Consider the following 133,000-nt stretch of genomic DNA (forward strand, 5'->3'; position numbering starts at 1 on the left):
CCGAGCTGCTCACGCTGAATTAAAGGGCCAGTACACCACTGAAACATTTAAATGAAGATGAGTTGAGAAAAAAGTCTATATTGCACAGAAAAACAGATTTGTAAAATAGTATATTTCATATCCAGTAAACGTTAATATATAAGAAAGTTGATATTATATATTACCAGTTTGATGTTCAATGATGAAGTAGAAATGCTTTTGTTTGTGGTGAGTGAATGTGAGACTAACAGGAGGTTTTTAGAGTTCAGTCAATGTTAATTTGAATCAATAACATTCAATAAGTTAAGAAATCTTACTTTAATCTTCAGAATTGAGTTAAAGTGTTCATGTTAATTAGAGTAATGTGTTCTCTGTTTATGAGACCAGTTACTATGAAACAACTTGTTGAAATGGAGAGAATAAAGTTTTTATTTGCATTTCCTTCAGAATTGTGGAATTAATTACTATTCATTTAAAAGAAGGCTCTATATCACTCTGAATAATCGGTTATCAGTATCGGCTGAGAAATTTCGTATCGGTGTATATCTACTGATAATATAAAATTGTTATCATGATATTCGAGTACTGATATGCCAGATACCTACGTTATGTAAATTAGAACTCTAAACAACAACAGTTTTTTTCTGGTTTACGAGAAATATGAGCAGCCTAAGTGATAACTCAATCAGAGCGGGTCAGTGTTTAACTCTGATGTGTCAATTCGCCTATTTGTCTCAATAAACTGCAAGGTAGATTATTTGTAATATGTTATACGTTATCTTTCTCCACATTGTACGAGCCTACCATATCTCGTCACGCCTCCACCGGCTCATTTGTGTGAGCTCCAGCACTGATGTCCACTCCGATGTCTACACTCTGGACTAAGTGCACTGTCTGATGTGTGGCGACAGCCTGTCAAAAGAAATTTGTTCCAACAACTCCTTCCCTTGTATACCACAGACAGCAGAATGCCATTGGGAATACTGGGACTTTGTGCTGTTGAACATTTATTGCTAAGCATTCACCGGGGACCTGGTACATGTGTCAAAAAAGCTCTGCTTGGTTGAACAGGAGACAACAGAAGACACAGCCTCAAATACTGACGAAGCCGCATGGAGGAAACACACATCTGCTTTTCAAAACAAGTGCTCGGCTATTCCGGAGTAATTTAAATAAAAAATAAACAAAAAGAAAAAAACACAAGCTAAAGGAAAGAATGAAAGAAACACAGGCTAAAGGTTTCTTTAAACAACAATTTTATCATCTACTGTTAAGGGTTTTTTTTTTATACACCAAGGCTTCCTTTAGTGCGGCTTGTTGCAGACAATCACATGCCAGTCACAATTCACAATCACAATTCATGTCAGTTATTTACAGTGCCCTCCACTAATATTGGCACCCTTGGTAAATATGAGCAAAGAAGGCTGTGAAAAATTCTCTTTATTGTTTAACCTTTTGATCTTTTTCGTAAAAAAATTCACAGAAATACTCTGCTCTCATTGACATCAAACAACTGCAAACACAACACATGTTTATCGAAGAAAAATAACATTTTGTTAAATATAGGTGTGCAACAATTATTGGCACCCTTTTAGTCAATACTTTGTGCTACCTCGCTTTACCAAGGTCCATGCTGGTGAACTCTCCTTCAGTTCACCCCACAGGTTTTTTTTTTTATGGGTTTCATGTCAGGACTGAGATGGTCATGGCAGGACCTTGTGGTCAGTAAATGATTTGTCTGTTTATTTTGATGTATGTTTTGGATCATTGCCCCGCTGGAAGATCCAACCATGGCCCATTTTAAGTTTTTTGGCAGAGGCAGTCAGGTTTTATTTAATACCTGTCCAATGATGCCACGTATCCTAACAAAATATCTAGATCCTCTGGCAGTAAAAAATTAAAGAGCCACCATCATATTTAACCGCGGGCATGAGGTACTTTTCCATATGGCTACCTCTCTGTGTGCGCCAAAACCACCTCTGGTGTTTATTGCCAAAAAGCTCTATTTTGGTTTAATCTGACCATAGAACCCGATCCCATTTGAAGTTCCAGTAGTGTCTGGCAAACTGAAGACGCTTGAGTTTGTTTTTGGATGAGAGTAGAGGCTTTTTTCTTAAAACTCTTCCAAACAACTTGTGGTGATGTAGGTGACTTCGGATTGTAGTTTTGGAGACTTTCTGATCCCAAGACACAACTAACTTCTTCAATTCTCCATCTGTGATTCCTGGAGATTTTTTGGCCACTTGAACCATCCTCTTCACAGTGCGTTGAGACAATATAGACACATGTCCAATTCCAGGTTGATTCATAACATTTCCAGTTGACTTGAACTTTTTAATTATTGCCCTGATGGTGGAAATGGGCATTTTCAATGCTTGTGCTATTTCCTTATAGCCACTTCCTATTTTGTGAAGCTCAACAACCTTTTGCCGACATCACAGCTATATTCTTTGGTCTTACCCATTGTTATGAATGACTAAGGGAATTTGCCCTATGTGTTACCTCATATTTATACCCTTGTGAAACAAGAAGTCATGGATGAATAATTTCCTGTTCCTAGTCACCCAGGTATACTAAAAATGTAAAATATCAATGGGAATATACTCCAAATATATTTCTCATATGAATTCATAGGGGTGCCAATAATTGTGACACACATATTTAACAAAGATTTTTTATATATATAAACCTGTATTGTGTTTGCAATTGTTTGATATCCTTGAGAGCAGAGTACATTTGTAAATTTTTTGAACAAAAGATCAAAAGGGTAAACAATAAAGACAATTTTTCACAGCCTCCTTTGCTCATATTTACCAAAGGTGCCAATATTATTGGAGGGCACTGTACCTGAAGGCAGTTCAACGAGAAGAGTTTTCCCTGAATTTCATCAGCTTTTTATTTCATTTATCCACTCTCTGATTCAGTAAAGACATATGTGTATTCTCTGCATACTTTGAAACAAATCTGTCTCATCTGCTCAGAGTCCATGGTGCTCGTTAAAAATTTATTTTTTTAAACCAAGTGATGAAGCGCCACTACCACACATAACAGAACAACTTCAAATGTTCGAATGTCTTATTTATGGCCATGACCTAATCACTCATGTCCGTCCATCCATCCATTTTTTGTACCATGGGGACCCTGGAGCTTATCCCAGGGGGACTCAAGGCACAAGGTGGTGGACATCCTGGATGGGGTGCTAACCTATCACAGGGCACACTTGCGCACACAAACACCCATTCACACACTACAGACACTTCAGAGATGCCTATAGGGCATGTCTTTGGATCCAGGGAGGTAAATAGAGTACCCAGAGGAAACCCCCGAACAGGGTGAAGATGCAAACTCTGTGCACACGGGGCAGAGGCGGGATTCGAACCCTCAACCCTAGAGGTGCGAGGTAAACGTGCTAACCATAAGGTCCTGACCATAAATCAACACAATTGCTCGTTTTGATCTATTTTTTTTTATACTTGGGTACTGACAAAAAAATAAGTAAATCTAATTACTGCTGTTACTCTTCATAGTACTATTGCTGTGTGTGTGTGGGGGGGGGGGGGGGGGGACTTTAGTTCTGGCTGCCAGCTTTTAGAAAGTACTAGAATAACCATTATATCTTTTTCAGGTTGCTCAAATAGGCAGCAGTCCTAGCCATTTTACAAAACCTGTCTGTCATCATAACAGCAGCAGAGAACAGCTGACGAAGAGCCAGGTGGGGAAGCAGGATGCCCCAGTAGCCGAGTCGAACGGATCTACTCCACGGATCAATACCTAGCCGTCTGTTCACCTCTGCTGGTTAAGGGTTGCCCTCAAAATGGATTGGCTCTACTTAACCACAAAAAAATGAGCACTGTAAGAGATGCCCAAGTCTGACGTCACATTTATCTTCTGATGCACCTTTCACCCATCATCATCACTACTGTCCTCTTTATGCAGTGCCATTTAAATGCAGCATATATTGATTCATTAGCAACTCCTTCACTTAAAACATCATCATAAAAACATCATTAAGAGCTCATCCGATCTTTGAGGTGAAGAGAAAAATTCTTCTGAGTAAGATTACAACTCTTAAAACTCTGGGTATTTAAGGAGTAAGGCATTCTTGCAACTACAAAGCATGCAATTTATTGCAAAAGGACACAGAAAAGCTTTAAAGCACAATTTAAAATGCTTTCCGTACTGGCTTCTCCCACCCCCGGAGATCGCTACTTTCTGCTTGAAATGCTTTTACCAACATAAATATTCATTAGAAGTGACAGAAACTGCCGAGTCCAAGGAAAACTCCCAAAAAAAACAACAACATAAAAAAGCAGCACATTTACATTTGATAAAATCCTCAAGTACACTCATATCTCTAATTAAAGGACTGAGCTCCTTTAGCTAGTCACACTCTGCAATTTGCCTCTCGACTTAAGTCGCTTCCTAGGTTTCAGCACACGCTGCTTCAGTGAACGTGCAAATATAGATCTCGTATAAAAACCAGATCAACACAAGGCTTGTGAGATTGTGTCTGATATTTGATCATCCCATCGTACCCCCTAACTATCGCAGATTGTTTGCCGTGTCATTTCAACCCCCGTTCATGTCGTGCAAGCAAAGATATTCGTGGCTTTATCTTTATCTGGTTTTGTTGCTCTGCTCCAAAGTCAGACAACGTAGCTTATTAACGTTCTCAGAGGATACAAAACAGGCGAAAAGGAAACACGTATTAGGAGATACAATACGGTTTCGTTTTGTCAATCTTAAAACTGCTGACATTTTCAAAATCGTCCCAACTTGATAGTCGTCGTGACAGACAGAATCTTTCAGCAGTTCCCAATACTGTCAATCGTGCTGAGCCTAATTAATACAGAATAAAATTTGACAAATAGATTAAGTACAACGAAACACTGGAAGAGCGGCATACTGCTGCTACAGGTGATAAGTAAGCCTTCAAAGCCTATTAAGAAAAATCCATTAAAAAGCAAAAATTCACTAACACTCGAGTTTGTACATGACAAAATGGAAGGCGAAGAGACAAAGCCAAAGCCAAAAGCACACAGCATGTTCGGACTGGTAAAAGGCTAGCTGTGATGGACAAAAAGGCAAAAGCATTTCCTCCGGGTTTTAAAACACAGCAAAGTATGCAAGCAACTATGTATGTGTGTGTGGGAGCTTGATGACCCCTTTTATCCACACTGAAAAGGCTTTTAAATAAAAGAGTACTGAAATACAGCCAGAGGCGTACTAAGCCTTCATTGGAACCACACAAGTCAACAGCTGACCTAACAATACTGAAATGTGGTTCAGGATATTACAGCACTTATGTACAAGATTGTGGTAACAACATTCTCACAAACAAGGCAGTTCGGAAAAGTTGTTTTTCGCACAGAAACCTGCCACACCTGCACGGTAGTAGCGACGTATGGAGACGCGGTGATTTGCAGACAGGAAGTCCGAGATGCAATGCTGGGCAGATGCACAGTTACAAACTGTGAAGCTGTTAGATTAGCTACGTTTCTCTGTACAGCCATGGATTTCATATCAAGTAGCTTGTCAATTGAAACTATTTTATAGTGATAACTCCAGGGCTGAAACACAGGAAAAGAGCCCTATCAGCGAGGAGGTGCCTATCTGCCAAACTGGTTATGAGGCTCTTCGCTCACCATGCTGCTACTGTGCTGCGTCAGCAAAACACACTCCCTGTGGATTAGCTGCGGGTCTAAAGGCCTCAGCGTACTTAATGCAGAAACGACTTCACAAGCTCACAAATGTGCATACTCTCTGCAGTTTCGTATTGGCAGTCACATACAAGTGCTTCAGTATCGTTAAGCACAATGTAGCAGCTTACAAAGATTTTTAATATGGTTGAGCTACATTTCTGTCGAGTAACTACACTGCTAAAGCATCCCTATCACTGCAGACTGGGCTCTGGATGTTGCCTTCCTCGGACGAGTTAACACCTCATCTCTGTCAAAGCATGCTTATAACCTTAGGCCCTGTTTACACTATGCGTTTTAAAACGCATAACATAACGCATAATATACCAGCTTACCTACGGTTACGCCGCTGTTGTCTACACTACTCCAGCATTTTAACCCCTTCGAAAACAGAGACTTTTGGAAATGCCGAAGACCACCCCCTGATTTGAGCCTTCTGGATCATTGGGTATCCTTCCCTGATTCGTCAAGCCCTTACCGTATGAACATTACGCCACCTTGATCGTATACACAACACCACCATATACATCAACCAACCACTTCACATCATGCATCGATAACAGAAATAATCCTATTAGTTCCTACACGAATGGTGAATTACAAAGTGTAACCTTCAGCAGTAAATTGGATCGACTAATGAACTGCATGACAAACCCTAAAGCCGTCCCCCCTCCCCACCCAATTCCCGGAGGAATATTAACCAAACCCGTAAGACTGACCTGTACGTTCAATGTAGTCCACACACTTCTCAATAAACAGAGGAATAGGCCTGTCTGGGGTGACCAAGTTCTGCAGAGGAACACCAAAATAGTTGCTTTCCCAATTTCTTCGAGTTGGCGGATACAATGGCTTTGGAACTTTTGCTTTGACCTATAAAAATAAATAAAATAGTAGACTTAACATGGCATAAACAAAACACATACAAGAAAACACAATCTATCCTCATTCTTCTAGTGTTCTACCACCAAAACATTCATAACTTCTGAATCGCTCATGGACATATTTTCCGGTGAATGGTTTTCAAGCATAAACTGATATTCATCTTCAGTAAAAGCTTCATCCAGGTCAAGGTTGGGGTGAATTTCCATGCCTATCCCTGGAACACTGGGCGCAAGGCGGGAGAATACACTCCGGTTGGGACGCCATTCCATTGCACCATGCGCACACATTCGCACACGGGGGCAAGTTAGCGCAGCCAATCCTCCTACCTGCCTGTTTTTTAGACAGCAGGAAGATACTGGAGAACCCAGAGTAAATCCATGTTAAACCACACATGTAAAACTGCACACTATCGGTAACCTGAGCTCAAACTGTGGATGCAGTGAGGTAGCAACGATTCCTGCTGTGTCACTGTGCAAATCATAAGCTGAAATACAAAAATTAATATACCAGCTTACCTTTTTCGGTTCCTTGTTTTTTGTCGTTTTCTTTTTCTTCAACTTCTTGTCATCCTGCTCTGGGTCCGAAGTGATGGCTGGATTGTCTATCCCTCCTTTCCATGGATCCACAGGTGAAAGTAAAGGGTCCTCTTCACTTCCACGGTTACCCCTGCCTTTTTTCTTCTTCTGCACTGCCGGCCCTGATTCGTCGTCGCTGACGTCAGAGTGCACTCGTCTATGGTATGCTTTTGTCTTGCTGAAAAGGATCTTTGACCGGTGTTTGTATTTGGACGGTCGCCTGCTGCCCTGTGACTTCAACGTACGATCGAACCCGTTCTCCTCATCACCGTAATAACCGTGATGGCCAAATGAGTTGCGCATCTTGACCATCCTGCTATGGGCATCCTCTGGAACAGCATAAATGTCATCGTTGAAACCTTTCGATTTGGCGAGGGTGTCTGCTGGATCTGCGTAATTGTCAGCTACCTCAAGGTCGTCATGGACCATAAGTGGGCCTCGTGTTCTCCTGCTGGCCCTCATTCCAGCCTCAATGGTCTTCAAAAGGTTGGGATCCAGCTTCTTAACATTAGGTTTGTTTAGCACAGGCTTAGGTCTCACTGGGGGAGGCACTTTGTGGTTGCGTTCATGATCACCTACAGGTGTACTATGGACAGGATACTCGTTCCCTTCCAAGTCTATTTTATACTTTCTTTCACTAGGGGTGGGCAGCAGCTGTACATCATCCCCTATAGGGCTATAAGGTGGTGGTCCCTCAGCATCATCTTCAGAGTCAGGGTAATAAGAGTAGGCTGGGGAATGGTTATGTGGTGACTGAGGGAAGACGTCTTCAGAGGTGCCATGGTCCCGTGTACTATCAAACATAAAGGAGCTCTCTATACTGTTCTTCTTCTCAAGTACCTCGTTGAAAAACGGTGTGAAGACTTCCGTTTGCCTGTGGTACTGAGACAATGAGTAGAGTGCTGTAAATTTGGCTGTGATTTCTGTAGCAATGTGTTCCCCCTCGGTCATCAGCTCCTTGATTGCCTCGTTCTCAAAGAAATCGGCCTGGCTGTCCGTGATAGCCACCATTTGGACCGGAATGACATCTTGGACCTCTGCCAAGAATGCCCGCAACATAGCCATGGAAGCCTTTCGTTTCGCCGAGTACACAAGTATGTATCCGTGCACCAACTCGTCCTTTCTGATTCCAATCGAGGAGTGGTATGAGAGGACAGTGACTTGTATGCGCCTGCGACTGTCACCAATGATTTTATCAAGGTACAGGGTGTTGCTCTGACCAGGCTGACCAGCACTACAAGAATGTGAATCGAGAAAAGGTGAGAGAATAAGATCCACGCTGAATGGATCTCCGCACATGGCACACATAACTATTCGCAAATCTGTTTCTGACAAATCTTTGATGGAGGGCATGGGATGCATCAAGTCGAAATTGTGCTTTAGGCCTTCTAGGACTGCTCGGAGCGCTTGTTTTATTTGAGACTCGTTAAACTTTCGGGGAAAGGTCCCAGAGGGCATGTCGATGAATGTGCACTGTAGCTTATTAGCAAGCTGTTGGCCCTGATGCCTTAAAATAGGCATGTTTTTGCAAATGCTGTCTCGCTGACTTGCTAAGATTAGAACAAATGGCGATGGCTGGGCAAATCTGTCCCTTCTGCCCTGAGAAACCTCAGCTCGGATTCGGCTTATGCGATCACCGATGTAATTAAGTGTCTCTATCGAACTGAAGACACAGAAGAACCCATGAGGTTTGAAATTTGATATCCAGGAATGGTTCAAAAGCATGGGGGAACTTACATCAACAGGTAAAAGGTCCAATTCATAGATCTTACCATCAAGGGTATATTCATCATCTGTAGACTGAGCTTTTATTTCATTAGCAAGTTCTTGAGCTAGTCCTTCACGGCCAAGAAGACACAAGTTCACTTTATCGAGATTGGAGCTGTTGTAGTACAGATTTGTGCGACCGTGGTCCAACTGAACCAGCCTATTTGCAAGAACCTGCTCAACTTTCAGATCCACACAGCTCACACCACTCAGACACGTCTCTTTGGTGGGATGATAAACAAATCCGATGTGTTTCAGTAAAAGGGACTCCCTATCTGGGGCAAGTTTCTGTAGAGCTCTGTATCTGGGTTCCTCGTTGAGTACCGTGTGGATTTCGCTCATTTTATCACAACTTGGGGTGGCATTCAAATCCAAGTCGTAAAACAGCTCGGCGTGCTCAAAAAGCATTTCCTGAAACTCCTCTTTGGCCCCTTCTACAATTTCCTGCTGATGTAGCGCATATACGTCTCTGCGATCAGCTTCTGTGATATACTTGTAGGCCTCGTCCTCCATGACAAAACACATAATCTCCTCCCACGGTTGGCCAGGACTTATGAAGTGCACTCGCTCCAGTGTCTTCTTGAATTTTTCCTTCATTTCCAATCGCCTCTTTTCAGATATCAAATGCTGGACGTGGTTTTGGTAAATCCTCTCGCCTTCTGTAGTTTTAAGGATGTCAAAGGGGACTCTTCGGTCATCGGTTTTGTTAACATGGTCCGTCTCATCCCATGGGGTTTGCTCCAACACAACAAAGTAGTACTGAAACTCATTCTTGCTTTTTAACAGATTCTGAGCATCTGTCCAGCTCAGGCTCTCAATCTCTTCCAAGTTGTTCAGCATCTTGTTAAGAACTTTTGGCAAACTCGAGAGATAATCATCTCTTCTCTTCTTGATATGCTCTTGTCTCAGCTGTTCGATATGCTTCGAAAAGGTGTTTCTAGCCTTCCGGGTACCTTCTAAATTAATGTATTCCTCGTAGTCTGGATGGTTCTTCAATGAATTGCTCACAACTTTCCAGCTTGTGTGATAATCTCTGACGGACTGCACGATAAGCTTCTCAAACTTGACCGTGATTGTGGCTACTAATTGTCTCTGAGCTTTGTAAGCCTCCAAGTAAGGGATAATTTTGGGCTTACCTCGTGTTTTGTCCATTTGCTGGATTAGCGCATTAAAACAGAGGTCCACATTGGCAGACGACAGACCCGATGTCTCAACCACCAGAAGATTCTTTTTGCTTGCAGCAAAAGCCTGGACATCCCGTAAGTATTGCTCTACACACGAATCGCATTTCGTCGCGGCGATTATAATGGGTTTTTTTGACTTAGCTATTTGTGAGTAAAGGCTATTAACAAATTTCATCTGGTCATCAAATTTTCTGTTGCATCCCTTGCTTACATCGATGCACAGAACAAAACCGTCGATATTTAGCTTTCCATCAGGCATCTGCTTCTGATCAAAATCCTGCTCCAAGCCAAGCTGATCTGTGCAAATATACATCAGTTTCTCAGCCGACTGTAGCTTTGTAGTCGCAGCCCGCTTAGAGTAGGGTTGCAAATTTGTGCTCCGATGAGGCAAAAAGGTCTGGTCGTCAATAAATTCAGTCTGTTCAATGACTTGAATTCGACAATCGAGGCCATCGTCTCCTCTGTGTAACACTTCCCCCCAGTACAGGAAGTGATCATTGTTCACCACACGACCTCCAAAGTCAATTGTGCTCAACACAGAAGTGTGCTCCGAGTAGTAGCTGTCTGCGCTGGGACGCACGTATCTGTTGCATAGGCAGGACTTGCCCACACCACAGTTGCCCTTTTCTTTCTCAGTGCCTGAGAGCCCAACTACACTGATAGTGTATGTCGGTGGGCGGGGCTCTTTGTTCTTGGCCATTATATAGCCCCACTCATTGCCTTGTTACTCTCAGCAAAGTCTGCCAGCAAGGCAAAGATAAAGTTCCATTGGCTACTAGTGATGCATTTCCATTTCTCGTCCTGAACAGCTATTCCTTTCCTCTGGATCGTCGGCTATGGAGCAGCTGCGCTTCTCCTCGGGCATCACCTACCTGCAATACATAAAAGAACATCGCATCAGTATACACGTATTACCAAAATAAAATGACAATCGGGTTATTGTCGATGACGTTACTAATTCAAATGCAAATCAAACGCTATTCTATATAATATAAGCAACAGACCATGTTTACATACAGTAAAATTCAAAGAGAGAGATAGGAACAAAGAGTGAATAAGACATTTATTATCAAATCAATATCATAGCAACATATCCTCATACACTCAGCAGCATTAGATACACTACCTAATAATTCCCCGTACCTTATACAGTCAGTAGTGAATGCTGTTTTTATAAAAAGCACCACTGTTGTACTCTGAAGTCAAGCGATTGAATGTGCTGGAGTTGTGTAACGTGCATCGGTCTTTCTTGGCCTCTTTCATCACTGACCTGGTTTTACACAAAAGGACAGGTGGTAGCTAGATGTTTTTCATACACATTTATGAATGCATCTGTAAATACAACTTTTATTGGGTTGAGCGTACAAGCAGGGTTGTGATTAAAGGTTGGGAGTATGAGCAACTCATTTCATTTCATGTTTCTGCTTTCATTACTTATGACACAGACCAAATGTGTCCAAAAACAGTCCGTACAGGATTTCAAGGACTTTTTTGGGATTGTTGCAAACAAAAATGCTTGATTTTGCTGCGGCTTTTTTAAAAAATTTGTGAACTACTTGAATTGGCGAAACTGCAATTGCACAAAATTGTTGCGCAGGTCTTTCGCGGTGACGCTTGCTGGTAAATGAGACCTTTTAGCTGTACTGTTGTTCGACGCACATGAATCGAAGGTGGCTTTGGCTGAATATGCGTTGTGATGAGGTCACATGACACGTCTTGGCCCAAACCTGTGGGAAATCAGAGGTCATTTTGAAAAATTGCAAGCTCCTGCGAATACTGCGGCGTTTCCTTGATTTTGCGCTCATTTCCGAGATCGCAGAATCACTAAATCCTGGTGGGACTGCATAATATGCATATATTATACAAAATAACCAGACAACACATGCACTCATTCATGGAAAGAGGCCCCTGGAAACACGATCCAACTGTGTTCAGTACGATGCAATTTACCATCAACCCACTGATTCTCGGTACAACGGTGGGGCCACGATAATAACGTGCTGAATTAAGATAAAGCAGTGTGTTAGGGAGTACTGATTACTAATAAAGTACCTACATATATATATATACACACAAATATATATGTCTTTCAAGGTTTGCCTAAGCAAAGATTTTGCTAGAACCAAAGGATTCCCCGTAATAAAAACCATGTCATGAATAAAATCCTTTCTAAAATGAACATAACACTGCCTTCGCACGTTGATCCATGTCATGGATGATTAATAGCACTCTTTCACCAAACAGTGAGATACGGTCCAGAGTGGTTACTAATCCATATTTTACGTACCCTGGTTGAGCACCCGTGTCCACTGCACCGTCAAACAAAAGCAAAAGTAGGAAATATTCTCTGGAGGTTGGGGGATGATTGACTTGTAATGGGCACAATTAGTATAGTAGAACAATGTGAATTTTCATGCAACATGAAAAAACATGAATACAAGCAGTTACACATTTCCTATGGCTGAATCTCATATGGTGTTTTGGCATTCACCAAGGGTACTACATATGTTCTAGTATCTTTACGCCCTATGTAGTGAGCAAAGTGTGAATAAGAAGCCATTGTTGATTCAGTTTAATTTGAAGATGTTAAATTTGGTGGGAAAGTGATACGTTTTATTTGCTCTATTGAGGCTAATTCCATTGTTGAACGGCTTTATAATGAACCAACAAAAAAAACTGGAGGCATTAAACAAAAATATCCACCTTGGAGGACAAATATATTCATCTTTATAGGTGACGTGATCTTCAGGTTCGTCCTAGGATTTATTTTGTAAAGAAATTGTATGTTGACTTTTTTTTTTTTGGTTAAACGTCTTTCATCTACACAGTTTGTCCGTTTCCATTTCGATTCAGTGTTTCCTAAATTACCCACAGTGCCAGTGGGAATTAGCCTGTGCATCATCTCCACCTAAGGAGACAGATGCAGCAGCACTTTAGTCCTCGATCTTGTCCAGCTCGCTCACCTCCTCACCTGTACACTCTGCTGAAACTGATAAGGATCCGAAGCGTCAACATTCTGCTTTTAGCCGTGCCACTGATTACCATCGCTAATTAGCTGTGTCGAGTACCCCCCCCATAACTCGGCGCAATCGCTTTATATATCCTTCCGAGTCCAACGTTTGCTGTCTCTGCTACTTCTGAACTGGATTTCTTATCAACGGGACATTGAAGGTTGCTGGAAATGGTGAGAGAGTTAAGAAGCTCTTGCAGAAAGTAGCGAAATTAGACTGTTATCTGGAATTGTTGACATTGTTTTCCCGCTGTGACGTCACACAATCTCTAGACATGCTTCTCTCTCCCTGAAATAACCGACAAATCAGCACCAGAAATCACGAAGCACATCACAGCGAATTCAATATACATTTCAAGATCTTTAACAGTTCAGGCTGGAGTGTTCCTTTAAAGAGTGTGACCTCCAGTAAAGAACATGGTTTGATGAGAGAGCAATATCGCAGGGATTAGTCACACACCATCTATCAGATAAGTCACTAAGCAAATCAAAGAATTTGTTCCAGTGACTTGAGTAATGTGGGTTACCAAGCAGGAAAACTAGTCAGTGAATAATGAAGACGTTTGCTATGACTTTTGTTTAGGTTTGAAACTTAAAGAGTAATTAAATGCCTGTGTACAATGGGTCAGTGTGAGAGTCGCAGTGTTTTGACACGGTGTTTAGTTCAGCTCTCTCTCCCCTGCGTTCATACACAGATATGAGGCGTTAAATCGCTGCTATTTGAGGTCTGCCGCTAATCTAGCACTTTATACACCTTAGTTGCTAGCTGGGTTGGAGTCTCAGGGGGGATAATTAGAGACTGTAAACACCAAGTGAACGGCATTGAGAAAAGTAACTAGAGCGCGTATGTCTATAGGAGGTAAACCGAGTGTATTGTTAGAGCTCAACGCCTGCTAACTTCCAGCGCGAGGACTTTTATTCAGCGACATTGATATTCGTTAAACTGAACAACTCGTAATATTTTCCCAGCAACACACACTGGGATAAATTCCCCGCTCGAAACACTTTATTTACCTCGGTCTAACTACTTGGAGAAATACCACCCTTTTGACCAAAATAGGTAGTAGGACTGAGTCGTAGCATTCATTAGCTAGCATAGCCGCCAGGAATACAGGTTCAGGGGAGGTTATTATGAATACAGAGACGCTGAGAAGGCGGACACTCGCCGTACCAAGAAGCGAACTGTCTATACAAACACGTTTCGTGGCGTTTCTTTAACCTTGGTCAGGGTAATAAGGTTTATCATGGACCCAGGCCTTGCCCGAACAACGCTTCCTGAGAGAGAGAGAGAGAGAGAGAGAGAGAGAGAGAGAGCACTCCTGCTAGCTCGCTCTGGCTAAGTGTTGGTGTTACACTGCGCTGTTTTAAACCATGTAGCGCACACCATCTGTACAAATCCCAAGTGCTCAGCGCTCATATGCACCACCATCAGCTTCTTTCTCTACTGAAACACAACACTACACGGACAGAGACACTCTTCTTCCAAAAGCTTTCTCCTACCTAACATGGTCGCTCCCATCTCCCGACACCGCGGAGAGGAAGGAGGTGGCATTCCCGAAGATTTCCCTTTATTCCCAATAATATTCCCTCTTCGAGTGAGATTGAGGATAGTCCCGAGGTTAAAGTGCAGGATTAATCCGCGCTCGGTTACATACACGATAGGTTTTACATGTATTAATACAGAATTTATGGTATGCGAGTAATCCGAGACTGACTCCCTCCCCTCTCATTCCAGTCGGTAATGGCGACCGATGGATCTCTCTCTCTCTCTCTCTCTCTCACTCTCTCACACACACACACACACACACACTCTAACTTTTCCATTTTGCTCTAGGTGGGAGCGGCGCATGTTCACAGTTACCCTGAACAACAATTAAATATTAACAGACAAATAACAACAATAATATATACATTTATAATGTAACGAATAATCAATTATTGTAAATATATTATTATTATTATTATTATTATTATTATTCATAATAAAAAGTCATAAAATTCTCAAAAACACAAAAAACTGACAATGTAACGAATAATAACTTATTGTAAACTATTGTAAACTATTATTATTATTATTATTATTATTATTATTATTATTATTATTATCCATCCATTTTCCATACCATAATTTTTTAAAATAATAATTACAAGAATTACTTTACAAACAACAATCATATAATAATAATAATTATTATTATTATAAAATATTTCATAAATATTAATTTACAATCTGATTATATAATAATACTAATAATAGTATTAATAATAATAATAAACGATTATTATTATTATTATTATTATTATTATTATTATTAATATTATTATTCTTTATTATGATTTTTTTCAAGTCTATAATTCAAACCAAAAATAACTATACCATGTTTAGGAGTGTTTTATATCACACATGGTCAATTATTTTTGTGTTGTTCTTTATTTTGTTATGAATTTGTAATCATACACATTTATTTAATTCTTGTTTATAATGTAATTTTTATTACATTTATAATTATGTAATTGAAGTTTTTGGGGGCTTTTTTACATTTTATTTATAAAATAGATTTGTTCTTATCAATTTGTAATCGCATTATATTTGATGTTATTTAAAGGCAACCAATAGCCTGCAGGTGTTATTGAGCCTAATCAGTCAAAAAGGAAAATGTGTCTCCTCCAATACAAAGTTAAAGCACATATTAGTGTAGATAACATATTATTACATACAAATAAGTACCAGCAAACTTCATGCTTAAATATTGTACTTGCCTAGTTTTTCAACCAGGTGACTAACCACAGGAAATAGCTGTAACTCTTGAACACATGAACAGTGCATATATTCACATTATCAACTGTTCCCCGATCCTCTTACAAGTAGTTTCACATCCAGAAATGATGTTCATTTTGTGAGACATTACCTGTTTGTGTAATCAGTTTGCAGGATGCACTGAAGTCATTGCTCCATGCTTTTGTAAAAGCATGTGTTACTAAATTTATCGGTGGAAGCCACAGTCCCATTGTCCCTTAAGCTTATTTGGGTGTGGGCTCAGCTGTCTCTCTGCCATTCAAATGCAGTACAAAACAGCCTGAGCAGAACATGACACCCTGTCCTGTTTACACCATCCAGTTCTGTCCGCAAGTTTCAATTGGGCCATTTCCCTTTTTATTGTTAGACTAAGTCATAAGTCACTATCATAATATATATGTATGTATGTATAAACATTAGATATCAGTTTTCTGGGAATGAGATGTGACCATTCTTATATAACATTTTAGGTAATGATCAAGTGGATGTCATGGTTATTGTGGTGTTGCTTGGCATTTTGCCTTCAGTCAATACGAACAGGTACAGGCAGTTGGAATTTGAGCTCAGTTTTTAATATACTGAGGTGTTTCCAGCTCATTGTACTACAGGTGACCTCCAGGTTATCTTTAATGTAATTCAATGATTTATGGGTTTAGTTGTAGTACATGAACTCATTAACTGGCTAACGTGAGTAAAAAGTATTTCAGTGTTAAGCTAATTTCAGTGTCACGTTAGTTATGTGGAATCAGTCCTTAGTAAATTACTGACACATTTGAGCGACATGACACACGACATTTCCACCAGTTTAGTCTCATTTCCAGTGTCATTCTGCCTTTACATTGTATATAAGAAATGCTAGTGAACTCAGTATATTAACCATATTACACTTGAACAGTGAATATATGGTGCGTTTGCTTTGCATTGCAAGAAACACAATTCACAATATCATATTCACAGCCAGGGGACTTGCACTATATCATGGCTATTACTGACGTCATGACGTGATGCTCAGTAATGTTTATTTAAAAGCGTTTGAGGATGAAGACAGATTTTTCCACTATAATATTTCACTTTACAACTATACAACCTATTGATCTGGTGGTTATAACTACATTATGGTAGTATTTTCTCTTGTTCTGTGCAACTTACAGAACATTTTAACACCAATCTCCAGCTTCACTTTCTTCTTTATTGTGCTGCTTATTGAGTTACACTGAACTATACATATAATATATGTCTGTAAAAGTGAGGATTTTATAGTGGACTGGTGTAACGTGAACATCACAACAAACAAAGAATATAAATAGACTCTAGTGTGTAAAATTCGGTGATGTATAATGTGTAGGTTATCAAACAGGTACACGCCTCATTCAACCCCTTATCATTGACCTTAGAGCAATACGTAACATCTGGAGTTTCCCTTTGCCATTAAACAGCACCGCAAGCGCTTTGATGTCAGCAAAAAAACATGTTTATTGTATGCACTGTACAACAGTACAGTCATTAAAAGAATGCTATGTTTAGTTTTTTTTTTGTCATTGAGAAAAATATTATGTAGCTTGTTCAATAGGGACTACTTTTGCGACACGCTCACTTTACAGCAAACACAAAACCAGTCTATTCTAAATAATAGTGCTGCACAGATTGGAATTTGAATAGAAGTCCATGTAATTTAAATGTACACTATATGGCCAAAGGTTTGTGGACACCTGACTATCACACTCATGTGGGACTTCCCCAAAGTGATGCCACATAGTTGGAATGTCTTTGTATGCTGTATCATTACAATTTCCCTTCACTGAAACTAAGAGGCCAAAACTTGTTCTAGCATGACAATGCCCCAGTGCACAAAGCGAGGTCCATGAAGACATGGTTTGCCAAGGTTGGACTGGAAGAACTCAAGTGGTCTACACAAAGGCCCAATAAACACCTTTGGGATGAATTGGAACGCTGACTGCACCCCAGGCCTCCGCATCCAACAGCTGTGCCTGACCTCACTAATGCTCCTGTGGCTGAATGAGCACAAATCCCCACAGCCATGCTCCAAAATCTAGTGGAAAGCCTTCCCAGAAGCGTGGCGGATATTATTTATAACAGCAAATGGGGACTAAATCCAGAATGGGATGTTCAACAAGCGCATATGGAAGTGGTGGTCAGGTATCCACAAACTATTTGTCATGCAGTGTACAATTTGACTCGTGAAATAATGAGTACTGATGTGACAGATAAGAGCATTTGAAAAATACCATGATCACAGTTCTCATACACTGTGAATATTTTGTAACTTCACAGTTCTTACATTTTTTAATACAATTTTCTGAGCTGAGTCACACGTGTTACTTCAGAGAAATTCCCAGGGCATGAAGTTGATGAGACTATGATTTGGTCATGACATGACAAAACCTGCATTGTCTCATTCTAACTCACTTCAATAAACCGATCTTGACTCATCTTGATAACTGAAGCATGCAACATTAATTAACAGATTCAGTGTCAATTATGTGGTGTTGGACCCATCTCTAACAAACCTGTACTTGTTTGTGCTTTAATTTAAAAGCTGGCAGGCTTTATATCAGCCTGTGCACCTTTGAAATCTCCCGTCACCCTCCATTCTCCTTCACCATGACTTATTTATCTCCCCCCGACAGCCATACATCCTGGACTAACGTTTTTCCGATGCTGATTCATGGTCAGCTATACTGGAATGTCATATCAAGCAACCCCCGGTGTATAGACACTTTCTGTAAGACCAGTGAAATTATCCCCAACAGCACATACCTGAGCAATTGTCTGACCTTTAAAATGGTATAATTGAGGTCATCTTTCTGGACATAAGGCCAATTGTTTGTCAGGGAGATATCGGCTGTGGATGAAGTTCCCCTAAACTCTTTAGGCTGCCTGTTCATTAGCAATCAAGTGTTGGTGACTGCTTTCACTGACCTAATGGAAAGCCATAATCAGAGTTCAGTGTATGTTATGGTTAGAAAAGAAAGGTGGGGGGGGGGGGGGGGGGGCAGGGTGTAGACTGGACTTATAGCCCACCTACCCCCATGCATGCTTCCATGTCTCCTTCCAGTCCTGATCATGCAGGGCAATTGGAACCAGCTGTTGCTATTTATCCTAGGCAGCACCACAGCTGCACTGCCATGGGGCCAGGGATGGGGAGCCGACAGCTACGTCCCGAACCACACACTGCTATAGCTAATAATATATAAAACGTAAACTACTATTAGCATACTAGCACTACAATGCAGTTTCAGACATACCCTGTGACATCACTCATCCCGTCTGACACATATTCGGCTGAATCAAATTGGCTTTTTGGCTCTTGGGTGATGTGCATGAAGATGTACTTTGGGTTCAAGAGCCCAAAGTTCTGCTAAACCATTTCCCTTTTTTTCTTTTTTTTTTCTTTTTTTTTTTTTTGCAAGAGGGTGTGGATCTCCAGCTGTTTCGAAAGAAGAAAGTCATGTTAAAATTTACAGCTCCTTACAATTCTCCTGATAGATCCATTTTGCCTTTTGGAATGCAGGAAGTGGCTTTCAAAACAATGGCGAGTTTTTTTTGTTTTTTTTTTGTCTGCAGTTCATCTGAGCAGAGAGCAAACAAAACAATGCCTAATTCAAGTTGAAATGAATTCAGAAAGACAAATATTAACTGGCTGGCCTAGTGCTTTAGAAATCTGCTATCAAACTCTCATAATAATTCATTTTAAGCATGCTATTAGCATATCTCAAACACCATGGCTCCAGCAGTCACACTTCAACCAAGCCCAATCAATAATACATGCTTATCTGTTACATAATACATGTGGAAACCATTTTAGTTTCGTTTTGAGAAACTGGAGAGGTCCAGCAGTTCAAATTTGATTCCAACATAAACAAGTTAAAGCACCAGTTTATGAAAAATACAAAGAGTACCATGAAAAGAAGTACCATGAAAGTACCATGAAGTACCATGAAAATGTAGTTTTATAATTACTTCCTTAATGACCTAAGAGCAAGTTGTGTGTAGAGCTTAGATAGTTAGTATCACACACGGATTGCGCCACTGACTGTGCGGCCATAAATAAAATGACTCATTTGTGGCTCATGTATCTGTCCTGACCTACAGTGTGTGTTCCTTTTTTTCTGTATTGAGAAACAGAAAATGTGCTATAGCTCTTTATCACTACTTTGCTTCAAATTCATTTAACATAATCACCCTATGGTCTGTCTTGTGCAACCTAACCCCCTGATGTAATTATTGATTTTCTCCTCACAGACTCAGGAAGCAGGAACTCTCTATCTATTATATGCTTTACTTACTTTGCTGGGCAAAAGTTTTACTCCTCAGCCGAGTCACGTCACGTTTCAAACCCCTCAACCATGAAGGAATACAATTACTTGGAAATTATCATTTTAAATAGGAACTATAACCTACTAGGTAAACACACCATGTCTTTATGGCAGGCTCGACCTAAAATACTTATTGGAATAAAGTTGGTGTGACGATGGACGTTCGATATTCGGGGATATGCGGAAATTAAGGGACCGTCTCTAAAGTTACATACGACATTGCTATACACGTTTCTAATTTCAATAGTATTTGAAGGGAATGACTTACAGTCACACAACCAACTGGAAAGTGTTCGTCTAGGTGTCAGGTATGACGCACACCTTTTAGATTTTTGATATTTATTAAAATAAACTATTAAATGACATGTAAATTAGATATGAATTTCACTACCGAATGGGCCCATACACAAAATATACCGCAATTGAAAGCTCAATAGCAGTTGAAGGGAATGATGTACAGTCAGACAACCAACTGTAAAGTGTCCATATAGGTGTCAGGTATGACACACACCCTTTAGATTTTTGATATTTAACCCTACAATGCATGAAACAAAAAACCTTCACGAATGCATAAAGGGGGTCAAAATGACCCGTACTGGATTTATACACATTTTTGTAAATATTTGATTATATCTTTTAATGTGACAACACTGAAGAAATGACACTTTGCTACAATGTAAAGTAGTGAGTGTACAGCTTGTATAACTGTAAATTTGCTGTCCCCTCAAAATAACTCAACACACAGCCATTAATGTGTAAACCACTGGCAACAAATGTGAGAACACCCCTAAGTGAAAATGTCCAAATTGGGACCACAGTGTCAATATTTTGTGTGGCCACCATTATTTTCTAGCACTGCCTTAACCCTCTTGGGCATGGAGTTCACCAGAGCTTCACAGGTTGCCATTGGAGTCCTCTTCCATTCCTCCATGACGACATCACGGAGGTGGTGGATGTTAGGGACCTTCTGCTCCTCCACCTTTTGTTTGAGGATGCTCCACAGGTACTCAATAGGGTTTAGGTCTGGAGACATGAAAAATCTAAAAGGTGTGCATCATACCTGACACATAGTCGAACACTATACAGTTGGTTTTGTGACTGTACATCATTTCCTTCAAATGCTATTGAGCTTTAAATTATGGTATATTTTATGTATGGGCCTATTCTGTAGTGAAATACATGGCAAAATTTACATATGATTTAATAGCTTATTTCAATAAATATAAAAAAAACCTAAAAGGTGTGCGTCATACCTGACACCTAGATGAACACTTTCCAGTTGGTTGTGTGACTGTAAGTCATTTCTTTCAAATGCTATTGAAGTTATAAACGTGTTTAACAATGTCGTACGTAACTTTAGAGACGGTCCCTTATTTTCCGCAAATCCCCTAATATTAAACGTTCAACGTCACACCAACTTTATTCCAGTAGATACTTTCCGTTTAGTAGCTTATAGGTCTGCCAGATACATTGCATAAACTTAGCTAAACAAATCATATTATATACACTTACACCTACACCACTAACCTTCACCAAACATTTCCTGACTTACAAGTCATTCATGCCTCGACATGTCCAGACAAGAGAGGCTTGACAGTATAGCACACAAACAAAATGAAATCTATTCCTATAGTGACAGTGGGCATGAATGGGGATAGAGCTTCTTACTCCATGGGTAAAGCCACAGCAGTAACTGTAATGTTACTGTTTTTGTTTGTTTGTTTGTTTGTTTTTTAAACAGTATGCTATGTGAATTAAGAATCCGGTTTGTAAGGCATATCACCACCCAATGGTTTGGTAATATATGTGTGGTAATGTATGCAGCAGCATCCTGAGAATGATCAGTCAATCCAACAGGATAGATATACTATAGCTCACCACCTACATTAAATGTCATATTATACTACAATGTAACACTAAATAAAATAAATAAATAAATAAATAAATAATAACAGGATTCCGTCTAGAGTTTTGTGCGGTTGATGTTTCTCGCCTTTGAAAGAAGTTCTGCTTCGAACCTTTTCCGAATAAAAAAAAGGGATCGTATGAAGAACAGTGACACAGGAAATGAGTCATTTATTAGCTTTAAACTGCCAGAAAAGAAACCAAGTTTGAGTGGCAATACAAAGAGCCACTTTAAACAAAGTTGGCTGTCCCATTATGAGTAGTCCTTCTGTATGTAAACTGAAAGTGAACAATTATTAATATGTTTAAGGACAAACAGTCATTTATATATCATATTAGTGAACTTGTATGGATGTTTTTTTAATAGGAGAGAGGAAATAGCTTCTAAAGATATAGGCTTGAATTTCCTTCCCAGTGCAGTTCCATAATCTGGACCAAGGTGTGAAATTCAGGTCCGCACTACATGGCATAACATAATATTTAATGCACTAAAAACAACACTTAAAGGTCTTTGTAGCTGAGGAGTTTACTCAAGTATGTTAATTTAACCCTTTCTAGCAGTACACTGGTGTTCCTTTCCACTGGTGTAAAGGATTTTGACTTATTGGACATTTTCAATCAGTATAAACAAATGAATTATTTTATCGCTGCAAGTCTGTTATAAGATTAGTCAAGACACCATTGGGTTTCTGTGTATAGAGTATTGTGACTCTGTGTTTAGTTGCTGGTGAGCATGGTGATGGGAAAAGGGAGGGGTGTGAGCCCCCTGCTGGACAAACAATTCACACCACTACATAACATTGGTACAGAGATAAAATAAGTTTTTTAAATTTATTATTATTATTATTATTATTATTATTATTAATAATAATAATAATAATATAAAACACCATTTACTGCCACAATAAAATTATAAGTAAACCTAGTAAGCTAGGTTTACATTTTTTTTTTTTTTTTAGAAATACTTATGAAACTCGGGGCACATGGTGGCTTAGTGGTTAGCACACCTTTTAGATTTTTGATATGTTCACCACACATCTCCAGGGTCGGGGGTTCGATTTCCACCGTGGCCCTGTATGTGTGGAGTTTGCATTTTCTCCCGGTGCTGCGGGGGTTTCCTCCAGGTACTCCGGCTTCCTCCCCCAGTCCAAAGACATGCATGGTAAGCTGATTAGCATGTCCAAAGTGTCCATAGTGTAAGAATGGGTGTGAGTGTGCCCTGAGATGGACTGGCACCCTGCCCGCCTTGTGCCCGATGCTCCCTCGGATACGCTCCAGGTTCCCCGTGACCCTGAAAAGGATAAAGCAGTATAGAGGATGGATGGATGAACTTATGAAAATCTGCAAATTCTTAAAGCCCTGAGTGTCTATTTTCATGCTATTAAGCACTACTGCAGACTGTGGCATCACAAATAAATTCATCATTGAACATGGGCACCCCTAATTCAATTTTTTTTGGCTTCTGGTAAAAACAGTTAAATAAAACAAAAGCATGCCCAACACTGCACCTGTTTTTTTTATTGAAATGATGTAGCACAGAGTTGGACATATCTCCACAATGCTCTGTGTCATTAGAAGACACATACTGAATGTGACCTGTATAATTTGGTTACAGACCCATGCACACAGCCCTGGCTGTAAGATATTTGTAATAATATATATGCAAAGGAACGTGAACCACAGAAGATGAGCAAACCTCATGCTTTACAGGCATGGTTCTCAAAAAAGCACGGTCCATAAGGCAAAGCCAAGGGGTCTGTGACTTCAAGTTTAGTTAGTGATGGAAATCACAGCCCCACTATTTTCAGAGCTATTGTATTTATTATTACAACTTATAGTTATTAGCCTGTTTGACTGGTTACTTCAGGTGAATAGGTTTAATCCAAACCTCAATAACTCAACAACAAATAGGCCTATTACTAATATCAACTTGGACCTAATGACAAATTTAATAAAAATATGTTCTGAGTGAAAAGTCAAGGAATAAAAACCTTGAATAGCCAACACTGAATTTTACACATATACATCATGAATCTATTATGTGTATAGTGGAATGAAGGGCTGTTTGTAGAATTTTTTAAACAGGTAAAGGAGTACCTAACGGCAAGCATTTTCAGAAGCCCTGGTTAAGAGAAATTTTCATTTGAATTACAAATTACATTGCCTAAATTAGTATGCTTTGTAGTGCTTGATTTTCCAAAGAAGAGAATAGTGAGAAGTGGGTGCTGTTTTTAACACATTGCTAGACTAAACACAAAAGTTTTTCCCTTTAGAAAAACGCTGAAATATTAGTATTATATGATGGTGAATTCTGCCCTCCTCTGCCCTGTGTGTGTGTGGAGTTTTCATGTTCTTCCCGTGCTTCAGGGGTTTCCTCCGGGTACTCCGGTTTCCTCCCCCAGTCCAAAGACATGCGTTGTAGGCTGATTGGCATGTCCAAATCCGTAATGCGCGAGTGTGTATGCAAGTGTGCCCTGCTATGGACTGGCAACCTGTCCAGGGTGTCCCTTGCCTTGTGCCCCAAGTTCCCTGGGATAGGCTCCAGGCTCCCTGCAACCCTGTGTAGGATAAGCAGTACACAAAATGGATGGCTGATGGTGAGTCCAATGAAAACTTAGCATAATCTTCATTTTCAGCAGTTACAGGTGTCCAAATTCCAAATGTTGCACTTTTGCTGTTTTCATTTTATTCACCTTCATATTATAAATCGCACATCAGTCTAAAAATAAATGTAATTCTTCCAATATGTAATAACCAGCATCATCATTATTATTATGATTATTAGTCTACTGAAATCTACTCTGACTGGGCTGAATCCATCGGCCACATCTCTTCCTCTCAGACAGATGCCGTAGTACCCCCGGGAAAATAAACAACATGAATATCTTAGCATAACCTTAACATCATCCAATCCCATATTTTCATTAGGCTTACAAAGGTCACGACATTCACAGAAAGGCAAACTCCACCAAACTGATATCAGTACTACATAATATCATTCTAAAGCCTAGATAAAAGTCATTATGCAGTTGTAACCTCAAGGCTGTTCTAACAGGAACAATGATGTACAAGAAATAAGAAAGCAAACTTGTTTGACCTGATGAATCACAGACTGCATTGCTGGCAATTAGAGGGAGTGCACAAGCTGAGTCACAGCAGGCAGAAAACTCTTCAGGAAGTCACCATGGTTTTCTATTCTCCTAGAAGGCTTTATCATGTGACTTTACTTCCAGTCAAATGCTATCCTTAGTCAATATCGGAGCAATATGAGTAATGTAAATGGAGCACTCTGACTTTACTCACTCAGTGAGTAAAAAAGCTTTATTTTAGTGGAAGCACTGATTTGGGTTTAACAGGAACACTCCCTTGATTTTCAGTTAGGAATTAAGAACATGTAAAGAATCAACTGGACTGCACAAAGTGTTAAATTTGTTTCTGTCAAAGGCACAGCAGTTGATTTTTTAAAAATTTCTTACTAGTACAAATAACCTGGAAGATCGGTAGAACATTGGGGGCACGTTTGACTTGCAACTCCAGAGTTGGAGGTTCAAATCCTGCCTGTACCCTCTGTGTGCACGGAATTTACGTGTTCTCCCTGTGCTTCGGGGGTTTCCTCCCCGAGTCCAAAAACATGCACTGTATGGGTGTACGATCGTGCCCTGTGATGGGTTCGCACCCCATCTAGGGTGTCCCTCGCCTTGTGCCCCGAATTCCTTGGGATAGCAAGTGCTATCACTAATGCTCCTGTGGCTGAATGAACCAACACCGATAGTGATGGCTGGAGATATAGATATATCTCCAGCCATCAGTATCAGTGTTGGTTACACTGCATGGCCAAAAGTATGTGGACACCTGACCATCTTACCCATATGTGTGGGGCCTTCTCCAAACTGTTGCCACAAAGTTGGAAGCACACAACTGTCCAGGATGTCTTTGTATGCTGTAGCATTATGATTTCCCTTCATTAGAACTAAGAGGCCCAGACATGTTCCAATATGACAATAACCATGTGCACCTGCATGGTCCATAAAAACATGTTTTTCTAAGGCTGGCATGGAAGAACTCGCTGGCCTGCACATATCCCTGACTTCAACCACAATTAACACCTTTGGGATGAATTGGAACGCTGACTGCATCCCAGGCCTCCTCATCCGACATCAGTGCTGGACCTCACTAATGCTCCTGTGGCTGAATGAACACAAACCCCCACAGAGATGCTCCAAAATGTAGTGAAAAGCCTTCCCAGAAGAGTGGAGGTTATTATAACAGCATAAGAGGACTACATGGAATGGGATGCTCAAAAAGCCCATTTGGATGTGCTTGGTAAGCTGTCCACAAACTTATGGCCATATAGTGTAGTTAGCATTATGAAGCTGCATGGGAGTCAGCTAATGAGTGTGCAAAACACATCATTTTTAGCTCCTTAAATAATTAATAATGTATTCGGGAAATTCCGAAGTGCACTTCCCCATGTGAACCTTACCAAATGGAATCCTAATTTTTCATATATACTCAAAACACTGAAGTACAATTAACTATAAAAATATGTGTTGAAATAAAATAAAACAACCTAAACAAGCTGACAGAAAAAAATGGCAAAAAAAAAACAACTAAGGCTCTTAAAATGTAATAAATTCTTACTTACTGGTAAGCACGGTAAACAACATGAACTATGGGACATGAGTAAAACATTTATTGAAGTTTCTCAACACTAGTGACTAATAAATAAATAGTTTAGCAGTGTTGAAGTCATTCAGATGTTCTCCTCTCTGAGGCGACGCACCACTGCTAAGGCGACTCTTCTGTAGGCTTCAGCCTGCACATAATCGAGCAGAAACAGAAATGTGATCATAAATGAAAGTCTCATCAACCAATGAACCGACATAAAGTTATTACATTTACATAGAGATATGACTCGTGTTCTTGTTGTTAATAAATGTTCAGTTAAAAAGGTCTATTAGATTTAGAACAAGACATAACAGATGGCTTGGCCCTGCTACTGTTTCATGGCTCGCATATCATTCTGCCAACAGCTATCGTTAGCATATTAATATCAACATTGTCTCGTCTTGCTATATCATACTGCTCAGTATGATAAATGGCAGTAGGTACGGATAACATTTTTTTGGTCAAAGGTTTGACACGTGACTCTGAAACATTTGGGCCACTAGCAAAGAACCTATCATATGCCTATTTCAAGAAGTAGTGACAGGCTATAATTAACAAATCGCATTATCACCTTGATTGTAATTATAAAATTTACAAAAAAAACCCACAATACCAAAAAAATTAAAATGTGTAAATACTATTTTTTTTAAAAGCATTTTATCCTAACTTTACCAGACTAGGAATTGAAATACCAGAAATGATCTAACTCAAATTCCATAATTTTACTAAATAGTGCATAAATACATACAGTTTTTTTGGAGAACAGTTTCAAATGCACAATGCAATTCATGTCAGCATTATTGTATATACACACACACTATATTGTCAAAAGTTTGTGGACACCTGACCAGCATACCAACATGTGCCTTTTGAACATCCCATTCCAGATTTAGTATCCTCTTTTTCTCTTGTAATAACCTCCACTCTTCTGCGAAGGCTTTTCACTAGATTTTGGAGCATCTCTGTGGGGGTTTGTGTTCATTCAGCCACAAGAGCATTAGTGAGGTCAGGCACTGATGTTGGGTGAGGAGGTCTGGGGTGTCATCCACATCCCAATTCATCCATCCCAAAAGTGTACAGTGGGGTTGAGGTTAGGGCTCTGTCCGGACTACTCGAGTTCTCCTACTTCTCAAGCTTGGCAAACTATGTTTTTATGGAGCTCGGCTTTGTGAACAGGGGAATAGTCCTGCTGGAACATGGGCCTCCATGTTCCAGTGAAGGGAAACTGTAATGCTACAGCATACAAAGATATCCTAGAAAATTGTATGCTTCCAACTTTGTGGCAACAGTTTGGGGAAGAACCACATATGGGTGTGATAGTCAGATGTCCACATACTTTTGGCCATATAGTGCACCATGTTACACAGATTCTTACGTGATGTACATTACACATTTCAAACTGTTCTCCAAAAACATAACCTCTATTTAAGTAGAGATATTATTTATGAAGAACGGCTTCAACATGTATAATTTAATCATGACGCAATCACCTCAGGACTGTCAGGAGACGACACAACCACGGGCTGACCCTTGTCCGATGTCTCTCTGATGTTCAGATGAAGTGGAATGTCACCTGTAGTGGACGCAGACCAAACATATGACCTAAGATCACATATGCAGCGTCAAGCATATATTCTACTTTACTTCTTTCTCTACAACTTGTATTACAAATCATATACTGTGCAAATTTCCACATTCACTCCACATGTACTAATAAATTTAGGGGTGTTTTCACAATTTATTCATGGTTTTTTTTCTCCCCCCCAGTGCCATGGTTTTCTGCATTTTGAGTACATTTGATGTATTGTAAAAGCTCTTTCCGAACCTGGAACAGATCTCTGTTCAGCCATGTGTAAGCGATCTACTCTTCACGGCCAGGCATTAAATCAACTGAACTGACTACGTCACAGTTTATTTTCAATTTCACAATGGCAGGAATTGTCATTCTTCTATAAATTCAGAGTGACAGTTATTATTATCATGAAAAAGTGCACCGCTTCAGGTGAAAGGCCATACCATAATGGTTGATCAGTGACAAGCAAAATTAATTGAATACTGATTGAATAACATTAATATATTAAAATAAACCTCAATACAATAAAGGTACAAAGGATGTACGACATGTATGCACGGCAAGGTTTCAGAAGGTATTACGCTATATGAAGTCGAAAGTGTGGTGATGACATCCTCCCACAAACAAACCTGGGTAAGGATTCGAGCCAAGTGTGAAAACACCCTTACAATTATGTACTACAATGTAATGCTGACAGTAATTCAAGCTCTTTAAAAATAATAATAATAATAAATAAAAATGTGGTGTTTTTTGGTGGTTTCACTTCATTTATAGGTTTTATTTGGTAAACAAATCTTACCAAGAACCTCTACTCCAAGGGCACTTGCCAATTCTCTCGCCCCATCTGAACCAAAGATGTGTGTCTGATGGTTGCACTGAGGACACTGGAAAACACTCATGTTTTGAACCAAACCCAGCACCTACAAAAAACAACAAAAAATAAACAAAGAGAGACATCTTTTTTCAAATGTTAAACTATAATGACTATAACGAGTATAAACGTTCAATCCTAGCAACATAGCTTCACTCTTGTGTAAGAATTTCCAAAATGTTCATTTCTGTTAGACGTTCCATCGGTCAGTAATGTCGCATTAATTCAGGCACTTCATGAAAATGAACATACAGAACACTAGTTATGATTGGAACCTTGGTTCTATGAACCCTGTATAATCACCTAAATGCCTTCTTGTGCTCAGGCACGTGCATGGCGAGACCTTTCGACAAAGTCGTTAGGTAACCGCATGACGCAGTATTTGCGATAAATAACAGTCATACAGAGATCTTTCGATGAATCCTGCCAGATGTGGGAAGAATCACCGGTGGAGGATTAAACAACCCTTTAGACAGCACTTAATTTGTGCCGGATCATGCGGGAACAGGATCCGGCACCTCGCATTTGAACATATTTAGATGGAACAGGCACCTCGGCACATTTATTCTTTAAATAAAAATAAAATTAACTAATGTAATAATAATAATAATAATAATAATAATAATAATAATAATAAAATCAATTTTCCTAAGTGATTGATTTTTTTAAACATCACCACCCTCCCATGATAACACATGAGGATACTCGTGTTATCACTAGTGCTCATGCATGAAAATAGGCTGATTTTGTTGTCATTTCCAAATTCTTTAATGCCACCCTGTGCCATATGTAAATTTTGCTTTATTTCTAAAAGACACCAAACTGCCACAGACAAGCAGAGCAAATCGGGACACTGGCAAGACACTGCTCTTCTTGTTATAATTCTTATTATATTGTTTAACGTGCATAATGTACTTAAGACCTGGTGTTTTGAGCAAATTGTTTGTTGTGAGGATAAGCCCATATTTTGAAGATTAACACATAAGAAACGAGACGTTGGCCCCTCCGGTCCTCACACAGCATCACTGAAACCTTATGTCTACAATACCTCGTTGTGCCACGGTAATCGTTCCTACTATATTAACCCTGTATGACAACATTCATCAATACTGTATTACTGAATGTGGAGCGCTGTTGTATCTATACTTTCCAGGACCTCTTCCCTTCCTGATCATTTGCTCCTTCAGGTCCTTGGTGTTCTGGTGCCTCACGTTTTACGAATTAAGCACTGCTTTTTGCTAGAAAATTTAAATAAATAAATAAAATGCCCTCCAAAGCTCCTCTCGTCATCTCTTCTGCCTCGGTGAGTTTTTTTTTTCTCTCCACTGAATGCTGTGGAACTTTGTGGCGCCATTACCATCGAGCACTGCTAGTTTTCTTTATTCAGTTTGTTAAGCTTAGTCATTAGGATTCAACCACACTTCATTTCTTTTGATAACATGCTGATTGAGATTTCCCCTGTACTGTACAGCCAGAAACATCTGGAATTCATGACCACCTGCCAGGGATGTTTTCTGGTTACTACACGTGCTTAACAGATGCTTTTAGAGTCTCACCGGCACGTTAACCTTACGGAACATCTCCGCACCTCTGCGTGCATCTAACAAAGCGATGTCCTGTGGAGTGGACACGATCACAGCACCTGTAATATGAAGCATACATACAATAAAAATTCCTAGAGTCTTCGGCGGCAAAGAACTTTCAGCAGTTATAAAATAAAGTGCCGGCTAAAAGAATAGAGACTTTGGACTTTTACTGCATCCCGGGTCTTACTGCGCACCCGGATCCTGTGTCGGTTTTTAACTCGGACAGAAATAATAGGAATGTCACGTCCTTCTGCTGATCATAAATTTTTTAAACACTTGAAACTACACACAGCTTTTTTTTTAGTGTAGATTATTTGTGGTGTTTTTGAAATTTACTTAGTTGTGGCACCTTTCCTTGTCTTATATGGTAGGTGAATAAAGATGTAAAAGATCTGGAAGAAGTGCCATCATGCACATGTGTAAAGTGATGTGCCTTTATTCCACAGTTATTACAATGAACTTTTCCATATTTTATCAGTATTGGCTTATTTTATATCTTTAAATAACCTGAGTGTCTCATGAGAGAACACCACTGTTGCCACTATATATCAAATCTAGTATACTTAGTAGTCATTGATTTATGCTGCTTATAAAATTACAAAGTTTTAACATTGTAAAGTGGCTCTACATTACAATACGCAGTGCAGACTGTACAATTTGTGACCGGCCAAAGATTGAATCGTTTCATTAGCCGTTATCTATCAAAGGTGCCTACCGTGATATACGTTTCTCCCTGATTTCAGCCTTCATTTAATAAATAAACAAAAAAAACTAGTACAGTCCTATAATTATGTATACAACACATTAATTTCAGTAGAAAACAGACAAACCTCTTGAGTCAGTCTTTCCTTCACTAAAAACTCTTAAAAGTTTTCATTATGTGCACAGATTTCATACCTAAAGGAGAATTTTTATTTTCCACAGCCTCCGACACACATACCCCTCAGTTTCACTGAAAAGTGCCCCCTCCCTATTCTATTACATAGATTCTAGACAACTGTAGCCTGCTGAATGCTATACTTTTATTAGCACACTTACTGCAACACCTGCAAAAATTAGGGAATGTTTCATGTAAATGAGATGTATATGAGGTGAGGGTAAACTGTGGTATGTTCTATGCATATAATATATTAATCAGGGATTAGTGGGTGGGAACGGGAGCTTGTGTGGCATAAAAATCACAGATCGGTTTTATGTAGTACGACACTTTCTTGAATCAGATGTAGATTTGTTCATTCCAGGAGTGCAAGTCGATACTCGTTTCTGTGCAACATTACTGAAATTGTGCTAATGTTATAATGCATGTATCACCTGTGAATAAACGTATAACCCTTTAACTGCAGTCACTGAATATAACATTATACAAAGCATGTCCAGTACACTGTAGAAGGACGTTGTTCGCAAAGTATGTTGTCTGTAAGTAATCAGACAGTTCTTGATGTTCACTTGATTTAAAATAAAGGTGCAGTGCCAACTTTAACACTTTAGCCTCATACTCAGAGCTTCATTATAAACTGAAAGTTCTGAAGTACAGAGTCAATATACAGTGGAGCCGAAAGGTCTGAGACCACTAGAGAAAATGCTTCTGTTTTGTATTAAAGATGCACCGATGTATTGGCCGATAAAGGCTATTTTTCACGTTTAAATCCGATGATCAGGGCCGATTATATCCTGTCAGTCAAAAGGGGGTGGGAAAACACTTTGATTTCGTGCTGTGTGTAAAGATGTTTCTTGTGTGGAATGATGACAAAACTGCAGTTTCTATGCTTTGTAAGCTCTGCACTGTTAAAATTTTACACCGGAAGTGCTCGCGCTGCATTAAAGAAGAGGAGTTGACAAAAAAGTAGTACATATATTGCACAGAAAAATATATTTGTAGAGTAGTACATTTCATATTCAGTTAATGTTAATATGTATATAAAAAAAAGTTTATGCTATGTATTACCAGTTGGATGTCAGTGATGAAGTAGAAATGCTTTTGTTAGTGGTGAGTGAATGTGAGATTAACAGGACGTTTTTAGAATTCAGTCAATGTTAATATGAATTAATAACATTCAGTAAGTTAAGAAATCTTACTCTAATCTTCAGAATTTAGTTAGTGTGCTAATGTTAATTTGAGTAATGTGTTTTCTGTTTATGAGACCAGTTACTGTGAAACAACTTGTTGAAATGGAGAGAATAAAGTTTTTATTTGCATTTTTTTCAGAATTGTGGAATTAATTATTATTCAATTTATAAGAAGGCATAAAAGACAGAACTATAGATAGATATCACTGAATAATAGGTTATCGGTATCGGCTGAGAAATTTAATATCAGTGCACCTCTAAGATATATATATATATATATATATATATATATATATATATCTTTTTAGAAAATTTAATAATCTGATCATTTTATTTTATTATCAGCAGTAATATTTATATGAATTTCAGAATTTCTTAGTATTTGGTATTACCTCCTTTTTGCTATAATGACAGCGCATTTGAGCTGGCCTGGACTCCACTAGTTTGTAAGACCTGATGATTCGTGTTATATCAAATCCACTGGAGTGTCATCTGAACGCATGCTTTACTAGAACGGATAAGATTCAAGGAAAACTTGGCCTTTGGTGCAAAGGAGCTAACATGGTCAACATCACAAAGTTGCTTATGTTTAAAATACGGAAATAGAAATAGTGCAGAGTCTTGAATATTTAATGTCCAAGATATTGAACATTTACTTCCTTTGTTTTAAAATATTTTTTCAATTTTGTTTATTGCCAATTTCAAATGAAAATATAAATCCCATATGTGGTCCCAATGTGTTCTCAAACTTTTTGAACCTCACAATATTTGTGTGGTCACACAGGAAAACCCTTCGACATTCGACATTTTCTACAGACATTCCTGAAGTGAAAGATCATAGATAGCACTTTAAATGCTCGTCCTCCACCACCCCCTGAGAATCGCACTGAAAGATTATATGCTGATTATGGAGCGGGAGCATCACAGACATTCTGACAACCGGTTTCTGAGTTCAGAATTCAGCCACAGCAACTTCCGATAGGTTTTTCCAGACTGACACACGCAATTAACAGGTATAAAATACTAAATCTAATATGCAAACAACCGGACACACTTATTTTATTTACCTGCTATCGGGATGTTCTGTGTGATGGAAAGTTGTACATCCCCTGTTCCAGGTGGCATGTCAATCACTAAGTAATCCAAAGAGCCCCAGTCTACCTAAAGACATATTAAATCAAAACAGAACAAAGAGGTCTGAAGAAGCAGAATATTCAAAAAGTATTATACATTTAGAAGAAAATGATGTGCTCTCAACATTTTCAGAGGTGACAACATTGCTAACAAAAACAACCTAGCAGGTGGAGAGAAGAAATTGAATATTACCACAAAATTCCCAGGGCATGTTAGCAAACAAGGCGGCTGTTTTGTTTTTTCCTTTTTCATATATGCACCACGTAACAGTAAAAAAATTAATAAAAATAAAATAAATAAATAAAAAACACCAAAAAAAAAAACAACAGTTCGACAAAAGTGTGGTGTGAGTGCCATTGTTTTTACCGATCGAAAAGACCACAGTCCCATTACAGACGATTTCTATTGGCTCGCAAATTCATGGGTCAAATTTCACCTACATGTGAAAAGGAAAGTAACCGATAAATTGTCTTTTCCGCTGAGTGGATTTTATTCGAGTTTGTTCCACCTGCTGCTTTATCTGAAAAAGCAGGAAAATTGCAGCTTTCAGATTTCGCCTGTTTCACCATAACAAGGATTAAGAAATCATTTAGCTGCTCCTTAGGCTACAAGGTAAGATAGACCTCTGCATTTGGCTAATATAACTGTCCGCCGAACATCGTAGCCTAGTTTGGAGGAATAAACATGAAATTCAAGTTGAAAAATGACAAGTTTTGACCACACCTGCCTAAGGAGCTTCTCAATGGCTGACATGACCATCAGACCCCTCCACACAATGGGTGCTGTATCTTCAACCAGAAAGCCCATAGACATACTGAAGAAGGTAGAGGAGACAGGCGGTGAGACCGGCTCATGTTCGACAGTAATTTATTCAATATATTTACACACTTACCAAGGGATCCCAAAGTTCATAAGGGGTCTCATTAAGTTGTCTGAAAATTTAATGAAAAGACAGATTATATGTAAATATATACAAACACCTGCTTAACACAGTTCTGTGACTCACAAACAAATATGCCCCTGTGGTATTATTCTCTTTCAGCATCTCTATAGTCTTTATGGCTTCATATATACTCGCTGACCCTCTTCATTTAAACACCCGTGCACCGCCCAGTCATGTAATCATCCAATCAGCCATCAAATGACAGGAGCATGAGACATGATACAGTTCAAGAGCTTCACTTACTGATAACATCAAAAATCAGAATGCGGATAAAATGTGATCTCTGTGACTTTGACTGCGGCATGGTTGTTGGTGCCAGGTGAGCTGGTTTGAGTATTTCAGAAAAGGTGCACAAATTTTTATTTATTTTTTTTTAAATGCACTGCACAGCAATTTGTTGGGTGGAAATGCCTTGTTGATGAGAGAGATCAGAGGAGAATGGCCAGCCTTGTTTGAGCTAATAGGAAGGCTATGGTGACTCTTTACAACTGTGGTGAGCACCTCAAAACGCACACACGTAGGATCATGAGGTGCATGATCTACAAACGCAGAAGACCACATCGAGTTCTACTCTTGAAAACCAAGAACAGGAGTCTGAGCCTACTGGACAACTGAAGACTGGAAAAAATGAGACCTGGTCTTTTTCCTGATCTTCGACTGTGTATATTTTATAGGGCACGTGTTACCACCTACTGTCTGTTAATTCTGGGTTTCCTCTGAGGTTCATCAGCTTTGGGACCGAGGGGCCATAGACATCAGCATCTAAAAGGCCCACCGTTTTACTCTAAAGAACAAAAATATAGAGGTAAAAGACAAAGAACAAAGTCTAGCCAAGTCCTTAAACTGTCACTGAATATTTTGTTATAATTTTTTTTTTTAGAGATCATGCTGGGAGTTATACAGTACCCGATCGTTAGCCATAAGTCCAAGAGCAAGATTTACTGTAAAGAAAAGAGTAAAGATGATCAAAACAAAACAAGTAATTCCACATCAATCTGGCTGACAAAAGTGTGCCTTGACATTATCATAACAAGTTATGGAGCCATTTGAACAGATTGGGTACTTAAATTCTGGCCCTCGTGTTTTCTGCAATAATATCTAACAGGTTGATATAATGCATCATGGGACCGTGCAATTCACATTGTGGGAATAAGCACTCTATTTTATGCAACTGCACTGTTTGAACACCAGAAGTCCGAAATTGCTCAACTGAGAGTTAAAATATACAGAGACCACGCTGGGCCTGATAGCTCTGTATCACAATGACCAACAGGCATTATTCGTTAAATGGTTACACAAGCATGTTATAACCCTTAAAAAACTTTTAAACGATACCAGCCCTGTGCTACTGTGATTTACAGTGCCCAAGAAAGAGGCCGTGGCAGTCGGCATTTTAGCCGAATTTGGAGTGCTAGTTCTGTTCTATTTCCCCAGGTCAGAGAATGTTCATTCAATCAAATTTTTGGGAGAATTTATCTATTTATTTATTTATTATTCATAAGACTTTGTGAACCTGTAGTACATTCTGTTTACAATACTAAACAAAATTTGTTTGTAGATTTTTTTTTACATTTAGTTTTATACAGACAAAAATGCACATGGTTTTGCATTGTTTATGATTCAGAAATTTAAAAAAAAAAAAAAAAAAAAAAAGAAGAAGCAGTATTTATAGTCATCATTTTGTTCAAAATGTTCTGAGGATCGAATAAAATCGAATCGTGAAGCCAGTATTATGAATCTAAGCAAATTGTGACCGGAGTGTATCGTTACACCTCTAATATCTAGATCTGACTTTGTGACCATGTGATTTGTATCAAGAATGAATATATATATATATATATATATATATATATATATATATATATATATGCGCGCATGTATACATACATACACACACACATACACACACACATATACATATATATATATATATATATATATATATATATATATATATATATACACACATATATGAAACAATTGGTAAGTCTTCATGTCTTTGTGTACACCTTGATGTAATATCATGCCAAATTATTCCAAAGGTAAAAACATTTCCAGTCTCAACAATTTATCAAGAATCGTATGATACTCTATATTATATTATAATACAATACAAGACTTGCAAAAGATAGCCAGATCTCCATTGATATCGGGCCAGTCTATTTTCCACAACTCGATGGTAGATATTTTCACGGTGGATTTGGATTTCTCCAGTTTTATTTTTTCACATGACTGTATGTGCAGAGATTTCAGAAATATCACGAGAATTAACCTAGATTGGTCTTTATATTTAATATACGGTGCTGTGAAAAAGTATTTCTTTTTTATTTCTTCTGTTTTTGTGTATCTCTCATACCAAGTAGTTTTAAATCTTCAAACAAAATATAACATAAAACTAAGGCAACTTGAGTGAACACACAATACAGTTTTTATTATTTATTTATTTTGTTAAGGGGGGGACTAATTGCACCCTTAAACTTAAAATCTTTGTGCCACCTTTAGCAGCAATATCTGCAACCAAATGCTTCCTATAACTGGAGATCAGTCTTTCACTTACTTCTAGGACTAGGATTTACTTCTATGCTTCAGATCATTGTCCTGCTCCATAATCCAGTTGTGGACATTCTCCTTTAGGATTTTCTGGTAGAGAGCAGAATTCATGTCTCCCTCAATTACTGCAAGTTGCCCAGGCCCTGAAGCAGAAAAGCATCCCCACACCATCAAACTTCCACCACCATGCTTGACCATAGGTATGATGTTCTTTTTGTGGAATTCTGTGTTTGGTTTATGCCAGATGTAACGGGACCACTGTCTTCCAACCAGCTCTACTTTCGACTCATCAGTCCACAGAACATTCTCCCAAAAGTTCTGAAAATCATCAAGGTGTGTTTTGGCAAAATTCAGATGAGCTTTAATGTTCTTCTGGGTTATCAGTGTTTTTCACCTCACCACTCTTCCATGGATGCCTATATCTTTCTGATAGTGGAGTCATAAACAGTGACCTTTATTGATGCAAGAGAGGCCTGTAGGTCCTTTGTTGTTGTCCTTGATGATTCATTGGAGTGCTTTTGGAGGAGTTTTGGAAGGTTCTTCTTCTGGGAAAGTTCACTACTGTGCCAAGTCCCAGAGCCTTTGAAATAGCTTTGTAACCCTTCCAGACTGAGGTATTTTAATCACCTTCTTCCTCATCATTTCTGGACTTTCTTTCAACTTTCTAGTCCAGCTGAACCCCATTATGAATGCAGTTTAATAGATTTGGGGAATTAGTAACTACGGGGGCAAATACATTTTCACACAGGATCAGTTGGTATTGGATAACTCTTTTGCTTTAATAAATAACATTATCATTTAAAAACTGTATTTTGTGTTTACTCAGGTTATCTTTGTTTGATCCTAGATTTTGTTTTCATTTCTGAAACAATTTAGTATGAGATATATACAAAACCAGAAGAAATCAGGATGGGGCAAATACTTTTTTTAACAACACTGTATATAGTATACCAAATGATCCTAATAAAAAACAGGAATTAACTATGGGGGCTTTTTCCTCTTGCATTTTAAATATCTGGGGCGTTTTTGTCATTTTCGGTGGCTCTGTGTTCATTCAGAAATCAATAAAACTCCTCTGTGTACAGTGTACAGTGTTTGTTAAGTGTCCTATTTGTCTCTTGTGCGGTCATACTGATTTTCAGATCTCCTATTATGCAGCACACTTGTTTTTTTCCTACCACATCAAAGTTTTAACATTTCACAGGACTACATCTTCTCAGCTAAACATTCACAGCCACATGAAAATGCTTAAGACAAAAACAGTCAAAATGATAGTAATCTTTGTAGGTTTTTATGCAGGCACTCCTAGTGACTTTCAGTGACTCAACAAACAGTGAAAAAACTGAAGTGAAGAAAGAAAGAAAGAAAGAAAAAGAATGAACGAAAAATGTTGGACTGGATCCTGGCAGAAAAGATGCTGCAGTCTTGTGAACTGTTTACTTTAACTGAGGATAATAAGTGATGTCAACTGGTGCAGAAACAATGCTACATTTACTTTGACATTTTGTATTTGACTGGGGAAATGCCAAGTCAGTAACAAACAACAACAACAAAAAAGGGCATAACCTTCAAAAATAAATGTACAAAAACACTGTTCATAGAACAAAATCACAAGTGGATTGAAAGTTTTAAGGAACAAGTGAAAGCCAAGCTCATGTGTACCTGCTGTGGTAGATTTGCCAACGCCTCCTTTTCCTGATGCAACAACGATGACCTCTTTAACACCTGCTATGGGCTTTTGCTTCGGAAGGCCACGTGCCATGTGAGCCCTCTGCCTCTCCTGCTGTCTCTCACCAGAAGCTGAACTCTAATAAGTGAAGAGACACCAGTCAGAATACGTCTAGTAGGAGGAATGGTAAGTCGATGTACAGTAACTAGACTTGACAATGTTCCAACATGCACCTAAGATTGATCTCTGTAAAATACATGCAAACTAGAAAGCTCATGAGTAAATGAGGTCAGTACTTTAACTGATGAGTAGACCTCTAGACTTGACAATAATCCTATAATTTCTAAGATACTGAAGGACAACATCGAAATTCAATAGAAGTGGATCATTTCTTTCTTTTCTTTTTTTTTTAAGCTTGTGTTGACATTTTTTTCCAGCCAGGAACTTATCACCTCCACCAGCTGGAACACAGCTGTTCTTCTCTGCCCGTTTTCCCTAGAAGATAACTCACAAGGCGTACAATTTTTTAATCGAAAAATAAATAAATAAATAACTGTTGTCAACTAGATACATTGTTACATTTAGGTTGGCATCTTGAATTTGACTGGAGACGTGTCACATCCATAAAAACTACTAACAGATCAAATTACCTGATGTGGTAGATTTGCCAACACCTACGCACTTGTCTGAGATTGAAAAAAAAAACAGGATAGATGTCTGATAAAACATCCTCACGATTAACACGCCGGGTTTCGAGCATAAAAATGACCCGAATGACCAAAAACTTTCAAAATAAATTAAAATTCACACTAAAATGAATAGAGAATGCATTTCTACATATTTGCTCCTTCGTAAGTAGAACTTGGGAGCACATGTGCAAAACCATTTTTAAGTACTTAATTTATTGGGATAAAAGTATATTTATTAATAAGCTTTTCACACAGGAGACCTCTCTCTCTCTCTCTCTGATTCATAGATGAAAGGTCAGAATTCGTGTTCAGCACAGCTTTTCATACAGCAGTTGATTACATTATGTTACATTCTTAATAATGGTTTAATAACTATATGAGAAAGGTTACAAATCCTAGTATGCATTTATTTTTGCTTCTGTAGCAACCACGTTGGTGAGCCAAAGGCTTAAAAACCATGGTGAAAGCCGACACACCTTCAAAAATGTAAACATTTTCAACTCAGATTAGTTGTAAGCTTATCTGTATACTCGTCTCGGGTATGCTTTCAGTGGTTTTATCTCTACTAATGATATTTAAGGACAATGTCAAGCAAAAACAAAGATGCCGGCCAGACAAAACAGTTAACAAACAAAGATATACTGGCTTCAAGTTGTTTTCGCTGATGCAAACAGGGTTTTATAACAGAAGTTCCCAATCCCCCCCCCAAACATCTCCCAGTAACATTTTGAAACAGTAGCACACAAAACCTTCTTCGTAGTTGTAAAGTAAGCAAAGTAAATAAATAAAACAAAAAAGGAGATTGTGAGTTTCTCTTGCAACCCCATTTGTAAAATCAGCCCCTAGTTTGGGAACTCCTGGTAACTGCCCAAAGGAATTAAAAAATGTTTCTGCCTGTAGATTGTTGTGTGTTTCTGTTTTTCTTAAGTGAGGCACAACAATGGTCCTTGTAAAAACAACAACAACAACAACAACAACAACATCATCATACAACCAAACAAAAACCTTTACTGTAGGAGGGCACGGTGACTTAGTAGTTACTAGGGCTGGGTATTGTGACCAATTTGGCAATTTGATTAAATTTTTATTCATATGGTTTCAAATCGATTTAATATGAATTAATTATCAATATTTCATTTAAAATGTTAGTTTTGTAGACATGGAATCCATGTTTTAATATAAACACTGGTAAATGAAACCCTCCTACTTATCTATATTACTGAAATACACATTTACACTAACAATAGGGCCTGCACAATTATGTCTAATTACTTTTAATTGATTTTGAGTAACAATCATTGTAACAAGACATCATAAATATGTGTATATAATACACACAAGGTAAGCACAAACTGCACATTACTGTTAAAAAAAAAAAAACAATGTAAAATGTGCAACAGTGAAATTCATTAACAGCTTGACACATGAAATAAACCCGTTTTCAAAATTCAAAATATGAAAAATGGAGACATCTTCAGGACGAGAGGCGAACTACAGATAATATTCAAACCGCTCAAGTAAAAGCACGCGCATTAAGAATCGATTCGGGGATTTCCCTAATCTATATTGTTTCGTTAAATTGAAGATCGATTAAAATCAGAGAATCGATATTTTTTACCCAGCCCTAGTGGTTAGCACAACCCCTCTGGGTTGGGGGTTTGATTCCTGCCTCCGCCATGTAAGCATGGAGTCTGCATGTTCTCCCTGTGCTTTGGGGGTTTCCTCCAGGTACTCCAGTATCCTCCCCAATACAAAGACATGCACTGTAGGCTGAGTGACATTTCCAAATTGTCCGTAGTGTGTGAATGGGTGTGTGTGTGTGCGCGATTGTGCCCAGAAATGAGTTGACACCTCAAGGTGTCCCCCACTTTATGTCCCGAGTCCCCTGGGATAAGCTCAGGTGATCCTGTGTAGGATAAGGGGTACAGAAAATAGACGGATTGAACTTGACTTTAGAACCCTGCAACCACAGCACCTGTATTTATATTCTGGGTGTTTTTGACTTCTTTAATTGTGCTTTCATGTGCTTCCCAGCTTCACCTCTTAGCTCCTCCATCTGAAGACACAAGGAAGGGATTCGAGCAAAAAAAATAAAAATTGTGTCGGGGAGGGCAGACAAATCAGCACCAAGTGAGACATACTTGTTCAATGAAGCATAATTTTTAAATGATGCTCAAATACATGTATTGTTCTATGCATAATGTTTGGTGTATTTTTTGTCTGGCACTCGTCTCACACTGTTGTATGTGCAAGTTATGTACGGTTGTGTTCTGTGGTGCACCATGGTTCTGCAGAAAAGGCATTTCGTTCCAATGTATACAAGCTATATAGAGGAATGACAATAAAATTACATAAAAAACACTTGACTTATTTTTATGTTTTGTTTAGACCTGGTGTGTGGACATGGCGAATTTATGTTGTAGGCGTACATCAGGTGCTACAATAAAACATCATAATAGAATGCTGTGTATCATTGCTGTGAAGAGGTCAACCAATCCCCCCCAACCTATAACTAAGTTGTGCAGTACCTGCCGACAAGCGATTAATCAACCGATAGTTTTTAAAACTGATACTGAATGAAAACATAACACTGAAATATATTAAAATATTGCTGAACTTTAATACAAAAACAAACAGTACTTACTGCACCATGAAAATGTACTGTAGGCCTACTTTTTTTAATGAATGAAATATAAATATTTAATATACGTTAACTTTGAATAAATATTAAAAGAAAATAAAAAAAAGTAACACTCCAAATACCAAATAAAAATAGACATCCAAAATGACTCAAACAACATGTTCAAATAACAACATTTGTCACTCAGTACATTTACATGGACCACAATAATCCGATATTAACCCGATTAAGACGATACTCTGATTAAGAAACTAGCATGCAAACAGCGATTACTGATGACTTTAATCCAACTAAAGTCATACGCGAAGTAAACACAAATCGAATTAAGACGTGTGGAGTGTTCCTATTTTAGTCACATTATCAAAGTGCATTATAGACATGTACACACCTTAATCACACTGTTAACCTCGTGTGGGAGTTATCGCCGCATTTTGTGACAGGACACGATCACACACGGCAGTGCTCAACCATTTGACGGCAAACAAGAGAGCACGGCTGCGTCCAAAACCATGCACTTACCTACTGTATAGTAGGTGAGATACATGTATTTCAGCTACTATATAGTAGGTAAGTATGCGGTTTCGGACGCGGCCCATAGCTTCAAGCAGTCGTCTATTTGCACTTATAGCATGACAAATAATTAACTGCACTTGAAGCTTTCATAAAATTAGAAATATGTATGTTGATACGTGAAATTCTGGAGGGAACGTTGGACGGTGTGTGGTCGTAATGACGTGTGTCATTAATCTAACTATGTTGTATAACATGGGAAACAGCAACATGAAAGGAGTATTCTAAAAGCAACTCATGTAAACACCTTATTCAGAGTATTGTCTTACTCAGAATAAGGTCAATAATTAGATTATGGCTGTCCGTGTAAACGAAGTGAGTGATTATTTCGCCTCTAGAGGCCGCTCTCGTACTGTATAATGACAGCGGACGCAACCGGGGGAAAAACTATCGGTGTGCAACCGGTTATCTGTGCCGAATAATCGGCAAAACCGATCAATCGGTCGACCTCTAGTTGTGAAAGCCTTGAAAGAATATATACAGCCGTACAGATTGCAGACTTTGATTTGCAGTTCGCAGGCTGTAGGATGAAGGATTTACTTATGTATGCATTATGAGGTGTCTTTCAGGGGAAACGGGTCAGAGCTGGGTGCTGTGATCAATTCCTGGCTGGAAAAATGTGAATACATGCTTCAAATGAAGAAATCAGTCAGACCCATGCATGTCACTATTTGCCCCCCCCCCCCCCCCCCCCAAAGTGTCTTTGTAAATTCTAGTATAGGAATGTAAACACTACAAGCTGCACCAGTTAAACTGATCAACTCATTTACACGCGAGTCTTCTAGGTGCATTACTGCGATGCATGACTTTTAACATGTACAGACTGTTAACTTGCATATAGTGATCACAGCTGACACAGGATGCCTTCAGCATTTATGTACTTCACTTACCTTCAAACGGACATCATGTTTACAGCCTGCTGAGAGCGGCTGAGGATGTCTAACATTACTACACGACCATAACACAATGGAAGCCGAATTCCACTTCCACACCTCTGAAAGCTTTCTGCAGCTTTGATTAAATAACATTTTACATTTACAAAATATTCGCTCAGTAGCTAAATGAAGGGCGGATACGTCATTTTCACATGCTAGTATTGCCTAGCTTAACCACACTATCAAGAACACGAGTTTCGTATAAAAATTACAAGAAGACGCGAAGGCGCATTTTGATGACGTAATGCGGAAGCGATTCATACCGTGGTAGGTATTAGGGTATTAAAGATCATTTGTCCTGTGACTCTTTTTTTTTTTTTTTTTTTTTTTTTTGCATTTGTGGACATCTGTGAATCGTTTATAGGTAAACATTGTCTTTCTTCTAAATAAAAAAAACAAACAAACAAGAAAATAAGAGATTTGTTTCGGAAAGAACTTTTGCCGGGAAGAAGGTATGGTCCTTACTGCACAAATTTCTTATAACTAATAATGTAACATTTCAGCTAATTCATAGATTTTACCCTAATAAGTGCTCTCTTAAAATACTTTAAAGTAGATATCAACATTGCTTGGATAAACCAGAAGCTTCCATACAGTTGTTGTGGTACACACACTGTTAAATTCTGGTCTGACACTCTTGAATTCATTCAATGTTATGTGAGAGTCATGTGTTTTGTTTTTACTTATAAAAATGTTTTTGGTTTTTTTTCCAGAATATGAACAAGGAGAATTTTCTTTTTTTATTTATAAATGTTCATATTTTTATTATCAAAGTACCATATTCATAAATGTAAATTCTCCAAGCGCAAACTGTTTTTGGTCTTCAAATATAAGAGCTTTTACTGTGTACAAAGACTTGGGGATCACTTGCGAAGATGCCAGGACAAGATAAAGAACAGACATAACTTGAGTATTACATTTAAAAAACAGAGACACGTATGCATTTACCAATGTACATTTTGTGGCTACAGGTCAAAGGTATACAGTTTATGATCATTGTAAAAGAACAGAAATAACGTGAGGTGGATCCACTATGATGAACTTCATGTGTTCACATAATCGTGGAATATAAGAGAAAACCAAGAAAAATATTTCACAGGATAAATATTAGTGTCTGTGAAAGACTTTATATACTTGACGTACTTTTTTCACTTTGGATTTATTCAATTTATTCATTTACTCTATTCTCCTGGCTTGTTGATTATTGTGTTATTATGTTCTTACAGGCACTAAACATTTTTAAAAAAGAAAAGGATATTAGAGATAAGTGTTCTCATTTGTCTATATTTAGTATTTTCTTTTCATGGCAATTTTTTGATGCTGTTTTTATGTCAGGACAATGGCGAACGGACCTTCGGTAAAAGCCAGAGTGCTTCTTCAGCAGTGTCTACATGCAAAACTTCAAGTGAAACCTGCAGACGCTGACTCTGAGGCAGAATGGGTTGAGGTGATCTGTCCATCTTTACATTTCATTTATCTGTCTCTTTTTCTCTCTCTCTGAAAATTTAAGGCATAACACTACAGCTGAATGGAGTAAAATAATAATAATAATAATAATAATAATAATAATAATAAATAGTACAGTAGGTAGATATCACAATAAATCTTCACTAGTCGATTGCTGATATAAGTATTTTTTAAGTATTTTTTTGTATTGGAACTTTTGTCTCATTAAATATGCGTACATTTGCAAACAAACAAACAACAAAACCTTTCCTTGGTGATGATGCTAGAAGCTCTCAAGTGAAAGACTTGACAGAAAAGTTTGTTTCAAAGCCATTGCACGAACTGAACATGTAAAAAAAAAAATAATAATAATAATTTATTTTTTTTTAACCTAAGTATAAAATCTAACAAATACAACTGTTATTATTAACATTTTGGGAAATTACTCTGTAATGTCTTTCTAAATGGGATGGGAATAAAGATGAACATTAAAATTATCAAAATTTCCTGAATACAGGTAAACTGATATTTTTTTGCGGGGAATCTGAATATTTTAAATAAAAAAAAAACTGATTTAGAAAATATAACATGGTTTAGCATTACTTCCACTTCAGTTAGTGTGGTTTATAAGGCTTATCAAAGAAATTGACATATTTTGTACACTATGTTTCCAAAGGTTGTGTACACCTGACCATCACACCTATACATGATACTTCCCCAAACTGTTGCCACACAATTGTATAGGATGTCTTTGTATGCTGTAGCATTACAGTAGTCTCAACCCACCACTGAACACTTTTGGGATGAACTGGAACACAGACTGCGTCCCAGGCCTCCTCGCCCAGCACCAGTGCCTGACCTCACTAATACTTTTGTGGCTGAATTATTACAAATCCCTAGTAGAAAACCTTCCCAGAAGAGTGGAGGTTATTACAACCGCAAACAGGGATTAAATCTGGAATGGGATGTTCAGAAAGAACATATATACGTGATGGTCAGGTGTGCACTATAGTGGATATCAGGAAATAAGCTCAAGTATATATGACATGATTATGCCAAGTGGTTGGACCTTAAACCTTCTTCAAAATTGCTAAGTTTCAGATAATATAGTGGATGTGTGTGGACGAAAACAATTAAGTTAACACTTTTCTGATTAGTTTGGACTTTTTTTTTTTTTTTTTTTTTTACTACAGTTTAAAGGAAGATGTGTTATAAATTCAATTTATCCAAAAATCTGATAAATTATTTAAATGTCCAAAATTGTAGTTACTGATTTTGCATATTTGCACAGATTAATCGTGGAATGGTCATCTACATTTGCTTCTTCAAAGGTGCAACTGAAGATATGATCCCCAAAATGGGTATTGTGCTATTTTATACAGTAGTTGAATGATTACATTTAAATTTACAATTTATGATGTAAAACAAATACATTGTCAACAAGAAAAAGTCTTAATTTAATCTAGCCTACATTTCCTGCTCTTCTCAGTGAACACCCTCCTAAATGTAAAGCTGTCCGAGACTGAACCTGGGAAATACACCTCAGTTGTTGATCTGCCTGGCAATGTCCTCATTGTACCTCAAGCAACACTGGGAGGGAAAGCGAAGGGGAAGTGCATGCAGTACCACAACAACATTGGTAAAGAGGATGGCCAGAAGCTGTATGCCAGTTTTGTCAGTCACTGTGAAAAGGAGCTGAGTTCGGCCCCCAAGTGTACCGAGGCTGGCACAGAAGTCAAACACGGGACCTACGGCAACAGACAAGTCCTAAAACTGGATACAAATGGACCGTATACTCATTTAATGGAGTTTTGAGTACTGTAGTCGAATTTATTAACTGCCCCGGGAAAGTGCAAAAATGAAGGAGGGGAAAATTGTTTGTCAGAGTTTTGTCATTAATAAATCTAAAAATCATTTTTCTTTGCTATAGTTGGTGATCCATGCATTGTTTTTTTGTGCCTTGTTACCCCTTTCGACAAGGCACACAGGAGCCTTTATTATCAAGTGGATCTGGTTTATTGTTGAATCAGGAGGTTTGATATACAGTTCTGTGAAAAAGTATTTGATTTCTTCTGTTTTTTGTGTATATCTCATACTAAACAGTTTTAGATCCTCAAATGAAGTACAACATAAAACAAAGGCAACATGAGTAAACACAGAATACAGATTTTTTTTTTGTTGTTTTTATTGAAGCAAAAAAAAATAATTATCCAACACCTATCACTTGTGTGAAAAACTATTTGTCCCCTTAAACTTAAAATCTGGTGGTGCCACCTTTAGCCGCAATAACTGCAACCAAACGCCTTCAATAACTGGAGATCAGTCTTTCACTTACTTCTAGGACTAGGATTTACTCCTATGCTTTGGATCATTGTCTTGCTCCATAATCCAGTTGCACTTGAGTTTCAGTTTATGGATATTCTCCTTTAGGATTTTTCCCTCAATTACTGCAAGTTGCCCAGGCCCTGAAGCAGCAAAGCATCCCCACACCATCACACTTCCACCACTATGCTTGACCATAGGTATGATGTTCTTTTTGTGGAATTTGGTGTTTGGTTTACACCAGATGTAACAGGACCCCTGTCTTCCAAACAGTTCCACTTTCGACTCATCAGTCCACAGAACATTCACCCAAATGGTTATAGGATGTTCAAGGTCTGTTTTGGCAAAATTCAGATGAAAGTCTTTAAATTTTGACAATAAACCTGACTTGCAATGGGGGTTGAATAATTTTGATTGCAACTGTATAAGCAGCCTCCAGAAAAGGCCTAGTCCTTCCAAGAGCAAGGATGGGTCGTGGCTCGCTAATCTGCCATAACATTAAAACCATTGACGGATGTAGTGAATAACATTGATTAACTCGTTACATTGGCACCTTTTAAGGGGTGGGATATATTAGGCAGCAAGTGAACAGTCAGTTCTCAAAGTTGATGTGTTGGAAGACACTTTGACAAGGTTAATGCTGGCTATGATAGAAAGGTTTCAGAACATACAGTGGTCAGAGTGTCCATATTGACCCCTGTCCACCACTGAAAGTGCCTACAATGGGCACGTGCTTGCTTGGGGAAGAGATGGCACCAGGATGCACTATGGTAAGAAGACAAATTGGCAGAGGCAGTGTGATGCTCTGGGCAATGCTCTGCCGGGAGACCTTGGGTCCTGGCATTCATGTGGATGTTATTTTGACACGTACCACCTACCTAAACATTGTTGCAGGTCAAGTACACCCTGGCAACATGGCAACGGTATTCCCTAATGGTAGTGGTCTCTTTCAGTAGGATAATACAACCTGCTATACTGCAAAAATTGTTCAGGAATGGTTTGAGGAACATGACAAAGAGTGCAAGGTGTTGTTTCGGCCTCCAAATTCCCCCGATCTCAATTTGATCATGCATCTGTGGGATGTGCTGGACAAACAATCCATGGAGGCCCCACCTCGCAACTTACAGGACTTAAAGGATCTGCTGCTAACATCTTGGTGCCAGAAACCCCAGCACACCTTCAGAGGTCTTGTGGAGTCCATGCCTCAATGGGTCAGAGCTGCTTTGGCAGCACAAGGGGAACCTAATGTTATGGCTGATCGGTGTACACGGGTGCATCTAAAAAAAAAATTGCATATTGTGGAAAAGTTGCGTTTTTTTCCGAAATTTAATTTAAAAAGGGGAACTTTCATAGATTCTACCTGATGTTTATAGCGGTCGCAGGATAATTTATTAATTTTATTAGTCAGGGAAAAACGTTAATGATGTTAATAGTAAAATAAATCCATTTGGAAACAACTGTAACCTAATGTTATACATAGGAAGGTCTTATGTTGACGTACAGGAACAGGAAGTGACGCGTGAGGCCTGATGCTCCGGAAAATCCCGCCGTCGATTTTTATTGATGCACACTTTAGGACACTGCAGAGCTACTTTTCTGTTTTGCAATCAATTCAAATGCGATAAACTTAATCTATAATAATTGAATAATTGTAATAGATCTGAAATATTTTTGAAAGTATGATAAATGTTTAAATACGAGGAATTTGTGACGCTTTTTCCGGCCAAGCAGATGTACTGTAAAATTGCGTTCCCTTCAGAAGTGGCTCCTGTCGGTGTGTTTACTCTCCCAATTGTAAATAATAAACAGGACTCGGAGCCGCTACTGCTGGTGGAAAAGGTATGTGTGCTGAAGTTAATGATGCGAATCCTTACAGTATTAACTTAAAGTGAGAGTGAGCTTGCTGCAGAGGGAAAGAAAAACACCTCAATCCCTACTTGATTAAACATTCTTATTCTCAAGATTTTTTTTATTGTTTTTTTTATTTTATTTTATTTTTTTTACTTCAGTGAGTTCATGAACATCACATGTAATAATTGTACACTGCAGTGGCAGCTTTAATTCACTAATAACTTCTAAATAACAATTTTGTACAGCTCAATAATTTTAATAACAAAACCTTCATATTCTGCATGTACACAGATTACTCTCTCTCTCACTATCTATTGCTCTCTCTCTCTCTCTCTCTCTCTCTCTCTCTATATATATATATATATATATATATATATATATATATATAGAGAGAGAGAGAGAGAGAGAGAGAGATATTATATAAACACAGTATCTCACAAAAGTGAGTACACCCCTCACATTTTTGTAAATATTTGATTATATCTTTTCATGTGACAACACTGAAGAAATGACACTTCGCTACAATGTAAAGTAGTGAGTGTACAGCTTCTATAACAGTGTAAATTTGCTGTCCCCTCAAAATAACTCAACACACAGCCATTAAACGGCAGTCTAAACTATTGGCAACAAAAGTGAGTACACCCCTCAGTGAAAATGTCCAAAATCTTTTTCCTGTCTGAAGGATGAGCTTCCAGAGGTTTGATGAAGTGGAGAAGTATCTTCGGTTTGGGACGTATGGCAAACATGATAAAGCTTCAAAAGGTGTGATAAGGAGATGTAGTAAGAAGTTTCATTGGGGAGGTGAGTCATCGTTTTACAGAATATATAATCATAACACATCTGTCTGTCTTTTCCACGACGCCATTTTAGTGCCACGTAAAAAAATAATAATAATTTTACAGGAATGAAGTCGTAATATTTTGAGAATAAAGTCAAAGTTACGAGAATAAACTCGTAGTAATACTGGAATAAAGTCAGAATATTTTGAGAATAAAGTCATCGTTTTGACGTGAATGTGTTTGAAGTGATGTAGTGTACAAGCAGGTCTGCGTCACTGGACTTAGATCAGTTTAACGGTGGCCCACCGTGGTAAAGTTGGATTGGACATTCGGTGAACTTTCAAGATTCGCTCTTCTATTTCTCAAGAAATAAACACACAGAAATGACAAAATGTGTATTTTCTTGCTCTGGAGTGGACAACTGAAGTAGAACCGAATATATATTTTTACTACACAATTCGTCCTTTTTGTGTGTTTTATTTATTGAGAAATATAAGAGCGAATCTCAAATATGCGAATGTCCAATACAAAACCGACTTTACCGCGGTGTCATTTTGACTTTATTCTCAAAATATTCTGAGTATAATCGTGTGTTGCTACGTTTTTATTCTCGCATTGCTACGACTTTTATTCTCAAAATATTACGACGTTAATCTCACAATCCTACGACTTTATTCTCGTAATTTTTACTTTATTCTCAAATTATTCCGAGTTTAATCTTGTATTGCTATGACTTTATTCTCAAAATATTACAACGTTATACTACGACTTTATGCTCGTAATTTTGACTTTATTCTCAAATTATGAAGTTAAAGCAAATATTACTAGAATGGAGGAAGGATGCTCCATGAGAAGTCTTTATTTATTTATTTATTCATTCATTCATTTATTTATTTATTTAGACGGTGCACTTTGGTACATAGATGGCAAGCGTCGGCGTAAGGTGCTGCGCAGCGAAGAGGAAGTGAGAGCAGTGCTGATGGAACATCACAACAACAGCAAGCATGCAGGCCGCTCTCGGTGCCTGAAAGCCGTGTCAGATCTGTATTACTGGCGGTCGATAACCAAAGACATCGGTGACTGGATAGACAACTGTAAAGATTGCTCGCATCCGTCCAACCCAGTCGCGTGCTCGCAGTGCATCGTCCTGGGGTGCGAGAGCCCTGGACTGGCCGATAATGAAGAAGGCATCACGTTTCACCGGTATGAGTTGCACAGATCAGATTTATAAGGATATGGGTTTTGTTTTTAAGCACTTGTAAATGTCAGTGACTTTTTTTTAAAAAACGTTCTGATTTGTCGACAGGTTCCCTTTCAGTGATGCGGACAGGCTCAGCCGTTGGATTAAGTTCTGTCAGAGGGACCGCTGGTCTCTCCACAGCAGGTCGGCTATCTGCTCCAGACACTTCACAGAGGACTGTTTCGATCGAAGCAGAGATGTCGTCTGCCTTAAACCTGATGCCGTGCCCACGATCGAAGTCTGTGCAGTTCCGCAGGAGGTAAATGACACTTCACATTTTCTTCTGTACAGGAGTATTTTATATTATGTTTGTAAAATTAATCTGTCCCCAGGCTGCAAAAAGATTGAGAGCTTCTCATATACATTAATGGGTGATCACCCAATATCACCCAATCATTTTACTTAAATGGAAGGTGATTATTGGGGACTCAGTGGCTCCAGGGTTAAGGGTTCAATTCCCATCTCCGCCTTGTGTGCGTGGAGTTCTCCCTGTGCTTCAGGGCGGGTTTCCTCCCCAAGTCCAAAGACTGATTGGTATCTCTAAATTGTCTGTAGTGTGTGAATGTGTGTGTGATCGTGCCCTGTGATAGGTTAGCAGCCCAACCAGGGTGTCCCCCGCTTCGTGCCCCGAGTTCTCTGGGATAGGCTCCAGGCTCCCTGCGACCCTGTGTAGGATAAGCAGTAGAGAAGATGGATGGATTGATGGAGAGATGAATATTCACCTGCAGTGTTTAGTGACATGGTTTGTTCTTGTTTTATTATTGAAGCAGGTCAACAATGAATACTTGGATTCCTTCTGCATGGAATCCAGGGATGATGAGAATCCCTCTGCAGATGACGATGTGGTCCATGTGGAGCATCCTTACTCCAAAGATTCCTCCATGCAGACCAGCACAAAGGGAAGTAAAGTGAAGAGTGAAGTGAGCCTCCTGAGCTCCAAGTCCGAGCCTTATTTCAGAAGATATGATGCATTGGAGAAGTTCCTGCGTACGGGAGTGTACAGCAGTACGCCCTACTGCACTAGGTACATGGTCAGGAGATGTGCCAAACACTTTTGTCTTCAAGGTAAGCGCTCTCGTTTAGACCGCTTCATTTGAAGCAACGTAACTACGTAATCAGAGGAAAACATGAAAAATACTTCCACGTATCCTGCATAGCATGCATAGCACTGTAATAAAAGGGGGAAGTGTTGTGGTAGCTAACGTGCTGCAGTGGCTGAGCCGCATTCAGGGACGATTTAGTGCACGTCGTGTTTTTTGAATTTGGTGGGCGTAACTCAATCAGTTGTGCTGTAAAAGTACTAACAGGCGTACTAACTAGCATTTATTACCATGCGTAGGTGAACTCGAAGAAGATCAGTTACTGTTATTAAAACGTTTGTCAATCTGGCAGGAAGATTTATTCAAATATTGTTAGTAAGGCCCATTTTAAGCGGTCGGTTTCCTACATAGCTACTCAAAATAACTGATTCTTCTTTACTGTTCTTTATTTGAAGACGAACTCCTTTTCTATCGCCATGGTACCAAGCGCAGAAAAGTTCTCCGAAACAGAGAGGAGGTCGTCGAGGTGTTAAAGGAGCACCATGACAATCGAGGACACTTTGGTATGAGCAGATGTTTGAGCTCCATATCTGAGCTTTATTACTGGGGCACTATGACCAGGGACATAGAGGAGTGGATTGGAAACTGCCAGTTTTGCATGAAGATGGACGAATCGACGCAAAAGTATCGGTGTTCCGTTTACAGCTGCAATAACTACAACGGGCCTCTGGAGAGGACACTGGGTCTGACGTTTCACCGGTGAGCAACAGTTGTGGTTTCACAGATAATATTATGTTTCAGCTTTGGAGATCCCATGCCCTTGGATATGCGTATCACTTTTGACACACAAACTTTCCTTAACATTGATTTTTTGATTATGTATTAACCCTTACGGCGCCAGAAGTCAACGGTGGGTCCAGACTCACATTCCTCACTCTCATTTCCTGTTCGTTTCAGTGGGGCACAGTGGCTTAGTGGTTAACGTGTTTGCCTCACACCTTCAGGATTGGGGGTTCAAATCCTGCTTCTGCCCTGTGTGTGTGGAGTTTGCTTCGGGGGGTTTCCTCCAAAGACATGCTTTGTAGGATGATTATTTCCAAATTGTCTGTAGTGTGTGAATTGGCGTGTTAATATGTGCGCGATTGTGCCCTGCGAAGGGTTGGCACCCCGTCCAAGATGTCCCCCGCCTTGTGTCCCAAATTCCCTGGGATAGGCTCGACCCTGTGTAGGAAAAGCAACATGGGGGGTAAGGGATAAGCAATATGGAAAAAAAAATCTACTACTGGCTGCTAATTAGTTCAGTTGCCATTAGAATTTACCTAATTAGCTGAATGGCATTTAATGGAGACCTGTGCAATTAAAGTGTCATGTAATTTCAATATAAATACATTTGTTCCTGATACACCCCAGAATTTGTTAGAGAATGTACTTAAACAAAGAACATCACAAAGACCTCAAGTTACCAAAACAATTACAGGACAAAGTTCTGGAATGTATTTAAAAAAAAAAAAAAATATATATATATATATATATATATATATATATATATATATATATATATATATATATATATATATATATATATATATATACCAAACTTTCAGCATCACATGGAGTGCCATTAAATCCATTATTTAAAAAATGTAAATAATATGGCACAACAGTGACTAGTGCCTAGAGGAGGAAGTCCAACAAAAGCTAGTTACTGGGTAAAGAGGCTATTAATCAGAGAAGCAAGCAAACACAGAGACCCACACTCAATCTACCACTATAATTAAAACCTCTACTAAAAAAAAGGAACATGTACAACATCTAAAAGTTTTATGAAACTGGGCCAGAGGACTGTGCAGGCTGGTGGAGGCTGTTTGTATTTGCCTAAAATACTTTCTCCTTATCACACTCTTACATCATGTTTATGATGCAAGTAACGACAGTTAAACCTGTGCTGTATTTCTACAGATTTCCGTTTGATGATCCTGAGCGTCTTAACCAGTGGATCAGAAGCCTGCGCAGGATGAACTGGCGTCCCCGGCCCAGGTCTGTCGTGTGTTCCACTCACTTCACTGAGGACTGCTTCGAGCACACAGAAGGCTCTGTTTGTCTCAAACCCAACGCAGTCCCCACCCTGCTCCTCTGTACCTCACAGGTAGTTTACACTACTCTGTCTGTTTCATGTGTTTTACCTCCTATCCCTCTTAAGTCAGGCTTAAATGATGAGAGAAATCTTGTCGTCTTCTGATGACTGTTCAAACTGTGCAACACTTCAGAAGAAAAGGTCACAGAGTATAGACACACATGTCAATGTTATACATAACTAGACAAAGTATTTTTAAATACAGTTAAGTGCATTTTTTTACTTGGGCTTGATATATAGGTGCATCTAAAAAAAAATTTAATATCATGGAAAAGTTTATTTTTTTCCCCCATAATTTAATTCAAAAAGTGGAACTTTTCATGTATTATAGATTCATTACACATGAAGTGAAATATTTCAATCCTTTTTTGTTTTAATCTCGATGATTACGGCTTACAGCTCATGGAAATCAAAATTCTGGTATCTCAGAATATTAGAATAAAGAATTTATAATACAGAAACGTCAACCTGAGAAGAGCTCTATTCAACTAATTAACTCAAAACACCTGCAAATGTTTCCTGAGCCTTTAATCTCTCAGTCTGGTTCAGTACACACAACCACAATAATGGGGAAGGTGAAAGTTAATTTTGCATTTCATTTAGAAATCAAGGTCCCAGAGTCTGGAGGAAGAGTGGAGAGGCACAGAATCCAAGTTGCTTGAAGTCCAGTGTGAAGTTTCCACAGTCAGTGATGATTTCGGTGCCATGTCATCTGCTGGTGTTGGTCCACTGTGTTTTCTCAAATCGAGAGTCAATGCAGCGTCTACCAGGAGATTTTAGAGCACTTCATGCTTCCATCTGCTGACAAGCTTTATGGAGATGCTGATTTCCTTTTCCAGCAGGACTCTGCACCTGCCCACAGTGCCGAAACTACTAGTAACTGGTTTACTGACCATGGTATTACTGTGCTTGTTTGGCCAGCCAACTCGCCTGACCTGAACCCTATAGAGAATCTATGAGAGACAGCAGACCCAAGAACACAGACGAACTGAAGGCCGCTATCAAAGCAACCTGGGCTTCCAGAACACCTCAGCAGTGCCACAGGCTGATTGCCTCCATGCCACGCTGCATTGATGCAGTAATTCGTGCAAGGAATTCGTGCAAGGAGCCCTGACCAAGTATTGAGTGCATAAATTAACATACTTTTTAGAAGGTCGACATTTCTGTATTATAAATTCTTTATTCTAATATTGTGAGATACTGTTTTGATTTCCATGAGCTGTAAGTCGTAATCATCGAGATTAAAACAAGCAAAGGCTTGAAATATTTCACTTTATGTGTAATTAATTTAGAATATACGAAAGTTCCACTTCTTGATTGAAATTATGGGAAAAAACAAACTTTTCCACGATATTCATTTTGTTTTTAGATGCATCTGTATATTGGGTTGGAGACACTGCTCATACTATATAATGTCCGAACTTCATCATGAACTCCAGCAGCTCAGTGAAATGCACTTTAGACATGATTCCAAAAATTGTCAGCGACACCAAAATCATGTCAAAATCATGTTATGTCCAGCTGTGGTCAAATCGTGTTACTCTCCATCATTGACTGAGTAGAAATTTTTTCCTCACAGGATAAGGAAGATGCTTCACAAGGTATGGCTGAAAGGAGCGGTTCTTCAGAGGCAACGGACGGCTTAAGTACCCAGCATGCTTTTTTCTCTAAATATGATGCAGTTGAGAAATATTTGAAAGGGAAAGGCTATCCACCTGGACTCAGCTCTGTGGAGAAAAATACCTTCAGGAGACTCTGCTCAAGGTTTGCTATCCACGGTGAGGACTCAATAGTTGACAAATTTCTGATCAAAAAAGATGTTTACTTGATGTTTAAGCAGCTAACTGACATTTGGACGGAAAGAAAAGTGATATTTCTTTCTAGGTATTTCCAAAAATGTAATGCTTATAAAACTAAAACCTAACCCTAGATAAGATAATTAGACAACAGAGACAAGTTTAAAGATTATTAAATTATTAGATGAAAGGTTATTAGAGGGATAAGATTATTAGACAAGATAAGAGATTATTCATATGCTGTATGTTCTAAAAATAAAACGTTCAATTAAGGGCTACAAAGAAGACCATTATGTTAATCTGCCATTACCAAAACATGATTGATCATTATTACCTCTATTAAGATTATTTGCTAGAATTGGATTACTACATGTTTTATACTGTAGATAAACAAAAAGTAGTTTTGATTTTAAATGAATGAACCTCAGTTTCTAATACAAATTACTGGACACTAATATTCTATTGCACTGCCGTTCCTGTTCTGCACATTTACTGCAATCCTAATAGATCAGTCCCATCCATTTCAGACGGCTTCCTGTTCTACTTGTCGGGCCGAGGCACGCAGAAGCACGGGAGGCGCAGGGTGGTCAGGAGCAGAGAGGAGGTGCAGTCAACCCTCGCCATCTACCACAACGACATGAACCACCTGGGGCTGGAAAAGTGCTTGAAGCTCATCTCTCAACACTTCTTCTGGGGTTCGATGAGGGCAGATGTGGCTCTGTGGATTCAGCGCTGCTCCAAGTGTTCCAGCTCTGACGATGCCCGTGGCGTGGAGTCCTGTGCCAGTCCCGAGCTCCCTGAGCCTTTAGAGAACATGCTGGATCAAGACAGGTATCCTTTGTCGTGTCTTTACTATCAATCTAAATCCGACTTCAGAAACAGCAAATTTGTGTCTGAAGGTTTGCAACTTTGAAGCGAGTTACTGTAAATCTATCAAGCGAAAACGTGTATCGTCGTGTCTGTGTATTACTCCTAATTATGTGAATATTCTGAAGACGTTCAATAGAAAGAACAGAACATGTGATGTCTGCATTAACAATGTATACTCGTCATGTTGGTGACTATAAGCTTCGAAGTGTTCACGTCTTCATTCTGTTTGTATTTGGCACTTGGAAATGTTGGGAAAGCTCTGATTTGACAGTGTGTGTGTCCTCACATCATAAACTCACACCACCTAAAAAATGACAGTTAAATTAGTTAAAGGTATGTGTCTGTGTCTACCCAACATTCCCCATCATTTTCTTGTATTGGCCACACAATATACATTATAGCTCTAAGTATGTTGTAGCTTTATAGATGTTTGCATTTCAAAAGAAATTACATCTCTTTCTTGATTTAAGCCACGTTTATATAAATTTTTATTACATAAATTGTTTTTGGGTTTTTTTGTGTGGAGGGGGGTTGTATTTATATTCTGGTTTCCCTATACACAAAAGCTTGAATTAAAAACGTAACTAAATATAGGTTGATGAAAACATTAATATTATTATTATTATTATTATTATTGCTGTTGGTGTTATTGTACTGGCAGTATATTTGTACTATACTACTATATTAGTTGTTGTTGTTATAATAGTAGTAGTAGTAGTAATGTTACTTTTATGGATTTTTATTGGGACATGGGAAATTTCTGTCTGACATTTTTACATTCTTGGGCAAAAAAAAAAGGGCCAAATGCAGACTGGCAAAATATTAAGCTTTCAGTGGTCTTAACAACAAATCATTGGTCAGAAAATCAACAAGAATGAACATTACTTTATCCATGTGTTTAATTCATGCTAATTTCCTGACCAATAATTTGTTAAGACCATTAAAAACTTTGTTACAGTTACATTTATATAGCACTTTTGTATACACTCAAAGCCCTTCACATAGTGGGGGGGGGGGGGGGGGGGGGGGGTTCTCTTCAACCATCACTAGTGTGTAGAGATGATGCGATGAACACCCACCACGCACCAGCCATTAGTGGAGAGGAGAGAGTGATGTAGCCAGTTCAGAGATGGAGATTATTAGGGGGCCATGATAGAGAAGGGCCAATGGGGGAATTTCACCAAGACACCGGGGTTATACCCCAACTCTTTTACGAGAAGTGTCCCGGGATTTTTAATGAGTCAACCTCGGTTTAACGTCTCATCCGAAGGTCAGTGCTGTTTTTAGTGTCCCCGTCACTATACTGGGGGACCCACACAGACCGCAGGGTGCGCGCCCCCTGCTGGCCTCACTAATACGACTTCCAGCAGGAACGATAGTTTTCCCCCAGGAGGTCTCCCATCCAGGTACTGGCCAGTCTCAACCATTTATCCATTTATCATTTTGGGCTTGGCCCATTTTTTTTTTTTTTTGCCCAGGAGTGTACATGTTGTATTTCTTAACAGCTATGCTTTATTATTTCCGGTCCTATCCATAATATTTTCTCTTTGATGTAGTCCAGTACAGATAAATGGGGTTCTGACAACTGAAAATGACCTACACCTGTCAGTCACGGAGTTGGCTATTCCGCAGTGTCTGATCATCACTACGCCTGAGATCCTCGCTCCAACTCAACCTCGCAGCACTGCTGCCTGTGAAGGAACTGTTCTCGGACTAACTGACTCGGTAGCAAGGTACACAGCTGTATTAACTATATTAATAACCAGGAAGAACAAATACCTCACATTTACCTCTGACACGCTTTCTCATCAGCATAGAAAAACAGAAATCATTCGATACATCACATTGCATAACTGTTATTATTTGTAAGCACTATTGCTGTTCACTATGCCACAGTGCAGTTGAACTCTTGACAAGTGTGGATGAACTTTTTCTAACTTGGACAGCAGTTATGGCTGTCCATATTAATGCATTTATTCTAATAAAAATATTTTTTAAAGTGAGTAATCGTGGATATGGTGAGGTTTTCTGTGAGGAGACGTTTATTTAGCATTTTTGGACCGAGTCTCCAGTGTCAGCACTTTATAACAGTCAGAGGTATAACCGTTTACTGACACAAAAAAGTCTTCAGGACTGAGGTGTTTGTGCTTCATGGTGTAACGTGACACGTTGCATTTTAGTTCTTAATTAAAAGCGAGAAAATAAAATAGAGGCTCGTGAAGGAAGAACTGTTTATAGCTGCTATAATGTAAGTTGCTGTGGTACAAGAAGAATAAAACACAATAGGGCATACTGTTTTAGGAAAATAATGTGTTAGTACCCCAAAGTTCCTTTAACAGCATGTCCTGAATGTGTTTTATTCCTTACTTAAACCAAGTTGTTGTTGTGGTTTTTTTAAGAATGTATGGTATACAGTTGACATCTAAACTCGTCTATCCTACTGATAGGAGTATGAAATCTACGTTTTTGGAGTTTTTGGAGTACAAGAGAGATGCAGTTATAGTTATAAAGTTATAAAGATTTGTTGTAGCAGTAAATAGGGAATTAAATATTAATGGCCGTGGTTTTGGAATGGGATGTTCAGCAAGCACATGTGAGTGTGATTGTAAGGCGTCCACATACTTTTGGCCATATGGTGTGTTTAGTTAAGTAGCAAACCAGTTTTTCACCCATATTTTTAAGTGATATGTAACGTGATTTGGACATGTTGTAATCTGTTGGTTGGTTAGTTGCACGACAATTAATCTGAAATGTATTCAGAAGCGTAACGATGTTAAAAAAAAGTTTCATCGGCTCTGGTAGCACAGAACCTCAGTTTGTCTTCTGAATGCCTGTGTTTCAGTTTTACAGTCCGTACAGGATTTCACAGGGTTTTTTTTATTATTATCGTGGCCGAAAACACTTCATTTTGCTGCAGCTTTTTTCAAGATTGGCGCTGTAACTTGCTGGGGTTTTTTGTGCTTTTTTATTTGCGGAAAAACCACTTGAATCGGCGGAATTGCAATTCCGTGAAATTGTTTCTTTCACAGTGATGTTTGTTGGTAAGTGAGACCTTTTTAGCTGTACTCATGCTCGACGCATGTGAATCGAAAAGGGCTTTGGCTGAATGCGCTTTGTGATGTCACGTGACATGTCTTGGCCCAAGACAGAAAATCTGCTGTAATTTAGAAAAATTGCAAGCTCCTTTGAATATTGTAGAGTTTGCTTGATTTGGTGTTAATTTCTGTAATCGCGAAATCCTGGAGTCAAATACTTAATTCAAGGCTAAAAGAGCCTAAGGCTGATCTGCTTTGCTTGTACTGTTTTCAGTGGATTTCTCGGCAGTGCCATTGGTTCTTATCAGCTGCTTGGGGATTCGGCACAGGAGCAGAGAAACAGCAGATTGAGTGCCAGGACTGTAGTTCAGCAATGCACACATGCCTTACTGCAGGTCAAGCCTCAGACAGCAGATGCAGACTCTGAATGGGTCGAGGTATTTTTTATTTATTTGCTTTGTCAACTTTTCATATTAAACACGTCTACATATTAAGGCGGTTGATGTGATGTGGCTGATCTCCTCTTTACAGATTCGTGACGGAATCGTGATCTATGTGTGCTTTTATAAAGGTGCTACTGAGAAAACCATTCCCAAAATGGGTAAGTAAGTATAGTAAAATTAAGGACGGTATTACTTCATAATATACTTCTTTAAATATGTACATCTCAATATATTTATATGATTTTTCTCAATATCATTGGGCATCATTTATCAATCTTTTAGTGAAGTTGTGTGTACAGTGGGGGAAATAAGTATTGAACACATATCAAACATGGTATGTAATATGACAACCAAAAAGTTCAAGTTTGCTCTCGTCTGACCAGACTACACTCTCCCTGTATTTCATAGGCTTGTCCAAATGAGTTGTAGCAAACTTTAAATGAGCTTCGACATGCCTTCTCTTTAGTAATGGAGTCTTGCGGGGTGGGCGTGAGCAGTGGAGTACATTGTCTATTGTATTCTCTGTGACGATGGCACCTGCTGCCTCCAAGTGTTTCTGGAGCTCTTTCCGAGTGGTCCTTGGCTCTTGGGTACTCTTCTGACTATTCTTCTGACTCCCTGGTCAGAAATCTTGCTTGGCGCTCCTGTGCGTGGCCAGTTGATGACGAAGTGATGTTGCTTCCACTTGCAGATAATGGCCCCAATGGTGTTTTCTGGAAGATTCAGAAGTTTTGAAATATGTCTAGATCTGATTCCATCAAAATGTTTTGCAACAATAAGGTTGTGAAGGTTTTGGGAGAATTCTTAGCTTTTACCCATCATGAGATGTGTCTTGTGTGACACCTTGGTAACGAAAAGCCTTTTTATAGACCATCAATGTACTAACCCAGCTGATATTAATGTGCACAGATAGGGAGTATAATTACTTACAGATTTCAGCTTGCCTTGGAGAACTGCTTTTTCTTAGCATGTTCAATACTTTTTTCCTGTGTCCTTCCACTTTATTACACACACATTTATTTGCGGACTTGGGAATTTCCAGATTTCTTGAGTTAATACTGTTGTCTGGTGAAAATTTCATGTGAGTAACCTCATTGGAAATATATTTACTGAAAAAAATGTTGACTCGTTCAATACTTATTTCCCCCACTGTAAATGTTTGCGTAAGCCAGATTTACAAACATTTCAGAAAGACTGATTTTCTTCCTGTAAGCGTGTGTCTGTTGCTCACCTGTAAAGTGCAAAGCTTATTCCTCATACCGCTCATTTGCATGTCGTGACACCCACAAAACTCCATTAAAAGTCAAGTGCACAGAGGACTCACTCCTATGCCAATGAAAACTATTTAGCAGTGTAACAGCACCTGAAAGGTCAAAATCTAGAGACAAATGAGAGAAAAGGTTCATTCGATGTGAATTAAGTGAGGTGACAGAAATGGCATGACAGGAAAATGTGACCGATCTACACTGTACCCAGGTAATCATGCACACCAAGCACGTCGCACAGAATTGTTTGAAGTGTCTCAGGTGAAGTGCTCATGTTGCGTAGCATTAAAAGAAGATTCCATGGCAAACAGAACCGCCAGCTTTCATCCTCTGAAATAAGTGATAAAGGTCTTTCCTGCATAAGCGTGACCTTAATCTTCTGGCAGTTGTTTACAGTTATGCGCAGGCAGACCGGCCTGCCCTCCGTTTATACTGCAACATTTCTTTTGTTATAGCTGAATGACTAGTGTTATTTGTTTATTAATTTATGGGTTTGAGTATGGATTTCGCTTTCTCGAATTTTCATACGCTTTAATTAATGCCAATAAGATAAACGACTGGGTTTCAGAAAATGTTCTCAATGCTGCTCTTAGTCCCCGCAAATGATACAATTTGAAGTCTATCAAGTCGAGGTTTACATTAGTTGGTCTTCTTTTGTGTAAATTTATATTCACTCAGGTACATGAGTAGGATATGAACATTTTTTTTCCCCTTTTGAAATTACAGGATTTTTATGAATACCAGATTTTTTGTATAAATGCACCTACGAATGATTTATGAATAAATCCATTCATATCCAGCTTGATAAATGAAGCCTATTGTCTTTAAAATGGCATTCTGTTACTTTTAGGATCATTTTCAAATAACTTCTACTTATCAACATTCTAGAAAGTATCACTAATAATTTATTTAATACAATTCAACAAGTAATTGATCCTTTTTTGTTTCTTTCTTTAATATGAATGAATATTCAGGTATTAAAAACATAATATTCTAGGAAATATTACTGTGTAAATGCTTTTAGAGTTTAGAAAATATTTGTTTTGAAGGTACACACTGGCTTTTAGAGCAAAGTGTTATAATGTATCATCTTACTACCTTTATTTTACTTTATAACAGTGTTTTAACATCAGAGCATATTTTTAAAGGTTACTGTATGTCAGCATTTTAGACCATGGCCTTGATGGTTCATATTACAGTCCCTCTAGGATTTTGCGATCGCAGAAATGAACTCAAAATCAAGCAAACTCCGCAATATTCGGAGGAGCTTGCAGTTTTTCAAAATTAGCACAGATTTTCTGCAGATTTGGGCCAAGACACGTCATGTGACATCAACACAACACGCATTCAATCAAAGCCATCTTCGATTCACATGAGTCGACCATGAGTACAGCTAAAAGTTCTCATTTAAATCACCATCATTACTGGTTCCCCCCAAGGCTGTGTCCGTTCTCCTCTACACTTCTCGTTCTACACCAGCAACTGCACCTCCACTCACCAGTCCGTCAAACTACTGAAGTTTGTGGACGACACTGGGCTCATCTCTGAGGGGGATGAGTTTGCCTACAGGTGGAAGATGTGAAAAACTGGTGTGAAAACAGTGGAGATTGTGGTAGACTTCAGGAGGAACCCCTCCCCACGTGCCCCTATCATCCTGTGTGACTCCCCAGTTGATACTGTGCACACTCCTTCCACCATCATCACCCAGGACCTCAAGTGGGAGCTGAACATCAGCTCTCTGATTAAAAAAACACATCAGAGGGTGTACTTCCTGTGGCAGCTGAAGAAGTTCAACCTACCAAAGACAATTATGGTGCACTTCTACACCTCCATCATGAGTATGGTGAGTACTCACCTCCTCCACATACTCACCTCCACCATCACCATCTGGTACGCTGCTTCCACTGCCAAGGACAAGGACAGACTGAAGCATGTCATTCTCTCTCCTGAGAAGGTGATTGGCTGCAATCTGCCACCCCTTCATGACTTATACACTTCTAGGACCCTAAAGCGGGTAGTTACGATTATGGCTGACCCCTCTCATGCTGGACACAAACTTTTCGAGGCACTCCACTCCGGCAGGAGGCTACGGTCCATCAAGACCGAAAACCTCACACCACAAAAACTGTTTCTTCCCATCAGCAACTGGCCTCATTAATAATACTCAGGACCCACCATGGTCTCTTATCTGCCTCCATGGACATTTACACATCACATTAACGAACAACCCCACAGTGTTGTTTCATATGCGTTACATTAACACACACACAACTCAGACTTCTATACCGCACCTACAAATGTGAGCAATTGCACTGGCCAACTTTTGCACATCCTGCATTAATGTGCAGTTAATGACTTTATTTTTGTTTTCCTAAACCTTCAAAAACATAGCTTTATAGTTTTTTTTATGCTTCTCATTTTCCTAACTTTCCCTCTTGTTTCTTATTAATATTATTTTATTTCTTGTATGTACTGTTATTGTTAAGCACCAGAACACCAAGACAAATTCCTTGTACATGTAAACCCACCGTACTCAACAATAAAGATGATTCTGATTACTAACAAACATCACTGCGAAAGAACGTGCGAAACTATTTCATGTAATTATAAATTTCACCAATTCAAGTAGTTTTCCACAAAAAAAGCACAAACTCTGCGAGTTGCATCGCAAATTATGAAAAAAAGCCACAGAAAATCAAGCATTTTTTGGCTCTAACAATCACAAAAAATAAACTCGAAATCCTGTATGGACTGATATTGAATCTTGCTACTTTGAATTTGGTGGAATCTCATGGTAATGAGGTCTAAAGCTGACATCCAAAATGTGTTTTGAAACATGTTGTGTAATATGTTCTCCACAGTAAACACCTTGCTCAACGCAACATTCTTTCCCACGAGTACGGGCAGCCACGTATCCATCATGGAGCTTCCGGGAAGTGTGATGATCATTCCTCAGGATACCATGACTGGTGTAGTTAAAGGCAGCAGAGTGCAGCACAACGATGCCATTGAAAGCTGGAAAGGCCTTTATATCTACCAACAGTTCGTCACTCAGTGTGAGAAAGAGGTAGCTGCATCAACAAAGTGCACCGAGGCTGGGGTGGTGGTCAGGCACGGAGTTTATGGAAACATGCAAACTTTATACCTTAACAGCAATGCACCCCTCACTCACGTACTCGAGTTTTAATCGAAGGTTCACATTTCAAATTCCTGTTGGAATCTTTCTTACCATGTGCATGTACAGTTTGTACAAGATTTATTCCTACTGATTATTTGGAAATGTTTAACAAAGGTACAGTATATTTTGAGATGTTTACATAACCTTTGAAAATAAATTTCTGGTTTTAACTTTGCTTTCTGTTTCTGTTGTAGATTTTTAGCTTATTTTATTAAATGATCTGGCAGACAGAAAATGGGAGTGAGAAACATTTGGTAGGTTTAGTATTGAGCCATAAGTTAAAAAATAAATTAATTGGGCAGTGGCACGAAGCTCAGCGGAATTTTCTGGCATAAGTTTAATTTCCCCAAAGTTCTACCATTTTGCTGTAGCAGTGACATTGATTTGGGACATCCAGCCATCCAGCCTTCCATTTTCTGTACTGCGTATCCTACACAGGGTTGTAGGGGAGCCTGGAGCCTATCCCAGGGGACTTGGGGCACAAGGCAGGGGACACCCCTGGACAGGGTGCCAACCTGTTGCAGGGCACAATTGCACACACACTCACACCCATTCATATACTACGGATAATTTGGAAATGCCAATCAGCCTACAGCACATTTCTGTGAACTGGGGGATGAAACCAAATTACCCGAAGGAAACCCCTGAAGCACGGGGAGAGCATGCAAACTCCAGGCACAAATCGAAGAAATCGAACTTGATCCCCCAATCCTGGAGGTGTGAGGCAAACGTGCTATGATTGTTGTTGTTGCTATTATTATTATTATTATTATTATTATTATTATTATTATTATTATGAGGATCCCGTTGTGTGCTGGAGAGGCTTTTCCAGCCAGTCTCTCTACCACACCTTAAAGCATCTTATCATCACAGGACAACCAATGAAAAGAGCTATCAGGAGCACCACAGAGGCTGCTGAGAGATCTTCGAGATGGCTCTGGAGAGTGATCAGCAATTTGGACACAGGCCAGGTCAAGGTAGACTGAGTATTAAAGACCCGAAACACCCAATGTCTCCAGGTTCCATCACTAATGTGTCCAAGAGCACCTTGCAAGATGTACGAAAAAAAAAACATGATAATCGTAATAATAAAATTAATTAATTCCATAAAAATTAGAAAAGTTGGCTGGACTAGAAAAACATGCACAATGACCATACAAGCTGTTTTTTAATTTTTCTTTTTATTAATTACATTATTTTTGCAGATAGTCAGATCCATAAATATTTGGACATTGGCAAAGTTTTTAAAAATATATATTTTTACCACCGTATATTGGAGTTGAAATAAAATAATTTTCATGTTCATTCTTACATTTCAACTCCAATATACTGTGGTAGACATCTAAAATAATAACTTTGTCAACTAACAAAGAGGAAACATTAGCACTGTCTGTACACCAAAATATAAACAGAACAGCTGTGTTATGTTAGTATTAGGGTACTGGTATTGCACTTCCCCATAGTCCACCTCCTCTGTATTAAAGCTCATTTTAGTTAGCAACTATAGAAAATATAAATGTTTTTTTTTTTTAAAAAAAAAAAAAAAAAAAAAAAAAAACATAACACCCTACTACTTACTCGTCTCTTCATGCTGCATGTGCACACTGGTTTTAATAATAAAGTTTATTTTATAAAGCGCCTTTAAAAGCAGCTTCTCAAAGCACTGTACACAAAATAAGCAGTAAACAGAAAAAATAAAACATATAAAAGTTTTAAAAAGTGTGTCAAGTTGAGCTTTAAAGATGCCAAATGTCTGAGCTTCCCTGAGTTCAGGAGGAAGAGAGTTCCAAAGTGAAGGAGCATAGACAGAAAAAGCCCTGTCACCCATAGATTTTAGGCGGGTTTGTGGAACAGTTAACAGATTACACTGTGAGGAGTGTAGTCTGCGATTTGGGGTGTTCGAGATTAATAAAGAAGATAAGCAATGAGGAGCCAAGCCATGTAATGCCTTGTATGTCAACATCATGATCTTAAAATCGACACAGAACCTGTCCAGGAGCCAGTGCAAGGACTCCAATACAGGAGTAATATGTTCACATTTCCTGGTCCCAGTCATTATCACTTTCACACACACTCCCACTTTCTCACAGACACAAACATACTCCCACTGGAGTTTGTCCGTCGATTTCGACAAAGTTTCCATTTCTGCCTCCATTATGGAGAACACAAACTGGGACTCGACTTGCGAGTGAATTGGATTAAATTCACTCACTTCCCGGTGACCACCATGATCCATTGGCAAGACTGAGTCAAGACGACTGAAGATGATACAGACATACACTACAGACATTTTGGAAACAACAATCCACCTACCATGCACATGCTCCTCCCCCGCCTACTTTGGATTGGGGAGGAAACCCCCGCAGCACAGGGAGAACATGCAAACTCCGCACACACAGGGCCACGGTGGGAATCGAACCTCAACCCTGGAGGTGTGAGGCAAACGTGCTAACCACTGTGCGCCCACACACACATTCCCACACACTTTCACACACTCACACACATACATTCCCACACACTTTCACACATGCTAATAAATTTCTGACTATTCCACTATAGGCCGCCAGGTGGCGATGTGCACGTTCAGGTTTCACAGCTGTATCACTCACAGAAGAAGAACTAGTAGTAGAAGTTAAATGCGAATCAGCTGGAGAATAAACATAGCCGGACAAGCAATATTCTACAGATTCGGGCTGTGCACACGCATTTCCGCCATGTTTAATTCGAGAGTTTAACCGAGATGTAATGAGAGTGAATATTTGTTTCTCGCGCTTCCAGCCGATGGCAGCTCCAGCAGTGCACGGCTGACTGGGCGAACCCATATTTGATTTATCATTAATACCACCTTACCTCATTCCTACCTATCCATCTCATGGAAGAAAGTGAAGATCATGGCGTCCGAAGACAAAGTTCAGGCGTTTTTCGGAATCGCAGATCGTGCACGCGCACGGAGAAGGAGCGCGCACGCGGCACACCTGTGATACCCGAACCTCCATACGTGCACCCTTCAGACTCCCACAGTCAGTCTTGTTTAAACGGATCAGGTCTAGATCCCTCCAAACGCCGGTATAGTCGAGGTAATGCCGGGTCAGTGTATCCTCTCCTCACTGTGCTGCTTTTATCCATGTGCACGCGCTTCTACAAGCTCCCCGAGCCGCCGCACGTGTGGTGAGGATGTCTTTAAAAGCAAATAATGTCTATAACTATTATAATACATGCACACACACAAAATCAATGGTGAGAGCAGAAATAATTTGTGTCTCATTTACAGCTGGGATGAGACCCACTTTGGGAAGATGGGCAGTTATTATATTAACCGCACGTTTTTCTTCGACGTTCATCCACCCCTTGGCAAGGTGAGGCGCTCATCTGTACTGAGGTACCACCATGTAAAGCTCACCTGCCTTCATCTACACTCACTGGCCATTTCATCAGGCACATCAACTTTATAATATAAAGTATAAAATCACCGGCTGCACCCGGGGGGTGGGATGGGAACAAAAATCATCCCAGGAATTTATTTTCAAGTGTGCTGTGTGACCAAAATAAGAGAACCCTTTATTTGTCTCATATACATCACACTACAGTGAAATTCTTTTCTTTGCATATCCCAGATCGTTAGGAAGTTGGGGTCAGAGTGCAGGGTCAGCCGTGATACAGTGCCCCTGGAGCAGAGAGGGTTAAGGGCCTTGCTCAAGGGCTCAACAGTGGCAGCTTGACGGTGCTTGGGCTTGAACCCCCAACCTTCTGATTAGTAACCCAGAGCCACAATGCATCAGACTCTCAGAAATAAAAATACCAAACTGTAACTTCCCTTGTCTCTTGGGGTGACACCTTTAGTACATCCAGCAATCCATTTTCCATACCGCTTAGCTGACATAGGGTTGCAGGGAGCCTGGAGTCTATCCCAGGGAACTTGGTGCACAAAGTGGGGGACACCCTGGACATTCACACACCACAGACATTGGAAATGCTAATCAGCCCACAGCACCTGTCTTTGGACTAGGGGAGGAAACTGGAGTAGACCCCCAAAGCACATGGAGAGCATGCATGCTCTGGTTAGAGGTGGGATTTGAACCACCAACCCTGGATGTGCAAGGCAAATGTGCCAACCTCTAAGCCAATGAGTCCCCTACCTGCTATTACCACTAATGTACCTTTTTTAAAGCTTTACACTTTAGTGTGTACAAAAAGATATATGCTAAACGTGCCTAAGATGTACCCTTGATGGTACCACCAACAGCGACAAGGAAAAGTATCTTTCAGTGATGGTTTGTTCATAGGGATAGGTGTGGCAACATTTAAAAAAAAATAAAATTAAATTGCTATTTAACATGTATGCTGATGTTCATGCACTCGCAGGGGAGAGTGCTCACAGCCCACCTAAGCTCCACTGTGTTATTATTTCACCTATTGGTCAAAATGGGAACTTCAACATGTCCAGATGGGGGCACACAATAGAATCCTGTTGGGGCAGGAATCACGATGCCCCATGCTCAGGAGAGGAGCAGCAGACAGGACAGTCAATGACATTGTCGCTAGATTATAAACAATTCTCAGTGGCCTCCATGATCTTGTTTTATAGCAAACAATCAGAATGAAATCTAATACATTTCTGCAAACCAGTGCAATTGCAGATGGTGTGCGTATGATGTACAGAACCCATTTCTGTTGTAAGATATGTTACAAAGATTGGGAGAAGGAAAGTGGGATCATGGAGTGGATATTCTCCATATGTCACAAATGTGTGTGCAGCACTGTGGCTAGTATTAATCCTGAGGGAAATTGCAGCATTACAGAAGTGGTAAAAAGACATTTACACATAACCATAAATATGGTAAGACAGTGCAAAGTGGAGATAAAAAAAACCCCAAATTTAATGGAAGTCGATTGGGGGTGTGCTTGGGGGCTTGTCTCTATCCAAAAAATGTGTAGAGATGTAATTGGGCTGGAAATTCTGCTGAAACCTGGCAACCCTAGCTTAATGATATTACTAATGAGATTAACTAGGAACAAAAATTAGAAATTCATAAGCACCCACCAAAGTGTTTGAGGCGCTAATATACCAATATAATGCACATTCCACCGAGTAAAACCATAGAGGTGAAATTTTACAAATGTAAGCCTGCTAGCTGATCTTGATGAGTTCTTAACATGTTGGGAACAGTCCATGAATTTAAAAAAAACCTCCAACCATTATTCCTGTATGTTCCTGTGGTTAGAAATGGACACTGATGACAGACTAGAGGATGAGTAACAAAAAAGCAAAGTAGGTGTGTCTAATATAGGATTCAGTACCTGGTGCTTAAAAACCCCAACAGCACTGCTGTAGTATTATTACCACCAAACACACACTATCACACTAACATTTCTACTGTGAATGAACTCGCCTGCCTTCACTATTCAGCTGTTTAACAATCCTATGAATTTAGGACCAGGATAGTTCTGGTTAATATTGTCTGACTAACACTCTTTGTTTTATGAGCTCAGATGCTGATTGGCCTAGCAGGATACCTGACAGGCTACGATGGCACCTTTCCTTTCATCAAACCAGGGGACAAATATGAGCATCACAACTACTGGGGGATGAGAGGGGTAAATATTCTCTTGTCTGATGGTTTACTGTTATTTACCTGAGGTAAGTTGCTTTTGATTTAGTTTGGAATAACGAGTGAGTACACGTGAAGACAGAGTCTGCTTGAAAATTGTGGGGTTTTTTTAATGCTATAGCTAGGCCTGTCACAATAACTACTTTTGTTGGACGACATATTGTCCCAGAAATAATTGCGATTAAATTGTCATTTTAAGGCCATTTTATGCCACTAATATAATGCTAATACAATAACATAATAATGCAAGTACACCCTTTCAAAGGGCAATGAACTTTTTAATTATTAAGAATATTCAGCTACTGGAATTGGAACATCAAAAACAAATAATCTTTCTCGCGAAAATATCCATTAAATTGAGTCAATAATTTAATGTCATATTTATTCACGGTAGTCAATTTTACTCTGACTCAAATGGCATCGAATATTAGTCAGCGGTCTTTTAGTTGCGAAAATGCAAAAATTTAACCAAATATTCACACGTTTTATATATTAACTTAAAAATGTATCAACAAAAACATGTGAAGGCTGCCCTTGTGGTGAAAACCTGATCTCTTGAAATAATATTATTTCTATGAGACAGTACTGTAACACACTATTGCGAGTTCTGTATGCTTTAGTTCTCATCATCCGTGTTTTAGTGCGGCGTAACGGAAGGAGCGTATTCACAACGTGACTTACCCATTCTACTTAGCGCCTCACTTAAGTTCGAGTTCACTCGTGCGTTCGCATCATTTTGTGTGTAATATTACGTTTATGTTGTGTATATGTCTGATTAATCTCATATGTGTGTGTGTATAGGACGCGTTCGAGTGAGTTAATTAACTAGAACTATTCTTTCTAGATTTTTCTTCTTCAAAAAACATTGTTAGGGCATTAATATCTTGCGTGTCTTTTTTTCAACTACACATCTTAAACAGTTTTTGCATTCGAAAGTGCATTTTTATCTTAAATTCCACGAATGTTCAAAGTTGGAATTTTAAGAGCAGACGAGAAGACCGAAGCAGCGCGAATTGCTAAAAGGTTGGTGACATTCGTTCTTATGCAAACACAATGGCCGACATCGAGGTCAGCTAAAGTGATGGAGGTCATGTCCATATAACGTACGATAAGCTGATAATGTAAGTATCGTGACAGGCCTAGCTATAGCTCAGCTGATGTGATCATTTGTGGTGTTAAAACACTGCTTGACTCACTTGTCCGCTCAGTTCTGCGCAGCACTCGGCTCCTGTCTGCCTCCCTTTGCTTTCTTGGTGGTCTGGGAGCTGTCTCATTCTACTGCAGCTGCTCTCATTGCCGCATCCCTACTCGTTTTCGGTACGCGTGATGAAGTGATGGATCATTTTTGTCTTTGCAAATACCTGGAAACAAGCACATACTGAACAATTTGCCACGTGACATTTAAACATTAACTCGTTGTGGCTGCTTCCCTTTAGACACTGGGTACATCACCCTCTCGCAGTACATCCTGCTCGATCCCATCCTCATGTTTTTTATAATGGGAGCTGTTCTAAGCATGGTCAAATTCAAGCAGCAAAGACTCAGGTAGGCCAACACGCACTAATCTGTGGCTTAACTGTGCACACTGTATTCATTGTCCGATTTATTGGTTAGAATGTAAACTATCCTACTGATTTGTGTTAGTCCTACGTTCTGTCAGACTTTATTTAAAGCTACAGTACGTAAGATTGTCTTGTTAAAAATGGAAGAACACCACGATTATTAAATAAGGGGTGAACAATATGCTAGAATACAGTGTTCTTCAGCTGATGTGAGTCAGGGCATGCACATCAGAATTTGATTGAGTTGAGGATTTAGTGATTTTTGCGATCGCAGAATTAACGCAAAATCAAGCAAACTCCACAATATTTGGAGGAGCTTGCAATTTTTTTTTTAATTTACTGCATATTTTGGCGCATCATGTGATGTCATTACAACACGCATTCAGCCAAAGCCCTCTTCGATTCATGTGCATCGAGGATGAGTGCAGCTGAAAGGTCTCATTTACCAACCAACAGCACTGCGAAAGACCGCGCAAAACAATTTTGTGCACTTGCTATTGTGCTGATTCAAGTTACCGCATATTTATACACCTGTGAAACAGGAAGTCATGGTTGAACAATTTCCTGTGCCTAGTCACCCAGGTGTACTAAAAGTATAAAATATCAATGGGAATATTCTTCAAATATAATTTTCTCATATGAATTAATAGGGATGCCAATAATTGTTGCACACCTGTATTTAACAAAGAGTATTTTTGTGATTTTTTTTTTATCAAAAGGTTAAATAATAGACAATTTTTCACAACCTTCTTAGCTCATATTTTGCCAATATTAGTGGCAGGCACTGTGTTTTACACATTCTACCAAAAATATCTGGTCAAACATCACATCTGATACAAGTAGGATTATATTTAAACATCGATTTAGTACTTTAGGTGTTTTTCAGACTATTTTTGGGTAGATTTTGTGTTATTTTTGGATTTTGTTGTTGCAGGATATACCCACGTTTCATTTTTAACTTAACAGTTTTTAATAAGATAACTTACAAAACAGAAGTTATAGGTTCCTTTTTTCCCCATTCAAAATTTTGGGGGGTTCAAACCTTTTGCTCTTGAATGTGTACTATGAAGATTTATTGTAACTTTTATTCAAAATGTTTGGTTTTTTTTTGTTTGTTTGTTTGTTTGTTTGTTTGTTTGTTTGTTTTTTAAACTACTAATGTTATAACTATAATGTGGACCATGAATGAATAACAGTTTTATACAAATTGTGAGACAACAGAGAAGAAATATAGTTATGCGCATCAATAATTTTCTGTAAAATTGGCAGTGTTTGGAGACTAAAAAATTATGCTTCATCGTTGGCCTGTATGCAGTCCATTTATGCCTCCCTTTAATCATAATTTAATATTGTCATTCTGAAATTTTGCCATATTATGATCATACTCTAGACCCTTCAGCTGTTCCTGGTGGCTGTGGCTGATTCTGACAGGAGTGAACCTCGCTGGCTCATTAGGGGTGAAGTTTGTAGGGCTGTTTATCATCTTATTAGTGGGCATCAATACTGCATGGGACCTCTGGAAACTACTAGGGGATGTTCGTCTCTCTCTGGTACGAACAAGGACAGTGTAGATAAATGATAAGACGTGTATGGGTCAGCTCTGCCTGGGGTTTATATACAGTTTTCATTTCTCATCAGGTGGATTTTGCCAAGCACTTGACTGCCAGAGTGTTTGGGTTGATAATGATCCCCTTGTTCCTGTACACTACAGTATTTGCTGTTCATTTTGTTATCTTAAACAGAAGGTATGCAAAAGTCTCTGTCTTTTACTGTTATCGTAAATCTTAATATCACTTGCAGAGAATTTAGAATGTAAAAACTTCAAACAGCCCATGTTTCTTCCCTCTTACGCAGTGGTCCAGGAGACGGTTTCTTCAGCTCGGCTTTTCAGTCTCGGCTGATCGGAAACAACCTGCACAATGCCACCATGCCAGAATGTGAGCGTATTTGTCAACCTTTTTGTCCAGGAGCTTCAAACAGTCATGTGTCACACACTGATTCTCATCTCTTAAGCTGAAGCCAAGGTGCCAAACACCGTTTCTACAGATCACCATTTCAGATGTCGGGTTCAAATTAATTTACTCGTCTGCAAAAAAAGTAATAAGTAACGTGTAGGGCCAACTTCAATCCTTCTCAAAAACGCTGTTATATAAGGACTGAAGTATATGTAGTGGAAAATTGGACCATTCAAGAGCAACTTCCCATTATGGGTTGGCAATGTGGCAATAATATCATATCATATACCATCATACCCCAAAAAATATCATATCTCTCTGCCTTATATAATGTATATCATTTTTATTTATTTATATATATATATATATATATATATATATATATATATATATATATATATATATACATACATACATACATACATACATACATATATACACATATATACATACATATAAATTATATGTATATGTGTGTGTGTATATATATCTCACACACACAGTTGTGCCCAAAAGTTCGCATACCCCTTGCTGAATCTGCTCAATCCTAATACTGTAAACTGTAACTAGGGCTGCAACTAACGATTATTTTCATAATCGATTAGTTGGCCAATAATGTTTGTTTATTTATTTCCCCCTCGAATAATCGGATGGGGTTGATGATATTTTTTAAATAAAATCCACTAACTGAGTGTTCAGACTAAAACTTTACACAACTGTTTGTCCAAAACAGAAAAGAACCCAATGCACACCAGAATATATATTATTAATTTAGGACTGTAGTTTAATTCTGTGCTTTTTGTGCGTCCATAAAAAATAATGCATAAATACTTATATACAATATAAACTAAATTAAATGAATAAAATAAATGTGTGTGTGTGTGTATGTATATATATATATATATATATATATATATATATATATATATATATATATATATATATATATATATATATATATATATATATATATATATATAATTTATTCTATAGTATTTATGTATGCACAAAAAGCACAGAATTAAACTACAGTCCTAAATTAATAATAAAATCTCACTTTCACTGCACCTTGTGGTTTCTGTTATTCGCTGCCTTTAGACATATTATTTTACTTGTGATCATAATATTTTAATTAGACATTACAGATCTTACTTGCGCTCCTATTGTGTTTCAGCGCTGATAATAGATCACTTCCGTTATAATAAACGACAGAAGTTACACTGCAAGCGTGCAAATACAGCATATAATGCCTATAAACTTAAACTAAACTAAACCTTTTAAGCAGCTTGCACCAGTTTCCCCTGCCCCTTACACACAGTGGAGCATTTTGGATATAAGCATAAGTTTGTGGGCGTGCAGCACTGTTTGATCTCCACGGTGTTTAATATAAAATTCCCCCCTGCCTTAGAGGACTTTCTTCCTCAGTCACATGACGATTTCAACTACATCTGATGGTGACTGAGGTCATGTTGGGAATAAAAGATAACACTGACAGAAAGTAAACTGAAGAAAGTCATTGTCGGTGACGCTGGGTGTCTGATAAGGCTAGCATGTGTATGACATCATGCGCTGTCAACTAGGAAGCGGCTTATACTTTCGGTTAGTAAAAAAACCCGCTAGTATTAGTGTTCTAAAATCCACACACTAGACGGTGCATAGTGTAAGTGTATAGTACTTCATGTGGGACACAACTTTAGTATTTTACTCTCCAAAATGTGTTTTCAGAGCAGAAGTAACGTAATGAGTAAACATGCCCCGTGCTGCGCGCAGACCAACTAATTGATAATGAGCTTCGTTGACAACAATTTTCCTAATCAATTATTATATATTTTATCGATTAGTTGCTGCTGCTCTACTGTTAACAAATAAGAGGGATCATAAAAATCCCCTTTTATTATTATTTTTTAAATTTATTTAGTTCTGTCCTGAATAAGCTATTTCACATACCATGTATGCTTACATATAGTCCACAGGACAAGATAATGGCTGAATTTTTATAAAATTACCTTGTTCAAAAGTTAACATACACTCAATTCTTAATACCATGTGGTGTTCCCTGGATGATCAGCGACTGTTTTTATGTTTTGTGATGGTTGTTCACGAGTCCCTTGTTTGTCCCGAGCAGTTAAACTGCCCACTGTTCAGAAAAATCCTCCAGGTCCTGCACATTCCTTGTTTCTCCAGCATCTTCTACATATTTGACCCCTTTCCAACAGTGGCTATATGATGTAGAGATCCATCTTTTCACACTGAGGACAACTGAGGGACTCGTACACAACTATTACAAAAGGTGAAAACATTCACTGATGCTCAAGAAGGAAACACGATACATTAAGAGCGGTAAAAAAAGTTAGTGGCTTGGCGGTTAAGGCTTACTGATCGGAAGGTCAGGGGTTCAAGCCCCAACACTGCCAAGCTGCCACTGTTGAGCCCTTGAGCAAGGCCCTTCACCCTCTCTGCTCCAGGGACGCTGTATCATGGCTGACCCTGCGCTCTGACCCCAACCTCCTAACAAGTTGGGGTATGCGAAGAAAAGAATTTCTCTGTGTTCTAATGTATATGTGACTAATAAAGACTCATTATTATTTAGTTTCTGAAGGGCAGTACTAAACAAAATAATAATTGACACTGATCATACTGTTCTAAAGTTTACACCCCCGTAGCTCTTAATATATCATAGGTTTTTCTAACAAAGGAGTTTGAGTTCAGTTTCAAAGAATTTTGTCCAGCATTTATACTAACTGAGAAGGAAGTAACATTCCAACGATGCCACCCGTGCCAGGGAGACGAGTGGGCAAAATTGGCCTAGCACTCTGAATGTCATATCATAGAGGAGAGCTGGCTGGTGGGTGGGAATTGACAGGTGACCAAAAAAAGGGAAGAAAATTAAGCAAATGATTTAAAAAGAAAATGGTTTGTATATCTAGTCAGTTACCTTTTAAAGTAACAAAGGAGTTAAAAAAGCACTTATACCAAACCATTACATATAATATCATGATGCACTTATTTATCATTATATTAATTTCATAACTCCATATTGCCCAGTTCTCCTTCCTTAATTCAAGCTGTTGTTTTGAACACCACCTCTATGATCAGATACTCTTTTTGACACGGATCTATCAGACGTGCTAGTGCTCGGGTCGAGCTGTAAGAGATTTGTAAGATCAGATCCAATGAAATTGCATCCATATTGTTTTTAAGATTATTTTCTGCCCACAAACAGACTTGGCATATGGCTCAGTAATAACCGTGAAGAACCTGCGAATAGCTGGAGGATATCTTCATTCCCACTGGCACCTGTATCCAGAGGGGGTCGGAGCCCAACAACAACAGGTCAGTACTGTCTTAGTAGGCTTTTAATAATTACTCACTTACTCCTAGATACACACAATTGTGATTATAGTTTAATAGCTGAGTGTTTGGTTTAAATGTTTAAGTGACTTTTCTGTTGCACTGGTTATCAATATTAAATGTAGAATTACTTGAATTTATATTTGTCTGTGTAAAGTAGGGCTGTAAAATACTTGATTTATATTCGAGTACTCAATTATTTAAAAAAAAATGAAAATACAACTGTTTTTAGAACATTACAGCATTAAAGCCTGCATTTTGTTTTCGTTAATGGATGATTGTAACTTTTACCTAGCTTTGATAAATCAGTCAAATTATTTCATAAAGGTTTAATAAAGTTATAAGCTGAGATTAAGAATTTGCTGTTTTTAATTTCTGTACCTTGTCCCCCTTACAGAAAGAAACAGTAATGCTATAGATACAATAGTATTTTTGTTCAGGAAAGGCATGCATTATTATACATGGGTGTGTGTGTGTGTGTGTGTGTGTATATATATATATATATATATATATATATATATATATATATATATATATATATATATATATATATATATATATATATATATATATATAAAATATTAATTAGTATCTGAGTACACCCCTCACATTATATTGATTACATCTTTTCATGTGACAACACTGAAGAAATGACACTTTGCTACAATGTAAAGTATTGAGTGTACAGCTTGTGTAACAGTGTAAATTTGCTGTCCCCTCAAAATAACTCGACACGCAGCCATTAATGTCTAAACTGCTGGCAACAAAAGTGAGTACACCCCTAAGTGAAAATGTCCAAATTGGGCCCAATTAGCCATTTTCCCTCCCCGGTGTCATGTGACTTGTTAGTGTTACAAGGTCTCAGGTGTGAATGGGGAGCAGATGTGTTAAATTTTGGTGTCCTCACTCTCACACTCCTTCATACTGGTCACGGAAAGTTGAACCTGCCACCTCATGGCAAAGAACTCTCTGAGGATCTGAAAAAAGAATTGTTGCTCTATATAAAGATGACCTAGGCTATAAGAAGATTGCCAAGACCCTGACACTGAGCTGCAGCATGGTGGCCAAGACCATACAGCGATTTAACAGGACAGGCCTTGCCATGGTCGACCAAAGAAGTTGAGTGCACATGCTCATATTCAGAGGTTGTCTTTGGGAAATAGACGTATGTGTGCTGCCAGCATTGCTGCAGAGGTTGAAGGGGTGGGGGGTCAGCCTGTCAGTGCTCAGACCATATACCACACACTGCATCAAATTGGTCTGCATGGCTGTCGCCCCAGAAGGAAGCCTCTTCTAAAGATGACGCACAGGAAAGAAACCATGCACTGTACTATAAATTATAATGTACTTTGTCATACTAAGAAAAATGAACCTTATGAATGAATTGAAGTGAGAGGTTAAATTACATCATTGTTAGAATGTTTTTCTGTGATAACATGGTTACTGATAATTCATAGAATAATAATTAAAATGTAGCATGCAGTGATTTGATTACATAAAGGAACGAATTGAGAAACACTTACATATTCATACTGTTTTGCACGCAACCCTTTCCCATTCTGTTTATTCACTTACATTCACTTACTGTACACAAGAGGAGCTTGAACCCTCCTTTAGATAACATTCTCCAGAAAGCTTATCACTGAGGTTGTTTTACTACATTGTTTTAAGTTTTATTTGCGCAGTCTGGAGCTAAATTATTGATTAGCCCATTTTATACCACCACCAGTAATGTTTTGCTTTACTAAGGATTAGTAATAGTAATCTGTCTTGCATTTCTACTTTAATACTGTAGGTCACTGCATATCTCCACAAAGACTATAATAATCTGTGGCTCGTCAAGAGACCTCCTGATGATGATGATGATGGTGAGGGGAAATCTGGATGTAGACCTACACTATTTTTATTTCTGACATCAATTGCATGTGGTACTGGAGATCGTGTCTTGTTTTTTTTGTTTTTGTAGCTTTAGATCCCACAGGGTCTCCTATGCTTGTCCGACATGGTGACGTCATTCGGCTGGAACACAAAGAGTGAGTGTGTTCATGATTGGGTTTGAATAATTGTATATTTCTAAAATAAATGTGCTTTCTCAGTCAATGCCGATGACGTGCTGTGACACAGGCCTAAAAAAAATTAGCCTCAAAAATCGAATCAAACAAATCTAAGGTAATGCCTGTTGCAGATAGGCTGTGCGAATATACAGTGTGGGCTAGAAAGAAATCAACGCCAACCTCCACTTCATACCATACTGTGTATTTTTACTTACATGGTGCTGCCATTCTTGGTTCAACAAAAGTCAAATCTAATCCATATTAAGTGATTTATCAACAGCAAATAAAGCATTGTGGAGGCCAGAATCTGAGACTTGAGCCTAGTTGACATTACATGATTTTTAAATCGGCAGTCGATCGTTATGTGTGAACTACTCAACGAGGCTTCGCCAAGGTTCGCCGACGCGTCGCGCCAGACATCCTGTGGTATGAAAAGTGTCGTCACTGGCAGTGATTGCGGCGACGAACTACAGCCAATGAGAGAGCAAGGCATGGGGTGTGGTGACCGTGAGGAAGGGAAACCCGTCAAACAGAAGCATAAAGGGGAAATGATGTACAACTTTTTAACAATCCCTGCTGCCAGCATGTGTTAACTTTCTTTGTCTTTTCCTTTTTGGGGTTTCTTCAGCACAAATACGTCCTACGTCCATCTTCAAATAAACAATTGCTGTTTCGCGTGTGGTTTTCGCGTCATATGTCCGTGTCATTTCTCGCATGTGTTTTCATGACAAAATGCAGTTTGGACACCAAATAAATTCGTTGTCAGATCGTGTAGTGTGAACAGCACCATGGTTCTCGACGCTGAAAGTCGTGTAGTGTGAACTTGGCCTTATTTGTATCGCTTCGCTGAAAGACGGTTGCGTAGTGGTCAGCACGTTTGCCTCTCACCTCCGGGGTTGGGGTTTTGCATGTTTGCATGTTGCTCAGATGGCCCTGATTATGTGGTTGTCGTTTTGCCTTGAAGAGCATCACCACAAACCTATGGCATATTTTTTATTTATTTTTTATTAATGGATGTAACAAGCCACAAGCTTCAATGCTATATCCTGACGCTGTCACTGTGTTTATAAATCTTTCTCTGTCAGGACTACGCGCAACCTGCACAGTCACCTTCATGAGGCACCACTGACTAAGAAGCACCTTCAAGTCACAGGCTATGGCATTGTGAGTAACATGATGTATATTTGTGTCTATTAAAGTACCTCAAAAAATGCTAAAATTGCTAACGTTGAATTATGCCAGCTCTTAGGAAAATGCAAATAACATCATGGTGGCTCCTATATGCCATTTTCTTAGCATGATTCACTTGAATAGATGTTTGTGTAGAAGTAATGGCAACGGAGATTAATAATCAGAACCTGCTCTCTTTCTTTAGAATGGTACCGGGGATGCCAATGATCTCTGGCAGGTGGAGGTGTGTGGAGGAAAGAAGGGGGACCCGGTGAAGGTGTTGCGCAGTAAAGTGCGCTTCCTACATCGTTCCACTGGCTGTGTGCTCTATTCCTCAGGCAAGATGCTCCCAAAGTGGTAAGAACCTCTCAAACTGTGGTGACTCATCATTTAACCCCCCATCATTTAATCAAGGTCCGTTTATACTTGTGTGTAAACTGTACTGTATCTGTGTCCTTAAATAGAGAAAAGGTTTATGGGTAAGTGGGACTGCAGAGACTGGACATCCAGCAGCATCTGTGAAAAAGCAGTTCGCCTCTGCTTTAATAGCGATTAATTTCACTTAATCTCAAGCAAATCTGGGCAATATGATGATCAATATTGTCGTCACATTTTTAACAATATACTTTTCAGAGATCTCACTGCTATCCTGAGTATTTCCTATAGCAATTATAAACAGATGATTAGAAGTTACTATTTTGTGCCGAATCTTTAAAATTGTAAAATGTTACAACTTTGCCTAGAAATTTTATTTTCCCTCCTTTTCATCGTTAAACATGCAGCACTACTGGCAGTTTGTTAATAAACCTATATATTGTTACACATATTGTATAGCATACAAATTGGTTTCAAGTATCATGATGTTATTTTAAAAAATATTTATTTATTCCACGGTCTGTTCTGATTGGCTGTAAGGTTTGTGATCGAATCGTGTAATGCACAGGTAGTTCAAGTCAGTTTAATCATCGTTCTAAATTAATGTGCTGCCTATAAACAGTTGTAACCATAGTAACATACAACTACAGTTGCATACAGTAGTTAAACTCACAGCTTCATTATTAGGAGAGATTCGGCACAGATGCAGGTAATTCACGCACGCACAATCTCTCTCTCTCACTCTCATAACTATTTATTATAATTCATTCAAATAAATGTAATCTTATCTAGAGTTAACGACCCGTATATAAAATAAGTAATGAAAATTAACCGTTATATTTTTTTATCCTTTCGGGCAAATTTTGCACTGCGTGCATCTTGCATTTATACAGACACAGAAGTAAAAGAGATGTACGAGATCATACATTTCAGAGTAGCTTTTACTGTAGTTGCTGAATAATTCGGATTAGTTCATGAATAACAAGCTTGCAGATGAATAGCTGAAAAATATTCTAGAGTTTAACGGGAAGAATTATGAATGGAATATATGCAGTGCAGAAATTGAAGATATACATATTTTAATATAAGTGTCTTGCATTTTTAAAGGGGCTGGGAACAGGTCGAGGTCACATGTAGTCCATACTTAAAGGAAACTCCAAACTCCCAGTGGAACATTGAAGATCACATCAACCCCAGATGTAAGTCACTGCAGCTCAACCCTGTCAACATGATGATGATTGTTTTTTGGACTTGCAGCGTAAAGTATGATTTTGTGTCTACATAGTGCCCAATATTAGTTTGTGTGTGCTGAAGCCTTCCTTCCTGGAGATCTTACTTGAATCTCATATTGTCATGATCAGGGTAAGGTAAACTCGAAAACGCACAATCCAAAACACTCATAGAAAGCAGAATAAGCATCCGGATGCAGTTTTTGTGTTTCTTGCTCTTGAACAGGGAAACAGTGGCCTGAAACCTAAAGACAATGAGGTGAACTCGAAACCATGGCACTGGCCCATCAACTATCAGGTAACTTTCTTGCGTTACACTAGAATTGCTACATGTTTGAAACTAGCACTGGTCATGTGAGCTCATCTACTATAAAATATTATAATAATTCTAATCACTTTCATGTTGTAGGGCTTGAGATTTTCTGGAGTGAATGAAACAGAGTACCGTGTGTATCTTTTAGGGAACCCTGTAAGTATCCTCTCTCTCTCTCGCTGTCTCTCTCTCTCTTTCTGTTCTATTTATACTGGTTTATACTATGAAATCTGTTTACACTATAGTTAAGCTGTGACAAGAATCCTCTAGTTATAGAAACCTGTTATCAAGGTGAGGTCCGTGAAGCAGGGGATCTATTTTTTTTAATTATATATATATATATATATATATATATATATATATATATATATATATATATATATATATATATATATATATATATATATATATATATATATAAAATAAGTATTCTGTTAGATAAAATAAATCCCTAGGAGCTTTGTGACTTTGCAGATCTTATACATGCACAAACCGATACATTACTCTCCCAAACAGAAACCAAACATAAAAAATCATGACTCCTTTAAAAAAAAAATAAATAAATAAATAAAAAACTATAAAAAGCAATAAACAGTAATAAATTAAACAAAGTCAGTATTTGGTATGATGACTCTTTTGCTTAAAAAAAAAAAAAAAATAGTAGTCTCCGGTACTACTGATTTGTGTAGTTTTATGAGGAAATGAGCTGTAAGTTTTATTGAGCATCTTGCAGAGCCAGCCACAGTTCTTCTTGAGACTGATTGTTGCACTCGCTTTTTATTTTTGCAGCAAAATCCAGCAGCCTTCATTGTTGTTTTTATTTATTTTTTTGTCTGAAAAGTGGTGTCTTACATAATACGCTTCTTTCTTTACTGACAAACATTTTTCTGAAACATTTTTGTGTTAGGAAACCTTTAATGTTATTGTACTGACTCGAAAATGTAGCAGTCATAAAATAAAAATCTATAACATTGTCATATCACATCAAACGAGTGACTACAAATCCCATCCTTCACTGCGGTCTACAAACACGGCCACCATGTACCGCAATTCCGAGAACACACCTTCATTCTAATCACTCACACCTGCATCAAATTCACAGCACAAGCACAACCACAGTTTAAAAGGACTTTCAATGCATTCACTCTTTGTGAAGTATATACTCAGTTTCTGTTTGTCTCTGTTGTTTACCCAGCCTTGATTTCATGTATGTTTATTCTGGAGTTTTGACTTTGCTTACGTTTGCGACTTCATTTCTTTGCCTTTTGTGTTGTTTGCCTGATCGCCTGACCTCTGCCTGCCCATGATTCATGTCTTCTGCCTTATCCATTGGACATATTGTTGTTTGATTAAACTGCCATACCTGCACTTGCTTCCATCTCGGCCTCCATTACGTGACAAACATAGTTTGTACTTAAACTAAATCGGGTGCACTTTTGCACAGTGCTGTATGTTTGAGGGGCAGCAGCCTTTATGAAAACTCGTAATTAGTCGTAAAACCTTTATGAAAACCCGTAGTAGGCAGTTTCTGTGACACTGAGAAAAAGAAGCACCATACATAATTGTTAAGAGAGCAGTAACCGAACGATTATGCAGTTACATTCCAAAGTCATAAGGAAATGTGTTTTACTCAGTTGCAGCTTTCTGTCTGTTCCACAGGTGATCTGGTGGCTGAATCTGTTCACTCTGGCTTTGTTTCTTGTCATGGCGTGCCTGTTTTCTCTGGCCTTACAGAGAGGAGCTAAACTCGAGGGAGAGAGGAAAGGTGCGCAGGAAACATTCCTTGCCTTTTTGTCAACTAAAATGCCATTGACTAATATTCGCTGTATATGTGCCATTTTAGTCCGAGTAAAATTGACTAAAATGAATAACTATGACGATGAAATGTTGACTAAATTTAAAGGATATTTTCGTCAGAAGACATAAACTGTTTTTTGACGTTTCAATTCCGACGTCTGAATATTCTTAAGAATAAAGTTGATTGCTCTTTGAAAGGGAGTAGTTACATTATTATGCTATTACATTATTGTTATATCAGTGGTATAAAATTCATACCCCATGTCCATGGTCTTGCTTGCATTTACTTAAGTGTGTGTGTGTGGAAAGGGGGAGCAGTTCTGTGTTCAACTGCCTACTGGATGTTATTTTGAACGCCAACCAAATTATGAATTAATGGAGAGACTGAATGCTTTTATTATTATTTTTATTATATACATACTTTGTTTTGAATTCTAGATGTTCAGTCATACACCCTTAAACATGAAACTCGGTTTCAGATTTTAGATGCAAACCACAAAATGCAACTTCAAAATAATATTTAACTTCAAATGTTTACTGCCATAATTCTAACACCACAGTATGTACTTTGATCATATTTTGCATTTAGAAATGGTTTCAGCATCGAATGGTCCTTTCTATAGCCTTTCAAATGGAATTGAAAGGTGTTGGGTGGGTTTATGAATGAACTGATCAATGACATTCCCATGAACATAGTTATGTGAAATGTATTATCTGATATCGCTTTCGTGCTATTAAGTCATGTTGTGTCGTGCTCTGTGCACAGTTGTTGTTTTGATCGTCAATAACGGCCGTTCCGTTCTTGCAGCACGCTGCCAGGTTCTTAGAGAAGGTGGAGGAATGCTGTTCTTGGGTTGGCTGCTACACTACATGCCCTTCTACATCATGGGCCGAATTCTCTACTACCACCACTACTTCCCTGCCATGTTGTTCAGCAGTATGCTTACAGGTATTGAGAACTGGAGAATAACCTGGGACCATCTTCGCCTGGTGAACACTGGTCAGCAGTGGTGGCTTGGTGGTTAAAGCTCTGTGTTACTGGTCGGAAGGTCGGGGATTCAAGCCCCAGCACTGCCAAGCTGCCACTGTTGGCCCCTTGAACATGGCCCTTAACCTTCAGGGGTTAGGAACCTCCAGGGGTGCTGTATCATGGCTGACCCTGCGCTCTGACCTCAACTTCCTAACATGCTGGGGTATGCGAAGAAAAGTATTTCACTGTGCATATGTATATGTGATAAATAAAGACTCCTTATCATTAACACTGTTAAGTAATGGTTAGTGTGGTGGTTAGGGAAAACCTGTCAAGTGCTGCTGTGGCCAAAAATAGTGAAAAATAGTTGGTTTTTCTGTCTTTGACATACTTTGATTAGGTTAGGTATTGATCAGCTACCTACCAGGGAGGGTGAAGGCTATCACTTGCTTCCTTCAAGGCACATGAAGCCAGCTGCTTGCGTCCCCCCCGAACTGCTGCTCATGCAACGTCAGGGTGGCGTAACACACTCTGAGGCAAGCACTATCTGCCCCATTCTGCATGCACAGACACTCTCATTATTGGCTAGTGTCGCTGTGATTGATGGAGAAGAGAGTATGGCCAGTTTTGCTCTCTTTGGCCGTGGATGGCTGTGGCATCTTTGGGATTCATATCTGCGATCTATGGATGATCAGGCAAACACTTTTTTTTTTCTTTTTTTCCTTTTTTTTTTTTTTTTTTTTTTTCTTCCTTCTCATATTGTGCCACTTTTAATCAGAAAAATCAGACACTGCCAGATCTTTTCTTTTGGCGGTCTTTGCTCACAATGTCACTACATCACCCATCATTGGGTGTTCTAAGATCGCCTATCTCAACTCGCAACAGAGACGTCTCTTACATCTGAAACAGTGTAAACTCGGCTTAAGGCACATTGTGAAGCAAATCTGTCGTATTCAGAAGTGTTGGTGACAACCCCTTAACCTTCCTTCTTCTGTTTAAAGGAATAACACTGGACACACTTCTGCAGAATGCTGACCTCCTGTTTAGTCCAGCTGTTTCAAAGTGCATTTTAAGAGCAGGTCAAATGGTGCTACTGTTAGGACTCCTCCACAGGTAAGAGCACTTGATACCCAAACATTGCAAATTTCAGTGATCATTAAAATCTATTTTTATATTTTAGACTCAACTTTTTTTTTTTTTTTGAAGCCAGTAGAAGGTTGTATTTTCTTTTTGTAAACTGCCTTCAAAACACTATCGGTGTATATCAATAACTAGAGTATAACTATATAACAATAGGTGCATGTCTCTGAAGTGTTATTTTAAGGGCAGTGTAAACATGACACACATTATAGTCCGAAGTAATATACAGCAGCTTTCTCTTAGGTAATACTTGTTTAAGAAAATTCTGTTAAAAAATTACACAGATCAGCCATAACATTAAAGCCACCTGCCTAATATTGGGTATGTTCCCCTTGTGCTGCCAAAACAGCTCTGACCCATCGAGGCATGGACCTCCTGAAGGTGTGCTCTGGTATCTGGCACCAAGATGTTTGCAGCAGATCCTTTGTCAGTAAGTTGTGAGGTGGGGCCTTCATGGATCAGATTGAGATCTGGGGAATTTGGAGGTCAAGTCAACACCTTGAAGTCTTTGTCATGTTCCTCAAACCATTCCTGAACAATTTTTGCAGTGTGGCAGGGGGCATTATACTGCCACTGGGGAATACTGTTGCCATGAAGGGGTGTACTTGGTCTGCAACAATGTTTAGGTAGGTGGTACGTGTCAAAGTAACATCCACATGAATGCCAGGGCCCAAGGTTTCCCAGCAGAACATTGCCCAGAGCATCACACTGCCTCTGCCAGTTCTGATGCTCACATGCCCTTTGTAGGCATTTTTGCTAAGGACAGGGGTCAGCATGGGCACCCTGACCGGTCTGCAGCTACACAGCCCCATACGCAGCAAACTACGATGCACTGTGTGTTCTGATACCTTTCTATAACACCCAGAATTAACTTTTTCAGAAATTGGTGCTACTTTAGCTTTCCTGTGGGATCGGACCAAACGGGCCAGCCTCCCCACGCACATCAGTGAGACTTGGGTGCTCATGACCCTATTGCCGGTTCACCGGTTGTCCATCCTTGGACCACTTTTGGTAGGTACTAACCACTGCATCCCGGGAACACCCCACAAGACCTGCCATTTTTGAGATGCTCTGATCCAGTCGACTAGCCATCACAATTTCACCCATGTCAAAGTCGCTTGCCCATTTTTCCTGCTTTCAACGCAACTTCGAGAACCGACTGTTCACTTGCTGCCTGATATATCCCACCCCTTGACTCCTAATGGTTTTAACGTTATGGCTGATCAGTGTATGTATTAACAACATGATTTTTTTTATGTGTTATAGAAACTTTTTTTTTTTTTTTTTTAAAGTTCTCAGGGTAGAAGACTTGTCATTTTTTATCTGTTTGTAATATTGTAATCAAATTGCAAATCAAGTTTTGCATAATGAAAAGTATTTGTCTCCCTTCTTTGCAGCTTCTACCTGTTCCACCCTCTGTCCTATGGCATGAAGGGGCCGCTTGCTCACGATCCTGCCTCCTCCATGGCGGGACTCAGATGGTTGGACTCCTGGGAATTTTGAAGTGTTTTGAAAGGATACGTAGTGTGGAAAAAATAATATTAACTAGTCTAGGGACTACAGAGCTGCAGACTACAGGTTTCATTTTCTGAGATTATTATTATTATTATTATTATTATTATTATTAGATATGCTAGAATTGCTAACTTATAAATGATTGGCAGTTTGTAAAGCATCACTTGGTTCAATTTGTTAACACAGAGCTATGTTTCTTTTACAGTTGAGGGAAATGTACGTTATGTACAGTATGTTATCTGTATTGTGAAACATTTCTCATTTAATTTGATATGTTTGTAGGATCCTTGGATGTACTTTATATCTACTTCAGGTTTGACTGAAAAGAACAATCACATGAAGTGCCTTTTAAGTGATGAATATATAAAATGTAGTGACGATTCAGTGAGATAATGGTTTAGAACTGAAAGGGAGTTTATTGGAACTCTGGAAATCTCACTAGCATTTTGGGACTTTTACCTTATGATTAAAAGGTCTGAGTTTTTGAAGTATTCATTTATAGCCTCTAGAGAGCTAGCAATAAACTGGCAATATCCAATCCTTGGAACAGATTGGCTTGTCAGATCATTTTAATGTACATAATTTTTTTTTTTTTTTTTTTTACAAGAATTTCCTGTGAAGGTTGTATTCTTGCTTTGTTCTTGAATATTGTCATTATTTTTGAGTAAAAAGTAAACTATGAAATAAGTAATTGCCCCATTGTGGTTTCTTTCTCAGTGATTTGCCAATGAATACAACTTTTTAATTTATTAAAATGGCATGTCATATTCATTAACTGTTTATAGTTAAATCTAATATTGTGGAAGGACGAATTAGTTCCTGTTATCACTTGCATTATAGCAGCTGGAAACACTTGCTCCCTCACCAGACTCTCTTTTTGTCTCTCTCGTGAAGTTAATAAGACAAAAACACAGCTTGTGAAGATGCTCTGAAACTGGGAAGCACAAAGTCCTCTGTCCTGAAGACTTTCCCATGGTGGAAAACTTACTGATTGTTATAAAGCACAGACACTCGAGACTCTTTCCGTAAATGTCAAAAACATGACCATGTACACAATTCTGTTAATCTTTATTTAATAACAGCAAGTTTGAATTAAATTTTATTTGTATAGCACTTTTTGCAATGGACATGGTCTCAAAGCAGCTATACAGAAACATATAAACACGGGATACAGAATTTAAATGTGTGAATTTATCCCGATTGATTAAGCCGGTGGTGACAATGGCAAGGAAAAACTCCCTAAGATGTTAAGAGGAAGAAAGCTTGAGGGGAACCAGACTGAGAAGGGAACCCATCCTCATCTGGGTAACAACGGATAGTGTTAAACTAAAAGAAAGTTAATTGTGGTTTAATACGAAGTCTGTTTGTAGAACTAGTCTACTGTTCAAAGGAGACCCAAGTCTAAAACTGCATGTGATAATTGCAGTCCTGGGGCCTTAGAAGCAACCATAGTCCCAGCAACCACAGTGAGTGTGACCATCTGGAATTGGACTAGATGAGAGCTCCATCCAGAGGTAGGGCATCCGAACGGATCAGGCAGGTCCGGAGAGCAGAAAGTATCAGGATCTCTAGTATCTCCATAAAATCGTGTGCGGCGCAACAGAAGGAGACAGGGAGAGAAAAGATTGTTAAGACTACTTTGCATAACAAAGTCTACTCATGGTAAGCTTGAATAAACAAATATGTTTTAAGCCTAGACTTAAACACTGAGACTGGGTCCCGAACACTAATTGGAAGGCTGTTCCATAACTGTGGGGCTTTATAAGAGAAAGCTCTTCCCCCCTGCTGTAGCCTTCGCTATTTGCGGTACCAACAAATAGCCTGCACCTTTTGATCTAAGTAGGTGTGGCGGATCATAGAAAACCAGAAGTTTGTTTAGATACTGTGGCGTGAGACCGTTTAGTGCTTTATAAGTCAATAATAGTATTTTATAATTAATACGTGATTTCACTGTGAGCCAATACAGTGTTAATAAGTTCGGGGTGATATGGTCATATCTTCTGGTTCTAGTTAGGACTCTAGCAGCTGCATTCTGGACTAACTGGAGCTTGTTTATGCTCCTGTTGGAACATGGGGTCACTTTAAGTGTTTAAGTCACTTTAAGACAGAAAACAGCACAATAAAACAATACAAACATCCCCTTCCTTTTTCAATTTCTTTTAAACAGTCAAACCCCTCATCTGACCCGTGACAAATAAATACAAACAAAAAAATCTACATTATTCACAAATACATCGGGGGTATTTTGAACACGTTTTAATCCATAAAAAGTCTAAATGTCCACTAGTTAAAAAAATAAGAACATTCAGAGTTCATGTGTGGAGAGCAACAAGGGATGCAAATGTTAGAAACTACTTTTGACTGGTTCATCTCTGATGATTGTCATTGTAATTAATATACAGTGACAAATGACAGTTAAAATGGAATATATTATTTTTGTTTGATATTGACAGCTGTTTGGGGGATCATTTATGTGGACAAAATCTTTTTTCTTTTTTACTTTACTGTACTGAAAGTCTTAATTGGTAGCCTAACCTATACTTTATCTACATTATCACTGTAACAGTTAAACAAATCAAGTGCAAAATATAAATAAATATATATAATAAACTAAACAAACGTTGTATTATTTGACCAGTTTTGCACTGCTTTCCAGAGATGCACCTATGTATTGGCCGATAAAGGCTATTTTTCACGTTTAAAAACATCCCAGGATCAGGGCCGATTATATCCTGTCAATCACAAGAGGGCGGTAAAACGTATCCATTTCGTGCTGTGTGTAAAAAAGATGTCTCTTGCGTGGAATGTCGACAAAACTGCAGTTTGTAAGCTCTGTAATCTCTACACTGCTAAAATTTTACACTGGAAGTGAGCAGAAGTGAAGCAGGAGTTTCGGTGTCGAGTCAGCAATTTTTTTGCGGCGCTACTCGAGCTGAATTAAAGCACCAGTACACTTCTGAAAGATTTAAATGAAGATGGTTTGACAAAAAGTATATCCATTCATCCATCTTCTATACCGCTTATCCTTCCTTCAGGGTCACAGGGAAACCTGAAGCCTATCTTAGGGAGCGTCGGGCACAAGGCGGGGTACACCCTGGACAGGGTGCCAATACAAAAAGTATATATTGCACAGAAAAATATATTTGCAGTCTGGTATATTTCATATCCAGTTAATGTTAATATATAAAAATGTATATATATTATATATTACCAGTTTGATGTCAATGATGAAGTAGAAATGCTTTTGTTTTTTGGTGAGTGAATGTGAGACTAACAGGAGGTTTTTAGAATTCAGTCAATGTTAATATGAATTAATAACATTCAATAAGTTAAGAAATCTTACTTTAATCTTCAGAATTGAGTTAAAGTGTTCTCTGTTTATGAGACCAGTTACTGTGAAACAACTTGTTGAAATGGAGAGAATAAAGTTTTTATTCTCATTTCCTTCAGAATTGTGGAATTAATTATTATTCATTTAAAAGAAAGTATAAAAGGCAGAACTATAGGTATAGGTGATCGGTGTCGGCCGATATCACACTGAATAATCGGTTATCGGTCTCAGCTGATTTTGTATCGGTGCATCTCTAGTTTTAAAGTTTTATTACATTTTGTTCCTGAAATCATCCCTGAATCCACCATTCTGCTGGGATCAGGATAATCCTGATGCTATCCCAATCTTACTAAAATCTTTTGAACAACACATACTAAAGGTTTGATCCAGATCATAAAGAAAGATTGGACTACATGATCTAATCTGATTTCAGAATCCTGGGCCCAGTTGTTCAGAAGTAATCTGATCAGATATCAGATCGGTTATCGGATTGGAGCAAGTCTTGAAAATGGGTTGTTCAAAAGAAAAATTATCCTGAAATCAGATTAGATCATGTAATCTGATCTTGCTTTTTATCTGGAGTGATCAATTACCTGATCTTGGATAGTAAAACATGGGATTACTAAATCCGGATCTTTTTGATCGAGATTAAACCTTTTGAACAACTGGGCCCAGGTTTAAAAAATGCTCAACGATTCTCCCAGTGTAGTTCTTCCATTTTGCAATGTGAACTTCATTACCCAGCAGCCTTCCTATAAGGCGGGGCTTTTCCCCGGTACTCCTAACATATCCTCAACGATTGGCTCTAGCACGTCACGTGATTTGATGTCAAAATGGCGTCTCCGAATGGAGGTAAAATTTAATTCCTCTCAGGCAACTAATTTCTCTGCTGTCGAGGTTTAAATGTAATGTGAACAGATCACTGCGTGTAATGTTGTGTGTGTGAGTGAATTAACACGCCTTCTTCCTTGTTAAATTGTGAGGTTTACAGCTTCACACTAATGCTACCTTTACTTTTTTTTTTTTAATCGACAGCTAGCGTCTGTTTATCGGTCTCTAGTAGCCTCCCGCTAGCTAACTAGACGATAACCTATGGTTGTATGCTAGCTAGTATAGCAGGCTAGTCACCTGGTAATATAGATATCGACCTGGCATGAAACTCTAATGAGGAAAATGTCCGCCTGGTATATCACAAGCACCAGGTTCGGTTCGGTTCTCCGCGGTGTTAACACCTATATCTAACCAGATATCGAGAATATACTAGCTATTTAAGCAGTATTATGGTAGTCGACATGGCTAGTTACTAAAGTTATAGGGCTGCTATGTTATTTAGTCTAGTACTGATTATCTTTAAATCAGGGGACGACCAGAACGACTTTAAAAACTGTACAACAATCAGTGGTGAAAGTACTTTTAAGGGGATAGTAGCTAATTTAGGTGTTTAAACAAAATCGCCTGATGACGACACGGATTAATTTGCATATTAATTGAAGTATTTTCATGTCAGAACGTGTTACGTGAAGATTAAAACTTGTTTCTTTTAAAAAGAAATCTTTTGTCACAAGACTATAAACCAGCTGTTTGTTTATATTTCCAAAATAGTCAAAGTATTACTATAACGAACTATTTAAAATAAAATAAAAATAATAAAAACCCCACTGTAATTGACATGAATGCTGATTAAAAGAAGCAGCGGTGGTGAGAGACGGTAAATAAGCATGAAGGAAACGGGTGCAGTGACTCACTTTTATTACTTAAATATCGCCAAGAAAAGCGTTTCAGATGAAGAACTGAGAATAGTGTGGGAGGAACAAATAATAGTGGTCAGTGATTGGATGTTGGGAACACTCGGAATAATACAATATTAACCCGATTAAGAAACTAGCATGTAAATGGCGATTGTTGATGACCTTAATCCAACTAAAGTCATACTCGAAGTAACACAAATAAAGAGTGTTCCTATTTTAGTCGCATTATCGTAGTGCATTATAGACATGTACACACCTTAATCAAAATATTAATGTCGTGTGGGAGTTTTCACCACATTTTGTGACAGGACATGTACACACTTGGCAGTGCTCAACTGTTTGATGGCAAACGAGAGCACGGTTGAGTCCGAAACCACGTACTTACCTGCTATATAGTAGGTAAAATACACATATCTAGGCTACTATATAGAAGGTAAATATGCAGTTTGGGACTCAGCCCATGGCTTCAAGCAGTCGTCTATTTGCACTTACAGCATGACAAATAATTAACTGCACTTGAAGCACTTTGCACTTGAAACACCCAAAACTGTATACGGTACCATAACGAAGAGGAACTGTATGTCGATACGTGAAATTCTGGAGGGAATGTCGAACGGCGTGGTGTGGGGACGTAATAACGTGTGCCGTTAATCGCTCTATGTTTTATAACATGTCAAATGGGAACATGAAAGGAATACTCTAAAAGAAACTCATGTAAACACCTTAATCAGAGTATTGTCTTATTCGGAGTAAAGTCAATAATTAGATTATTTCTGTCCATGTAAACGTAGTCAGTGATGATTAGTGATTGGATGTTGAGAACATAAGCTTGCGCAAACACAGCCCGGTCAGGGTTTACACAGCTGGTGGTGAGTTGACTGAATCCTGCTCTCTTAACTCATATAACCAGCTAGGGCTGGGCGATATATCGATGAAATATCTATATCGTGATAAAAGATTATGCGATACACTTTTCTGAGATATTGTTGGTATTGTGACGTATTTTTCCACCCTGTATTTAATAATTACAAATTAAATGCTACTGAATGGGTGTCGTTTATTTTACGTAATTTATTTATTTTTTAAACAGTCTTTGTAGGCATTAAAGAAAAGTATCGTCAAAGTCAGTTTAACTTTTTTTTTGTGTGTGTGTGTAATTTTACAACTTTTTTGCTAACAGTTTCTTAGCTAAATTACATAGTGATACGTATTGTGTATCATAAAAATATCCAGTCACCTACTTGAGGACATTTCTGTCATATTGCCCAGCCCTAAAACCAGCAGCTGTGATGTGAGCTGGAGAGTCGTATCATATGCAGTAGACAGTCTGCACAAAAAAGGGCTAGATTTGTCTTTTTAAAAAATCTATAAAATCTCCAGACATTGCCTCATTAATAATAGTAATAAATTCCTGGGCGCACGCTATCTTAGACCTCATGGAGTCCAGGGTCCCCAACCACAGCTTGGCATCCATGGATCTTAATTAAATGATTTAAACAATGATCACTGAACCGCTAGGTTACATTTCTTCTTAGTCCACCTGTTTTCATGAGTGATTGAAAAAGTAATCATGTGTCATGCTGTATGAAACTACAGGCTAAATCCACGCTTATGACTGCTAGTATTGGCTGGTCACGATTGGTTTTTAAAGTATCCATACTATAATGAGGAAAAGTAAAGAGGTTTACAAATGAACACAGGCCAGTAGAATCCCAGCTAATAAAGTTATTTAGTTGAGTAATTCTGATTTGTAATGTAAACCAACCATAAAAACAATATAATAATTATAGTGGAGCCTTTGCTATAGTTTACACTTCCTTTGGTATTGGTATTGCACTGATGAATAACTTGTCTCTTTTGTCATAGCTGAGGACTTTGAGTCATCGTTGCTGAGTTATGAAAAGCTTGATCGCGCTTCACCTGACCTCTGGCCAGAACAATGTATGTTTCATATTATAATGTTAAAGAATCCTTTTCAAAAGTACTTAATTATCTATGAAATATAAACTGTTTTCTAAAGCAGTGGTTCTCAACCATTTGTGCGCTCTGGACCCCTAGCATATTTCAAACAATCCACAAGAACCCCATCACTTCACAACAATTATAGGCTATATATTTAACAGTCATTTCTATATACGTTACTTTATTTCATTAATATTTAACAGAAATAATATTAACATTGGACATTTAAAATTGAATCAAAACATTTCAGGATTAAATGTTTGTTAGTTACAGTTGCATTTATATAGCGCTTTTCTAGACACTCAAAGTGCTTCACATAGTATTGTGTGTGTGCGGAGGGGTTTGTAGCATCCACCTGGATGATGCGATGGCAGCCATATTGCGCCAGAACCTCCACCACACACCAGCTATTAGTGGAGAGGAGAGAGTGATGTAGCCAATTCAGAGATGGGGATTATTAGGGGGCCATGATGGAGAAGGGCCAATGGAGGAATTTTGTCAGGACAACAGGGTTATACATCTACTCTTTTATGACAAATGTCCTGGGATGTTTAATGACCACAGAGAGTCAGGACCTCTGTTTAAGGTCTCACCTGAAACACGGATTTTGTTTTTACATTTTATTGTTGGTGTGACATGTAATTTGACTCTGGGTTATCTTTTGTTTATTTTATCCATCAATGCGACACTTGAACTTGTCTACCACTCATAGGTTTTTTGCAAATGATTATTTCATTTGTAAATAAATGTAAGATAAATCCATCAATGAACGATCGTCAGCTCAGCTAACATGATATTTCTGAATGCACACGGATAACCAAAATGGATCATTTTAAAACATATCTTAAATTGTTCTTACATTTGATGGGCGTATGATATATTTGAAAATATTTTGATATATTTAACACAAAAAAATATATTATTTAAAGATTTTAAAAACTTTCCCTATGACCCCCTGCAATTACGCCACGGACCACTAGGGGTCCGCAGACCCCCGGTTGAGAAACACTGTTCTAAAGTGTGTGATGGTGAGGGTGTATGTAGTTGTACTGATTGTGCACTGATTGTTTTCTCTTATGTAATAATTATCTTGATTATTTGGAAACAGTGCCAGGAGTTTCAGAGTTTGCTGCTTCATTTAAAAATGTAAGTATTGTACACGTCAACTATTCATGACCTTATACTCCTATGGTGTGCTCAAGAGAAGAATAATTCTGTCTCGGGTGTTTTTTCCAGCCAATAACAAATTCTCCACCCAAGTGGATGGCAGAACTGGAGTCAGAAGACATTGAAATGTTGAAAGGTCTTGTCTTGTGCATGTTTGACCAAACCGTAAATGCATGTTAAAACTATGGCTTTGATCTTGTAATGATTTTCATTACTATTTGGTTGTGCAAAGCAGTTTTTCCTTTAAACAAAGCTACTCTTTTTTTAATGTCCCAGAGCTGGGAAGTCTGACCACAGCAAACCTGATGGAAAAAGTCAAAGGGCTGCAGAACTTGGCATATCAGCTTGGCTTGGAAGAGTGTAAGTAAAACATATTACATTCAAACAAAGAAAAATAGGATGAAAACTGTCACTGACACTGTGTGCCTCAGGAGCTGGTGACTCTTTACGGCTAATTCACATATCAGAGACACATGTCTGTAGGTAAAGCATAAACTCCATAGAAATCCTTTGAAATGACACTTTGTATGTTCAGTGAACATTATTTGACAAGTCATAACATCTAAAACTGTAATGATTGTGAAACCTGTAATTGCATAACGAGCGTTTTTCATGGATACCCAGAAATAAGGAATGGTCTGTTTATTCACTGTCTTGCCTCTTGCCATGTTGTGGTAATAAACAGTGTGCTAATTACAGCTGGAACAACCTCAGCTCTCCCCATCCTACATGGTTCATTGACATGGTTGTATATCTGGACATTAGTATCTTGATAAATATGAAGTGACGTACGCAATATGGATTGAACACATACACAAAACATCTATTGTGAATTCTGCCAGGGGCTCTTTTGTCCTCTAGGTGGTGATATTACACTTAAAAAAAATAAAAATAAATAAACCAATTGATTCCCTGTTGCACAGAATGTGGGACGTCCAAGCATGCAGACTCCTACAGTATAAACAGTATATGTTCCTTATAGCATTATTTTTGATAGATGTCACTTATAAACCGCTGTTCTCTGCTTCAGTACGATGCTAATTGATCAGTAGAAAGTTAAGAGAAGATTGTTATGGATATACCGGATAGCTATGCTGTATCTCTTGACCCCTGTCCACTATTTCAAGTAATGAAAAATAGATTAAAGAATCAAATAACTTGACAATAGCCATGGTTTTGAAATCCTGATTGTGTTTCCAAGCAATAGAAATTGAAAGGAAAATATGTAGTAAATCTAAGTAAACGTATACCTTTCTACCCACCATATCTACAACTGTATCAAATCAAAGCTTCAAAACCTTGACATTTGTGGACCTCCTGGGGTTTTGCTGTTTCAAAATAGTTGGAGATAAAATCAGCTGACACAGGCAGGTAGTTTATTAAATATGGGTTTGGTTTGTCTAGACCGATTAGATACTAGAACCTGAGTTGTTCAGTATTTATTGGTAATTACTTTCAGATGGCTTTTCAGATCAGAATGCTTTCAGACGTCACGTGCAGACTGAGCAGGTGTTTGGATACATAGTTCCTCGCCAAGTGAAATCTTCCGAATCATTTTTATAGACGCGGTCAACATAAACACCTGTCTGAATCATGGCCATGTCTAGAGAACAGTCAGTATTCCCTTGCATTCCGGAGTAGATAATGTGTGATAGTATATTACAGAATGAGTTTAATTTGCGGATGATTTTGCCATTCAGTCGCATTAAAGCTGATGATTGATGGTTGAAATCACAGGCAGCAGATGTAACAAGCAAATTCCTGTGTAGTTTGTGCTTTCCAAATGCAGCATTCGGTGGTAGAATCATATTCGTTTAAAGTCAGTGATGCGTCTGAAAGATTTGAGTGAGGACCGTTTGTTTAGATTCATTCTACACTTCCTTCACCGTGAGCATATGGGCCTGAGCCAAACACCCAGCGTTGAAAGCTCATTGATGAGCTGAGAGTGCAAGGAGGCAGACCGCCATGTGAGCTCAGTGCTCTTTTATAAAATTCCATCTGATGGCTCTGATTAGAGTATGCCCGTTCATTTGGGGATTATGCCTAACCTAATTTGTCAGGGTTTTATGTAATTTTGGGTGCATGGTGTTTATAAAATGATGATAGTTCTGATGTACATTTGTGATTGCTTAGGCTTAAAACCAACAACAAGGTAGTGGAATATTATAGGAGCGTCAGCCATCCAGCACTTTTCTCAGAAGAATTTAAGTAGCCTATACTGTATTTCAGTAGAAGACCTCAACTGTGTAATAAATTATAACATGTATTAACAGAATAGAGTAACCTATATTCCCAATGGGTAGATGACCAGGCAGTTAAATATTTTTTTTAATATGTTGTGGCATTGGTGCAAAACCCATAAAAAAAGACAGTAATATGTATCTAATAGGGCACACGGTGGTTTAGTGGTTAGCACGTTCTCCTCACACCTCCAAGGTTGGGAGTTTGATTCCTGCCGCTGTCCTGTGTGCAGAGTTTGCATGTTCTCCACGTGCTGCAGGGATTTCCTCCGGGTACTCTGGTTTCCTTCCCCAGTCCAAATTCATGCATGGTAGGATGATTGGCATGTTCAAGGTGTCCATAGTGTATGAATGTGTGTGTATGTTAGTGTGCCCTGTGATGGATTTGCACCCTTTCCAGGGCATACCCTGCCTTGTGCCTGACACTCCCTGGGATAGGCTCCATGTTCCCCGCTACCCTGTAGCGGTATAGAAAATGGATGGATGTATGTATCTAATAATCACTGAAACATACAAAAATAATGAATGTAAACAAAGTGGAATTAAAATGTTGCTCAGTCTTGGATACATTGTGCTTCTCCATATAATGTAGTCCAACATGTTCTCAGTAGGTTTCAGTCTGGTGGGATTTAAAGCTGACCATATCATCACCTCGTGTCCTTTCTCCTTAAACTGCTCCCCCCTCCACTTGGCCTGAGCTGTATGGCACCCTGCATCGTCTTGCTGGAATACCAAATCGATTTTCACTTAATCAGAACAGCTGTATTGCTAATAAACACAACACTGGTAAACTAGCATGTGCAGGACACGATGAAAATTTCTAGCTCACTTATCTGGTGGAGGAACAGCTGCATAGTCGTGATGTACAACAGGACACCAAATATATTATGCTTGTTTATTTATCAGTTAACCAACAGTATTTTTCATTGCCATTATTTTAATTCAATTAACAGTGACCATGAGCAGAGAGCTTACATTTAACTGTTTATGACTGACCTCCTGATTAAAGCTTAAACGAAAAAAAGGATTGGTGTCTGGATCGGTTTCAGTATCAAGATGTCAAGAAATTGGTGTCGACTGTAAAAATCCTGATCGGCGCATCAGTACTGAACACCATTAAACTAAAACGCTTTGCCATCTGGTGGGTGAATGAACTCATCCAATCACATCCTGTATGAGATTATTCAGATATATACACAATATATACAGAGCAGTTCGAGAACTGCCTCCAGCCCAGAACCATGACAGTGGACAATGTCTAACAGTGTAGCTTTAAACATATTTAAGAGAAGCAGACTTCAAACACTGAACATTGAGTCTTATTGTATTTGTTTACAAGGTGGAACAGGTTAATGGTTGTTTTTCACACACAGCCTGTAAAATTAACTGAAAATATTACATTTAGTGTATCAGAAGGTAAATTAATTTAACATGGCTCACACTATGTTCCTAAATTCTGTCATATATATATAAAACTTCAACCATGCTCCTACATTTTTGACTGTGCTCATAAATGATGTATTTGAAAATATTTTGATCTTTAACACAAAAAATATATCATTTAAAGATTTTTAAAACTTTCCCATTGACCCCCGCCACAGACCACTAGGGGTATATCAAATGTAATTAGGAGCACAAGTGCTCCTAAAAAAAAAATTGTTACCGTTGATCCCTGGATTGGTGGTACGTATCAAGTAACATCCACATGAATGCCAGGACCCAATGTTTCCCAGCAGGCCAATTTGGCCTTTGTCGAAGTCACTCAGATTCTTACGCTTGCCCGTTTGTCTTGACTCCAACACAACAACTTCGAGAACTGACTGTTCACTTCCTGCCTGATATATCCCGCCCCTTGACAGGTGCCACTGTAACACGATGATCAATGTTATTCACGTCACCTGTCAATGTTATGGCTGATCAGTGTATGAAGCCTTTATTGGAACTAGCGTGTCCTAATTGTATATAAACCAAAAATACGTGTTGGATGCGAACCATTGAGCTAAACCAAAATGTCTTTGTAAGGACCAGGAGGCTTTATTGTGAAATAGCCTAAATTGTTTAATTATTCATTGGAATTTATTACTTTTTATATCTCAGCCACTTTTTTTTTATTAATTGTAATTTGTATGTACAATAACATACATGAAGTCACTTGATTGTCTACAGCGATCACTTCCAGCAAGTACAAAATTGTTATTATTTGTTCCCAGCGACTTCAACCACCAATGACCTTTAACGTGGTGGGATTTAAATTTTCTTCATTTCCGCAGCTGTCGGGAAAGCCTTGTAAATCTCAGTTACTTTTTCTTCATGTTTCTTTCGCGCTGCGGCGTCTTTAGAATGAGCCAGGGAAGGGCGGGGTTGGACATGTGGGGCGTGGGGATTGTGCCGGGACGATTTACTGTGCCAGGGTGGCCATTAAAGTCCTGAGCTGGTTAATGGGGATGCGTAATCAGGCAGTGAAAACTCACCCTTGAAGGCTTTGGCTGGAGGACACACAAGTGGTTTAGATTTAATGGAGTTGCAATCCTTTAAAGTGAATTGTTTCAGAAGAGCCATTTTTGCGTTTTTAGATGACTTTCATTTACTTGCTTACATGAATCTAAGCAGGATTTAATCATTAGTGTTTAGGTTGGAAACTTGGTGCGCTAGACATAAAATTTTTAGTAAATTCAGGCCACAGTTTTGTTTTGTTTTTTCTTGTATATACCAAGGACAACGCAACATATGAGAAAGCATCATTGTGCCTAATCTCACTACTCGTGCAAACATGTGGGCATATTTTTGTAAGCATGAGAATGAGGCGTGTGCCAGATCCACCTCCTTGGGGACACACACCCCTCCTCCATTAGCCAAGTGACGCCGAGTAGCAGTGCTCTCGGAGGAGCTGACGCGTGCCCAGCCGTCCTTCCCCCTACCAGTTCCCATCTGCTCCAGGCCTTGATAAATACTGCTGTCTGAGCGTGCTCATCAGGACCCTCCTGTCCCACAGGGCCACTCACTACACTGATAAGTGCTGTTATTGAAGGTAATTGAATAGAGAGTGGCCCTCTGGGACAGGTAGGTCTCAGGGAACGCTGATGATACTACTAATGTCTGCTGTTGCAAAATGGTGGCGTAATGTAACACATTTGTTTCCGCTTGACAAATGTTCAGGAGGCAGGGTCTTCATTTAGGAAAATGTTTTTTATAGATATTGTGCTATGGATTTTTGGACAATGTAATACTGTTTTCGTAGTGTTATTTACTCTGTGTCTTTAAGATTTAAGAAGAAGGCAAAGATATAATTAGTGTGTTGCTTATTTCAGATCAGTAGCGCTTCTTTCTGTCAGTAAAAGGTTAATTATGTTGCGAATGTGATGAAATTGCGTTAGAGTTGAAGCAAGCAAAGGATGAGGTCAAATAAAAAAGTCTGGATAAACAAAGGTCACAAAAAGAAACACGTCTGACACTAAAACCACCGCCTTGCAGATGCTCTGCCATCAGGAATGAGGCTGAAGGGTCACACCTGTCCGACACTAATAGCCCCAGCGTTCAATGCCCCCTCCCTCAGATCAATCTCAGCTCTATTAAGTGCCCCGTAGCACTGTAATGATTGGACGGACGCCATGGCATCGTAGTAATGGGCTTCCATCAATCCATCAGAGACACCTGACCGCGGGGGGCCAGCAGTTATGAAGTGTTGTCAGGTGACAGGCTGTGCTGGGTGAAAGCTCTCCTCTATCTATCCATTCCCTCACCCTTCCTCCTCTGCACTCTCTGGCCTTTAACCGGCACTGTGCCGTGTTGTGTGGATAGCGAAAAAGCAGAAATGTGTGCGCCGGGTCTGACTTCACAGCATCTCAAGCTGAAACACACCTGATCTGGGCATAGAAAAAGGCAGTGCGTGTTGCTCTGAACATCACTGATCTCTGACCAGTATAGAGATGCGCACATGATGACATGAACATGGGCCAACTTCATATAGTCCATCAGTTATTTTCTAGTGCCTTGTTACATTTTAGTGGAATGTGTTCTAGCTTCGCACGTACTGCACAGCTGATTTTGCAGCTAAACTGGCTCAGGAGAGAGAAAGAAGAGGAAAGAGGAAACGCAACCCTCTCCCTCTCCCTTCTCCGTCCTCCCCACTGCCTCCATCAACAGATCGGAAATGACACCTCATTTCCATAGGTGCATTAGGAATTCATTGGATTTTCTTTCCCAGCTAATCATAGTGTCTGTGCAAAAACCTTTTAAGGTTTTTAATGAATGAATTTTGACTGATTGCCTATTAATAAGGAAACCTCATGGACAGGGATAGGCTGGTGTGTGTGTGTGTGTGTGTGTGTGTGAGAGAGAGAGAGAGAGAGAGAGAGAGAGTGAGAAAAAGAGACAGCGGGTGTGTGTGTGTGTGTGTGTGTGTGTACACGTGCCTGTATGTAATGATTCGTGGTGTAGAGAACAGGCGGGAGGGGTGAGGAGCTCTTGGCTGGGACATTAAGAGGAAGCGGTGGCTCCCCTGGGAAATCACTCTCCATGTCTGCATCTTAAATATCCCTGTGAAGTATCAATAAGTGGGTAATTGAATTTTGAGCCCAAACATGAGCGTCAGGTGTATGTATTCCGAAGCGGGGGGACATGTGGGCGTGGGTTAATGTGTATGCATGTGTGTGTGAAAGTGTGTCCATGTGTGTCCTCGGCGTTCCGCCTTGCTCCCCTGGGACTCAGGCAGTGAATATGGATGTTAAATCTATTAAATAAAGATTACGCCCCGTAATAGCCGAGTGGCAGTTTGAGATGTGCAACAGGGGTGCAATTGGTGTGTTTGACTCTTAATGAAAGTGATTTGGGGCAGTCGGATCTAACCAGGGTTTTCAGCTCAGTCCAGGGACTCATTTTCTCTTCTGGGTTTAAAAGGATCCATCTTGTTGCCGTTTGCAATCCTCACGTTAATCAGCCGCAGCTCATAAGATGGAAGAATGGAGTATCCATGTCACACCCGCTGTTTACACAGGCATCCTCAAAAAGGTTTGGAACGGTGCCGCTCTCGATTCCGCTTACGTTGCCTTTGTTAGTTTGTTTCCATTTGAACGTACAAGTTGCAGACAAAAATAAGTATAGTACTGACTGTGTAAAATGAACAGTGCTCGGTTGATGGTGAAAAGGAAGCTAATGTTACCATGCTAACTGAAGTCCTCATTGTTCTCCACATTAGTGCTGCGTGATTAAACAGCCACTTTTATCACTCCATAATTCAAATTAAATTGAGTTAATTTTTTTGTTTGTTTTTGCTTAAATGGCCACAGAAGACTGCCTTGGCTCTGATCACTGTTTGTTACAAAGCGGCAAAGGGTGATGATAGAGAACCGCTGAAATCCACAGTATGTAATTTCGTATGGATGTCGAGGCAAAGAAGTTGCTGATTAACTAAGTACAGAATTAGTAATTGACCTTTCTAATCAACTAAACAAATCTCTAACTCCTGCTAATCAGTATTGATCCTGTGCGCGCGTGTGTGCTGCACTTGCGTATGGGCATGTGCCAAAGAAAGAAGGTGGCTAGCTTGCTGGACCCTCTTTTAATCTAACCCACTCAATGCAAATCATTTCCCTTCTGCTCTGACGGGACTGGAGGATAAATGGAAATCTAATTAATGAGTGGATCAGAGGGTTGCTCTCTGGTGGCAAGGTCTCCGGGGAGAGAGCTGAGCCAGATAGGCTCCCGTATTGTTTCAGACAGAAAATGAGCGAGAGATTGTAAGGGTGCGAAAGAGCTAGGGACGAAATTGTTAGTTTAGCTATGATGAGGGCCTTCCCCTATTTCCAGACCTCTCCAGAAACCACTGGCCTATTTAACAAGCTGTTAGCGGAACTATCATGGACACGTAATGGGGATTAAGGCGCCCAGTGATTTGTGGGAAATGCTGACCTTACTAATCTGTGCTGATTATGAATTTGTCCGTAAATGGATTTATTGCTGTTTGTTATTTGCTAACACTGATGAGCTGTTTTATTAATATTCGAAGATGAAATCATTGTATATATAAATCGTTATCATTATGCAATAATGGCATAATCATAACAGTGTCCTTAATGATGCACAGCACTGTTTGTTCAAATGAGTTTGGCTAGTGCTTGTTTTGATGCTAAATTTAAGTGTAGTTTGGTGTTGTAAGAGCACCAAGCCTACAAACACCAGCTGTGCCATCCATCATCCACAGGGTAGCTGTGTTCTTATTATTGGGTGGGTTGATTGACACTTCACACCCTTAGTTAAACAAACTAAGCATCTTCGTAGGTGTTTGTATGTCTTTCGAGAATGTTGACAGAGTTCAACCGAGAATTCAACAGCTATGAGTAGCTAGAACTCACTGAACCATTTGCCTGTTGCCAAGCTTGACGAGAGCAAAGTGTTTGTCACTGAAAGGTAACAAGTAAAACCTGGTATGTATTTTCAGAGAGGTTGCTACTCTTACGCATTGAAAGCGGAATGGTTTCATATGGAGATGACTTGAATATTCCATGACTATCCGTGGAAATAAAACCTCGCTTCCTGAGGTTAGGGGGCGGATACGACACAGCATTCAGACGCTCTTGAGCACACTAACGTGTTGATGAAAGATTTACCACTTTGTATTTGAGGTAGGATATCGTAGCTATTTCAGCCCATGAAATTGCTGATTGTTTGCTGGTTTTAATCGACAATTTTTGTTGTCGAAATAATAATTTCGCCAATGAAACTGTCAAATATGCAAAAGTTTGCAAGCTACATCAAAATTGTGTGTATGTGCGATTGCTATGTGTCCATAAACGATTTAATGGTAATGTTAGTCAAAATGTTCACACAGAGATGAGCATCCTACAATATTTTAAGAGGACAGAGGAGGATGAACAGCAGGTCATAGGAGTAGAAAAGAGGACGAGCATGTAAGCTGTATGGATAGCTACCAGTTATCCAGCTAGGTCACGGCACACCATGTTGGATGTTTGGGGCAGGGTGGCCATCGTGTGAGGATCGCTCCCACTGTTGGTGAGTTGGAGCTGTGAGTTGGAGACTGTATGTTTTCATTTTCTGTCATGATTCTGGAAAACGTCGCCATGGTAGGCAGTGCTTCTGCATCAAGAACTGCCACAGTAGGTCACACTGTCATCCAGCGAGAAAACTGGACAATGGAGTGTTTTTTTTTCTATAGCAAAATAGCCTCCAGCTCATACTCATAGCTTCTACTCACCAACAGAAACGGCGATCCTCACAGGAAGGCACCCGTGTCTCAACATGTACAGTAGCTAGCTACATTAACTAGTAGCTGTTCTTAATGATTATAGTAGCTAGTGTTTTAAATGAACAATTCTCTGTTTGGTGTAATATTAATGAGTAAATTGAGCTGCATTCAGTGACGTACATCAGAACTCGTGGATCCATGCTATTGGTCACCCGTTACGTCTGTCTGTGTGTTTTACAAATATTTAACCAATGAAAAGTATTAAAAGAGCTTGTGACTCAAGTCATTAGAAGTAAGCATTTAAGTGATTTTATTTTTCAATCATTTTCGGGGGAGCATGCCCCCGAACCCCCCTAGCATTTCAGCATCCGCCCCCCAGGTTCAAAATCGCTCCTACGCCCCTGGGTCAAATTACTTCCTTTTAATCTTTCTCATTTTGATGGTTTCATTCATGGCTGCAAACCTGGCCTGACCAGCCTTGCTTCTGATTATTTTGTTTTGTGTTATTTGAAGAGACAGTACCAAGCAAAGTTAATCAGTCTGAATCCATTTACCATCATGTTTAACCCAATGATTGACAACTCGGGGTGTAGCTACTGACACAAACTCCCAGCATTATTATTCCACGTGGGGCAGTTCATCTAAATTACAATTTGCCGCACTATTCTATTAGCCAACATCTGACGAGTCGTGTCTATTCTCAACGCTGCATTACTGTGCATCGGCCCTTCTGTCACCACCGTGCTGTTAAACCTTTGAGCAGTGGCAAATATACAGTACTGTGCAAAAGCCTTAGCCTTTTCTGTAACATTTAATTTTGTGCTGGAAAACTAATGTTTGGGGAAATGTTTTTGTACTGACTCGATAATGTAGAAGTCATAAAATAAAAATCTATAAGTTTTACTAAAAAAAAAAAAAATAGGGTACCTAAATCTTTTACACAGTACTGTAGGTCGCATATCTGTATGTACTTTTGGCCATCTCTGGATAATATACTGACTATCCTTCATATGTTTGAGCAAATGCAAAGCACATTTCAGCACGGGTCGTGTCCTTGTCCTTTATTTAACAGTATGCTACAGGTTCCACCTTGTTGCTTCCACCCAGCTGCACTTACTGTAGGTGTGTTTCAGTAGCATGCTGCGTGACTGTTTCTCAGAACAGAAGGTACAGCTTTAAGAAAATGTGACTCGTTAATATTTCCTGTATTGCTCATTTCAGTGTTTTCTGATTATAATCACCTGTTTCATAAACGGTTTATCGCCTCTTTTTCCACTAAAGATGGTTCTTAACTTTTTTTGGACTGAACCAATTCTGCCAAATACGGTTTGTAATTAGAACTGAACATGGCTGTCTTTTCTTGCTTAAAATGATGCTTATGGCTCATTAAATTGCTGTAGTTTTGTTTGGCCTATGTAGTCAGTCTGCACAGGATTTTGCTGATTATGCCATTTGCAGAGTTATTTTTTTATTTTATTTTTTTCCGGAAAACTACTTGAATTGGCAAAATTGCAAGCACAGGATTCTTCTGTTAAATTACTACCAGTGAAGAGACATATGTGATCACTTTCTATGAATAAAAAGTATACCACAGACAACATTCAGTACACATTTTTATTGCCTCAAGAACCATTGGATGCTCTAATATGTAAAAAGAGAATACTCAATACAGTTGAAATACAATTCAACATTTCACTTCAAATTTAGCAACAAATAAAACTCAGTGAAATTTATTAATATAAAAACGTAGTTTTCATTTGACACTGTCCATTGTTTTTATGTAGTTTTATGTTAATCCAATGGTTTTTTTTTTTTTTGTTTTTTTTTGCAATTTAACACAACACAAGCTCTATACATGAATTTACAGCATGCCAGCAATGCATGCAATTGCTTCAGTCATGGTGATTTGCCTTGGCATTTGATGCACAGCAGGTGACTCACCAGACTTGATTTTCTTTTATGTTCTATGAAAAACCTTGCATGGTGTGCCAAACAGTTTGTTGGTAAATGAGAGCTTTTGGCCACACTCATGTTCGTCGCACACGAATCGAAGAGGGTTTTGGCTGAATGCGTGTTGTGATGATGTCACACGACTCAGCTTGGCCCAAATCTATGATTATTTTGAAAAATTGCAAGCTCCACCGAATATTGCTGCTGGGACTGCCTTTGAGAGGTAATTTATTGAGTTCCTAACTCACATCTATGCTTCTAGGCTTTGTACAAGCTATGGGCATGTAACCTCTTAACGATCAAGCGCACAACCACAAGCCTTACAAGAAGTAGTTATTGTATTTTTAGCATTGCATTCATGTGTACACCATGAAGACACTCCCATCTTCATGATGAGCCCTTTTTATCAAGTTGTTCAAGGAAGAAAATGACATCATATTTCTGGCATTGTGGTGCCCTGACTGACTTTTATTAAAAATAAAGCACAGTTTTATATCTCGCTCCTTTTCCCCCCCCAGCCAGAGAAATGACGAGAGGGAAATTCCTGAACATCTTGGAGAGGCCGAAAAAATGAAGACGGAGGGAGGGACTGATTGTGTCTGGACCTATATCAAGTGACTTTGTAGCAAAATAACCGTGCCATGATCTGTAACATCTGTAAGCTTAGCTGGATAAATTTATTTATATACGCAGAGTTACCAGTTTATTAGGTACATATGCAGGTATCAACCATTTTATCAGGCAAACCTACCATGTAGGTGCATTGTCTAGATATATAATTATTCTGTTTATATGTACAGTTTGTTATCTGCCATCTTTCCCCTCTTCCCCGACTGGGAAAGGACCACAGTAGGACTATTGCTGACCAGGTATCATTCAAATGGGCAACCATTTTCAGCACAGTAGTGACACTGAGCTAGTAGTAGTGTTGTGCTGGTGTGTAGAAGGTGCAGCAGTGTTACTGGGGATTTAAACATCTCCATGTTGCTGCTGGCTTCAGAAACGGATAAAGAACTGATATATAACACAAGCTATAGTCTGTAACTGTACACCTACAAGCTGGGCCAAGCAGCTGGTGTTTGTAATGAAGTGGCCAGTAAAAATACAGTGTTTAAAAACACAATCAGTGCTGCTCTGCCTGATACTCATAACAGCACAACGCATGCTATGTCCGTGTCGCTGCCGTGCCAAGGTCCAACCCCCACGTTGTATCTGCTCAGCAGTGGTCTTATGGTGGTTCTTTCCCATTCGTGGATGAGGTTTAGCAACAGATGAGATACAGTCTCTAATTGTATGCCTACAAAAGTGAACCCTATGTGGATGGGGTACCTGATAAAATGGCCAATGGGTGTAGTTACAGGCATGGTGAACTGATGCAAGTTCCTGTACATGTACTATAATGTGTAAAATATTTTTTGATTGTTCTTTTTCCTTAATTAAATGCCTTTTTTTTTTTGTTCATTTCTGCTCTATATTTATTGACTGACTAAATTGCTCGTCTTATTTCCAGTTAACACAATTTTTGAATTCCTTTCAATTATTAATGGGTTCAAACTTGTTATAACATTTAAAAGCTACTACTATATCTTGTTTGTTTTGTTGATATTTATTCTGTTCCTTTTAAACTTCAGCAAGATGTAATAAAATGTCTCGTGACTCTCCTAAAAAGTAACTTTCATTAAAAAAGAGCAGTTTAAGCGGCACGGTGAAAACATTTTAATTGGGGCAATAACTTCATGCCTGTGCCGCTCCATAGACTCGTCCCATTAAGATCCCGCTTCCACACTAGCGCAAGGCCATTTCTCCTGTTTAATGTGAATTGGAGGTTTTGAGGCCCCCTGACACAAAACGTTGCGTAAAAATAATATTGCTCATTGTCATCCGTGTTAATGAGATTTGACGTAATTACTAGGGCCATTTCTTCTCTAATTAGCACACTTCCAGGGACAGTGGAGCGAGTGGTCTCACGGAAAAGGAAATCGGACAGGCATGCTGAATGGGAAACAAAGAACGCTCCGGCCAATGTAATTAGGTGAGACAATGGGCAGGGCTGTTATTGGCTGTTGATGTCGAACAGGCTTCAGCTATGGTTGGGGTCCTCCTGCTCCTTCCAACTTGGAACAACTATGCCTCTCCCCTCCCTAATACACCCCTGACTGTCTTTGCCTTTGAGACTGTTTCTACCAACACAGCACCAATCTTACTGGTGTCCTACTAAAATTTTGTATTCAGATTTTTCCAACATGACCCCCCCCCCCCCCCCCCCCCCCCACTGTACTTCATTATTTTTGTTATAAGCTCTGACAATACAATGGTTAGGTAATATTTAAAAAGAATTCTGACATTTAAGGTACTTGATATGCTGTCAGTGACCACTTTATTAGGAACACCTGCTCATTCATGCAGTTATCCAATCAGCTAATCATGACGGCACAATGTATAAAATTATACAGATACAGGTCAAGAGCTTCAGTTAATGTGTACATTAAATATCAGAATGGGGAAGCGTAATATCTGTGGCTTTGCCCATGGTATGGTTGTTTGTGTTAGGTGGGCTGGTTTGAATATTAACACAACTGCTGATCTCCTGGGATTTTTGCACACAACAGTCTATAGATTTTACAGAGAATTATACGAAAAACAACCCGTGAGCAGCATTTGTAGCCCATCCGCACTCAAGGTATGACGTGTTGTGTCTTCTGAGTCTTTTCTGCTCACCATGGTTGTAAAGCGTGGTTATTTGAGTTATTTGAAATGCTGCACAAATATAGAGACAGTTTAGTTTCGGAAATACTCAAACCAACCCTGTCTGAGACCAACAACCATTTGACAGTCAGAGAGATCACACAGAGATCACATTTTTTCACCATTCTGACAGCTCTTTACCTGTATCTACATGATTTTATGCATTATGCTGCTGCCACATGATTGGTTGATTTGGGTAATAACATGAATTTACAGATGTTAAGTGGTTGGTGAGTGTGTTTGCAGTCATTTTACTTTTTCTACCAGTATTTTCATGTTATACTTAGTAACAATAAATGAGGAAATTCTGGTAAATTAATTTTAAACAATTGCTGCAATAGTAATCGGTGTAAAAGATTTGCACTTGTTGAAACTCTTGGTTGCACTTGTTGATTTTGATTTCACTGTCACACCAGCGGATGCAATGAGCCGTGTGAGTAAAGCACTGAGACACCACGGCACGTCTGCTGTGGTTCACATAATGGCCTCCGGCACTAGTAGCCGGCTATCAACAGGGTGTTGTTCAGACAGCCGCCTTAAAACGGGACTCGTTCCCCACAGAGTGCTTGTCTCCTGGAGGAGGGAAAAACCCAGAAATCCCAGCAGAGCGACAAATCCGCTGCCCTGACCTCCCTGAGCCCCTGTGCCCTGACAAACGTCAATCCAATGTGCCCTCAGGCCTTTAATTAGCTGTCAATTAGTGCAAATTAATCAACTCCTTGCCTAATTAAGCAATGCCAACAGGCAGCTTCCAAAAACGCCATTCTGGAAGCACCATGAGAAAACTAGAGCTAGCAAACTCACTCTGCTTCGTGGGGTCATCACACCCCTGTGTGTGTGGTGTGGGTGGGGGGAAGGGAACTCCGCTGAGTGTTTTTGAATTTTTTTTTTCTACCGACTCAGCACAAGGTGTCTTCAACTTTTTCTATTTTCAGATGAGACTGTATAGGGCACTACAGGTGCTATCTTTTAGATGTTATTAGTTGTAAAGACCTCATGCCTACGAGCACTTTAACATGGTCATAGGACTCCGCTGTAAACCTTCTTAATCAATTGTCCATTTTCAAACAATTTTCAGAATCTCAACAAAAGATTGAGCTGTGTTCATAGTCAAATCTTTTCCACAACCTTATTCTACACAGTGCAAGATGTCTTTTGGCTGGGAACAAAGTATGGAAGTACTAAATACAGCCTTTAAAACAATTCATCACTTCTAATAGGCCTGTAGGCCAAATGTAGACAAATGGCTTAGTGCGCCGATCTCTCATTTAGATTGCCTGACATGAGCATATCAGGCTCTAGCAATCTGTGTATAGGGGTTGGGCTAATGCAGCACGCTGGCCCTAACCACAGCCCATATCAAGCTTGTTACCTTCTAGTGACCTTCCCCATGAGTGAACGTTCTTCCCCTACTCAGAAAGAAAAATAGCTGTCAACTGTTTCAAAATATGCTCGTAAACATGATTGGTATGCGCTGCGTTGTGTGCCACTGCTGAGGATTATTTCAGCAGTCAAAGTCTGCATTCATGTGCTATGGACAAGGCTCCATTTTGCTGTCTTCATATTTTATCAATATTCCCAACAGAGGCTGGTGCACTTGTGCAATGCAGAATAAATTTTAATTATTGTCTCAGCATTTAATGATTGGCCTTACAATACTCCTTTGCATGTGTGGTTCAAAACTAAACTTCATGCTGCAGTGCTTTATGAACAGGCAGAACACTGAGAACAAAAATAACAAATTATGCAACAGCTGTTTGCCTTTTAATCTGAAAGCCATCAGATCTTGCAGCCTTTGATAGGCTACCCGATCTTCACGAATGACTGAACTAAATCTTTCCATAATCTGCAGCTTTATCAGTCTGTCCTCTTATGCATGCAAATCAGAAAGCGCCCATTTCCCAGCGTGGACGGTTTATCAAAAGCTGTGAGACATTTTCACCCATTTACAATAAGCAGCAAAGCCCAGCCCAGATTAGGACAGAAGTGTGTCTGTAATTGACAGCAGGCTGAATGAATATATGGCATTAACTCGACTGGTTGATGTCATTAGCATATCAGCAGAACATTTGATTTCTTCATTAAACATTGAATTGAATTTCTTCATTGAAATTTCTATTTAATAGCTTCTAATTAGTTTCAACTGGTCCCCGTGTAATTATAGCTGATTTTTAAAAAATGTAATCACGTTTTATTCATGGGATGCCATGTGTTTACTTGAATTCACAATTTCAGGGCATATCATGTTGACATGTACCTTCACATGTTCTTCACATAATCTCAGGTGAAATGTAGCCTGTGTGTTATTCCATCAGGGACACTCAGGTGTGTGAGTGTTTTTTTGTTTGTTTGTTTGTTTTTTGCTTTGGTGGCTTTCTTGGCTATGAATGTTCCTTAAAATTTCATATTGGCTTTATCTGCATGGGTATATTGTGAATTATTATTTAATCATTTTCAGTAGGTATTTTAAATGTCGTTGTCTAAGCCAATCATAGGTAAGTTAGTTTAACTTTGACTTCCAACATCCTTATAAATAGTTTTGTATTACAAAATTACCAGTTGTGTGTCTTATAGCCTATCTTATAAACTACTGAATCAATTCAGATGTTTCCACCTACTTTTTAATTACTATAGAATTGAATGGCCACCTTTACTAATTATCCTGGCACCATGCCAGTAAAGACTTAGCATGGCCTGCTAATCGAATAATGTCCCATATGGTCAAAAATCACAGCTTTTCTGTGGTGTTTTCCCGCTTAAGCTGATAAGCTCCAAAAGTTTATACATTATTACTGCTCATCTTTATGTGTAACTAATAAAACAGGACAGGCTATGCATTGAGATCACCAAACTCATAGTCCCATTCGGCTATACAGATAAAATGTCGCCTGTTTGGTTGTTCACCTGCACACGTCACTTTAATTAGGCGGGAAAGCGACTTGGGTGCAGTTCTCGCGGGACTTTACGCGACTTGAATCCTTGAGTACGCTCAGCCACGCGTCTTGCGCGCTGCTCCGCCGCCATCACACACGAATCATGACATTTATTTATGCATCAGCACATGGCACTTTGATAAGATCCATGTTATCTCGGTCTCCATCAACGTCTCGCTGCTCATTTCCATAAATTATCTTCTAGTAATTATCTGGCCAGATGTCCAAATTGTGGCACAAATGATCTCCAAATGAAACAAATCTCACTGTAATTTGGTAATTGCTGATTAGACAGTGTGGGCTATTTAATAATAATAATAACGTAAATTTTTTTAATGGTATATTTTGCAGTCTTAGCTCAAACGAGTGGGTCAGGGTCTGTGGCTGTAACGCCATCTGTAGGTTTGACCGTCATTCAGTTGGGTTTATCTGTTTTACCTCCCTTTTACATTAGCCATGTCATTATTCCTATTGGATTCTCTCAATCCGTTTTATAAAATTGTAAATTACTACTGCTACTAGGATAATAATAATAATAATAATAATAATAATAATAATGATGATGATGATGATGAAGATAATAATAGTAGTAGTAGTAGGCCTAGTAATAATAATAATAATAATAGTGGTAATAATAATAATAATAATAATAATAATAATAATAATAATAATAATAATAGTTGTAGCCTAGTAATAGTAGTAGGTTTAGTAATAATAATAATAATAATAATAATAATAATGATAATAATAATAATAATAATAGTGGCAATAATAATAATAATAATAATGGTAAAGAAAATTTAATTCTTTTGATAATATGGGATTTGTGGAACCTCCATTAACCTCTGATTTAATCTAATAAATTATTATAAACTGTTGACGTTCAGTTGTTAGCTAATAATCAACCTTATCTGTTGTATCTGACCCCCCTACCATGGAATAAGATACTTCATTAGTATCTTTATTTATTTATTTTTTAAAATAAGAAAACTAATTAAAACTTAAACTGAAATAGTATTTAGTATTTAGTAAAAAAAAAAAAAAAAAGTATTTAAGCAAAACCCCACCTCTTTAATTGTGTTTATGCGAGCATGAGTAATTCAGTGTCAATCTGCAGGTCTGCCTGTAAATTACAGCAAATTAAGCTGATTTATGTATCGAAAAAATCCCGGCCAATTGATGTGATTATAGCTGTATCAAAGTAGGGTTACGGACAGATGAGCCAAGTACTGAAATGAGATTAGGTTTTTCAATAGATTTTTTTTTTTCAATTATTATTTTACGTAGGGTGTCCTTAAACCCCAAACGTTCAAAAGCTTTTAATCGGCTCTAATAGCTTCAACAATCGCAAGTAAAACGGAGAACTTCTGGGGTTCAACCTGGTTTCGTTTTCGCAAAATTAATCCATTAGGCTAATCTGAGCCCCCAGAGCTGCTTTTAATCAAACTGTACTCGTGGCATTTCGAAAACGACTCTTGTGCAGCTTTAATAAACCCAAACAGGGTATATTTGTATCATCGACCTAAAATAAAGCAACACGCTGTATAAGCCAGTACTAAGCTTCATGACAAAATGTCCCAGGCATGTTGTTACCGTGTTGGTGAATTAGTATGAGTAGAATATCGACAGGATTTTGATGTGTACTGGACTGGGATTGTGTCTGTCTCCCGGCGTTTTGATCCAGACAACCTGCCATTCAGACCCTGGGTCAATTTGTGCCTTTATTCATTTCTCAAACACCACACGCGCACTTCTCTCTGCGTTTTCTCACATCATCATATTTCTATTTGTATTTATTTATGTTATACCGAGGACCTAGTACACCTAAGATTGGCAAATGTCATTTGTTGACATCAAACTGAGACATCCAGTTGTCATGTAGACTGGTCTACAATTCAAAATAAGCCAATAGTACTAAATAAGTCTTAATAATGCGTGCATAGTCAAGAACTGTATTTGGTGACTGTAAATGTGAGAGAAGTCTAAATTGGTAATATGTATTATTATTATTATTATTATTATTATTATTATTATTATTATTATTATTATCATTTATGTGGTATCAAATGTCTTTGGGATGAAATGTTGCTATTACGACTGAACATGTCGACTATTTTTCGTTGGGAATATAGACTGTTTAAACCAAATCTCATTTCGACAAAAAGATCAAATGCGTACTGAGCGCGGGAGACTCGATGAAATTGTGAGCGTCTTGCTCGCAGGTGATTGGCTGCCGACTTCGGGCCCTTGTAGGGATGGACCTTTTGGATAAAAGGAGAATTTCTGGGGGGATCGCGTGTATTTGCACTGGTGGATTCCTGTGCACAAGGGAAACGGGGACTATCCTCAAAGGCACCATGACGGGGAAGGAAGGGGCTGTGTTATCGGAGAGTTTGAACAAACCCAAATTAGCTGAAAACGGAGGGAATAGCAACCCGCACTTGTCAAAGAGCATTACATCACACGCACCCAGATGCACGGGCTTCGGCATCCAGGAGATTTTGGGGTTGAATAAGGAGGCGTCCTCGGCGCCTCGGAGCGCGCTGGAATCCATCCCCGGGGGCGCGCACTTACTGGCCGCGCGCTCCATGCTTGGCCCCGCCGCAGTCGGGGTTGGTATGGGATTCATCGGACCCGGGGGTATTCCGTCCTTCTACAGGCAGCCTTCGTTTCTGGAGGTCCTGTCAGACGCGCAGAACGTCCATCTCCAACCTCTCAACAAAACAGCACCTCAGGAAGCCGGACAGTCTGCCAGCTCAGGTACGAGTCTTATGTCTCTCTCACACACATCACGGACCTCGTGGGGTGGATGCTACAACCTGCTGTGCTACACATTTGTGGTGTTTCTGCGTTTCTTGCATCTTCATACAAGGTGCAAGAGTGTGACAAACTTAAGCATTTTTTTTTTTTGCATCACCTACTTCATCTTCTTATTATTATTGTTGTTGTTGTTGTTGTTGTTTATGTCAAGATTTGAGACTAATTATTGGCTACTGGCGAGTCAATATCATTTAATATTTAAATGAATGTCATTCTCGACATCAGCAGAACAGTAACACTGCACATAGAGTCATGGATTTATTTTGAGGTAATTGATGTTGATGAGTTCAATAGGCCAGAAAAACTCTGCTCCACAGAGGCGCTTATTCGGAAACATCAAGTTGCTTCTTGCGGCCGCAAACAATATGCTTCTGAATTTTATAGACTCAGAGGATGTTTCTTCGAGTGAACGAAAAACATGCAAGTCTTCCCTGGGCCAGAGCAAGAAGCGAAAGAAGAGGCGACATAGGTAATTATTCATAGCTTTATTATTTTACAGAAGCATGTATAGAGAGATGAATTTTCACTGAATTAAATGTATTGCTACGGCCAGATCTAAGGTTTATACATTTTTAAATAAATTAATTAGTTAATATATATATATATATATATATATATATATATATATATATATATATATATATATATATATATATATATATATATATATATATATATTACTTTCCCGAGCAATTTGTACTGGTGACTAGTTGATACCAGTTAACCACCGCAATGTAAACATTTGATAGGCATTTGAAGAGAATGATCTGTAAATAAAGTAGTCATCATTATTTACTGACACTGATAGGAATTTCAAATGCTAAATTTTAATTAACATTTCTTGGAAATATTATCAGAGTTATTAATGTGTTTTATATTTATATATATATATATATATATATATATATATATATGCCTATAATATAGTATAATAGTAGTCATAATACTTATTATTATTGTTGTTATTAGTAGATCTATATTATTTATATTTCATTTAGTAACATAAAGGGAATAATAGAAAACGTCGCTACACTACCTCAGTGTAAAGTACTCTTGAGCTGGTGTAAGAGCTTATAGAGCAAGACCTCATGCAGCTTCGAGGGCACTTGCTGTTAGCTGGAAATATGATGGCGAGTTTAACATTTGAATGCTCATTTTTATACAGCTTTGGGGCTTTTTTAAGGACTGAGTTGAGGAATCTCAGCTTTGTTCGATGGTTTATAAAAATACTAATGAAGGATAGCTTTCTATTTGTGGTGCTATAATAACTGAAGCAAATGTTATTATTCAGCACAGCTAGAGTAATACATACTGATCTAGCTTACCATTGTTAAGTACCTTCACACTGCAATATGCGCTATTGTAATTATAACCAGTTTTATAACGAGTCTCGCTGATAAGGATGAGAAGGTTATCTATATTCGAACACTTTAACACTGTTAAGCAAGCATTTTAACACTGTTAGGATAATATAGGTCTAGAGCCTTTGTTTTATATTGGCAATTTAGATTATTTATTTATTTTATGGTTTCCTTATAAGCTGTTTATCAGCTTTCGTTACAACATTTTAAACAGACACAACACCGCGCTGTTAATTTGTCTAGCCTAAATGGAGAATAATTCTTTCATGTAGATTATTGTTTAGGAAGTGTTTTTTTGTTTGTTTGTTTGTTTGTTTGTTTGTTTGTTTTAAATATTTGTTATTTCAGCTGAGCATAGGCTATTTCTTATCATATAGGACAATATTCACATCTTATCAACTGGAGGAACTGGAGAAAGCTTTTAATGAAGCTCATTATCCCGATGTCTACGCCAGAGAGATGCTGGCTATGAAGACTGAACTACCAGAAGACAGAATACAGGTAATTTAGCTTATAATAAGGCATGATATAGACCCTTATGTTTCTGTCAAACGGAGTTTATGTAATTCTGTATTTTCTATAAGAGACTACAGGAAATTGTAATTTCCTGTCAGACATGTGGAAGCAATAAAAAAAATTACATGTAATTATTAAACATAATAATAATAATAATAATAATAATAATAATAATAATGATAATAATAATAATCGGCTAATATAAAGAAAGAAATAAAATAACGTCTGTCAATACTACTGTTGTTTATTATTACTACTACTATTATTATTATTATTATTATTACTATTATTATTATTAGACAATACCGGTAATTTTGTATGCATATTTTTACAGTACATTATTGCCCTCTTAAATTACTTAGATTCCCGAAAGGAAGTTTAAGATGAAAACCTTTCATCAGCGTGTCCGTTACAGATACTGTACAATTAATTTTTATTTTGTTTATCTTTGTCTTAAATAATAATAATAATAATAATAATAATAAAAAGTTAGCTCGGTTTTAAAACCTGTTGCCTTTAGTCCATGTTGATATGTTTCACGCATTGTCGCCTCTTATTTGATCAAATCTTTATTCTTTACACGTCCAAAATAATAGTTCGTTCGGATTAAATTTGTTTGTTGGGAAGAATGAGTAAAATGACATATTTATTTTTCCTGATTTTATTTGCTTGCTCTGTAACAGAACGCTTTTTCTGGGTTAATATATTTTTTGCCATTTGCATGAATGCTATGCGTATGGCTATTCACTCTGACTCTCACGGATTGTTTTTAATATCATCCCCAGTGTTGTAAAAGAAACATAATTAGATGTGTAAATTAAAAACATATTCATTGGTGGACGGTTTTGCTGCATTGTGAAAAGATTAATCACAGTTAAAGCCTTTCACATTTTGATCATCGTGTGTTTAAAGCCAGCAATTCAGCAATGGTGTTTGTTGGACGCTTTTGTCTCTTTATCATATAGATAAAAGAAATCAGGACATTAGAAATTAGGACACAGGGAAATACATTAAAAAAAAAAAATAAATTATTTATTTTTTAAAATAGCATAAATAAAATGTTTTTCGCTCCAGAAAACCTCATTGTTACCCGCAGAATTGCTTTGGTCTACAAACAGATAAGCTTTAGGTATTCATAATAAGGGTGTTTTAATAAGGGTATTTATAATAAGGGTAATACAGGTTTAAAACCCGCCTACAGATATTGCAGAAACAGTGATCAAGGGTGATTAAAATGATGATGCAAGCTATTGCAGGAAAGTGTTAGCTGGATTATTACCAGCAGCGATGCAGAAATCTTTTTAAACTGGGCTGCTTTGACAAGGTTAAGATTTATTTCTTTTTATTGCTCCAGAAAAGATGGTCGTCCTCGTGTCATACAGTGCAGGTGAGCCTGAAGAAGCGTGCTGGCTGGATATGCGGTGCAGAGTGTGCAGTATACACTGTCAGCCCTCCAGAGCCGCTCTTTTTTGGCTCAGCTTTTGGTCCATCAGGTGGAGTTGTATCAATCAACACCTAACGACCCTTTAAAGCAAAGCTTGCCGTTTCGCCATGCTGTTTGGACACATCATTTCTCATCGGTCTCATGATGAACGTGAAACAATTTTGCTCCCGGAGCGAGAGCGCTAACGACCTAATCAAGCAATCAAGGCGGAAGGAGATTGCGGGGTGACCCGAGCCATCCATCTGCCGACGCGCCTTTTTAATCTCGCCCTCATTATGGCTCCTCTCGATGAATAAATAATACTGAAATAAATAAATAAGAGCTGCTTGCAGTTCTAAGTAAGATTACCATCTAATTTTCCTCATCCAGTGTAATTAGTTAAATCAGACGAGCCCGCTAAGTTGCGAGGGGAGCGGAGGCGCGGCACGGGACGCCGCAGGTTCAGATGAAATAACTCCATTGAATTTATTAGCGCGGGTCAATGGCGCTGCTTCCCTGGGCGCTGCTCGTTTAATTTCCCGTGATATTTGCCCGCCTGTCCACCATCGATTGGGCCTGAAATTAACTTATTTTTCAATCAGCCTCGGCATGCCCTAGGGGTCGCTTCTCCTCGCTGTCTCCGCCCGCTTTTCTTTGCCGCGACCGATAAGTAATTTCACTTGCATGAAATGAGAGCCATCATCAAAAAAAATTCAAAAATGGTTGGATAATTTCTTATCCAATAGACCTGTGTGGGGTTCGTAGAATTTGCCCCGCCCTCTATGTCCGGGGGCGGGGCCACGTGTTAGATAAGTGCAAGAGGGGTGGAGGACCAATTCAACACGTTGCCACCGGAGTGGGATACTTTACCATCCATGAACATCTGCATTAGCATTATTTTAGGCAGCTATGGCCTACTTGTAATTTCCAGAAATCTGAACACGTGCAAGGGCTTGTCGCTTGGCGTGCCAGTTTGGCTGTGCTGAAGAAAAATCTGTATTTGAGGAAATCATAAAGGATTTTTTCACCATCAGCAACGCCTTCTTTTTCTATAGTAGTCTATTAAAGCTTGATCATGGGAGAAAATGAATGAATGGTTGTTTTAGATTCATCTATCCATGCACCCAACCATCCATCCACACACACATCTATCCACACACTTCTCCATCCATCCATCCACACACCCATCCATCCATCCACGCACCCAACCATCCATCCACACACTCATCTATCCATCCATCCACACACATACATCCACACACACATCCATCCATCCATCCATCCACCTATCTATCCCATCTACACATTCATCCATCCATCTATCCATCCATCCACACACCCAGCCATCCACACACATCCATCTATACATTCATGCATTCATCCATCTATCCATCTACTGTATCTATCCATCTACACATTCATCCATTCATTCATCCATCCATATATCTATCCATCTACACATTCATCCATCCATCCATCCATCTATCTATCCATCTACACATTCTTCCATCCATCCAAACTATTTCATTGGTTTTCAGTGTGGGTTAATCTAAAGCTTTAACCCCTCCACAGGTCTGGTTCCAGAATCGTCGAGCCAAATGGAGAAAGAGGGAGAAGTGTTGGGGTCGGAGCAGTGTGATGGCTGAATATGGGTTGTATGGGGCCATGGTGCGTCACTCCATTCCTCTTCCAGAGTCTATACTGAAGTCTGCCAAAGATGGAATTATGGACTCCTGTGCCCCCTGGCTACTAGGTATGTAAATAATCCACATTTTTAAAAAAAAATAATAAATAAAGAAATAAGTTGTGCTATCACCAGGAGAGTAAGAGTTTGAATCCTGATGGTGCCATAGCCAAGACAGCATAATTGGCCCTGACCCCTGGGTGGGAAAGTTGGCATTCCTGTCTTCCAATGTGTATTAAGCATCCTGAGCACAGGTGGAAATTGGCTATGACTAGACTGAGAGAAAAGGGAGGGGGGAGGAGGGGGGGTTAAAATTATGAAAGACTTAAGTATTTATAAACTGAGAGATTTTTGCTTCAGCATTGCATTTTGAGATTCAGATGCTTCTGATCTGGGGATATCTTACAATTTTCAGACTAGTAAGACATTTTTTGCAGGAAGCATTTCTATGTCTAAGTGATCTGTGGTTTTGGAGACTATAATTGTAATTATGGAGAATATGATCATCATGATCATTTTGTTCTTTTGTTGTCATTTGCATTATTCCTTCATTCATCTTCAGTAGCCAGCTTTCCTGGTCAGGGTTGCAGTGGATCCAGAGTCTATCCCAGGATCACTGTGCAGAAGTCATTAATACACTCTAACACACAATAAATAACCACAGGATGGTTAACAACTTATCTTTTCATGGGATTCTGTGCTCATGGAAAACCAGTTATGCTAATATGCTTCGTACATGTACAGTATTTGCGGCTAAAGTGCCTACATGGTCTTAAATTCTTAAACTTATTATTCTCAACTTCATACAAATAAAATCTTGGCAAGCCTTAGGTTAATAGTTAGCATATTTATTAGTTTGTTGTTTCTTATAATTTTGCAGTGTTAAGGATTACTCAAGTTTCCATTTTGCTTAATGTAAAATTAGCTACTTCAGATTTTTTTTTTCCTCAACTGGCTCAAAGTTGGCAGGGCTACACTCATTATTATTCTCATCATGTCAAAACCACACGTTTTTATATTGTTTCACCGGCATGTATACAGACAGCTACCTGTATAAATAGAATGAAACCAGTGATTTGATTTTATTTTTTTGCGCTGTATTGCCACAGTGAGGAAGTTAAATATTTGGGTAATTTTTTATATCAATTCATAGCTAGATTAAACTATAAGTTTTCTCTATGCAGTTTGATGGCAGAACTGCTGAGCTTTGCAGAATGCACAGAGATTTAAAATATTCAAAGCAATGTCCTGCTTTAACACTTGTACCTGGCACCCCTGAGCTGTTAGTTTTATTTCTCTGCTTTCCAGAAAACTTTGCTGTACCTAAAGACGTACATACACAGTCAACATCACAGTATACATGATAATTATATAAGTTCACTGTTTATTCATTCAAAAAGACACAATATTTGAAGCTAACAATATCAGCTAACAGGGAACAAAACTGTCAGTGAATGTGGGCTTAGTAATGTGCTTCAAGAGACACAAGTGTGGGTCATAACTACGTTATTTCCATAGGTATTAGTTATATATTCCAATAGTTATATATTCCCACTATTTTGAATACAAAGTTTGACATCCAGACATCCGCAGTGCAGGACATACACATTAACCCTATTGGATTATAATAACATTATTCCAAGACAATCAGGAAATATTCATATCAACCCAACAGATTACATTCACATTTCTTTATTTGGAAAGTGCTTATTAAAAGTTAGAGTAGGATCCAAGCATATATATATATATATATATATATATATATATATATATATATATATATATATATATACACACACACACGAGCTAGGAACTTCCACTGACTGACCAGAAACATGCAAAATGCAGGAAAGAGCCACAACTAAACATGGGGGTTAGAGCCTAGTACTCAAAAGTGCTGCAGCTCTTGTCACTAAATCACTAGTACACTATTAGTTTACTAGTTCTAATCCCTAGTCTCTTGTCGTTTACCAGTTCAAATGTCTTTCCAATCCCCAGGCACTTCTCTAAATCCGAATCCCTCATCGTTCTTTGCAGGGATGCACAAAAAGTCACTGGAGGCAGCGACAGGCACATCGAGTCGGAAGCCAGACATCCCTCAGCATCCAAACAATGCCACCGTTGACGATACTGATGCTGAGGAGCGGAGGAGCGACTCACCCATGTCTAAAGAGGAACTGAGGGAGAACAGCATTGCTGCTCTCAGGGCCAAAGCACAGGAGCACAGTGCCAAAGTGCTGGGGACAGTGTCTAGCAAGGGACTCGAGCACAAAACACAAGGAGAAATGGAAGAGAAGTCCAGCGTGGAACACTCAGACTCCCAAGAAGAGAAAGAGAGCTCTTAGATATGTACTTATAACCTTTGGTCAAACAGCATTGTGTCTTTCTGTAGCTTTCCTTAAAACAAATCCCGATTATCTCTTCTGTATTTTCTCGGAAACCACAGGCAAACAGTGGATCTCCTCTTACCTAGCTAGTGCTATTTTCCTATTCCCACTTAGAGCTTCTGCTATTTTATTGATAAGTTCACATGTTGATTGGAAAATACAGAAAGCATGATATGCTAATGTTTATTTTTACTTTATAAGATGTGCTTAACCACTAAGTGTCATTTGGTTCTATATAAAGTGTATGCTAGTACAAGAAACAGCCACATTCTGGTCATATTTGGTGGTATTAATGGTGGGTTCCCAAGGACTCAAACTATATCAAAAACCGATGACATGTTCTTCAATCTTATTAAACCTAATAATTTCTTTTATTGCTACGTTAAAAAGTACTATTTCTCTAAAAGTCTAAAGTTTCTCTTAAAGTCTGTACACTGTTACTTTTTACAAGCACTTAGTGGTTGGTTCATACGTTGTGTTAGAATGTAACACTGTACATACTGTAAATAAAGATAGCTTGCTACAGTATTGTTTGAAGTACACTTTGATGTACTTATAATATGTGGGGTTATGTTCTGAGTAAAATGTTGATCAGATTATTAAAAAAAAAAAAAAAAAAAAACATCTGCAATGTTGACCTATGCCTTTTGTATGGGAAAAGTGATCAAACATAAAATCCTCATGATTTTTTTTAAAGACTCCAAATGGAATTTTGAAACCTTAAAACATATAGGAAGACTAAAATACAGTAATATGAGGAAAAGATTAGACTCAAAATGGCACTGTTTCCACCTGAGCTTGACATGGGTAATCAACTACAAAAGATTTGAACATTATGCTAATCATGCTACATAGCATGCAAAAATAATTGCTCTTTTACCCTAACATTTGAAGTTTTTTATATTCAATTGAGTTCCGCTTTGTGTATGATAAATGACATTAGATAAACAAAGGTAATCCAACACTCTTTTATAGGAGTTATGTTCTACTTGGTATTTTCAGTGCAACAATCTATCAGGCCTGATGTTCCCTTTTCCTCTATATATTGGCTGAGTGGCCGTGTGTGTCAGCGACTATAATCTGCCACATTCCCAAGGTCTCAATCTAGCTAGATTAAAAAGCAGGAACAGTGCATTGTAGACATATGGGAGAGAGCGTGAACGCAACCCTGGATATGGTACTCTCAGTCTAAATCACAGTCACCAGTGTCCATGCTTACTCTAGATCTTATGATGATAAATTTTTTTATCCTTCATGTGTTTTATTCATCATGTAACCTTGTAAATACATAATTATTCTTTATTCCTCAGTAAAATACTTGTATTAATTGAAATGGTAGTCTGTTAAATGGAGTAGTCTGTTAACTGTGCTCGCTCTCTCGCTCGCTCTCTCTCTCTCTCTCTCTCTCTCTCTCTCTCTCTCTCTCTCTCTCTCTCTCTCTCTCACACACACACACACACACACACACACACACACACACACACACACACACACACACACACACACACACACACACACACACACACACCTGGGCAGCTGATCCTATCCTGCCCTTATTATTGAAGGCTGTCAACAGATTATTGATACACACTGTTAATTCAGTCCTCATTTAATTTAATTTACTTAGTGTCCATGTAATTAATTAGTTGCCATCTGTAGTGATTAAGCCTGGCTTAACAAAATATCTCTATCCCATTTTCAGCCGATTACTATTTATGATGTATGATGATACTACTCCATCATCACTTACTGTTTTGGACACACACACACACAAAAAAACATTATTTTGGTAAAACACTACTTGTGTGTTAGCTATTATAATGCAGTGCTCTGCCAGCACGAACTGATACCTGCACATATGTAGCACAACAGCATCATTATTTCATGCTATTTGTCTTGCAGAGATCTTCCTGAGATCATGTTGTGCTAAGCTTACATTGCACTCTGCAATGTGTTGATGCAATGAATTTACCCTTCGCCATTCTCTTGTTTGCATGCTGCCTAATTGTAGAATTAGGAATTAATCTGCTTTTCATTATTTAAAAAGAAAATGAAACAATGTCCAAAACCTTTCCTATTAGACCTAATAAATAGCGTCTTTACAGTTTGTAATCAAAACCTCCAGTGTCAATTAAGCTTTATTAAAAGCTTTAAATATCGCTTTATTTTCTGCTTAAAGAAAATGCAGCTAACTGGTCACCTTTCTGTCATCATTCTTTTGATGAACCTCAGAAACATTGTGGTTTGACTCAATTGCTTACTGTCCTGGGCCTAGAAATCTCCAGTGTTTCTGGTACAGCTAATCTTGGTATTGCTCATATACTTGAGACTTAATAAGACTTGAGTTCAATTTAAACAGTCAGGTGTGTTGGTAGTGCTTTTCAGATGTCTTGTAGATTTTTTTTTCCTATACTTGCAACGGTCACCTTCAGTCTTTGCAGTATTATGTCACCCCTCCTAATTGCCAGGAGCTGCATGAAACACCTGGATACCTCATTGTGTTGAGACCTTCCAAGCCATGTGTTGATATATAAGACTGTATTTGCAATAAGTTCTGACTTCATACAGCACAGTACTTTCTCCTTCTCAGCTGTGTGCACAAGCAAAATATGAAGTTTTTGGCTTAGTAGTGTGTGACTGTGACTCGAGGTTACCTGTCCTTCAAAGTTCAAACAGACTCCTCTCATTCCCTATTACCTTGGTGATTGTGCGTTCTTCTATATTGCAAGCTTTTTGTAGCTTTGTAGAACTGTTTATCTTTCTCTTGTTAGTATTACTAGCATGCATTAGCTAATCATGTACATGAAAGGCTATGTTGTCTACACTGGGGTGCACTGTGTAGTTTTACTTAGGGGTGTACTCACTTTTGTTGCCAGTGGTGTAGACATTAATGGCTGTGTGTTGAGTTATTTTGAAGGGACAGCAAATTTAGCAAATGTAGCAAAGTGTCATTTCCTCAGTGTTGTCACATGAAAAGATATAATCAAATATTTACAAAAACACATATATATATATATATATATATATATATATATATATATATATATATATATATATATATATATATATACACACACACACACATGCGCGCACACACACTATGCTGCTCAGATATCTCTCTCTCTTGCTCTCTGACTTGTCATGGGTGATCTGAAAGCACAAACAGACACACATAAGTAAACTCAGGCAAATAACACACAGGTGAGAATCATCACGCGTTACCTGCTGGTTCGACCTGCCTCCTCTCCATCAATAGCTGATGTGCGACCATGCCCCCGCCGCCACATACCCCCAACGCCCATCTCAGACTGGGAGCCATCCGGCCTGCAGCTGACGGGGAGAGGGTATGGGTGGCTGCGTATAACCACACGTGGAGGAGTCTCAATGTGGTGTTCTTTGAAGTCAGTGTGACTGGGTAGAGGCAAAAACACATTGGAAAATTCTTCCTGCAACCTGGGAACCTGTGCCCTCTGGGACAGTGAGAGGTGGTCTACACAGTCGACTGGGCTACATTGGACCACAATTTTTAGACTTACCTCCGGTTCCAGCTCCCCCCTCTCAGGAACCACCATCACCAGAGTCACAGGAAATTCCTCTCTCCACTGTTTCACAAGATTGAGGTGGTATATTTGAAGTTAGTAAAACAAGCATTTTATCTCTATGCAAATTCCTGTAGCCGAGTACACCTGTTATGCAGCCGGGATTGACATTCTTGTGCCTGTAGCAAATCTCCTGAGTTAATTGTCTAAATGTCTGGAGTTTTGCTCTCAGGTCAAGAACGTATTGAATTTCACTTTTGCTATTAGAAGGTCCCTCCTCCCAATTTTCTCTAATGACATCTAAGACACCATGAGGTTTGTGCCTGTATAACAATTCAAAACCCTGTGGAGGCTTGTGGGACCTCTCATACTGCAAATAACAAGGGGCTCGTGTCACTTATCCCAGTTCTGTGCATCATTGTGAACAAACATATGAATCATATTTTTAAGCATTTGATTAAAGCATTCGACCAGCCCAGCCGTCTGCAGATGGTAAAAGCTGATGTGATTGATTTATCATGCCCTGGTCAGTCAGGGTCTCTTCAGGTTCCTGACTCAAGGGGATAACATGGAAGAGCACCTCTGCAACATTACGTGATGATATGTTTCGCAGAGGAACTGCTTCCTAATATTGCGTTGCATAATCCACCAGTACTAACACAAAGCAATATCCTCATGTGAAAATTTCTAATGGCCCGAAGAGGTCCATGTCAATTCTTTCAAAGGGGACCTCGATTAATAATAATGGGTGCAATGGTATTTTTGGTGGCCGGTGGATTCACCAGCTGACATTCACGACATGCTGCACACCACCGACGAACATCACTACGAATGCCTGGCCAATAGAAACGGGTCATAAGATGGTTCGGTGGTTTATTCTGCCCCAAATGCCCAGCCATCAGATTATGGTGAGCTGCCTGGAATAAGAATTCCCAGCAGCTCTTCGGGACCAACAACTGGGTCATTTCTGTTTTTGTTTGAGTATTCCGTATCACTCGATATCCTTAATAATGGTAAAATTCAGGTGGGATAGTGCAACATGATTACTCTCGATTACTCTCACTTGGTTGAAGGCGTGCCTCAGGGTCTGGGGAAATCCCCAAGGGGAATCCCTGCCAGGGGTTCAGGGGCGGAGCTCTCCCCACCCTCCGTGTCCCACTGATGTGGTGAGGACATTGAAGGCCCCAGCACCACCTCCCCAGCCAATGTGCACATATTCAACACTGTGGAATATCTCTCTCACTCTCTGGCTTTTCAGGGGAGCCCCCTGAAAGCACAAATAGACACACATGAGTAAACTCTGGGAGTTTATAAGGCACACGTGAGAATCATTACGCTTTATTTGCCAGTTTGACCTGTCTCCTCTCTGTCCACAGCTGATGCTCGACCACACCCCCGCCTCCACAATATGACTCAGTTGAAATCAAATATTCAGGATCTGAGATCATATAGTCTGGAGGCTCATACTTTACAACAGAGCTCTCATTACAAGTTACATTACAACATTCAACCCTACTCAGGGCAAAAGCTGATCTTTCCATAGATATTGCTGAAAGTGGACTTCAAAATGGTGTACAGTGCCCTCCACTAATATTGGCACCCTTGGTAGATATGAGCAAAGAAGGCTGTGAAAAATTGTCTTTATTGTTTAACATTTTGATATTTTGTTCAAAATATTAACAAAATTACTCTGCTCTCATGGATATCAAACAACTGCAAACACCACACATGTTTATCCAAAAAAAAATAAATTGTTAAATATATGTGTGCCACAATTATTGGCACCCCTATGAATTCATATGTGAAAAATATATTTGAAGTATATTCCCACTGATATATATATATATATATATATATATATATATATATATATATATATATATATATATATATATATTTTAGTACACCTGGGTGAGTTGGAACAGGAAATTGTCCAACCATGACTTCTTGTTTCACAGGGGTATAAATATGAGGTAACACACCGGCCAAATTCCCTTAGTCATTCATCACAATGGGTAAGACCAAAGAATATAGCTGTGATGTGTGGCAAAAGGTTGTTGAGCTACACAAAATAGGAAGTGGCTATAAGAATATAGCAAAAGCATTAAAATTTCCACGATCAGGGCAATAATTAAGAAGTTCCAGTCAACTGGAAATGTTATGAATCAACCTGGAATTGGAAGTGTGTCTATATTGTCTCAATGCACTGTGAAGAGGATGGTTCGAGTGGCCAAAAAATCTCCAAGGATCACAGCTGGAGAATTGCAGAAGTCAGTTGTCTTGGGGTCAGAAAGTCTCCAAAACTACAATCCGAAGTCTCCTACACCACCACAAGTTGTTTGAAAGGGTTTCAAGAAAAAAGCCTCTACTCTCATACAAAAACAAACTCAAGCGTCTTTAGTTTGCCAGACACTACTGGAACTTCAAATGGGATCGGGTTCTATGGTCAGATGAAACCAAAATGGAGCTTTTTGGCAATAAACAGCCGAGGTGGTTTTGGCGCACACAGAGAGGTAGCCAGACGGAAAAGTACTTCGTGTTAAATTTGGTGGTGGCTCTTTAATGTTTTGGGGCTGTTTTTCTGCCAAAGGACCTGGACAGGATACATGACATCATGTCAACAGATATAAATGAAAACCTGACTACCTCTGCCAGAAAGCTTAAAATGTGCCATGGTTCAACCTTCCAGCAGGACAATGATCCAAAACCTACATTAAAATCAACACAAAAATGGTTTACTGACCACAAAAACAAGGTCCTGCCATGATCCTCTCAGTCCCTTGACTTGAAACCCATAGAAAACCTGTGGGGTGAACTGAAGAGGAGAGTCCACCAGCGTTTGAAGGATCTGGAGAGATTCTGTATGGAAGAATGGGCTTGCCATGTATTCTCCAACCTCATCAGGCATTATAGGAGAAGACTCCGCTGTTATCATGGTGAAGGGAGGTAGCACAAAGTGTTGACTAAACGGGTGCCATTAATTGTGGCACACATATATTTAACTTTTTTTTGATAAACCTGAGTTTTGATTGCAATTGTTTGATATCCATGTGAGCAGGGTATTTTTGTGAATATTTGGAACAAAAGATCAAAAGGTTAAACAATAAAGAAAATTTTTCATAGCCTTCTTTGCTCATATTTACCAAGGGTGCCATTATTAGTGGAGGGCACTGTACCAGCATTTTAAAGTCCCATTTCAGCAGTATCTATGGAAAGGTCTGGTTTTGCCCTGAGTAGAGTTGGATGTTGTAATGCAAACTACAAGATGTAATATACTTCGATACTGACAGCTTTCAAGGGGGATCTGGGCAGCTCCCAGCTCGCCTGTGGCCAAAACCTGTGGCACGTGTTTTGGCTATTATGATGAATCACATGTAGGTTGGGTAAGGCCATATGCCTGCCATTGATGCCAGATGTGCATAGCCCAAGTCCTGAGTGCAGACACATGAATGACTCCCTGACTAGGACTTATTACAACTTGTGTGGCACACACCAGCAATATGTCCCTCCAATCTGCAGAAGCTGACTCTTCTGTGAGCAAGAGCTGTGGTAACCTGGGCCAGGTTAGTGAATAGCAGATTGGTGTCTTGTGGGCATTAAAACATGGAACTAGGCTGTGGTGACATAAAGGTGCCACACGAATGGTCCATTTAATCCATGCTGGATTTTGAAACATGTGCCCTCCTGTCCAGAGCCTCTTTGAAGGGTGGTCCAAAAAGTGGCCCTCTGCAAAGCACATCCTTCAGGGTCAATTTTCACACATCACACAGAGAGGATTGTGTTAACCACATCAGGTAAAGTATATAAAGCAAGTTATAGGACAGTGGCCCCATATCTTTAGGCAGGGGGAGCCAGGAGCCTATACCTTAATTGCTAATCTGCAGTGGACACACTATTGCAACAGAATGTATGTCCATGGGAGTAGCGTATACACCCAGAAATAGTGACCCGTTTCTGGAAAACATTTGGTGAGGTGGAGATGGACATTTTTGCCAGTGCTGAGATAGCTGGCAAAACCCAGGTTCCCAGAACTGCTTTCACTAGTTGTCCAAACACCCTGGTGGCTTCTTCCCTGGTTATCCATGTCTGTGGGACTGAATCAAATGACTACAGTCTAGCATTCCAGGAAACATTCCATAACAAAAGAGCTCTAGCAAATGGGTTTTGTATGCCCTTAAGTGGACAGTGTTCTATGAATGTTGTCCCCCCTCATCAGCTGGATCAGGGGAAAAGCAGCCTCACAACTAACCTGCAAAGGTGACCTGTTTCCAACTCAACATATTTGTCAAAGCAAACATAATAAAGACTGAGATTTTTATTAAGACTGAGAAATGCCAAATTTATGCTAGACCTTAATTATTTAGTGTAGGATGAATTTAGTGGTCTGAATTGATGATGGTCACGTTACACAGATGTTTTAGAATGAGGCACACAAAAAATTTAAATAAACCTAGACTTTTCAAATGTTAGTGTAGGGTTAGAAAACACAACAGTCTACATTTTCTGCACACTGAAAAAAGGGTACTAAACTATATCTTTCCTTGGGGTGGTACCCTTAAGGGGGCATTTACTGAAACTTTAGTATGCACGCAACATGGCCAAAAGTATGTGGACACCTGACAATCACACCCATAAGGGCTTGCTGAACATCCCATTCCAAAGATAGTCCCCATTTTCAGCTATAACAGCCCCACTCTTCTGGGAAGGCTTTCCACTAGATTTTGGAATGTGGCTGTGGGAATTTCTGCCAAAATAGCATTAGTGGTGTTGAGAGAAGGCCTGGGGTGCAGTTGGCATTCCAATATATCCCAAAGGTGTTCAGTATAGTTTATGTCAGGGCTCTGAGCACCTGACTTGAGTTTTTCCACACCAGCCTTGGCAAACCATGTTGTCATTGACCTCGCTTTGTGCACAGTAGATTTGTCATGCTTGAACAGGTTTTGGGCTAAGCCTGTTAATTCCAGTCAAGGGAAATCTTAATACTACAGCATACAAGACAATAATAGACAATTGTGTGCTCCCAAATTTGTGGTAACAGTTTGGGGAAGGTCCACATGTACATAGGTGTGATGGTCAGGTGTCCACACACTTTTGGGCACATAGTGTATTGTTTACCAAGAAATATGTGTGCAGTGTAGTTTTAATCTAAAACTTGCCCCATAAAAGGTACAATTTAAATATACAAAAAAGTGTAACCTTGCAGGTATATTTTCTCTCTCAGGGGGTATCAAAGCATTACTTCTGGCTCTGGCAATGCTGACAATTAATATTATCCCTGATTATTCTTAATTTCCATCAAATATACTGACTTGTCCTCAACATCAAGTAAACATTTGGTTCAAAACACTGAGTATCTAATAAACGTGAAAAGGTTTTGAAAGAGAAAACACAGAATAAATGATTGGTGTTAGTATACTGCCATCTGCTGAATACAACTTTGTATAGCAATGGCTCTTTATATTAGCTATATTATATATTAGCTCTAAATTAGCTAACAACGATAACCAGTTGAAATGAGTTGTG

The 133,000-nt window shown here is 38.9% G+C and overlaps 7 protein-coding genes across 20 annotated transcripts in view; 5 read left to right on the plus strand and 2 right to left on the minus strand.

Moving 5' to 3' along the window:
* Positions 1–20,351, minus strand: part of arhgap5 (Rho GTPase activating protein 5) — a 53,963-nt gene extending 33,612 nt beyond the window's left edge. The window contains exons 1-4 of one of the 5 annotated variants that reach the window (XM_017476542.3): positions 20,201–20,333; positions 11,230–11,356; positions 7,076–10,958; positions 6,398–6,548 (exon numbers count right to left, since the gene is read on the minus strand). In XM_017476542.3, coding sequence (XP_017332031.1) covers positions 6,398–6,548; positions 7,076–10,786 — 3,862 coding nt within the window. In that variant the 5' untranslated portion in view covers positions 10,787–10,958; positions 11,230–11,356; positions 20,201–20,333. Of the gene's footprint in view, positions 1–6,397; positions 6,549–7,075; positions 10,959–11,229; positions 11,357–12,373; positions 14,052–14,596; positions 14,864–20,200 lie in introns of those variants that run through there. The other 4 variants (XM_017476541.3, XM_017476543.3, XM_017476540.3 and 1 more) reach the window with 4 other exon arrangements.
* A 6,455-nt stretch (positions 20,352–26,806) lies between these two features.
* On the minus strand, positions 26,807–44,184 carry nubpl (nucleotide binding protein-like). Its single transcript, XM_017477017.3, has 11 exons — positions 43,987–44,184; positions 39,190–39,334; positions 35,884–35,918; positions 35,671–35,761; positions 34,927–34,966; positions 34,758–34,848; positions 33,968–34,061; positions 30,804–30,889; positions 29,176–29,296; positions 28,294–28,376; positions 26,807–26,951 (listed from the first exon to the last, which is right to left on the minus strand). The coding sequence occupies exons 1-11, from the start codon at positions 44,122–44,124 to the stop codon at positions 26,889–26,891; spliced, it is 987 nt and encodes a 328-aa protein (XP_017332506.1). The 5' UTR covers positions 44,125–44,184; the 3' UTR covers positions 26,807–26,888.
* Positions 39,354–47,406, plus strand: LOC108270386 (D-aminoacyl-tRNA deacylase 2). Of its 4 annotated transcripts, none has more exons than XM_053682637.1 (4): positions 39,354–39,382; positions 45,367–45,478; positions 46,769–46,838; positions 46,967–47,406. In XM_053682637.1, exons 2-4 carry the CDS (start codon positions 45,371–45,373, stop codon positions 47,290–47,292), a joined length of 504 nt encoding a protein of 167 aa, XP_053538612.1. In that variant the 5' UTR covers positions 39,354–39,382; positions 45,367–45,370; the 3' UTR covers positions 47,293–47,406. The 4 variants fall into 4 exon arrangements, with proteins under 4 accessions (XP_053538612.1, XP_017332507.1, XP_017332509.1 ...); XM_017477018.3 differs by lacking the exon at positions 39,354–39,382 and adding an exon at positions 44,166–44,298; XM_017477020.3 differs by lacking the exon at positions 39,354–39,382 and adding an exon at positions 44,323–44,395.
* A 1,884-nt stretch (positions 47,407–49,290) lies between these two features.
* Positions 49,291–65,606, plus strand: LOC108270446 (uncharacterized). Of its 3 annotated transcripts, none has more exons than XM_017477158.3 (13): positions 49,291–49,638; positions 50,333–50,451; positions 51,332–51,632; positions 51,736–51,928; positions 52,437–52,734; positions 53,165–53,468; positions 54,669–54,855; positions 56,423–56,621; positions 57,167–57,470; positions 59,066–59,242; positions 60,819–60,981; positions 61,076–61,145; positions 65,114–65,606. In XM_017477158.3, the coding sequence occupies exons 2-13, from the start codon at positions 50,334–50,336 to the stop codon at positions 65,437–65,439; spliced, it is 2,640 nt and encodes an 879-aa protein (XP_017332647.1). In that variant the 5' UTR covers positions 49,291–49,638; position 50,333; the 3' UTR covers positions 65,440–65,606. The 3 variants fall into 3 exon arrangements, with proteins under 3 accessions (XP_017332647.1, XP_017332648.1, XP_053538553.1); XM_017477159.3 differs by having other exon boundaries at positions 52,440–52,734; XM_053682578.1 differs by lacking the exons at positions 49,291–49,638; positions 50,333–50,451; positions 51,332–51,632; ... (2 more) ...; positions 53,165–53,468; positions 54,669–54,855 and adding an exon at positions 55,650–55,961.
* A 2,405-nt stretch (positions 65,607–68,011) lies between these two features.
* On the plus strand, positions 68,012–88,525 carry pomt2 (protein-O-mannosyltransferase 2). 4 transcript variants are annotated; one of them, XM_053682580.1, is made up of 22 exons: positions 68,012–68,598; positions 68,702–68,786; positions 70,921–71,025; positions 72,248–72,356; positions 72,476–72,584; positions 73,992–74,151; positions 74,240–74,346; positions 74,456–74,538; positions 77,780–77,889; positions 79,703–79,775; positions 79,880–79,940; positions 81,047–81,125; positions 81,337–81,488; positions 82,614–82,705; positions 82,792–82,868; positions 82,962–83,033; positions 83,145–83,204; positions 84,708–84,813; positions 85,654–85,794; positions 86,817–86,928; positions 87,305–87,385; positions 88,353–88,525. In XM_053682580.1, exons 1-22 carry the CDS (start codon positions 68,303–68,305, stop codon positions 88,456–88,458), a joined length of 2,376 nt encoding a protein of 791 aa, XP_053538555.1. In that variant the 5' UTR covers positions 68,012–68,302; the 3' UTR covers positions 88,459–88,525. The 4 variants fall into 4 exon arrangements, with proteins under 4 accessions (XP_053538555.1, XP_053538554.1, XP_017332666.1 ...); XM_053682579.1 differs by having other exon boundaries at positions 68,013–68,598; positions 79,874–79,940; XM_017477177.3 differs by lacking the exon at positions 87,305–87,385 and having other exon boundaries at positions 68,014–68,598; positions 79,874–79,940.
* A 4,047-nt stretch (positions 88,526–92,572) lies between these two features.
* lin52 (lin-52 DREAM MuvB core complex component) lies at positions 92,573–109,772 on the plus strand. Its single transcript, XM_017477190.3, has 6 exons — positions 92,573–92,653; positions 95,416–95,490; positions 96,620–96,657; positions 96,748–96,814; positions 96,955–97,038; positions 108,588–109,772. Exons 1-6 carry the CDS (start codon positions 92,635–92,637, stop codon positions 108,641–108,643), a joined length of 339 nt encoding a protein of 112 aa, XP_017332679.1. The 5' UTR covers positions 92,573–92,634; the 3' UTR covers positions 108,644–109,772.
* A 6,030-nt stretch (positions 109,773–115,802) lies between these two features.
* Positions 115,803–124,534, plus strand: vsx2 (visual system homeobox 2). Of its 2 annotated transcripts, none has more exons than XM_017475452.3 (5): positions 115,803–116,507; positions 116,952–117,036; positions 118,306–118,429; positions 121,440–121,620; positions 123,550–124,534. In XM_017475452.3, exons 1-5 carry the CDS (start codon positions 116,003–116,005, stop codon positions 123,894–123,896), a joined length of 1,242 nt encoding a protein of 413 aa, XP_017330941.1. In that variant the 5' UTR covers positions 115,803–116,002; the 3' UTR covers positions 123,897–124,534. The 2 variants fall into 2 exon arrangements, with proteins under 2 accessions (XP_017330941.1, XP_017330942.1); XM_017475453.3 differs by having other exon boundaries at positions 123,589–124,534.
* The last annotated feature ends 8,466 nt before the right edge of the window (positions 124,535–133,000 follow it).

Source organism: Ictalurus punctatus, chromosome 9 (assembly GCF_001660625.3).
Source record: "Ictalurus punctatus breed USDA103 chromosome 9, Coco_2.0, whole genome shotgun sequence".
NCBI classification, from domain to species: Eukaryota; Metazoa; Chordata; class Actinopteri; order Siluriformes; family Ictaluridae; genus Ictalurus; species Ictalurus punctatus.

Coding starts and splice junctions, on each gene's coding strand:
- LOC108270446 (XM_017477158.3), top strand. CDS start 50,334: ATGAGCTTCCAGAGGTTTGATGAAGTGGAGAAGTATCTTCGGTTTGGG. Junction 57,471..59,065: donor AACATGCTGGATCAAGACAG/GTATCCTTTGTC, acceptor TCTTTGATGTAG/TCCAGTACAGATAAATGGGG. Junction 60,982..61,075: donor CAGACTCTGAATGGGTCGAG/GTATTTTTTATT, acceptor TCCTCTTTACAG/ATTCGTGACGGAATCGTGAT.
- lin52 (XM_017477190.3), top strand. Junction 95,491..96,619: donor TGACCTCTGGCCAGAACAAT/GTATGTTTCATA, acceptor ATTTGGAAACAG/TGCCAGGAGTTTCAGAGTTT. Junction 97,039..108,587: donor TCAGCTTGGCTTGGAAGAGT/GTAAGTAAAACA, acceptor TTCCCCCCCCAG/CCAGAGAAATGACGAGAGGG.
- LOC108270386 (XM_017477018.3), top strand. CDS start 44,276: ATGCGGAAGCGATTCATACCGTG. Junction 44,299..45,366: donor CGGAAGCGATTCATACCGTG/GTAGGTATTAGG, acceptor TTTTTATGTCAG/GACAATGGCGAACGGACCTT. Junction 45,479..46,768: donor CTGAGGCAGAATGGGTTGAG/GTGATCTGTCCA, acceptor ATATTTGCACAG/ATTAATCGTGGAATGGTCAT.
- pomt2 (XM_053682579.1), top strand. CDS start 68,303: ATGGAAGAAAGTGAAGATCATGGCGTCCGAAGACAAAGTTCAGGCGTT. Junction 74,539..77,779: donor CAATGCCACCATGCCAGAAT/GTGAGCGTATTT, acceptor GCCCACAAACAG/ACTTGGCATATGGCTCAGTA. Junction 84,814..85,653: donor ACTCGAGGGAGAGAGGAAAG/GTGCGCAGGAAA, acceptor CCGTTCTTGCAG/CACGCTGCCAGGTTCTTAGA.
- nubpl (XM_017477017.3), bottom strand. CDS start 44,124: ATGTTATTTAATCAAAGCTGCAGAAAGCTTTCAGAGGTGTGGAAGTGG. Junction 29,297..30,803: donor TCCGTAAGGTTAACGTGCCG/GTGAGACTCTAA, acceptor TGTTTTTTGTAG/GTGCTGGGTTTGGTTCAAAA. Junction 26,952..28,293: donor CGTCTCCTGACAGTCCTGAG/GTGATTGCGTCA, acceptor GATTATGTGCAG/GCTGAAGCCTACAGAAGAGT.
- vsx2 (XM_017475452.3), top strand. CDS start 116,003: ATGGACCTTTTGGATAAAAGGAGAATTTCTGGGGGGATCGCGTGTATT. Junction 116,508..116,951: donor CGGACAGTCTGCCAGCTCAG/GTACGAGTCTTA, acceptor TGAATTTTATAG/ACTCAGAGGATGTTTCTTCG. Junction 118,430..121,439: donor TACCAGAAGACAGAATACAG/GTAATTTAGCTT, acceptor ACCCCTCCACAG/GTCTGGTTCCAGAATCGTCG.